The sequence below is a fragment of the Coregonus clupeaformis genome, chromosome 15, assembly GCF_020615455.1.
Source record: "Coregonus clupeaformis isolate EN_2021a chromosome 15, ASM2061545v1, whole genome shotgun sequence".
Taxonomy (NCBI): Eukaryota; Metazoa; Chordata; class Actinopteri; order Salmoniformes; family Salmonidae; genus Coregonus; species Coregonus clupeaformis.
The window spans coordinates 60,783,155-60,893,652 of NC_059206.1; the positions used below are offsets into that span (position 1 = coordinate 60,783,155).

Consider the following 110,498-nt stretch of genomic DNA (forward strand, 5'->3'; position numbering starts at 1 on the left):
GATCCCAGGCTCTGACAAGCTGCCCAGCACCCTGCGCTCGGGCACGTCCACTGTGAGCAGATAACACCTTGGAGTATACCCACCACCACACCCCGAGGCCGGGCTACGCTAAGCCTGGCTAGCCCCTTCATTGGCTCCACTCGCCCTGCCTCCACTCCCCCACCCCACCCTCTAGACCTCAGATGTAAATGGGGGTTCCTCCATGCGTTTTTAGAGAACCATTTTTATTTATATTGTACTCTAAATTATTTTGAGAGATATTTTACACCGACCACCTTAAGAACTGGAAAGCATCCACTTAAAAATTCAAAACAAGAAGAAACCAAGCAGAATGTGTGTAGCGTGACAGGATCCTTGAGCAGTGTTAAGGGGTCTGAATACAGGAACTTCATTTGGAAGTGCTCAAATCCCCACAGCACTCCAGTCGAGGACCTACATGCAAATTGAACCACTCACTGATTGGTTGACTGTGACACTGCAGTTTTTTATACAATGGAGTCTATTTTATGAAAAGGAATGTTGAAGAGGGTTTGCCTGTTTTTGTGTATTTTGAAGAGAGAGAATGAAAACCAACAACTAGAAAAAGAGTATACGCATTAATGGAACTTTGCCTTAAATAAGAGACTGTACGGGACTGAAGAAGCTATCCTGAATAATCTATCAAATGATATAGAAAAAAATATATTATATGATGAGTATTAATATGTGGGACATATGATCATCTCTAATGCATACCTAGTCGGGCCAATGGTAGTTTTGAGGTGCCACGTAAGCTAGACAAGCGAAGGAACACAACACCGTTTTTCAACACTCCCTTATAGCTTCCCAGCCTATGATGTTGCATTTCTGGTCTGCGTGGACCCATTCTACAAGACTGCAGTGGACTCTTAAGTGCTGTTTGTGCTTGAATCACCAATGATCAATGGTTGGGTCACAGGAGATACATTTCCCCCTCACTGTTCTTCACGAAAAAAGCAATTTGCTGAGGTTTGTCTGGTGGACACTGTGGAGAGAGTGAAGGTTCATGGGATATCGGGGCAGAGTGCCTTACGATCAGGGACCGACGGACAAAGAGGTCTGTTATGGACTTAGAGAACCTAGAACACTCTCTAGACTGATGTGGTTCAATCCAGGCTGCTACCGTACAGTCAATACCAATGTCCCAATATTCATATACATCTGTGCAATGACGGACAGTCATGTTTTTATATCTCTGATTGTTTAAATTTGTTCACTGTATTTACAGGCCCCACCGTATTTATTTGGTCAGAAAACATTAGCAAATCTGTCAATTTCCTTACATATTGAAGTTAGTTCCACAACTTTTTGGGGTTCTGATGGTATCTCATCGTCAGATATCAAAACGTCTAGGCAGAACATCTCTAACAGATGGTGTAATCAAGTTGTGTTTGGGTGGTAATATGGCAAGTGTGTGAATGCAGGAAACTACATTAGTATTTCTGGTAGGGATCAGAGAGAGAGAGAAGCATTGCCGTTTGTCACAAGCTCATTCATCACTTAAATGTGTCTAATGGTCTGTGGCTTCACTTAACGCTGTACATTTGCACAAGACATGAAACACTTTTATCTCCCAAAGACGCATACGTATACAGTGAGGGAAAAAAGTATTTGATCCCCTGCTGATTTTGTACGTTTGCCCACTGACAAAGACATGATCAGTCTATAATTTTAACGGTAGGTTTATTTGAACAGTGAGAGACAGAATAACAACCAAAACATCCAGAAAAAACGCATGTCAAAAATGTTATGAATTGATTTGCATTTTAATGAGGGAAATAAGTATTTGACCACTGCAAAACATGACTTAGTACTTGGTGGCAAAACCCTTGTTGGCAATCACAGAGGTCAGACGTTTCTTGTATTTGGCCACCAGGTTTGCACACATCTCAGGACGGATTTTGTTCCACTCCTCTTTGCAGATCTTCTCCAAGTCATTAAGGTTTCGAGGCTGACGTTTGGCAACTCAAACCTTCAGCTCCCTCCACAGATTTTCTATGGGATTAAGGTCTGGAGACTGGCTAGGCCACTCCAGGACCTTAATGTGCTTCTTCTTGAGCCACTCCTTTGTTGCCTTGGCCGTGTGTTTTGGGTCATTGTCATGCTGGAATACCCATCCACGACCCATTTTCAATGCCCTGGCTGAGGGAAGGAGGTTCTCACCCAAGATTTGACGGTACATGGCCCCGTCCATCGTTCCTTTGATGCGGTGAAGTTGTCCTGTACCCTTAGCAGAAAAACACCCCCAAAGCATAATGTTTCCACCTCCATGTTTGACGGTGGGGATGGTGTTCTTGGGGTCATAGGCAGCATTCCTCCTCCTCCAAACACGGCGAGTTGAGTTGATGCCAAAGAGCTCGATTTTGGTCTCATCTGACCACAACACTTTCACCCAGTTCTCCTCTGAATCATTCAGATGTTCATTGGCAAACTTCAGACGGGCCTGTATATGTGCTTTCTTGAGCAGGGGGACCTTGCGGGCGCTGCAGGATTTCAGTCCTTCACGGCATAGTGTGTTACCAATTGTTTTCTTGGTGACTATGGTCCCAGCTGCCTTGAGATCATTGACAAGATCCTCCTGTGTAGTTTTGGGCTGATTCCTCACCGTTCTCATGATCATTGCAACTCCACGAGGTGAGATCTTGCATGGAGCCCCAGGCCGAGGGAGATTGACAGTTATTTTGTGTTTCTTCCATTTGCGAATAATCGCACCAACTATTGTCACCTTCTCACCAAGCTGCTTGGCGATGATCTTGTAGCCCATTCCAGCCTTGTGTATGTCTACAATCTTGTCCCTGACATCCTTGGAGAGCTCTTTGGTCTTGGCCATGGTGGAGAGTTTGGAATCTGATTGATTGATTGCTTCTGTGGACAGGTGTCTTTTATACAGGTAACAAGCTGAGATTAGGACCACTCCCTTTAAGAGTGTGCTCCTAATCTCAGCTCGTTACCTGTATAAAAGACACCTGGGAGCCAGAAATCTTTCTGATTGAGAGGGGGTCAAATACTTATTTCCCTCATTAAAATGCAAATCAATTTATAACATTTTTGACATGCGTTTTTCTGGATTTTTGTTGTTGTTATTCTGTCTCTCACTGTTCAAATAAGCCTATCATTAAAATTATAGACTGATCATTTCTTTGTCAATGGGCAAACGTACAAAATCAGCAGGGGATCAAATACTTTTTTCCCTCACTGTACATTACAACTGACAACTGTCTAGATATTCATTTCAACATTTGTTTAGTCTCTAAGGGATGCCGTCTACATAGCCAGCGATGTTAATATATATACTGTACATCTCTCTCTACCAGATTGCGTCCCAATTCATTTCTGAACTCTAGACAGTGGAGGCTCTGTCATGGGCCCTGTCTGCACTCTCCTATTACCAGCTCTCACACACACAGTTACACACACACACACACACACAGTTACACACACACAGTTACACAGTTACATACACACAGGTACACAGTTACACACACACACACACACAGTTGCACACACACAGTTACACAGTTACATACACACAGGTAGACAGTTAGACACACACACACGTCCCTCTGAGCCGCCTTGTCATCCTATGATTAAGGCAGAGTGTAAAAACCCTCTCTCAAACCCTCTCTCTGGCCCTGGGTCTCACAGAGGCTAATTCATCTGTCGCTCTCTGATAACTATTGTACTGTACATGGAGATGTGAAGAGACTACAATTATCTAGTCATTATGATCATTACCAGACACAATAATCATTCTTGGCGATAAAAGAAAAGTCATTAAGGAGCAATCCGAATGTGTCCCCTTTAGTTTCTACAGACATCTGATTTTTTAGTGGTAATTTGCAGTGTGTGGAGCTAACAATCCAGCAAAGAGAGGATGACATTGGCCAAACAAAGCTGTCCCCCTCGGGTGGAAGAAATGCAGACAGTCTTTCATAATAGGAGTGATATGAGAGAGGTGAGTGATGCTCTGAGCCCATTGGAATCTCTATTTACGAGGAGAAAAATAAAATGATTTTCTGACTTCTTTAAAGCACAAAGTGGTTCAGAGAATTGGCATATAAATTGTGCTGGGGAATTGACATTGGCTCAGCCACTGTCTGGCCCTGTTTGAATACTTTAAGAATGCATCCTTCCTTCCTCTCATCCTTTTCTCCTTCCTAACATCTTGTAAGATCACTGGTTACTTCAAGGAAGTCGGCAGCAGGTAGCCTAGCAGTTCAGAGCGTTGGGCCAGTAACTGATAGGTCGCTGGTTTGAATCCCGAGCCGACTAGCTGAATAATCAGCCCATGTGCCCTTGAGCAAGGCACTTCACCCTAATTGCTCTGGATAAGAGCATCTGTTAAATGACAATAAAAAAATATATAATAATGTAAAGCAGTTACATGTTAATTCATGTAAGTGGCACTGGTTACTTCAAGGAAGGATTCATTTGAACAGTGCCACTGGGTGTTCACTCCACATGCAATCATTCCTATAGTTTCTGGACAGTCCTGACTGTATACTGCACCTTCATCACTAAGCCTATCATGACTTCTGTGTAGACTAGAGACAAGGAAGAAGAATGTCCTTCCTTCGTTTTACCGTTCACCGCTTTTTCTCGTCTGAGCTGTCCCCCATTGAGCCAAATGTCAGTACTTTTCTATGGACATACAGTGCATTCGGAAAGTATTCAGACCCCTTTACTTTTTCCACATTTTGTTACGTTACAGCCTTATTCTAAAATTGATTAAATTGTTTTTTCCCCTCATCAATCTACACAAACAGGGTTTTAGAAATGTTTGCAAAATTATATATATATATATATCTTTTTTTTTTATATCACATTTACATAAGTATTCAGACCCTTTACTCAGTACTTTGTTGAAGCACCTTTGGCAGCGATTACAGCCTTGAGTCTTTTTGGGTATGACGCTACAAGCTTGGCACACCTGTATTTGGGGAGTTTCTCCCATTCTTCTCTGCAGATCCTCTCAAGCTCTGTCAGGTTGGATGGGGAGCGTCGCTGCACAGCTATTTTCAGGTCTCTCTAGAGAAGTTCGATCAGGTTCAAGTCCGGGCTCTGGCTGGGACACTCAAGGACATTGAGACTTGTCCCGAAGCCAGGTTTCCTCCAGACGTGACGCTTGGCATTCAGGCCAAAAAGTTCCATCTTGGTTTCATCAGAGCAGAGAATCTTGTTTCTCATGGTCTGAGAGTCCTTTAGGTGCCTTTTGGCAAACTCCAAGTCGGGCTGTCATGTGCCTTTTTACTGAGGAGTGGCTTCAAGCTGGCAACTTTACCATAAAGGTCTGATTGGTGGAGTGCTGCTGAGATGGTTGTCCTTCTAGAAGGTTCTCCCATCTCCACAGAGGAACTTAGGAGCTGTGTCAGAGTGACCATCGGGTTCTTGGTCACCTCCCTGACCAAGGCCCTTCTCCCCCAATTGCTCAGTTTGGCCGGGCGGCCAGCTCTAGGAAGAGTCTTGGTGGTTCCAAACATCTTCCATTTAAGTATGATGGAGGCCACTGTGTTCTTGGGGACCTTCAATGCTGTTGAAATTTTTTGGTACCCTTCCCCAGATCTGTGCCTTGAAACAATCCTGTCTCTGAGCTCTACGGACAATTCCTTCGACCTCATGGCTTGGTTTTTGCTCTGACATGTACTGTCAAACCTTATATAGACAGGTGTGTGCCTTTCCAAATCATGTCCAATCAATTGAATTTACCAAAGGTGGACTCCAATCAAGTTGTAGAAATATCTCAAGCATGATCAATGGAAACAGGATGCACCTGAGCTCAATTTCAATTCTCATAGCAAAGGGTCTGAATACTTACGTAAATACGGTATTTAAGTTTTTTATTTGTAATAAAAACCTGTTTTCGCTTTGTCATTATGGGGTAATGTGTGTAGATTGATGAGGGGAAAAAATTGTTTAATCAATTTTAGAATAAGGCTGTAACATAACAAACTGTGGGAAAAGGGAAGGGGTCTGAATCGTTTCCGACGGCACTGTAGATCAAAAGAGAACGGTGAGTGTGTTGAAGACTGACGGCACGTACAATACATGAACCCCCTGAGCCTACCTAATGCAGCAGGGTATCACTGTGTAGTGTTATTATTAGCCGTGTTATTGACCTTGTACAGGTGTGTCGCTATTATAAATATGACTCAATGTATTATTATGGATAGTCCCAGACTATAAGTGAACGACCTATTTTTATGAAATGCAACACTATGGATATATTAACTTTTGCAGAAATCTTGTTTACTGTATGATATTCTGAAATGCTGTCAAATAAAATGTTGACACGGTGTAAAGTATTCAATTAAGATCGAGCTGTCACCGGTCTGAGCGTGTTGATGGCCTTATGGCAGGTGAACGGCTTGCCCTGGGGTATATTCATTAGTGTAAACCGTAGTAAAATGTTTTGCAACAAAAACCGAGGTTTTTTATAGGACAAGTTCAGGTTAGTTCCTCCCTGTTTTGACTTGTTTGCTTCTGTTTTGTTCCAAGTGAATACACCCCAACTTGCCCAGAGGTACTTACAGCAGGATCTCCTCCTACCTTATGACCACATGAGGGCAGTACTGTGTAAGGAAATAAGGCATATCACCTGATTTCAAAATGACTAGTGTACAATCTTGTTGTTTCCACTAGAGGGCATTGTAGACTAGTTTTTGGTATTCTGCATCGTTTCGTAACATTTGAATGTATATAAATGCATAGCGTTTTCTTTTATATAAATGCATAGGTTATTTAACCTATTTAACCTGTTCCAAATATTCCTCCTACGATTTTAACAGGCACCCGAATCTGGTCTAGTTTATTTGAGATATGAACAATCAGACTGGTTAGGCTAAGCAGCAAAAAACAGATGTCCACTTGGCCTTAAACTACTTTTGTCTGCCATTATTTTTGGCAAACGGGCATGAAAATAGATATTTTATCAAATCTATCTCTTACTTGACTTTACTTGAGAAAGTCTTGTAAATGTATTTTACTTGAGAAAGTAATAACATTTTTGATGAGGTATTTCTTGACCTTTCTATCAGCGCATTTTGACTAGAATTCTGTAATCTTCACTTTTTAATGAGGTCACAGCTACCAGCACCTGCGAATGCTACATTTATGTCAGAAACCCACCTCACCGGTGAGTCACCACCGATCTAAAGCAGCATTGTCGTTCCTTTCATAAAGCGAGGCTTACTGGCGGAGCTTTTTAAATGCAGAAAGGGTGGCGCGTCAGGCAGGCTGACGGGTCCATAAGATAATAGACACCCTAGAGCAGTGGTCACCAACGTTTTCTGAGTCAAGATCACTTTCTGAGTCAAAATGCAAGCCGAGATCTAGATACAAAAATAATAAACATGACTTAAAAAACATAAGCTTATGTATGCAACATGAACCAATTAAAAACAGTTATGTAGCAATGAGGTTTGTGCAGTTGGCTATAGACCCAATACATTATCCCTGCATATTGGCTACGCTTGAATTGCCCTGCCAATGTTGTTCTTCTCAGACCATTTTGAAACTATATTTAAGTAATTAATTTGCAATAAAATGCAAATTAATTACTTAAAAATCATACAATGTGATTTTCTGGATTTTTGTTTTAGATTCCATCTCTCACAGTTGAAGTGTACCTATGATAAAAAATTACAGACCTCTACATGCTTTGTAAGTAGGAAAACCTGCAAAATCGGCAGTGAATCAAATACTTGTTTTCCCCACTGTATATATATATATATATATGTATATATATATATATATATAAACATGGGGGATTGGAAGTGATGCAGACAATTACATTGATGGAAATTACAATCTATCTGCAATAATAAGCTGATCTACCCCCTAAATTTTTTTTTCTAAAATAACAACTTAAAAAATTATATATATATATATATATATATATATATATATATATATATATATTATTTGTTGTATTACTTGTGAGGCACAGCTGAGTGAGCATAACATTTTTTTTTTTTTTCTGGACTGATGGCCTGCATCTGATGGTCAGTCTGAGGGGAGGGAGGGGGCCGCGGTGAGTCGGGTGAGGGGAGGGAGGGGGCCGCGGTGAGTCGGGTGAGAGGAGGGAGGGGGCCGCGGTGAGTCGGGTGAGAGGAGGGAGGGGGGGCCGCGGTGAGTCGGGTGAGGGGAGGGAGGGGGCCGCGGTGAGTCGGGTGAGAGGAGGGAGGGGGCCGCGGTGAGTCGGGTGAGAGGAGGGAGGGGGCCGCGGTGAGTCGGGTGAGAGGAGGGAGGGGGCCGCGGTGAGTCGGGTGAGAGGAGGGAGGGGGCCGCGGTGAGTCGGGTGAGGGGAGGGAGGGGGCCGCGGTGAGTCGGGTGAGAGGCAGCCTCACCGCTGCTCCCTCCCTCCCCTCAGACTGACCATCAGATGTCCCTCCTCTCTCCCTTCCTCCGCTGAGAAAAGGGGACACAGTCTTCAAGCTGATGGCGAAACTTAAATCGCGCTGCATTACTTCTGCTTCATGCACCAATTCATGTTGTTACACCTATGACCAGAGAAAGTGAAATATTCGTCGATATTAAAATAGACACAAGGCGCAAATAATAACAACGCAATTAAGCTTATCGAAACGCCCATTTAATTGCTTATAAAACTGTTGAACAAAGTATTGACAGTGCTGAATAACAACTTAAACATGAACTAACTTATAAAAACAGCCGCTCTTTGCTGTATTCATTGAGTCTCTCTCTAGTCATGATTTTAAAAGTTTTGAAATCTCACATTATCAACTTTGCTGTGCGTTATAGGCTTATTTTTACAGTCTATGGCGCAAGGAAACTGCCCAGACACGGTTATCTGAGCTATTTGATTGGCCAGCGGTAGGCATATAGGTGTACTTGATTTGCTCTCTGAGTTCTACCTTCAGATACATGAAACGGTTCAATATGGGAACACTTTTCCCTCCCAGCGCTAGGGCTGCTTAATCAAGTGCACCTACCTTCAACAGCGCAAAACGAATACAAAAAATTGTAAGGCAAGGCTTTATCGTTTGTTTTTTTACAAGTCATTTATAATGATCGACTAGGAATGGCTTGGAGATCGACCAGTCGATCGCGATCGACCGTTTGGTGACCACTGCCCTAGAGAGAGAGACACCACATGAGACAGCCAGACAAACCCTCCTGGCCCATAAAAGTGTTCCAACTGTTCCACTGTGAGAACTACTGTGTAAGACAAACTATGCGTTCATATACTATATGTGCAAACTATGTCTCCCATAATGACTCGTGAACCAGTTATTCTACCTGGAGGCAGACTCTTAGCTATGATGGAGGAGCTGGAATTAAGAACATTGATTGAGATAACATGTCAAGACAAGACTTGTATTTCCACTAAGAACAGGTTTTCTTCTGTGATCATAACCCCCATCCATTAACCGTATTGGGTTCTGACATGCTTGAGAGTGTAGCATGGTGAATAGGAAGTGTCAATAAGACTCTTGGTTATTGGGAGGGTGCGGTCACAAGATGTTCTCATGGAGTATATTTTCCTTCATAGAATACATTCTGTTCTTTACACAGAACAGAATTGGTTGATACTCAGTAGTGTCCATAGGCTGGTTCTGCTGGATGAGCAAACAGTGCCAGATTCCATCCCAGTGCTCCACTCCCTAGTCTACTGAATGGTTGAGGAATATATGGGCCTTTCTCTGGTGTGAATTAATGGATGGCTTTACCTCTCTCTCAGGGAATGTTAGAATCACTCCCTCACACTCTACCAAGGATCATCAAACATTTACCGCAAATATTAAATGTGTCTTTAAGATGTTACTCTGAGAAATATTAACCTGTCATTGGATCGTCATTCTTGATACAAGGGATACCTGTCTCCCTCCTTGTTCTCCTGTCCAGAAAGGAACATCTATTCTCTCTCCATAGGCCATAGCTGCCTGTCTGTGTAATGGAATGTGTTATCTGAGGTGAGGCTTGCGTCAGAGCAGTGACACACTCCCATTCTTTCCTTATTCTTTACTCTATCACCTTGTTTGCTCTGCTGGCTCCTGGCTCCTCCAAGGAGCAGAGCTGGTTCACACACACTCACACATACACACACACTGGGGCTGTGTGTCTCATCCTCCTTACAGCCTCAGGGCTGGGGTCAATTAGAATTGAAAGAAGTCAATTCAGGAAGTGATTTTAATTTAAAAAATCCCAAAATGGAAAAACATTTGAAATAAATAAAACTATATATATAAAAGTATGTGGACACCCCTTGAAATTAGTGGATTTGGCTGTTGCTGACAGGTGTATAAAATCGAGCACATAGCCATACAATCTCTGTAGACAAACATTGGCAGTAGAATGACCTTACTGAACAGCTCAGTGATATTCAACGTGGCAACATCATAAGATGCCACCTTTCCAACAAGTCACCAGTCAACTGTAAGTGCTGTTACTGTGAAGTGGAAACATCTAGGAGCAACAACGGCTCAGCCGCAAGTGGTAGGCCACACAAACTCACAGAACGGGACCACCGAGTGCTGAAGCGCATAGTGCGTAAAAATTGTCTGTCTTCGGTTGCAACACTCACTACCGAGTTCCAAACTGCCTCTGGAAGCAACGTCAGCACAAGAACTGTTCGTCGGGAGCTTCATGAAATGGGTTTCCATGGCCGAGCAGCCGCATACAAGCCTAAGATCACCATGCGCAATGCCAAGCGTGGGCTGGAGTGGTGTAAAGCTCGCCACCATTGGACTCTGGAGCAGTGGAAACGCATTTTCTGGAGTGATGAATCACGGTTCACCATCTGGCAGTCCGACGGACAAATCTGGGTTTGGCGGATGCCAGGAGAACGCTACCTGCCCCAATGTGTAGTGCCAACTGTAAAGTTTGGTGGAGGAGGAATAATGGTCTGGGGCTGTTTTTCATGGTTCGAGCTAGGCCCCCTTACAATGACATTCTAGACGATTATGTGCTTCCAACTTTGTGGAAACAGTTTGGGCAAGGCCCTTTCCTGTTTCAGCATGATAATGCCCCCGTGCACAAAGCGAGGTCCATACAGAAATGGTTTGTCGAGATCGGTGTGGAAGAACTTGACTGGCCTACATAGAGCCCTGACCTCAACCCCATCGATCACCTTTGGGATGAATTGGAATGCCGACTGCGAGCCAGGCCTAATCGCCCAACATCAGTGCCCAACCTCACTAATGCTCTTGTGGCTGAATGGAAGCAAGTCCCCGTAGCAATGTTCCAACATCTAGTGAAAAGCCTTCCCAGAAAAGTGGAGGCTGTTATAGCAGCCCATGATTTTGGAATGAGATGTGCCACATACTTTTGGTCATGCAGTGTAGCTTCTACTCCTCAGTTTCATTGAAAATAGATGCCGTTTTTTCAAATGTTTAATTGTAATTTAAGTTTACTTCCTGAATTGACTGCCTTCAAGTATCAGTGTGTGATCATTGTCAAGTCATCTCTGGCTGTGTCACTACAGAGAGAGAGCTTCACTTATCTGTCTTTCTTATCTCTTCTCATCTTTTCACTCCATTGCTATTTTATGGATTAAATCTTGTCATCTGAAAAACAGAGAGAATGGCCTTAGGCAGCCTTTCCCTGTGAATATTTAAAGTGATATAGCCTACTGTACACACGTGATCACCAAACATAGGTACACTACACAGCTCTCAAATCATGTGATCATCACTTTCTTTTCCCTAGAGCAAATCACTTCCCTGCCCTGAATGGTGGTTCAAATCACTGCCCTACAATGAATGAAAGTCCCTCTTGGGATGGGTGGAGTCAGATGGATGGAGGCTTGCTCCTTGGCAACCTTAAAGGTGCTACACATAGGATTTGTTCGAATTTTTGCATTTGTTTAGAATGCAGCCGAGTGCTAGGTGAGTTGCAAGATATTTCACAGCGATTTAGATAGTACATTGATTTCCTACTCTATTCAGTGCTTGTTTTCTCACATAAACTGAAATTGAGTGAACAGTGTAGAATTTTAGCAACCAGGAAATGACAGAGCTATTTCCACTAGATAACACAGCCCCAGAGTCAGAACAGCTTTCCCATTTTGACAACCGATGCGCTTTGGCATGATAAATCAATAGGCGAATATCACAGCAAATCACAACACTGGTGGGTAAGTAATACTGTGAAACACTATCATTCCACTATTACTGCAGATACATTGCTTTCGGAAAGTATTCAGACCCCTTGATTTTTTCACATTTTGTTACGTTACAACCTTATTCTAAAATGGATTTTAAAATATATATATTCTCAGCAATCTACACACAATACCCCAAAATGACAAAGCGAAAATAGGTTTTTTGAAATTTTAGCAAATTTATCAAAAATAAAAAACGGAAATATCTTATTTACATAAGTATTCAGACCCTTTGCTATGAGACTCGAAATTGAGCTCAGGTGTATCCTGTTTCCATTGATCATCCTTGAGATGTTTCTACAACTTGATTGGAGTCCTCTTATGGTAAATTAAATTGATTGGACATGATTTGGAAAGGCACACAACTGTCTATAAAAGGTCCCACAGTTGACAGTGCATGTCACAGCAAAAACCAAGCCATGTGGTCTAAGGAATAGTCCGGAGAGCACCGAGACAGGATTGTGTGAGGCACAGATCTGTGGAAGGGTAACAAAAAATTTCTGCAGCATTGAAGGTCTGCAAGAACACAGTGCCCTCTATCATTCTTAAATGGAAGAAGTTTGGAACCACCAAGACTCTTCCTAGAGCTGGCCGCCAGGCCAAATTGAGCAATTGGGGGAGAAGGGCCTTGGTCAGGGAGGTAACCAAGAACCCGATGGTCACTCTGACAGAGCTCTAGAGTTCCTCTGTGGAGATGGTAGAACCTTCCAGAAGGACAACCATCTCTGCAGCACTCCACCAATCAGACCTTGATGGTAGAGTGGCCAGATGGAAGCCACTCCTCAGTAAAAGGCACATGACAGCCCGCTTGGAATTTGCCAAAAGGCACCTAAAGACTCTCAGACCATGAGAAACAAGATTCTCTGCTCTGATGAAACCAAGATTGAACTCTTTGTCCTGAATGCCAAACGTCACGTCTGGAGGAAACCTGGCACCATCCCTACGGTGAAGCATGGTGGTGGCAGCATCAGGCTGTGGGGATGTTTTTCAGCGGCAGGGACTGGGAGACTAGTCAGGATTGAGGGAAAGATGAACAGAGCAAAGTACAGAGAGATCCTTGATGAAAACCTGCTCCAGAGCGCTCAGGACCTCAGACTGGGGTGAAGGTTCACCTACCAACAGGACAACGACCCTAAGCACACAGCCAAGACAATGCAGGAGTGGCTGCGGGACAAGTCTCTGAATGTCCTTGAGTGGCCCAGCCAGAGCCCGGACTTGAACCAGTTCTAACATCTCTGGAGAGACCTTAAAATAGTTGTGCAGCAACGCTCCCCATCCAACCTGACAGAGCTTGAGAGGATCTGCAGAGAAGAATAGGAGAAACTCTCCAAAAACAGGTGTGCCAAGCTTGTAGCGTCATACCCAAGAAGACTCAAGGCTGTAGTCGCTGCCAAAGGTGTTTCAACAAAGTACTGAGTAAAGGGTCTGAATACTTATGTAAATGTGATCTTTTTCAGTTTTTATTTTATTTTAAATTAGCTAAAATCTCTAAAAACCTGTTTTTTCTTTGTCATTATGGGGTATTGTGTTTAGATTGATGAGGGGAAAAAACAATCGCATCAATTTTAGAATAAGGCTGTAAAGTAACAAAATGTGGAAAAAGTTAAGGGGTCTGAATACTTTCCAAAGGCACCGTACATTATGAAAGATTTATGAAATTACAAAAATATAAATAAATCCTATGTGTAGCACCTTTACATGCTAAATGACAACTTCTAATGTTCTATCATGGAGTCCATTCAGTAATTGGAGAACATGTCTTGACATGATGGAGATGTGTGAGCTTCCTTCTGAATGAACCATAAGGCATTCATGGGACCACTCAACTGGTTTTCAACACAATACAATGGTGAGTGTTTAGATATGGGGTGGTACTTGCAGAAGAATACCTATCACCTGTGGTTGGTTGCTTGTTACCTGTGTCCAATATCCATACAATTCAGTTTATAACCAAATGTGTTTGGTTATACAGTGACCTGTGTGTTGAAGCCTCCCTCTTGTTGCTGACCATCATCCAAAAACCTAAGGATGGCACCAGGAAAGGGGCTGTCTCAGGTGAACCAAAATAACAGAAAACAGCGATTTCTGTAGCTGAGAAAAGGTGCGTCTCTGTCTGTCTGGAACACGCCCTCCCGTCTCTCTCATCCCATATCATCAATAACCACGCTCCTCCTCTGTATTCCGTGGGGAGACTTGAGAGTGGCCGGCTGGCGCGGTCTAGGACAGTGAAAGTATTCCACAACGAGACGGTTCGAAGGAGGGGGCAGCAAGATCTCGATTCTCCATTTGAGAGGCGCATGTTTCTGGGTCGCAAACCTTCAGCCAAAACATACACACAAGGATATCCTATCCAAGGTAAGATTGATTTTACTCGTTTTGGAATTCTTCAAATCCCGTTTTGGTGTAATTGCATAAGAGGGTGCTGGAGTGAAGGGCTGAAGGCTGAAGCATCTCTCCATTCCCCAGTCAGATTTGTCTGGGATGGGAATGTAGAAAGCGTGCCCATTTGACGGCTTCGGTTTGTTTAAAAACATGCATACTTGTTTGCTATGACGAACCTTTCATTTAGCCTAGGCCTACTGTGATCGCTTTCATTCATTGCTTAACATGAGTAAGTGCGCGCGACCTACAGTGGCCTATTCTACCAGCGGCCAGTCAGTCCAGTCCAGTCGCAACAGCATATACCAAGCATGGCTTTCTGGGATGTGAGGGAGATCTCTTCTTGTAAATCCTCAAAATATTTATTTCGTGCGTAAATATTGTTCCTTATAGGCACACATAGGCTAGCCTACATTAGCTCAAAATAACTGAATAAATCAGCTAGATAAATGCTGCTGAATAAAAGGAGCCACTATAAAAGCCGGTAAAATGACTCAGATAGAACTGTCATATTGGTTTATTGTGCCGCGCTTTCTCATGTGGAATCAGCGCTGGCGCTCATTTATTGAGTAATCAGAGTGCTCGCTGTGCGCGCTGAAAGCACGCGTTCTCTATCTTGCGCAACACGGTTCCTAAATGATTGGGGGAGAGAGAGATGTGTTCTGATAGTATTGTTTTCTATGTTGTGTAACTGCCTACGACTTTATTCCGAATTAAAATACCTCCAAAATTAACAGGAGATAATGTTCGATATTGCATTATGACAATGTGTGTGTCCTTTGCTATCATTGCCCATTAGAATTAGCCAGTATCCACCACTGTATTATTACATTTGAGTCATTTAGCAGACGCTCTTATCCAGAGCGACTTACAGTTAGTGAGTGCATACATTTTTCATACTGCCTCCCCGTGGGAAACGAACCCACAACCCTGGCCTTGCAAGCGCCATGCTCTACCAACTGAGCTACAGGCGACATATTATGTGGGATTTCCAGTAGTCAGATTTGAATATGAGTTCATATAGTCCTTTACAACATATCTGAGGTGGCTGAACCCTGAGCTTAAGTCTATATTTTCACCCTGATGGGCTCCTAACTTTTGAATGTGTGAGAATCCCTGTTGACCTTATACAACACTGCAGAGGTGAGGAGAAGGAGAGTAAGTGCCAAATTGACCTCTGCAGGCACCAGATATGCCAGTGTGTTTTGAGCCAGGTGTTGGAAGAGGTATGTGGTGTGTGAAAATAGCTTGTCACATATGTCACTTGTCATCATTTTAAAAAATGAAAGAGAACGTAGGAAAGGTAATGTCTTTCGGTGGTTTCTAAACGTATATATCACAGATAGGTTGAATTATCGTCAGAGAGGCACTAGCCTAGCCTATCTCGCTCCCCCCTCTCTCTCTCTCTCATTCGCTCTCTCTCTCTCTCTCTCTCTTTCTCTCTCTCTCTCTGTCTCGCTCCCCCCCTCTCTCTCTCTCGTTCTCTCTCTCTCTCTGTCTCTCTCTGTCTCGCTCCCTCTCTCTCTCTCTCTCTCTCTCTCTCTCTCTCTCTCTCTCTCTCTCTGTCTCGCTCCCCCCCTCTCTCTCTCTCTCTCTCTCTCTCGTCTCTCTCTCTGTCTCTCTCTCTCTGCTCTCTCTCTCTCTCTCGTCTGCTCCCCCTCTCTCTCTCTCGCTCTCTCTCTCTCTCTCTCTCTCTCTCTCTCTCTCTCTCTCTCTCTCTCTCTCTCTCTCTCTCTCTCTCTCTCTCTCTCTCTCTCTCTCTCTCTCTCTCTCTCTCTCTCTCACTTTCACTCTCTCTCTCTCACTTTCACTCTCTCTTGCTCTCACTTTCTCTCTCTCTCTTTCACTCTCTCTCGCTCTCACTTTCTCTCTCTCTCTCACTTTCTCTCTCTCTCCTCTCTCTCTCTCTCTCTCTCTCTCTCTCTCTCTCTCACTCTCTCTCTCTCTCTCTCTCCTCTCACTCTCTCTCTCTCTCTACTCTCTCTCTCTCTCTCTCTCTCTCTCTCTCTCTCTCTCTCTCTCTCTCTCTCTCTCTCTCTCTCTCTCTCTCTCTCTCTCTCTCTCTCTCTCTCTCTTTCTTTCTTGCTCTCTCACTCCCCCCTCTCCTCTAAACAGCCGCTGTGCTTTCTCTCGGTGCCAAAGTGTGTTATATGCTCCTGGCGCTCTTTGACACCATACTCTTGCCCATTGCCCACAGAGAACAGGGTGGCATGCACAGCACATATGCATCATGTGGGAACTCAGTGGCTGTGGGCATCATCATTCGTTCCTGGTTGAGTCTTTCCTCTCCACTTCGATAAGTCCTGTCCTCCTTTCAACTCATGTTAATTTCCGGAAGTAAAAGTTTAGAGTGGGAGAGTTGTGCAACAGCCTTGAAAGCACTTCTAGAAGCATCTACTTGTAGAACCGCCACTGCTAGGGTATGAATCTGTCCGGAGACCTGCATGGGTTTTTGTCAAAGAGGCTTTGTGTTATGCAAACACATCAGGATGCTTGTGGGTGGATGGATGTTTGGGGGGGAGTTTTGTGTAATGAAGCTCATGTGACAGGGCGCCCTGTCGCTGTGGGGTGTGCTGCAGGTTCTCTGGACCTAAGGGAAAAAAGAAAAATACACCTGTTGAGAATCTCTGTAATCACTGTAATCAGAGATATTCCACTGCATGAACTCCTCAACTATGTAACCGTAAATAACCTCCTCAAACAGATACTTAAAGGAGCAGTCAGCAGTTGCTACATCAATTTTTGGAGTTATAAATGAATGATATGTTTTCCCAACTTGATATGTTTTCCCAGCCGTTTTCACACCTTAAAAAAATAAAAAATAAAAAATAAAAATGGGTCATTTACCTGCCACCGATCCCGGCGGCAGGTAGCTTAGTGGTTAAGAGCGTTGTGCCAGTAACCGAAAGATCGCTGGTTCTAATCCCCGAGCCGACTAGGTGAAAAATCTGTCAATGTGCCCTTGAGCAAGTCACTTAACCCTAATTGCTCCTGTAAGTCGCTCTGGATAAGAGCGTCTGCCTAAGGGAAAACGGCTGCCTAAGTATGATCCCCAATCAGAGACAACGATAGACAGCTGCCTCTGATTGGGAACCATACCCGGCCAACAAAGAAATAGACAAACTAGAATGCCCACCCAAATCACACCCTGACCTAACCAAATAGAGAATAAAAGGGATCTCTAAGGTCAGGGCGTGACACATATTGGTCACCATATGTCTGCTGCAGAGGGACAAGAGAGAGCCATGAGAAAATGAATATATATCGTAAAACATAATATCCCGATATGTAACTGTATTGATTTTTCCTCCATCACTATTTAATTGTCTGCACATGCTTGTGGATGGTTGCATTACTCAAGAGTGTAATATAGTTGTGTTGCATTATTCAATATTGTAATACGTTTTATTAGAAAAGTTGCTCTGATTATTAAATAGTTTTTGCTTAACTTCCTGGCTAGTGGCTACTTTGATATTTACGGTCAATTTGAGCTGTGGACCAAGAACGTAGCGTTGCCAGACACAACTAAAGGTAAGGCAAGGATGTAATGTGAATTGAAAAGTAGAAATCTCTTTCGCCACTCTGCTCCTCAGACTCTCCTTCATCTCTCGTAGTGGGAATAGGGCCATATTTGACAGAGTGTGTGTTTTGTGTTACTCACATCCTGCTGTGCCAACTCTCTCATTGACAGGATTAGCATCTCCACTGGTACAGAGCACACAAATCACACAGAACCAAATCAGTCAGTTAAATAGATTACATGGTCACACTAATTATGGGACTGTATGGAACTTTGGAACAGAATCAAAGTTACAGTAATGGTATCACAGATATGCCTCTAATAAGTTAACTAAATCAGTAATAAACATCCTACAAAGCAAGTAGCCAGCAATTATAACCACCCAAAGTTGAATGTTTCCTTTCCCATTGCTTCAGTCTAATGTGTTTGTATTGACTAGGGGTGAAGTGCATCATCAAGTCCCATTAACATGGCTCCTGTGCCTGACCTCTTCAACCCATCACAGAAAACACATTAGACTACACTTCTCCTTCCCTATGCATAGTCCTACATTATTCATTCCATTCATAGACAATCCAAACAGCATGCAGGTCCTTGCATCCTATGCATTCAGCATATGAGACTGTTAAAGCTTGAGGTCTACTTTTTCTTTATCACGTTTTTAGTGGGGTCAGCAGTTCAAATAATAACAAAGTGTCTCCCCACCACTGTATTGGTTTTGTGTAGTGGCTTTGTAGCCTGCAGTACTTTACGTTCGTGTGTATTTTGTTGTTTGGTCTGTGTTCATTTATTGAATTAAAATGTTCGCCTACCACGCTGCACCTTGGTCCGAGCCGTCAATCCACAAGCGTGACAATATGTTTGAAACATCTAGTCGCAAACAAATCACAGTATTGAATCGTAATACTTATAGAATCGTGAGAATCGAAAGAATTGCAATACATATCGTATCGGCATCTAAGCATCATTATAATATTGTATCCTGAGGTCCCTGGCAATTCCAGCCCTACAATTAAAGGGTTCGTTGTCTTGTCCGCACACATTAAATTAGCTGACAATACACAGCTAACTCCTGCTAGCTAGCTAACTAACAACATGCTTCATGATCAAGTAACGTTAGCATATCAATAATGAACATTTACCCCTCCCATACGAATATAAAAGTACAGTAACGTTATACAGTGTCATTCATATTATAATATGCAAAATAACAATATAGGAGGAAGGTGGAATCATATTACACCGGCTCCGACGCTCGTCGGATGTGGCAGGGCTTGCAGGCGATAATGGATTACAAAGGGAAACCCAGCCATGAGTTGCCCAGTGACGCAGAACTCCCAAATTAGCTAAATGCCTTTTATGCTCGCTTCGAGGAATATAACACTGTGCCTTGCATGAAAGCCTGTTTTTCCAGTTGACTGTGTGATCTCGCTCTCCATGGCCGATGTGAGCAAAACATTTAAACAGGTTAACAATCACAAGGCCGCCGTGCCAGACGGAATGCCAGGGCGCGTTCTCTAACAGACATTTTCAATCTCTCCTTGTCCCGGTCTGTAATCCCAACATGTTTGAAGCTGACCAACATTGTCCCTGTTCCCAAGATGACTACCGCCCTGTAGCACTCACATCTGTAATTATGAAGTGCTTTGAAAGGCTGGTCATGACACACATCAACACCATCATCCCATACACCCTAGACCCACTCCAATTTGCATACCACCCCAACAGATCCACAGATGACGCAATCTCAATTACACTTCACACTGCCCTCTCCCACCTGAACAAAAGGGGAAATAACTATATGAGAATGCTGCTCATAGACTACAGCTCAGTGTTCAACACCATAGTACCCTCCAAGCTCACCACCAAGCTAGGGACCCTGGGACTGAACTCCTCCCTCTGCAACTGGATCCTAGACTTCCTGACAGGCCAGCCGAATGAGACAAGGGTAGGCAACAACACCTCCGCCACGCTGACCCTCAACACGGGGGCTCCTCAGGGGTGTGTGCCTAGTTCCCTCCTGTACTCCCTGTTCACCCACGACTGTGTGGCCACGCACAACTCCAACACCATCAACAAGTTTGCTGACGACACAACGGTGGTAGGCCTGATCAGCCTACAGGGAGGAGGCCAGTGACTTAGCAGTGTGGTGCCAGAACGACAACCTCTCCCTCAACGTCAGTAAGACCATGAAGCTGATCGTGGACTATAGGAGAAAGAGGGGATACACCATTCCATCTGGTTTGGGCTTAGTGGGACTATCATTTGTTTTTCAACAGGACAATGACCCAACACACCTCCAGGCTGTGTAAGGGCTATTTTACCAAGAAGGAGAGTGATGGAGTGCTGCATCAGATGACCTGGCCTCCACAATCCCCTGAGCTCAACCCAATTGAGATGGTTTGGGATGAGTCGGACCACAGAGTGAAGGAAAAGCAGCCAACACGTGCTCAGCAAATGTGGGAACTCCTTCAAGACTGTTGGAAAAGCCTTCCAGGTGAAGCTGGTTGAGAGAATGCCAAGAGTGTGCAAAGCTGTCATCAAGGAGAAGGGTGGCTATTTGAAGGATCTCAAATATAAAATATATTTTGATTTGTTTAACACTTTTTTGGTTACTACATGATTCCATATGTGTTATTTCATAGTTTTGATAACTATAAAGAAAATAAAGAAAAACCCTGGAATGAGTAGGTGTGTCCAAACTTTTGACTGGTACTGTACATACACATTACACACACGCACGTTCATACACTTTTACACTCATAATTTGCTGCTGCTACTCTGTTCTTTAGCAAGCATTTCACAGTAAAGTCTACACCAGTAGTATTCAGCGCATGTGACAAATAACATTTTATTTTATTTGATATAGGCTACACAGCTAGGGAACGTTTGCTAGCTAAACAATATAATTTCTTAATTCTCACATAAACGTGTTGGCTGTAGCTGAATGCTGACGTTTAGCTGAACCATAGCTAGAAAGGAGTTCTTAGGCTTACACTAGCTACCATAGTAGACTTAGAACAAACCAGGCTTCATTTTGCGACTGAAAACGTTGATAATTCGGAGTTGCTTCTTGCCTGGACCTCGTTGGCTCAAGCAAAAAACAACAACAACTGAGATTTAACTACGGCGACAATTTCAGAATGTATTTTAGGTAAAAACTCAATAAAACAAGTCTAAAAAATAAGTAAAATGTCTGTACATTTCAGCTGTTTCAAAAACATTGCTATGCTATTGCTATGCTATTAAAATGTTTACTGTAAGAGTGTTGGCTTAGAGGGGGGCAACTTTCGGACGAGTGTCGAGACGTGACAAGTTCGCAAGTTTACATTGCAGTATATAAGTGTGAGAGTGTGATTTGAAGGAGTCAGGCGCAGGATGGTAAATCACCGAATACAGAGTTTATTCTGTAGTACACAGTTACGCTGGATAGCGTCAACAGCACAGGGCGTAATACAGGCGCACTGGAACACAATACAGGCACCCGGTGAGAAATAACCCCGGCAATACAAAGTATGGGTAGCTCAACCGAGCTACACTCATCTACACATAAAACAATCACCTACAAGGACAAGGGGGGCAGAGGGAACACTTATACACGACTAATGAGGGGATAAGAACCAGGTGTGTGTAATTGACAAGACAAGACAAATGGAATGATGATATATGGAGCGGCAGTGGCTAGTAAGCCGGTGACGACGAACGCCGAAGCCTGCCCGAACAAGGAGGGGAGGCAGCCTTGACGGAAGTCGTGACAATAAGACAAGGGTATTTTTGGCGAAAAGTCTAGTAAGTCTGAAGACCCTCTTATAAGGAAACATTTTGTCATGATTTCGAAAGAATGAAGGACCATTAAATAGCATTAGAGCAAGAGAAATAGACAGAATAGAAGAGAAAAGAAGAAGAGGAAGAAAGGAGGAGAACAAATGAAGCAGAAAGAGGAAGGAAACGGAATGCTGTTCTTGCACCTGGAGCACATCCCTCATGGGAGACCCAGAACCCTCAGTGTCAGCACTAAAGGCCATTGTACCCAGCCCCTGTATTTATGAGCAGGGGAGGCAATTAATTAATTATTATTAATTATTATATTAATTATTATTATTAATTATTAGAGGCAAGGAATCGAGGAGGGGACCTGTCAGACCCCAAGGATGAATGGCCTTTGGATGGGAAGGGGAGACAGGGGCGGGGGGCTGCCCAGCTGCCTGACACACTGTTAACAGTCATTTGATGGACCATTTATGCCTCAAAGCAGGGATATCAATTCAAGGTTGTAAATCAACACTAGCTGCCTCCCTATGATGTCTGTGAGCTTGTTGGCTGCTTCAGACCAGAGCTGTGTTGTGGGAACTGGGAAATAGCAGGGTAGTGTTTGACATTTTCTGAACCGTACAAGGACACGGGCAGTCTGTTTACGGAATATCATAAAGGATCATTGAGAAGAGTTAGGTTTTTCTGGCACTGAATTTACATTTCTAGACTGGGTTGAATGGGTTAAGAGAGGGAATGGAGACCAGGAGCCCAATAATGAGTGTTTGTGCATGCCTGAATTCTGAGACTGTTTAAATTTCAGCAATGATGTCTTACCAATTTATGGCTATAGGCCAGTATGCTATAGGTTACAACTAGCACTGCTCACAGCTTCTTTATACAGTAATATACATGTATTTAACAGAGGACTTTAACAGAGGACCTGACATTGCATGTGAACTGTCTGCTACAGTACGTGCGGTGGTCAACATATTACTGCTAGCTCTAATCCTTATCCTATATTCTACAATGGATACCCAGTATTGACATAAGATAATATTTCTCTCTCAGACTTATGCACCATTCTGAATGACCTTGGGGTGTTTTAATGTTTATTTTATATCAGCCCAGAGGCTCTTCTGTCATACAATTACTAGCTGACACACTCACACACACACACACACACAACTCCCAATTTGTTCTGGTAATAGTGTGCTGTAATCCTTTCCTGGAACCAGAGGGAAGTTTGAGAAGTATTTAGAGTGTTCTGCAGCCAGTGTTTGATAAGGGAGGAAACACAGTACAAGCTCTATTCAGTCTGTTATCTCTGAAGCCTTACAGATTCCACGATAGATTGAGCCGACATATGCAGTGAATGCAGTCTCAGCGAACGCGGGAACATTGCCTTTAAAAGCCGCAATGCCTATAACCTGCGATCGGATTGAATCCCGGCCTGTCTTGAAGGGAGGGAGGAAGGCAGCCTAACTGTAGCTTTCTTGAGCCATTCAGGTGAGAGGAAGACATTCTTTAGAATTTCACAAGGACGTCAAACCCTTGCGTGTGCCGTCACATGGACTGAGTGGAACTTCCCCACTCTCAGCATGGTCCTGTCTGACAAGCACATAGGGAGTGAGACACCTAATAGCCAGGTAGTCTAGATGGTAGCACATTCCTCCACACCTTGATGACTACATTAGGATCGGAGGGGAGTATCCTCCACTGACGGCCCTTAGGCTAAACTGTACACAGGCATGTGTGAGTGGTTTTAGATGTGTGATCATCTGTTAAAACAACACTGTTACAATTCTGTTGGTTTCTGACAAGTCTATTTTCGGGAAGGTAATCAACATCACCCTCTGTCATACCTTGAGGGGAAGAGCGAACTAAATAAGTGATCCCAAGAAACGTTGGCATTTACCAAGTATTGTGGCAGAAGCATATTGGAGAGACCAGCTGTGTTGTTTAATGGAGCAGCCAGTTAGTTATGTCTGTCACCTCTCCGTGTGTTGCAGCCAGAATGGCCTAGCCTGCCAGGTCTATCTATTTATCTATCTATCTATCTATCTATCTATCTATCTATCTATCTATCTATCTATCTATCTATCTATCTATCTATCTATCTATCTATCTATCTATCTATCTACAGTTAGGGAAAAAAGTATTTGATCCCCTGCTGATTTTGTACGTTTGCCCACTGACAAAGACATGATCAGTCTATAATTTTAATGGTAGGTTTATTTGAACAGTGAGAGACAGAATAACAAAAATATTATAAATTGATTTGCATTTTAATGAGGGAAATAAGTATTTGACCCCTCTGCAAAACATGACTTAGTACTTGGTGGCAAAACCCTTGTTGGCAATCACAGAGGTCAGACGTTTCTTGTAGTTGGCCACCAGGTTTGCACACATTTCTGGAGGGATTTTGTCCCACTCCTCTTTGCAGATCTTCTCCAAGTCATTAAGGTTAAGAGGCTGACGTTTGGCAAATCGAACCTTCAGCTCCCTCCACAGATTTTCTATGGGATTAAGGTCTGGAGACTGGCTAGGCCACTCCAGTAACTTAATGTGCTTCTTCTTGAGCCACTCCTTTGTTGCCTTGGCCGTGTGTTTTGGGTCATTGTCATGCTGGAATACCCGTCCACGACCCATTTTCAATGCCCTGGCTGAGGGAAGGAGGTTCTCACCCAAGATTTGATGGTACATGGCCCCGTCCATCGTCCCTTTGATGCGGTGAAGTTGTCCTGTCCCCTCTATCTATATGTGTCTGTGTCTGTGTCTGTGTCTGTGTCTCGGTCGGTATGGATGTGTAGGTAGGTAGGTAGGTAGGTAGGTAGGTAGGTGTATGTATGTATGTATGTATGTATGTATGTATGTATGTATGTATGTATGTATGTACAGTTGAAGTCGGAAGTTTACATACACCTTAGCCAAATACATTTAAACTTTTCACAATTCCTGACATTTAATCCTAGTAAAAATTCCCTGTCTTAGGTCAGTTAGGATCACCACTTTATTTTAAGAATGTGAAATTTCAGAATAATAGTAGAGAGAATGATTTATTTCAGCTTTTATTTCTTTCATCACATTCCCAGTGGGTCAGAAGTTTACATACACTCAATTAGTATTTGGTAGCATTGCCTTTAAATTGTTTAACTTGGGTCAAACGTTTTGGGGAGCCTTCCACAAGCTTCCCACAATAAGTTGGGTGAATTTTGGCCCATTCCTCCTAACAGAGGGAGTCAGGTTTGTAGGCCTCCTTGCTCGCACACGCTTTTTCAGTTCTGCCCACAACTTTTCTATAGAATTGAGGTCAGGGCTTTGTGATGGCCACTCCAATACCTTGACTTTGTTGTCCTTTAACCATTTTGACACAACTTTGGAAGTGTGCTTAGGGTCATTGTCCATTTGGAAGACCCATTTGCGACCAAGCTTTAACTTCCTGACTGATGTCTTGAGATGTTGCTTCAATATATCTACATAATTTTCCTTCCTCATGATGCCATCTATTTTGTGAAGTGCACCAGTCCCTCCTGCAGCAAAGCACCCCCACAGCATGATGCTGCCTCCCCCTGTCACGCCCTGGCTCTGGGGACACTTGTATGTTGAGCCAGGGTGTGCATTTCATTTGGTTATCTAGTATGTGTATTTCTATGTTGGCCTGAGTGGCTCCCAATCAGAGGCAACGAGTGTCAGCTGTCGTTGGTTGTCTCTGATTGGGAGCCATATTTAAACTGTCTGTTTCCCGTTTGTGGGATCTTGTTTCAAGTCTGTTTATGTTAGACCGTGAACTGTCACGTATCGTTTGTTGTTTTGATCGTGTCTCTAATTAAAGAGTATGTTTGCCTGCAACGCTGCGCCTTGGTCCTCTGTTCCCGACGAACGTGACAGAAGATCCCACCTCGACTGGATCAAGCAGCGTGACGAGGAGAGAGGATGGACTTGGGAGGAGATGAGTGCGAGTCTGGCAAGAGGGATGGAGGCCTTGGCCACGGGTAGGAGTGAAGCCCATAAATTTTTAGGGGGGGCTAACGCCGTGGGACGACGGGGCAGCAGGAGGCCGCCAGGTTACGGGAGTCACTGGTCACCAGGGGGAAGGAGGATGTAGAGGCACGGCGAGAGGTACTGGCGTGTGTTGCCAGTCCGGTCCGGCCTGTTCCTGATCCCCACGTAGGGCCAGTGGTGTGTGTTCCCAGTACGGTCCGGCCTGTTCCAGTGGTGCGCTTCGTCAGCCCGGCACGGCCCGTTCCTGCTCCCCGCACCAAGTCAGTGGTGCGCTTCGTCAGCCCGGTCCGGCCCGCTCCTGCTCTGGTGCGTTTCGTCAGCCCGGCGCGGCCCGTTCCTGCTCCCCGCACCAAGTCAGTGGTGCGCGTCGCCAGCCCGGTCCGGCCCATTCCTGCTCCCCGCACCAAGTCAGTGGTGCGCGTCGTCAGCCCGGTCCGGCCCATTCCTGCTCCCCGCACCAAGTCAGTGGTGCGTTTCGGCCAGCCCAGCTCGGCCCGTTCCTGCTCCCCGCACCAAGTCAGTGGTGCGCCCGTCAGCCCGGCACGCGTCCGTTCCTGCTCCCCGCACCAAGTCAGTGGTGCGCCCGTCCAGCCCGGTCCGGCCCGCTCCTGCTCCCCGCACCAAGTCAGTGGTGCGTTTCGTCAGCCCGGCGCGGCCCGCTCCTGCTCCCCACACCAAGCCAGTGGTGTGCGTCGTCAGTCCGGCACGGCCCGTGCCTGTTCCACCGGTGGCTGGTCCGGCACCGGTCAGATGCTTCACGCCGGAGCTAGAGCAATCCGCTCCACCAGTGTGCAGTCCAGCTCCGGCCAGCGGGGCCAGACCGGACCAGGGGTACTTTGGGGGGTTGGAGAGGGAGCGGGGATCAGGCCCGGAGCCGGATCCGCCGCCTAAGCGGAGTGCCCACCCGGTCCCTCCCCTGTGGTGTTTGGTGGGCGCGGTCAGAGTCCGCGCCTTTAGGGGGGGGTACTGTCACGCCCTGGCTCTGGGGACACTTGTATGTTGAGCCAGGGTGTGCATTTCATTTGGTTATCTAGTATGTGTATTTCTATGTTGGCCTGAGTGGCTCCCAATCAGAGGCAACGAGTGTCAGCTGTCGTTGGTTGTCTCTGATTGGGAGCCATATTTAAACTGTCTGTTTCCCGTTTGTGGGATCTTGTTTCAAGTCTGTTTATGTTAGACCGTGAACTGTCACGTATTGTTTGTTGTTTTGATCGTGTCTCTAATTAAAGAGTATGTTTGCCTGCAACGCTGCGCCTTGGTCCTCTGTTCCCGACGAACGTGACACCCCCGTGCTTCATGGTTGGGATGGTGTTCTTCAGCTTGCAAGCAGCCCCCTTTTTCCTCCAAACATAACGATGGTCATTATGGCCAAACAGTTATATTTTTGTTTCATCAGACCAGAGGACATTTCTCCAAAAAGTATGATCTTTGTCCCCATGTGCAGTTGCAAACCGTAGTCTGGCTTTTTTATAGCGGTTTTGGAGCAGGCTTCTTCCTTGCTGAGCGGCCTTTCAGGCTATGTCGATATAGGACTTGTTTTACTGTGGATATAGATACTTTTGTACCTGTTTCCTCTAGCATCTTCACAAGGTCCTTTGCTGTTGTTCTGGGATTGATTTGCACTTTTCCCACCAAAGTACGTTAATCTCTAGGAGACAGAACGCGTCTCCTTCCTGAGTGGTATGACGGCTGTGTGGTCCCATGGTGTTTATACTTGCGTACTATTGTTTGTACAGATGAACGTGGTACCTTCAGGCGTTTGGAAATTGCTCCCAAGGATGAACCAGACTTGTGGAGGTCTACAATTTTTTTACTGAGGTCTTGGCTGATATCTTTTGATTTTCCCATGATGTCAAACAAAGAGGCACTGAGTTTGAAGGTAGGCCTTGAAATACATCCACAGGTACACCTCCAATTAATTCAAATGATGTTAATTAGCCTATCAGAAGCTTCTAAAGCCATGACATCATTTTCTGTAATTTTCCAAGCTGTTTAAAGGCACAGTCAACTTAGTGTATGTAAACTTCTGACCCACTGGAATTGTGATACAGTGAATTATAAGTGAAATAATCTGTAAACAATTGTTGGAAAAATTACTTGTGTCATGCACAAAGTAGATGTCCTAACCGACTTGCCAAAACTATAGTTTGTTAACAAGAAATTTGTAGAGTGGTTGAAATGTCTGTCTGTGGGCCATGTCTGTCATCTCTCTCTAACTCATTCAGACTAGCCTCCTCCATCTGACTGCTCACCTCAGCTTCTCCCTTCAGCCTGCAAGGCAGTCTGTCAGCTACTGGGAGAGCACCGTAAAGCTAACAACTTCATTGTCTGTGTTTGGAGTGTTTTCACAGTTTGAGAGAAGTGGGAAAAGGCTTTAAAGCAGTAAAGTGGTCCCTCTGAGAATAACCTTAGAGACAGCTAAGAGCTCACAGTAAGAGAGCAGCATTTATTTAATTTCTCACTCCGACCAGCCTTATACCCAGCAGAAGGCCAAAGCTGATTGTATCCTCTTTTCCCCTAAAAACTAAATGAACAACAACGACAACTCCCTGGCCCAAAATCTAGTTAGTTAGATTTGTTAGAAAACATTATTGTCCATTAGGTTTGCACAAAATGGAAAATTGTCTTTGGCACTCTACGCATTAAAAGGATAAAAACAGACATAAAAAAGATTCCTTTGTGACTTGTTCCCCTTCGAAAGGGGAATAGACCTACATCTCCCTTGATATCGTTGAGCTTGTATAGGTTGTACCTCTACTTTACAGATGGTTGTGTGTATGCTACGTGTTAGAACATTATGTCTATGTTTGTTGGAGGCCTCCAGGGAGATTTTCTTCTTGTGTGCCGAATTCATGGAAGACAATAAATATATTGCAGTACTGTAATCTGTCTGGGAGTGGTATATAATTCTCCTGTGTATTAATCTTGTCCAGCGATGGGCAAATCCAGTCCTCGGGGGCCTGATTGGTGTCACACCTTTGCCCCAGCTAACACACCTGACTCCAATAATCAACTAATCATGATCTTCAGTTTAGAATGCAATTGGTTTAATCAGCTGTGATTGATAGGGGTGGGGGGAAAGTATGACACCTCTCTGGCCCCCGAGTACTGGAGTTGCCCATCCCTTATCTAGCCTAACCCCCTTCCTGCTTTTTACTAACTGAAGCCTCCCAACTAGAACTAAGAGTTTTCTTCTGGACTAGGATTGTGGTCAGGAAAAACTCAACCCCTCTATTTCCATCCTACCTATTAGGTACCTGGTGACTTGACCAGGAAAAACTCCTGGTCTTACATAGTCACAATGTAAGACCAATAGATGGAATACATCCAGACAGCTTACCAATGACACCCAATCTCCTTTTCGTTCATTATAGACCGTGCGGGCAGCGAACAAGGCCCCTCCATCATTTAGTGTGTAGTAGTACATTACTGTGTTGTTATGCACATGTCCATCTCCCTGCTCCTGTTCACTGTAATCCGACTCTCCACTCAATGCTTGATTAAACTAATCAATCTGCCTGGGTCACGACTCCTGACTTCAGGCTGGTCTCATGATTACTCAGGGCCTGTCACTCAAGTCAAGGCTGGAAATATACTTCACTTTCATGCATCCTTCATGTCAATAGATACTATCATATATGCATCAATTGACAGGGAGAAATGGAATAAGTTAATTATTGAATAGTCACCCCAGATCTAAAAGTACTTGATTTGAAGTTCATGCAGTGATGCAGGCAATATTGAGAAGTCAGTGATTATCGCCGCAACGATATCCCTCTTTCCACATTAGGGGATTGAGCCCTGTGATGAATTGGTTCTAACTAAGCAACCCCCTTTTAGCATGGCCTCCTAGTGTGACATGCTAACTGTTCACCATCTTAGTAATGAGTCTTTGGTGTGAAGAAAGGCGGTGGTGTATGTTTCATGATTAACAACTCATGGTGTGATTGTGATAACATAGAAACTCAAGTCCTTTTGTTCACCCGACCTAGAATACCTCACAATCAAATGCCGACCGTATTACCTCCCAAGTGAATTCTCTTCGGTTATAGTCACAGCCGTGTATATTCCCCCTCAAGCTGATACCACGACGGCTCTCAAGGAACTACACTGGACTTTATGCAAACTGGAAACCACATATCCTGAGGCCGCATTTATTGTGGCTGGGGATTTTAACAAAGCAAATTTGAGGAAAATGTTACCAAAGTTCTATCAACACATTGACTGTAGTACTTGCTTAGGAAAAACACTAGACCACTGTTACTCGACTTTTTGAGATGCCTACAAGGCCCTCCCCAGTCCTCCCTTCGGCAAATCAGATCACGACTCCATTTTGCTCCTCCCTTCCTATAGGCAGAAACTCAAACAGGAAGTACCCGTGCTAAGGTCTATTCAACGCTAGTCTGACCAATCGGAATCCATGCTTCAAGATTGTTTTGATCACGTGGACTGGGATATATTCCGGGTAGCCTCTGAGAATAACATTGACATTTACACGGACACAGTGACTGAGTTCATCAGGAAGTGTATAGTGTGTGTTGTTCCCACGGTGACTATTAAAACCTACCCAACGTACAGTACCAGTCAAAAGTTTGGACACACCTACTCATTCAAGGAGTTTTCTTTCTTTTTACTATTTTCTACATTGTAGAATAATAGTGAAGACATCACAACTATGAAATAACACATATGGAATCATGTAGTAACCAAAAAATTTTTTAACAAATCTAAATATATTTTAGATTTTGATTCTTCAAAGTAGCCACCCTTTGCCTTGATGACAGCTTTGCACACTCTTGGCATTCTCTCAACCAGCTTCATGAGGTAGACACCTGGAATGCATTTCAATTAACAGGTGTGCCTTGTTAAAAGTTACTTTTACAGATGCACAATTGAGAGCATCCTGTCAGGCTATATAACTGCCTGGTACGGCAACTGCACTGCCCACAACCGCAGGGCTCTCCAGAGTGTGGTACGGTCTGCCCAATGCATCACTGGGGGCACACTGCCTGCCCTCCAGGACACCTACAGCACCCGATGTCACAGGAACGCCAAGAAGATCATCTAGGACATCAACCACCCGAGCCATGGAAGGTTCACCCTGCTATCATCCAGAAGGCGAGGTCAGAACAGGTGCATCAAAGCTGGGACCGAGAGACTGTTAAATAGCCATCACTAGCCGGCTACCACCCGGTTACTCAACCCTGCACCTTAGAGGCTGCTGCCCTATATACATAGACATGGAATCATTGGCCACTTTAATAATGGAACACTAGTCACTTTAATAATGTTTACATACTGCTTTACTCATCTCATATGTATATACTGTATTCTAATCTACTCTATTTTAGTCAATGCCACTCCGACATTGCTCGTCCTAATATTTATATATTTCTTAATTCCATTCTTTTACTTTTAGATTTGTGTATTGTTGTGAATTGTTAGATACTACTGCACTGTTGGAGCTAGGAACACAAGCATTTCGCTACACCAACAATAACATCTGCTAAATATGTGTATGTGACCAATAAAATATGATTTGATTTGATTTGATTTTGAATTAGGGCCTGTTCCCATCAGCACCTCGTCTTTGTGTGACAGCCTAGTGACGGGTGGGACTGGGCCACCAACACCTTGGTAATGACTGCTCAAACTAGTTATTACACACAGCAGGATTTTCTACTGCTGACTCCCCTCTTCCTGATGTGATGTGGGAACTAGGCTATTCCTGTGTTTGCTGTAGCTTGGTTTAATTATGTAATGCCTGTAAAATGTGGGGTTTTGGTGTTTTTTTTATGTCACAGACATTTAGCTTGTGTGTGTGTGTGTGTGTGTGTGTGTGTGTGTGTGTGTGTGTGTGTGTGTGTGTGTGTGTGTGTGTGTGTGTGTGTGGACGTGTTTAACTATACTTGTGGGGACTTCTGAATAGTAAACAACCTAAATTTGACCAACTGGGGACATTTTGTTAGTCCCCACAAGGTCAAATGCTATTTCTAGGGGGTTTAGGGTTAAGGTAGAATTAGTGTTAGGGTTAGAATTAGGTTTAGGGTTATGAGTTAGGGTTAGGTTTAGGGTTAGGGTTTACGGAAAATAGGATTTTGAATGGTTATAAATTGTGGCACCACAAGGTTAGTTAAACACGACTGTGTGTGTGTGTGTGTGTGTGTGTGTGTCACAGGTCTGGGTCTGGACCAAAGGGAAATAGACACCATGTACCCAGCCTCTGTCACTCACTGTCTGGGCTGGTGTAATTACAGAATCCTTGGGATCACAGATAACGTAATGATATACACACAATCAATCTACCGGTGCATGAGTTCCATAGAGGAGACCTGAATCTGATAGTAGGCTTGTGGAAAAAGAAAAGTGTGAGTTTATAGGCCAAGCACCATACTGGAAATGTGACGTCATAAAATAACAACCGTCTCCATAGCCCAGGTTTACTGTGTATCTGGAGTTGAGTGAAACTAGAAAGGAAATTACTAAATTAAATTAAATACTAAGTTAAATTAAGCACATATAGGCTTATGAAAGAAAAATAACTTAAAGAGTTTTGCACAACTAATGCAATTAAATCTAATTATTTTGGCAATTAGACGCCTACACATGCAAGGCAATGAAAAACAAAGCAGGGAAAAACTGACAGAATGTTTTTGTGGGGTAAATAATATAATGAGATGTCCAATGAGAGCCCTTGACTGTCACTTATTGGTGAAGGGCTTTTGTGGATTGTGTTGTGTTTTGACCTCAAAGTCAGGTTTGTTTACAGCATTATGACCTAGATAGCAGGAAGTAGAGGCTGCGGTTACATGTGATGTGTCATTGAGAAAGGCCCTACATTTACATTACATTTTAGTCATTTAGCAGACGCTCTTATCCAGAGCAACTTACAGTTAGTGGATTCACCCTAGACATGGATGCTTCAGTAACAGTGGCGGTTTGTGTCTGGGTTGCTGACACTGTTGTGTCTCCTGGGAATGGTGAATAGCCACAGTGGATTGTCAGAGAATGTCAGTCTAACCTGTTAGCGGTCCACTGAATTTCCACCATCTTGAAATTGATGTGGGTCCTGGGCTGAAAACCAACGCATTGTGCTTCTTAGTTTGCTTGTTAGCATTCTCATTTAGCTTTTTTTCCCTCTAGTCATACACAGGCTAAACCACAGGATTATGTTCATCCATCTTTTTTTCTTTAAGGGGTAATTTGTTGAAACGTTAATCACTTCTTTAATCTAATGACCAGTATATTACTCCACCATCCACCCCCTCAGGTCAGAGTTCATGGTATAGAGAAAGGGATAACTCATTTCCTCTTTTGGCAAAACCAATAGGCCTGCAAAACGAAGAAAAGTAGCTTTGCGAATGCAAGCGCTCATTCACAATGCTGTACCCTATTCATCCTTCCCAGTAAAAGTTGTGCCTCATGATGACAGTAATCATCGTTTATCATCAATGTCATTCATCTTAATCTCTAAACAGAGCTCTGTATTTGACCCATTAGCCAACAACAGACCGGCAGACTGGCAGTCTGCGGCCGTGGAATAGTTGGGTTCCTAAGTAGGGCACGGCTCCTGTGTACTGCCTGGGTTCCTGGGAGTGCACAATGCCAGGTTGTTGGATGAGATACGGCTGTTGGCAGCCTGTGCCCGCTGCAGCCTGAAACCCAAGTGGTTGGCGCGGCTGTGTTTACTGTTCTCGTGGTGCTCGCCGGTTGAGCGACCTACAGGGCTCTGGTTCTCATGGGAGGGTGGCTGTTTTTGTGAAAAAGGCTGCTGACTTCTCTTTTGTGATTTTGGGCACTGCCCGTTCTAAGTAGACTAATGTGGCCTTAATTATTGTCAGTCACACTTTTCCTCTTGCTGATTCTTTCTCTGTTCTCTGTTGAGCTGGCTTTGGTCCGTGTTAATTTTTCAGACAACGGGCAGCCATTGAGGCTGTAGTGTGTGTGTCTGGGTTTCTAAGGCTCCACTCTACTGACCGACCAATGGCAGATTGATGTGCTTAAAGGCTGTAAGGCCCTCGGTGGCAGAGTACCGCTGAGCAACGCCGTGGCTCCAACAGCTGTCTTCCAAAAACAGGCATAGACCTCCTGGTGAGAGGAGCTGCGAGGGCAAAGCACAGAAAAGCCCTCGCTCAAAGGAAACGGCTGGAATTAGCTGAAACAGCAAGTAGCTGGATGCCTGACTAGAAAATCTTGCAGTGGAGGAGGATTTGTGCTGTGACATTGGTAGCAGAAAAGTCTCAAAACATCATTATGGAACTGTCCCTAAATGACTTTCTGAGGCTACATGGTACTTTGTCAGGAAGACACCATACTTACCAACAAACAAGTAGTTGACTTATCCTTCAGGGTTACAAAACAGGCAAAGTGATGATGGTGTCATTTAGTGACAGAGCAGTTTGGATAAAGTTAATACAGATTGACATCTCCAGAGCCTTACTTTGGCTGAATCCCCTAAGTCTCTATCATACACATTATCGACCAGATAAATGGTTTGGGGATTTATCCTGAGCCAGGATCAACCTCACCTTCCCTTGCTCCAAGCTGCATGTCGATGATTGACAGCTCCCATCTACCTCCAGCCCCATGTGTTAAGACTGGCACTCTATTGCAGCAGGTCTAAGTGCCCATCCCCTTGGTGAAGGACATACTATAGCTGAGCTGACGTTTAGTGAAGGCAGTGGAGCCAGTCTCTCCCTATAGACCCAAACTACTGTTTGTAAAGTGGTCTACAGATCATAGCTAACCATAGTTCCATACTATGTGAGTGTTAGTGAGGCTATTCCTGTTAGCTCCTTCATTCTCCCATCTACTTATTGATAGGGGAGAAGAGGAGTGAGCGGCTGCAGGCTGTGATCTGGATGGAATGCTCTGGCTGGACCGCTGGTGTGTGTGTGTGTGTGTGTGTGTGTGTGTGCTATCCATTGTAGGTTCCTAGCGTGTGTGTATCCATTGTGAGGCGCTAATCCATAGTGACCTCCAACTCCTCCCCCCTGGTCCTTTAGTCCCCGAAGAATCTCTGCGATGTACTGGAGCATAGAGCCGAAATGACATGACATCAATGGAGGGACCTTGACCGTGACCGCCTTTTTAGAGGGGAGTTTAAAGAGGCATACTGTGGGGGAGAGTGGTTAGGGTCAGAGTTGTGTGTTTGAGGGAGGGAGGAAGGTTTGTCTATATGTTTTCTCTGTTATCCTGGTCATTGCTTTAGGGGATGTAGTCCCAGTCCTTCAGCTAACACTGTTGGGAATCTGTGGACCAGACCAGGAGAGGAGATGGAGAAGGATACAGAGGACCCACACATGGCTTCTCTGGCTTGAACACTTATCATGGTCAGTTGGCTTGCCCCACTAAACACTGACCAATCTTTGTGCCAGTATTTGATGGTCATCGTTTATAAGGCTGATAGGACACCAGTTTTACAGGCTGGTTGACTGAGGCCAGGACAGGAAGACAGGAAGTTGTCATCCGCTTTGAAGAGGCATGTGTTATAAATTGAATAGACTCACATTGAATAGTTGAAAGTAACTCCTCTATCTTTTCTTACACAAGCTGTATGTAAAAGAACATTTGCTGTGAGGTTGGGTTTGTGTAGGCTACAGTGACATTTGATTTGCCCAAATGACACCATCATTTCAACGTGAAGTTAGGTATACTATCATTGGTCCATGGTTGATTGGATCTTTGGAAGTTTAGTACTAACCATTAGCCCTATAAATAGGATGCCAAATTCATGATATTAATAATACACGGAAGGATTCCTTTATCCTATCCCAGGTATTCCTTAAAGAGGTGGGGTTTCAAATGTCTCCGGAAGGTGGTGAGTGACTCCGCTGTCCTGGCGTCGTGAGGGAGCTTGTTCCACCATTGGGGTGCCAGGGCAGCGAACAGTTTTGACTGGGCTGAGCGGGAACTATGCTTCCGCAGAGGAAGGGGAGCCAGCAGGCCAGAGGTGGATGAGCGCAATGCCCTCGTTTGGGTGTAGGGACTGATCAGAGCCTGAAGGTACAGAGGTGCCGTTCCCCTCACTGCTCCATAGGCAAGCACCATGGTCTTGTAGCGGATGCGAGCTTCAACTGGAAGCCAGTGGAGTGTGCGGAGGAGGGGGGTGACGTGAGAGAACTTGGGAAGGTTGAACACCAGACGGGCTGCGGCATTCTGGATGAGTTGTAGGGGTTTAATGGCACAGGCAGGGAGGCCAGCCAACAGCGAGTTGCAGTAGTCCAGACGGGAGATGACAAGTGCCTGGATTAGGACCTGTGCCGCTTCCTGTGTAAGGCAGGGTCGTACTCTCCGAATGTTGTAGAGCATGAACCTGCAGGAGCGGGTCACCGCCTTGATGTTGGCGGAGAACGACAGGGTGTTGTCCAGGGTCACGCCTAGGCTCTTCGCACTCTGGGAGGAGGACACAGCGGAGTTGTCAACCGTGATGGCGAGATCATGGAACGGGCAGTCCTTCCCCGGGAGGAAGAGCAGCTCCGTCTTGCCAGGGTTCAGCTTGAGGTGGTGATCCGTCATCCAATTTCAACCACCCAGTTGAATATATACGTTTCTACGTGGAATTTTCAATGCAATTTCAACATATACATAGTTCTGATGATTATGTTGAAATTAGATTGATGTAACAACCTGATAGTCAGGTTAAATCAATGTATTTAAGTTGAAGTTTTACCCTAATTTCAATGTTTACAACGCTGGTTGAAATTAGATGAAAACAGTACTGGTTGTTTACTTTTTTCAAATCCAATGTATTTTCCACGATTGCACGTCAGAATAACGTTGACAAATTACATTGAAACAACATTGATTCAACCAGTGTGTGCGCAGTGGGAAGTCCCTATGGAAGGAGAGGGCAAGACTGTGCACAATGAATATCTGAAGGCATTGGCTAAAGGATAGGAAGGGAGCGCCAGTCTCTGTCTATTTGTCCTGAATAGATATTGAACCCCTCTCTCTGTAGACTTGGGTTAGGTGTGACAGTCATTGTCCATTACCCATGGTGGACTGAGTATCAATTAGTTTTATCAGGAAATAATGTGGTCAGGGTATGGGTGGTGGTTCGCTAATGCAAGTCTAATCAGCATTCACATACACAGGACTCAGAGTTAGGCTGCCATAACACAGTATTAAAAAACAAAGAAAACAGTAGACAATGGATAATGATGACATAACACATCAAAACAAAGGATAAAAACCAGTACAAAGCGTAAATAATGTGAGGAGTTTTGTGGACAGTAACAGACTGTGCTTCTCTAGCCATAATATATGTGGGTGAGGAAGGGTTGGAAGGGGTGAGAAGGGGTTAAAAGGGGTGAGGAGGGGTGAGGAGCGGCTAGAAGGGGTGAGGAGGGGTGAGAAGGGGTTAAAATAGTTTAGGAGGGGTTAGAAGGGGTGAGGAGGGTTGAGAAGAGGTGAGGAGGGGTGAGAAGTGGTAAGAAGGGTTAAGGAAGGTAAGAAGGGGTGAGAAGGGATGAGGAGGGGTGAAAAGGGGTGAGGAGGGGTGAAAAGGGGTGAGGAGGGATGAGGACGGAAGAGGAGGGGTGAGGAGGGGTGAAAAGGGGTGAGGAGGGATGAGGAGGGGTGAGGAGGGATGAGCAGGGGTGAGGAGGGGTGAGGAGGGGTGACAAGGGGTGAGGAGGGGTGAGGAGGGATGAGGAGGGGTGAGGAAAGGTGAGGAGGGTAAAGAGTGACAGCGTCCCCCTCAGGGGAATGTGGCGCAGCAGTGTGTGTGTGGGGGGGGTGTGCTCTGCTTGGCATAGAATGTGAGATTAGACTCCTCAAACAAACCATAGGGTGCTGCTCTAACAGACCAAACCACCCACGCACACACACACACACACACACACACACACACACACCCCGCCAGCAGTCACAGATGTGTGTATTGTGCTGCGATGTTGTTCATCTCATATCTCATGCTGGTAAAGGTGTTAAAATACAGTAGGAGTGAGGGCATTGTCTTTTTGTCACTAATGGAGACTAACTCCACCATGGCTTGTTGGCCAAAACCAATGGGGAAATGAATGGGGGTTTTGTAGGGTTTTTAGATAAACGCTGAAAATAAGGTCTGTGGTAGACACAGGCTTAAGAGATCTTATACATTTTGTTCTATGAGATCATCTTCATCAGCTAACGTCACTTTTTGTGAATTTTGAAGTGTTTATTTAATCAACACAAGCACACAAAGCACATCAAGGCTTCATAATTCATAAAGGTTATGTTAGGTAACTGATATTATCTCAAAGAACAAAATGTATGAGATCTCATTAACCTGTTTCAACCTCAAACCTCATTTTCGGCATTTATCCCAAAAAAAAGGAATGGCTGAATGAACAAGAGGTTGAACATGCTAACTAATTTCAGTTTTTTAGGACTACAAGCTGGCAAGCTTTATTGCTGACCTTGATATGTAGTTGGCTCTCTGGATGACTGCCCTGAGAAGGGAGGGGTTAATGATGCTCTTTGTACTGGCTTGGAAACGAACTTAAACCAAAGCTGGCTGACACTCTTCTGAATGGGGTAATAATGGTGCATTACCTTTACCACAGCTACAGTGTCTTGCAAAAGGATTCATCCCCCTTGCCGTTTTTCCTATTTTGTTGCATTACAACCTGTAATTTAAATGGATTTTTAATGGACATGTAATGGACATACACAAAATAGTCAAAATTGGTTAAGTGAAATTTAAAAAAGAACATTCAAAACATTCTAAAAAATAAATAACGGAAAAGTGGTGCGTGCATACAGTGGGGAGAACAAGTATTTGATACACTGCCGATTTTGCCGGTTTTCCTACTTACAAAGCATGTAGAGGTCTGTCATTTTTATCATAGGTACACTTCAACTGTGAAAGATGGAATCTAAAACTAAAATCCAGAAAATCACATTGTATGATTTTTAAGTAATTAATTTGCATTTTATTGTATGACATAAGTATTTGATCACCTACCAACCAGTATGAATTCCAGCTCTCACAGACCTGTTAGTTTTTCTTTAAGAAGCCATCCTGTTCTCCACTCATTACCTGTATTAACTGCACCTGTTTGAACTCATAACCTGTATAAAAGACACCTGTCCACACACTCAATCAAACAGACTCCAACCTCTCCACAATGGCCAAGGCCAGAGAGCTGTGTAAGGACATCAGGGATAAAATTGTAGACCTGCACAAGGCTGGGATGGGCTACAGGACAATAGGCAAGCAGCTTGGTGAGAAGGCAACAACTGTTGGCGCAATTATTAGAAAATGGAAGAAGTTCAAGATGACGGTCAATCACCCTCGGTCTGGGGCTCCATGCAAGATCTCACCTCGAGGGGCATCAATGATCATGAGGAAGGTGAGGGATCAGCCCAGAACTACACGGCAGGACCTGGTCAATGACCTGAAGAGAGCTGGAACCACAGTCTCAAAGAAAACCATTAGTAACACACTACGCCGTCATGGATTAAAATCCTGCAGTGCACGCAAGGTCCCCCTGCTCAAGCCAACGCATGTCCAGGCCCGTCTGAAGTTTGCCAATGACCATCTGGATGATCCAGAGGAGGAATGGGAGAAGGTCATGTGGTCTGATGAGACAAAAATAGAGCTTTTTGGTCTAAACTCCACTCGCCGTGTTTGGAGGAAGAAGAAGGATGAGTACAACCCCAAGAACACCATCCCAACCGTGAAGCATGGAGGTGGAAACATCATTCTTTGGGGATGCTTTTCTGCAAAGGGGACAGCACGACTGCACCGTATTGAGGGGAGGATGGATGGGGCCATGTGTCGCGAGATCTTGGCCAACAACCTCCTTCCCTCAGTAAGAGCATTGAAGATGGGTCGTGGCTGGGTCTTCCAGCATGACAACGACCCGAAACACACAGCCAGGGCAACTAAGGAGTGGCTCCGTAAGAAGCATCTCAAGGTCCTGGAGTGGCCTAGCCAGTCTCCAGACCTGAATCCAATAGAAAATCTTTGGAGGGAGCTGAAAGTCCGTATTGCCCAGCGACAGCCCCGAAACCTGAAGGATCTGGAGAAGGTCTGAATGGAGGAGTGGGCCAAAATCCCTGCTGCAGTGTGTGCAAACCTGGTCAAGACCTACAGGAAACGTATGATCTCTGTAATTGCAAACAAAGATTTCTGTACCAAATATTAAGTTCTGCTTTTCTGATGTATCAAATACTTATGTCATGCAATAAAATGCAAATTAATTACTTAAAAATCATACAATGTGATGTTCTGGATTTTTGTTTTTAGATTCCGTCTCTCACAGTTGAAGTGTACCTACAGTGGGGGAAAAAAGTATTTAGTCAGCCACCAATTGTGCAAGTTCTCCCATTTAAAAAAGATGAGAGAGGCCTGTAATTTTCATCATAGGTACACGTCAACTATGACAGACAAATGAGAAAAAAAAATCCAGAAAATCACATTGTAGGATTTTTATGAATTTATTTGCAAATGATGGTGGAAAATAAGTATTTGGTCAATAACAAAAAGTTTCTCAATACTTTGTTATATACCCTTTGTTGGCAATGACACAGGTCAAACGTTTTCTGTAAGTCTTCACAAGGTTTTCACACACTGTTGCTGGTATTTTGGCCCATTCCTCCATGCAGATCTCCTCTACAGCAGTGATGTTTTGGGGGCTGTCGCTGGCAACAGACTTCTCAACCTCCCTCCAAAGATTTTCTAGGGGGTGAGATCTGGAGACTGGCTAGGCCACTCCAGGACCTTGAAATGCTTCTTACGAAGCCACTACTTCGTTGCCCGGGCGGTGTGTTTGGGATCATTGTCATGCTGAAAGACCCAGCCACGTTTCATCTTCAATGCCCTTGCTGATGGAAGGAGGTTTTCACTCAAAATCTCACGATACATGGCCCCATTCATTCTTTCCTTTACACGGATCAGTCGTCCTGGTCCCTTTGCAGAAAAACAGCCCCAAAGCATGATGTTTCCACCCCCATGCTTCACAGTAGGTATGGTGTTCTTTGGATGTAACTCAGCATTCTTTGTCCTCCAAACACGATAGTTGAGTTTTTACCAAAAAGTTATATTTTGGTTTCATCTGACCATATGACATTCTCCCAATCTCTTCTGGATCATCCAAATGCACTCAGCAAACTTCAGACGGGCCTGGATATGTACTGGCTTAAGCAGGGGGACACGCTCTGGCACTGCAGGATTTAAGTCCCCTGGTGGCGTAGTGTGTTACTGATGGTAGGCTTTTACTTTGGTCCCAGCTCTCTGCAGGTCATTCACTAGGTCCCCCGGTGGTTCTGGGATTTTTGCTCACTGTTCTTGTGATCATTTTGACCCCACAGGGTGAGATTCTGCGTGGAGCCCCAGATCGAGGGAGATTATCAGTGGTCTTGTATGTCTTCCATTTCCTAATAATTGCTCCCACAGTTGATTTCTTCAAACCAAGCTGCTTACCCATTGCAGATTCAGTCTTCCCAGCCTGGTGCAGGTCTACAATTTTGTTTCTGGTGTCCTTTGACAGCTCTTTGGTCTTGGCCATAGTGGAGTTTTGAGTGTGACTGTTTGAGGTTGCTGCACAGGTGTCTTTTATACTGATAACAAGTTCAAAACAGGTGCCATTAATACAGGTAACGAGTGGAGGACAGAGGAGCCTCTTAAAGAAGAAGTTACAGGTCTGTGAGAGCCAGAAATCTTGCTTTTTTTGTAGGTGACCAAATACTTATTTTCCACCATAATTTGCAAATAAATTCATAAAAAATCCTACAATGTGATTTTCTGGATTTTCTTTCTCAATTTGTCTGTCATAGTTGACGTGTACCTATGATGAAAAATTACAGGCCTCTCTCATCTTTTAAGTGGGAGAACTTGCACAATTGGTGGCTGACTAAATACTTTTTTTCCCCACTGTATGATAAAAATTACAGACCTCTACATGCTTTGTAAGTAGGAAAACCTGCAAAATCGGCAGTGTATCAAATACTTGTTCTCCCCACTGTATGTATTCACCCCCCTTGCTATAAAGACCCTAAATAAGATCTGGTGCAACAAATTACCTTCAGAAGTCACATAATTAGTTAAATAAAGTATATCTGTGTGCAATCTAAGTGTCACATGATCTGCCACATGATCTCAGTATATTTACACCTGTTCTGAAAGGCCCCAGAGTCTGCAACACCACTAAGCAAGGGGCACCACGAATCAAGCGGCACCATGAAGACCAAGGAGCTCTCCAAACAGGTCAGGGACAAAGTTGTGGAGAAGTACAGATCAGGGTTGGGTTATAAAAAAATATCCGAAACTTTGAACATCCCACGGAGCACCATTAAATCCATTATTAAAAAATGGAAAGAATATGGCACCACAACAAACCTGCCAAGAGAGGGCCGCCCACCAAAACTCACAGACCAGGCAAGGAGGGCATTAATCAGAGAGACAACAAAGAGACGAAAGATAACCCTGAAGGAGCTGCAAAGCACCACAGCGGAGATTGGAGTATCTGTCCATGGGACCACTTTAAGCCATACAATCCACAGAGCTAGGCTTTACGGAAGAGTGGCCAGAAAAAAGCCATACCTTAAAGAAAAAAATAAGCAAACACGTTTGGTGTTCGCCAAAAGGCATGTGGGAGACTCCCCAAACATATGGAAGAAGGAACTCTGGTCAGATGATACTAAAATTGAGCTTTTTGGCCAACAAGGAAAATTCTATGTCTGACGCAAACCCAACACCTATCATCACCCCGAGAACACAATGTTTTTCATCAGCAGGGACTGGGAAATTGGTCAGAATTGAAGGAATGATGGATGGCGCTAAATACAGGGAAATTCTTGAGGGAAACTCATGGGCGGCGCACAATTGGCCCAGCGTCGTCCAGGGTAGGGGAGGGAATAGCCGGCAGGGATGTAGCTCAGTTGATAGAGCATGGCGTTTGCAACGCCAGGGTTGTGGGTTCGTTTCCCACGGGAGGCCAGTATGAAAAAAAAAAAAAAATGTATTCACTAACTGTAAGTCGCTCTGGATAAGAGCGTCTGCTAAATGACTAAAATGTAAATGTGAAACCTGTTTCAGTCTTCAAGAGATTTGAGACTGGGACGGAGGTTCACCTTCCAGCAGGACAATGACCCTAAGCATACTGCTAAAGCAACACTCGAGTGGTTTAAGGTGAAACATTTAAATGTCTTGGAATGGCCTAGTCAAAGCCCAGACCTCAATCCAATTGAGAATTTATGGTTTGACTTAAAGATTGCTGTACACCAGCAGAACCCATCCAACTTGAAGGAGCTGGAACAGTTTTGCCTTGAAGAATGGTTAAGAATCCCAGTGGCTAGATGTGCCAAGCTTATAGAGACATACCCAAAGAGACTTGCAGCTGTAATTGCTGCAAAAGGTGGCTCTACAAAGTATTGACTTTGGGGGGGTGAATAGTTATGCACACTCAATTTTTCTGTTTTTTTGTCTTATTTCTTGTTTGTCTCACAAAAAAAATTATTTTGCATCTTCAAAGTGGTAGGCATGTTGTGTAAATCAAATGATACAAACCCTCCAAAAATCAATTTTAATTCCAGGTTGTAAGGCAACAAAATAGGAAAAATGCCAAGGGGGGTGAATACTTTCGCAAGCCACTGTATATGCTGTGATTGATTGCCTTATGAATATTCATGATCTCATTTGAATGCTTGCGCCAGCACTATGATTAAGGTCAGAGGACATGAACAGTTTATCACTCAGTTCATCAAGTCTAAACAGTGTGTGTGTGTGTGTGTGTGTGTGTGTGTGTGTGTGTGTGTGTGTGTGTGTGTGTGTGTGTGTGTGTGTGTGTGTGTGTGTGTGTGTGTGTGTGTGTGTGTGTGTGTGTGTGTGTGTGTGTGTGTGTGTGTGTGTGTGTGTGTGTGTGTGTGTGTGTGTGTGTGTTGTCTCCTGAGTGGCGCATTGGTCTAAGGCACTGCATCGCAGTGCTAACTGTGCCACTAGAGATCCTGGTTCGAATCCAGGCTCTGTCCCAGCCGGCCGCGACCGGGAGACTCATGGGCGGCGCACAATTGGCCCAGCGTCGTCCAGGGTAGGGGAGGGAATGGCAGGCAGGGATGTAGCTCAGTTGATAGAGCATGGCGTTTGCAACGCCAGGGTTGTGGGTTCGATTCCCACGGGGGGCCAGTATAAAAAAAAAAAATGTAATCACTAACTGTAAGTCGCTCTGGATAAGAGCGTCTGCTAAATGACTAAAATGTAAATGTAAAATGTTTGTGTGTGTGTGTGCGCGTGTCTGTGACCGTCCTCTCCTCCCCACTTACACTGTCATTAACAAAGTGACTCCCAGCACCCAGTGAGTCCCAGCTTTACTTCTTTCTACAGGTCTGTCACCTATACTCAGCATTAATACGTACACAATACATAGGTTATGTCAAGTGTATTGAGTGTTAGAGACTCTGAGTCTGAACTGAGCTTAGTGTGGTTCTGATGTTCTCTCAGCCTCAGCTAATTATCTCCTATCCTTTCTTCTTCCTCTCTCACACACTCCATCTTGTTCTCTCTCTCTCTCTCTCTCTCTCTCTCTCTCTCTCAATTCAATTCAATTTCAATTTAAGGGCTTTATTGGCATGGGAAACGTATGTTAACATTGCCAAAGCAAGTGAAGTAGATAGTAAACAAAAGTGAAATAAACAATAAATATTAACAGTAAACATTACACTCAGAAGTTTCAAAAGAATTGTCACGATCGTCATACATAGAGGAGGACCAAGGCGCAGCGTTGAAGGCGAACATATTTATTTATAGAATGATCACACGATCAAAACAACAAAACGATGACGTGACAGTCAATGGTAATACACAAACCAAATACGAACAAGAAACCACCCCAAATGAATGCCTAACGGCTAGCTAAGTATGACTCCCAATCAGAGACAACGAGCTACAGCCGTCTCTGATTGGGAGCCACCCTGGCCAACATAGAATTACAAAACCAGAAAGTGAAACCTAGAACACACATAGACTATACACACCCTGGCTCAACATATTAGAGTCCCCAGAGCCAGGGCGTGACAAGAATAAAGACATTTCAAATGTCATATTATGTATATATACAGTGTTGTAACAATGTGCAAATAGTTAAAGTACAAATGGGAAAATAAATAAACATAAATATGGGTTGTATTTACAATGGTGTTTATTCTGCCCTTGAATTGCGTTCCCGTGCAAAACTAGACAGATAGCTAACAACTGAGTCTTCAATAAAACTTCCAAGGCGTGACTTTTCTTGAACGAATGTATTGAAAACGTTTATGTTGTGAAACTGCAAATACAGAAAATAATATACTTTAGTATTCAATTCACATTGACATACTGTAGCTGTACATTATACATTTCAAGTTGAAGTTGCATAAATACAAAGCAAGTGCCAAGTTACCATGTATCTGGCATGACGACAAACCAAATAGATAATTACTCTATGAGTAACAACTAGCCAACTCCTTTCATTACTCTAATAATGTACAAACACCTCTGTACAATAACAAAGCATATTACACTAGAAACAGTAACAAACTATAGTATGTTTTACACTTCTTTTACATGACGCATGAGCAAACTAATACAGCTAACGGCATCCATGAAAGTCAATGCAATTTGCGTGAGTAAATGTAACCAATTAACATTGATAAGTAAGCAATTCTGTCAATAACAATATTATCATCACTTGCAATATGCTTGAATTGAACTTACAAACAAATATCTTCCGAGGCTGAAGCGTAACAAGAAATAGTTGCACTGAAAGAACTGTACAGTAACGTTGTTTCTAGCTGCTTGTCGCGTGCATAATAACAACTTTACTTCCGGGTTTTCGTCCATAATTCTAAGTACCAGAAAGCTCCACTAGGGGGCGCTAAACAGCATGGAACACAATGAAAGTCACTCTTAATCACTATAATAAAATAAATCTGTTACCTTCTAACAAGATGGCAGCACACTCCCCGCCTGGTATAATGAGATTGTGCCACTATGAAATAAAATATTTCTCCTCTAGGATGCTTCAGAAAGAAGAACAACAATCTCTGAGATTGGTCTCAGAAACACCTTAGCAATCCCTTGCTTGACAACCTTTAGTTCTACTTTCCTGACCTTTCCGTCAGTACTGGGAAAGGTTTTGACCACAAGTCCGACTGGCCAGTCATTTCTGTGCGTCTGACTGTCTTTCAATAAGACAACATCTCCCACTTTCACATTTGGCTTTTCTGCTGTCCATTTTCGCGTCTCTGCAGTGTTGTCAGGTACTCCTGTCTCCACCTTTTCCAAAAAGTGTCAGCGAGACACTGAACTTGCTTCCACTGTTTTCCATGAAGATCGTTCATGTGGAAATATCCAGAAGGGCTGAGGTAGCGTTGGTCTTTTGTGTCAGTAACATTGAGGGTGTAAGAATGGCAGGCATGTCAGGATCGGTTGACACTGACACTAGGGGTCTCGCATTGATTATTGCCATAACTTCAGACATAAGAGTGCTCAAGACCTCATGTGTGAGACGAGTGGAGCCCGTCTGAAACAGCATAGCATCAAGGATACGTCTGGCAACCCCAATGAGTCTCTCCCAAGAACCACCCATATGAGACGAGTGTGGGGGATTAAATATCCAAGTACATCCCTTGTCTGAGAGGTATTTAGTCAACTCTGAGTCATTTGTGTCGATTCCCAGTTCCCTGCAGGCACCTATAAAGTTTGTACCTCGATCAGAGCATAGCACTTTTGCTGGACCACGGATAGAGAAAAAACGCCTCAGCGCGTTGATGAAGCTGGATGTGGACATGGATTCGATGAGCTCAATATGGACTGCTCTAGTAGACATACATGTAAAGAGTACCGCCCAGCGCTTGGAGTCTGCACTACCACCTCTAGTGCGACGAGTTATGACATTCCATGGTCCAAACACATCAAGTCCAACACTGGTGAATGGTGGCTCTGATGTGAGTCTGTCTGCAGGTAAGTCCGCCATCTTTTGGTCAACTGACTTTCCTCTAACCTTACGGCAGGTGACACACTTGTGGATGATACCAGAGACCAGATGTTTGCTCCCAATAATCCAGAAGCCTGCTGCTCGAATAGCTCCATCTGAAAAATGACGGCCCTGGTGAGCCACTTGCTCGTGATAATGTCTTACCAACAGAGTGGCGACATGATGCGTCCGTGGGATGATGAGAGGATGTTTTTCGTCTTGTGACAGGTCGGCAGAGGATAATCGGCCTCCCACCCTCAGCAACCCATCCTCATCAATCACTGGGTTCAGCTTTTTGAGTGTACTTTGTTTTGGTAACTCTTTTCCTTTCTCAAGGCATTTGAATTCCTCTTTGAAGGCTTCATGTTGCACACAGTGAATGATTGCTGTTTTGGCTTGTGACAACTCACTTGTACTGCATGGTTTTTTACACTGATGCCAGCCTCTGCAGTTGTTGTCGTCCGCACTTTTGTGAAAGGATCTGGCAACATGAATGAGTCGTGCTGTGGCTCGATTGAGAGCTTTCCAGTTCGAGAACCTCTCAAAGCGATGAGAGCCGAATTGAGCTCCAGAAACCTTAGTGACGAAGGCAGTGACGTCTGGCCGAATCTCTGCGTCTGCGTCCAGGCTCTACAAGGTCAAAATGGATGGTCTCAGACTCACTTGAGTTTGCTTGAGCCAGAAAAAGGGGGACCTGAGAACCAATTGGTGTGCTTTAAGAGTGCGGCTCGTATAGGCCTGGTTGCATGGTCTGCTGGATTGCTGTCAGTGTTTACAGTTGTGCTTGGATCTCTCGAGTGCCCTGTAGAGAGAGAAATGTGTTGCTGAGCTACGCTGCTGTAGTTCTCTTTCACCTGGATGATGTCAGGGCAAGGGCTCAGATAGGACGTGCGACCATTTTGAAGTATGTTTGTCCTGAACACGTTAACACTGGCTGGTCGGTGAGCCGTTCCCAGACAAACTTCCCCACGATGACCCACCCGAGGTCGAGTCGCTGTGCATAAGGAGTGTCGTGGGGCCCATTGATTTGTTCTCGTACCTTGTGTACCCTTAAGATGTCTCGTCCTAAGAGCAGGAGAATGGGAGCGTCTGGGTCTACAGCTGGAATTTTGTCTGCCACTGGTTGCAGATGGGGATGATAATGCGCAATGTATGGGGAGGGAATCTCCATTCTATCGTCTGGCATCATGTCACACTCTATCAGAGTAGGGAGAGTGAGCTGCTTGTGTCCGTCTATAGACTCCACCATGAAGTTGACGGCTCTCCTGCCTGAAGTCTCTGTTACCCCAGAACAGGTCTTCATGGTGTATGGAGCAGAGTTGTCATTGATGTTGAAGAGATTGAAAAACTCTGTCTTGGCCAGAGATTTGTTGCTCTGTTCATCAAGCACTGCATACATTTTGACAGCTTTCTCTCTTTTCCCAGCTGGATAAGCTTTGACTAGGCATATTTTTGAACATGATCTTGGATTGGCTGCCTCACCACAGATCTCGGTACACTTTGAGGTGACTGATAGAAGAGCATCTTCACCTTGCTCCCGCCATGCTCTTTCTCTGCTGTAGCGGTGTCTATCGTTGAAGGAGCTGGACCTGGATGCAGAGCAGCAAGATGTCTGTCGCTGTCACACTCGGAGCACTTGATTGACACCTTACAGTCTTTAGCTCTGTGCTGAGTTGACCCACAACATCGGAAACAAATGCCATTCTCTTTGAGATATGATTTGCGCTCATCTAGAGTTTTGTATCTAAACCCGCGACACTTTTTAAGAGGATGAGGCTTGTTATGTATTGGACAGTGATGGTCAGGGCTTTCAACCTTTGTCTTACTGGGTTTGGTTTGGTGGTCTGAGGGCTCAGATGACACATCTGTTTTGTGTACAGTCACAGGTGTCTTGCTGCTGTACCTGACAGGTTTCTCACTTTTCACAGACACCTGGGTAGTTGAGGTGTAGAGGGTGAAGCTGGGGTCGTTTCTAATTTTCGCCTGGTTCCTGATGAATCTCGAGAAAACGAGAATGGTGGGAATGCTACCCGATAGTCCTCCTTGTATTTGGATCCCTGTGCTATCCATTTCTCTTGTAAACTGAATGGAAGTTTCTCTACTATAGGGTTTACCCCACGAGATGTGTCCAGATAAGCGAGGCCTGGAAGGTACCCTTCTTCTTTAGCACACTCCAGTTCGAGAAGAATGTCACCCAGTTCTCTTAGTTTGTGATTGTCTTTGTTAGACAGTTTTGGAAATTCATCAATTTTCTTCAACAGTGCATTCTCGATCACTTCAGGTGTACCATAGCACTCTTCTAGTCGTTTGCCAGACCATGTTAAGCCCTGCTGTTGCATTGAGAATATAGACAGATCTAATTCTCTTTGCTTGCTCAGACGACTCTGCCCCTAGCCACTTGGTAATTAGATCTAACTCTTCCCTGGCTGATAGATTCAAGTCTCTGGTCACATTGAGAAAAGATGCTTTCCATGCCCAATAATTTTCAGGACGATCATCAAACTTCAGGAGTCCGGAACTCACCATCTCACGGCGCAGGAGGTACTTGGTGAGTTCTGGTGCCACTTGTGACTCAGGGAAGCTTTGTTTCGGTGACTGGAAGTGGGTTTGTTTTCCCCTTTCCACCATGCTGCTTTTCATTTCTTTTGTACGGAGATTCTCTGCTCATGCTCCGTTGTTTGCTACTTTCTGGATTGTGGCCTGTAGCTGGGCCAACACTAAGCTCTTGTGTCTCTACTTCAAATGGCATTTCAGCAAAGTAGGGCCTAGCATGTTGTTGCACATACTCACGAGTACGTTGGACTGGACTTAAGGGCTGTGTCCCTGTGTTGAGTTCTCTGTGGAGCTCTCTGCGTTCAGACTCTACCGCTTCTTCAAGGGCTACAGCTTCAGCCAACGCAGCAGCAGCTGTTCTCTCAACTTGGAGAACATATAAACTTGCACCCAGTTCCGCTTTTTGTTTCATCATAGAAGCTTCCTTTTCAGCATAGGAGACTCGAGCACGCGCTGCGTCCGCCTTGGCACGTGTTTTGATGGCTGCATAACTCGCCGTTGAGGATCTGCTTGACTGTTTTGATGACCTTGATCTTGCAGACTGAGACTTGGTCTCAATGTGCTGAAGAGGCTCCTCCATCTCTCTTACTCGCTCCTCTTCCTCTTTCTGTCGAACACTTGCCTCTGGTTGCTGCATCGTAGACTGCTGGTCATCCCTAGGATCAGAGGCTTTGTTGGCTAATGAACGTAGAATCATAACCACCACGTGCAATTATTCATGTGCTTGAGCCCGCCGTGATGATGTTTTTTCACTATTCTGCCCTTGAATTGCGTTCCCGTGCAAAACTAGACAGATAGCTAACAACTGAGTCTTCAATAAAACTTCCAAGGCGTGACTTTTCTTGAACGAATGTATTGAAAACGTTTATGTTGTGAAACTGCAAATACAGAAAATAATATACTTTAGTATTCAATTCACATTGACATACTGTAGCTGTACATTATACATTTCAAGTTGAAGTTGCATAAATACAAAGCAAGTGCCAAGTTACCATGTATCTGGCATGACGACAAACCAAATAGATAATTACTCTATGAGTAACAACTAGCCAACTCCTTTCATTACTCTAATAATGTACAAACACCTCTGTACAATAACAAAGCATATTACACTAGAAACAGTAACAAACTATAGTATGTTTTACACTTCTTTTACATGACGCATGAGCAAACTAATACAGCTAACGGCATCCATGAAAGTCAATGCAATTTGCGTGAGTAAATGTAACCAATTAACATTGATAAGTAAGCAATTCTGTCAATAACAATATTATCATCACTTGCAATATGCTTGAATTGAACTTACAAACAAATATCTTCCGAGGCTGAAGCGTAACAAGAAATAGTTGCACTGAAAGAACTGTACAGTAACGTTGTTTCTAGCTGCTTGTCGCGTGCATAATAACAACTTTACTTCCGGGTTTTCGTCCATAATTCTAAGTACCAGAAAGCTCCACTAGGGGGCGCTAAACAGCATGGAACACAATGAAAGTCACTCTTAATCACTATAATAAAATAAATCTGTTACCTTCTAACAAGATGGCAGCACAGTGTTTGTTCTTCACTGGTTGCCCTTTTCTTGTGGCAACAGGTCACAAATCTTGCAGCTGTGATGGCACACTGTGGTTTTTCACCCAGTAGATAAGGGAGTTTATCAAAATTGGGTTTGTTTTCGAATTCTTTGTGGATCGCTGTAATCTGAGGGAAATATTTGTCTCTAATATGGTCATACATTTGGCAGGAGGTTAGGAAGTGCAGCTCAGTTTCCACCTCATTTTGTGGGCAGTGTGCACATACCTGTCTTCTCTTGAGAGCCAGTTGGGTCTAATTGTGTTGTTGTTGTTGTTGTTGTTGTTGTCCTGGGGCTGTGTGGGGTCTGTTTGTGTTTGTGATCAGAGCCCCAGGACCAGCTTACTTAGGGGACTCTTCTCCAAGTTCATCTCTCTGTAGGTGATGGCTTTGTTATGGAAGGTTTGGGAATCGCTTCCTTTTAAGTGGTTATAGAATTTAACGGCTCTTTTCTGGATTTTGATAATTTGCGGGTATTGGCCTAATTCTGCTCTGCATGCATTATTTGGTGTTTTATGTTGTACACGGAGGATGTTTTTGCAGAATTCTGCATGCAGAGTCTCAATTTGGTGTTTGTCCCATTTTGTGAATTCTTGGTTGGTGAGCGGACCCCAGACCTCACAACCATAAAGGGCAATGGGTTCTATAACTGATTCAAGTATTTTTAGCCAGATCCTAATTGGTATGTCAAATTTTATGTTCCTTTTGATGGCATAGAAGGCCCTTCTTGCCTTGTCTCTCAGATCGTTCACAGCTTTGTGGAAGTTACCTGTGGCGCTGATGTTTAGGCCGAGGTATGTATAGTTTTTTGTGTGCTCTAGGGCAACGGTGTCTAGATGGAATTTGTATTTGTGGTCCAGGCAACTGGACCTTTTTTGGAACACCATTATTTTTGTCTTACTGAGATTTACTGTCAGGGCCCAGGTCTGACAGGATCTGTGCAGAAGATCTAGGTGCTGCTGTAGGCCCTCCTTGGTTGGTGACAGAAGCACCAGATCATCAGCAAACAGAAGACATTTGACTTCAGATTCTAGTAGGGTGAGGCCGGGTGCTGCAGACTGTTCTAGTGCCCTCGCCAATTCGTTGATATATATGTCGAAGAGGGTGGGGCTTAAACTGCATCCCTGTCTCACCCCACGGCCCTGTGGAAAGAAATGTGTGTGTTTTTTTGCCAATTTTAACCGCACACTGGTTGTTTGTGTACATGGATTTTATAATGTCATATGTTTTTCCCCCAACCCCACTTTCCATCAATTTGTATAGCAGACCCTCATGCCAAAATGAAATCAACAAAGCATGAGAAGACTTTGCCTTTGTTTTGGTTTGTTTGTTTGTCAATTAGGGTGTGTAGGGTGAATACGTGGTCTGTCGTACGGTAATTTGGTAAAAAGCCAATTTGACATTTGCTCAGTACATTGTTTTCACTGAGGAAATGAACTAGTCTGCTGTTAATGATAATGCAGAGGATTTTCCCAAGGTTGCTGTTGACACATATCCCACGGTAGTTATTGGGGTCAAATTTGTCTCCACTTTTGTGGATTGGGGTGATCAGTCCTTGGTTCCAAATATTGGGGAAGATGCCAGAGCTAAGGATGATGTTAAAGAGTTTAAGTATAGCTAATTGAAATTTGTAGTGTGTATATTTTATCATTTCATTGAGGATACCGTCAACACCACAGGCCTTTTTGGGTTGGAGGGTTTGTATTTTGTCCTGTAGTTCATTCAATGTAATTGGAGAATCCAGTGGGTTCTGGTAGTCTTTAATAGTTGATTCTAAGATTTGCATTTGATCATGCATATTTTTTTGCTGTTTGTTCTCTGTTATAGGGCCAAAAAGATTGGAGAAGTGGTTTACCCATACATCTCCGTTTTGGATAGATAGCTCTTCGTGTTGTTGTTTGTTTAGTGTTTTCCAATTTTCCCAGAAGTGGTTAGAGTCTATGGATTCTTCAATTACATTGAGCTGATTTCTGACATGCTGTTCCTTCTTTTTCCGTATTGTATTTCTGTATTGTTTTAGTGATTCACCATAGTGAAGGCGTATAGGTGTACCTACCATAGGAGTCCCCTCGAAGCCTACCATTGACTATGTACATACCCAGTGTGCGACAGAGCTGCAGGAGTCGTGACCCGTTTTTGTTGGTTATGTTGTCGTAGTTGTGCGTAGGGGGGCATATGGGGGAGGGAATGCTGTCACCTCCAGGTAGGTGTTTGTCCCCCTGTGTGCTGAGGGTGTCAGGTTCTTGTCCAGTTCTGGCATTTAGGTCGCCACAGACTAGTACATGTCCCTGGGTCTGGAAATTATTGATTTTCCCCCTCCAGGATGGAGAAGCTGTCTTCATTAAAGTATGGGGATTCTAGTGGGGGGATATAGGTAGCACACAGGAGGACATTTTTCTCTGTTGAGATAATTTCCTTTTGAATTTCTAACCAAATGTAAAATGTTCCTGTTTTGATTAATTTAATAGAGTGAGTTAGGTCTGCTCTATACCAAATTAGCATACCCCCTGAGTCCCTTCCCTGTTTCACACCTGGTAGTTTGGTGGATGGGACTACCAGCTCTCTGTAACCTAGAGGGCAACCAGTGGGTCCGTCTCCTCTATACCATGTTTCTTGTAGGATGACAATGTCTGTATTTCCGATTTCTTTGGTGAAGTCCAGATTCCTGCTCTTTAGGCCAAAGGCAGATGACCTCAGGCCTTGGATATTCCAGGATGAAATAGTGAAGGCTTTGTGTTCCATAAAGTGTCTAATGTTGTTGGTTGTGTGGTTTGGCCTCAGGCCAGTAATTGTGAGTAGAGCCTGCTAAGCATCTGGTACATGCCATTGGATTGGGCTAGTGTAAGAGTGGGTGTTGGGCCTGTTTGCCTGCTCACGGCCTGGGCGTATGTGTGGCTTTCATGTTGAGGCCCTCTTTGTGGGAGTGGGGGCTTGGGGTGGGTAGGAGGGGCATAGGTCTGATCTGAAGGGGCCTAAATGGAGTGTGGGCATGGTTGACTTGGGGGGGAGTGTAGATGTGGTTGATGGTGCTGTGGTCTGGATGTAGGTCCTCTCTGCGGGGGTCTTTTATGTGTAGGTCCTGAGGGGGGGTCCCGCAGATTTATAGAGATTAATATTAGACGACTCAGAGTCCTCGTTGTCCAGTATCCTGAGTTTCCACCCATCGCTAACACCCCCCCTCTTAACAGGGGGGGTGTTAGCAGTATAGCACTGTGCCATGCCAGGGGATGGTCTGTGTGGAAGATAAGGTTGCTTATGTTCCCATTTTTATACAAATCAGCAAAAAGTGTCTCCTGCTTCCCCAAAATAAGTTTCAATTTATACTCTTTTCGTGTCTTGTCGTTTTTTACATTCAGAGGGTACTGTATTTTAATGACCTCTGAACAGTGGGGGGGGGCCTCTCCATTTGGTTGGGGTAGACTGTACGACTCTCCTGCCATTGTTGGGCTCAAGGGTTCTTACACCTCTCACTTCACACGTCAGTGCTAATTGAAATGGTATCTATTTGTACTAGCAAGCTTAAGCTTGGTAGCCTTAGCATTCAGTCCTTATAAAATAAAATATATCATTGTAATGTATTTTTCTTCTTGGTTTTTGAAAGTGAAAAATAGCTTCATACTAAACATTACTCACTCAGTTCCAGGTTGGATGGTGTTTTCAGGTTTCTGTTTGTTTGCCAGAGCATTTGCTGTATAGTTTGAGAATAGTAATCCTTGGTAGTAGAAAGCCTTCCAGGTAATTCCGTCCAAAATCAGGTTGTAGGTTTGGAGTTTTGGTTTGGAATGAAGGTTATGTTGTGGAGGGTAGCATCCAAAAAATCCTACTTTATCTAATGTCTTTGAGCTCTCTCTCTCTTCCTCTCTCTCTCTCTCTCTCTCTCTCTCTCTCTCGTTCTCTCTCTCGTTCTCTCTCTCGTTCTCTCTCTTTCGTTCTCTCTCGTTCTCGTTCTCTCTCTCGTTCTCTCTCGTTTCTCTCTCTCTCTCTCTCTCTCTCTCTCTCTCTCTCTCTCTCTCTCTCTCTCTCTCTCTCTCTCTCTCTCTCCTCTCGTTCTCTCTCTCGTTCTCTCTCTTTCTCTCTCTCTCTCGTTCTCTCTCTCTCTTGTTCTCTCGTTCTCTCTCTTGTTCTGTCTCTCTCTCTCTCGTTCTCTCGTTCTCTCTCTCTCTCTTTCTTTCTCTCTCTCTCTCGCTCTCTCTCTCTCTCTCTCTCTCTCTCCTCTCACTCTCCTCTCGTTCTCTCTCTCTCTCTCTCTCTCTCGGTCTCTCTCATTCTCTCTCCCTTCATCCCTCTATCTTTCTCTCTAAGAGCTGCCTTGTGAAGGCTGGGACTGGGACGAGCTACACAGATGGGAAAGACAGAAGGAGAGACAGGGGCAGACGGCAGCATGGCGTCTATCGCTGACTACTACGCAGGCAAGGACGTGCTGATCACTGGCGCCACGGGCTTCATGGGCAAGGTGCTGGTGGAGAAACTGCTGCGGTCCTGTCCAGAGGTCCGAACCCTCTACCTCCTGGTCAGGCCCAAGGCTGGACAGTCCATGCAGGAACGGGTCAGCGTCATGATGAAGTGCAAGGTGAGGGGCACTACTCAATGGTTTAGTACACTACTAGGCTGTAGTACACTAGGTTGTAGTACACTAGGTTGTAGTACACTAGGCTGTAGTACACTAGGTTGTAGTACACTAGGCTGTAGTACACTAGGCTGTAGTACACTAGGTTGTAGTACACTAGGCTGTAGTACACTAGGCTGTAGTACACTAGGCTGTAGTACACTAGGCTGTAGTACACTAGGTTGTAGTACACTAGGTTGTAGTACACTAGGCTGTAGTACACTAGGCTGTAGTACACTAGGCTGTAGTACACTAGGTTGTAGTACACTAGGCTGTAGTACACTAGGCTGTAGTACACTAGGTTGTAGTACACTAGGTTGTAGTACACTAGGCTGTAGTACACTAGGCTGTAGTACACTAGGCTGTAGTACACTAGGTTGTAGTACACTAGGCTGTAGTACACTAGGCTGTAGTACACTAGGCTGTAGTACACTAGGTTGTAGTACACTAGGCTGTAGTACACTAGGCTGTAGTACACTAGGCTGTGGTACACTAGGCTGTAGTACACTATACCAGGGGGGAACCTCTGTAGTCTAAAGAAGTCCCTTCTCATTATCTCCTCCTACTGATCTGAAGTGAAGGCAAACTGGATCATTCATCTGTTTCCTGTTGGCTTCGTGCCACATGCAGGTTTATTGGCTTAGCTTTGTATTCTTGCAGCTTTGTGTTTATTGAAAATCATTGTTTGATGTTGTGTTATAGAATGTGAGATGCAGAAAGAAATGGAGACTGGGAGAGTATTGACGTGTTCACAAATGCATGCTGAAGCATCGTGGCTCTGTTTTACTCTCTGCTGCTACTGATGTTGTTATTGCCCTCTAACTGAGAACACTCACACAGGCAGGCACACACAGATAATTAACAATGGAGGCACCAGTTACAGTTTTTCTCGATTGCTAAGACACATTTCTTGAAAGCTGCTCTCCTTTTCTCTTAACTGTGAACACAAAACCCAATTTTCAAGCTACATTCACAAAACCTCAGACTCTTCTTGCAAAACCAAACTTTCACCTCAAAACAGTTCAATCTGTGCTCAAAACTGAACTATGTTGTCAAATCGTGCCCCGAGTCAATCAAAATAAAAAACACTACTGAACAGTCACTAAACACTACGTAGAAAAATAGAAAACACAATGCTCAGGACATGAAGCTGGAGAAATAAATGTTTATTGTTCACTGTAGCCTAAATGCATGTTGCAAAACAAAAAAAAACTGTGCATTTAGCATTTGTACAAAAAGACAAAACAGAAATCTTGTGCATTTACATGTAGCACTTGTAAAAACAAACAGAAATCTTATGCGTTTGCCACTTGTGTACAGTAAGCCCATGTAAAAATAAAGTACAAAAATATACAAATAAGTGCATTACTCAGCCACAGCATCATGTCTCCGTACTGGGTCAGGCCATAGGACTTCATCCACATCACAGGCCACATTTTGTCTGGCCAGGCAACGGGGGAAAAAAACCCTGGCATGCCGTATCCAGGCTTGGCATGCCTCCACACCTATGTCACCACAGGCAAGTCCCATGGCTTGCAGGAGATTTACCCTGGTGTAAGGTTGGCGTTCATATACCTTCCACCGCCATGAGGAGAAGAATTCCTCAATGGGGTTTAGGAAAGGGGAGTACGGTGGAAGGCAAAGATTGATAAAACCTTGGTTCATATTGTACCACTCTCTAACCTGGAGGGCTCTGTGAAAACTCACATTGTCCCAAACAACAACATAGATGGGATGCTCATCCTGCTGCCCTAACAAAGCATCTCGCATGTGATTGAGGAAAATGAGGAGCTGGTGAGTGTTGTAGGGCCCCAGGTTGGCATGATGGTGGACAACCCCATGATTGCTGATGGCAGCACATAATGTGACATTGCCACCACGCTGCCCAGGAACACCAACAATGGCCCGATGGCCAATCACATTACGGCCTCTCCTTCTCCTTTTGGTGAGATTAAACCCAGCTTCATCCATGTAGATGTATTGATGGGGTCTTTCCATTGCATCCAGTTGAAAAACCCTCTGTAGAAATAGATATAGTTTTGTAAGTGATACGGAAAAAGTGATTTAGGCCACTACAGTAAATCACTACTTAGAGTAATCAACATTGAATGTGTCTGGATATATGCCAACCTGTACATACTGGAATCTTTGCTCTTTGACTCTGTCTGAGTTGCGATCAAAGGGCACTCTGTATAGCTGTTTCATGCGCAGTCTGTTGCGCTTGAGGACACGATCAACAGTAGAGAGGCTGACACTGTTGATACCCTCAAAATTTAAATGGTCCTCAATGATCTTCTGCTGAATTTCGCTCAGTTTAATGGCATTGTTCTCACGGACCATATCAACAATTAGGGTCTCTTGGTGTGGGGAGAACATACCTGTCCTCCCACCCCCATGTGGCAGTCTTTCAATTCTACAAAAAGAGAACATGGAGTTACAAAAAATATACATGGAATACTAGGCCTACAAACAGTTAGACCAACCCTCCATTACAATACTACAGTACATTGGTACAGTGATGTACTGAAACATATATTTACTTACAGTATACTGTGGTACAGTATATAGTATGTCATACAGTAATTGCTGTCAACATTTACATACTGTACTATAATGTCAAAAAAAAGGTAATTACCTGTTCTCTTCTCTAAATCTTCGGATTATGGTGGACACAGTGAATCTACTGATGTTTGGTTGTACCCTTTGTCCAGCCTCCCTCATGCTCATACCATGGACAAGAACATGGTCAATCACAGTAGCTCTGATTTCATCAGATATTACTGTTCTTTGTCTTCGCTGACCACCTCGACCTCCTCTCACACGAACTCTTCCTCTCAGATTTCTATCCATTGTAGGGCCTCACAAACCAGTGCTCTCTGAACTGGCTTACTGTATATGTTCCCTCACATCATTAGCCACAAGTGTGATCAATTTTGAGTTGTTGTGTTCAAGTGGTGACACCTGTGCTCTAATTGTGTTTGACTTTTTGTCACCTGTGCTCACCATTATGCAGCACGGGTGCATCACAATGAAAATGTGTTGACAAGTTATGTCTAAACAGGTGAAAAGTGCTTATGGTTTTGCCAAAAGAGTGATTGATTCAATCAGTGGGTTCAGGCAACTGAGCATTTGGTTCAGACAATAGGGTTTAGTGTTTTAGCAATTGAGAAAAACTGTAATGGTACGGCAATGAGAGAGAGAGAGAGAGAGAGAGAGAGAGAGAGAGAGAGAGAGAGAGAGAGAGAGAGAGAGAGAGAGAGAGAGAGAGAGAGTTAGAGAGAGAGAGAGTTAGAGAGAGAGAGAGAGAGAGAGTTAGAGAGAGAGAGAGACAGAGAGAGAGAGAGAGAGAGAGAGAAAGAGAGTTAGAGAGAGAGAGAGAGACAGAGAGAGAGAGAGAGAGTTAGAGAGAGAGAGAGAGTGAGAGAGAGAGAGAGAGAGAGAGAGAGTTAGGAGAGAGAGAGAGAGACAGAGAGAGAGAGAGAGAGAGAGAGAGAGTTAGAGAGAGAGAGAGAGAGAGAGAGGGAGAGAGAGAGAGAGAGAGTTAGAGAGAGAGAGAGAGAGAGACAGAGAGAGAGGGAGAGAGAGAGATGGAGGAGAGAGAGAGAGAGAGAGAGAGAGAGAGAGAGAGAGAGAGAGAGAGAGAGAGAGAGAGAGAGAGAGAGAGAGAGAGAGTTGAGAGAGAGAGAGAGAGAGAGAGAGAGAGAGAGAGAGAGAGAGAGAGAGAGAGAGAGAGAGAGAGAGAGAGAGAGAGAGAAAGAGAGTTAGAGTAATTCATGAGTGTGTGCCAGGGGCTGGAGCTGGATGTGATTCTACCTGATGTGATTTTTGAATTCAAACATCCAGAATGTGTCTTCACACACCAGAGAAAGGATATCAACTTGGTGTTCATCAAACACAATAGTCTGTTTGTGCAGTCGACAACACTATACGAGACAACACTAGCCAGCCAAACAAGACAGTGAGGAAGGAGAGGGCAGAGAAACAGACTGGCTGCCATATCCAGCCTAATCGAACCAGACCATTCAAAGGAATGTGTTTAGCTACGGCTGTATAAAGCATTTCCCTCCAATTATTATTCATGGCACTGTTGCGGTCTGCATAGTCTCTCGTGACGGTCTTAACAACAGCGCTCGGTTGAGATTCTGGGTGCTGAGATTACAGTCTCTGTATTATCCATCTTAGACAGAGGTTTTTCTTTACAAAGGAGGATCCTATAGGAGGAATGCTCTCGGCCCGTTCCAGCCGCTTTTCATGCCGTATACCCTTATGGAACTTGAATGTCACTCAGAACACCTGTTGCTAGGTAACAGCCAACCGAGCGTCTCTGTGGGCTCTGTTAAAAGCATGTTATCAGGCAAAGGTGCTGTGACCTGGAAAAGGACATCCAGATAGACATCTGATTGAATTAACATGAATTGACTCTCTCGTGATATAAAAATGCCTTGACCACTAAAGAGTAGGCCTATAAATCTGTTGTCTGGTTAGTTGAGTTCTGTGAATTGCAGGGCATTGGATGTAATGTAAAGTGTGATAGATATGCGTAAGGGGTAAGGGTGCCTTAGTTTAGGCTTTTTTGCCTGCCTTCTCCCACTAATAGGCTGCTATTCTCTTATATTCTAGACATAGAAGAACCCTATTTAGAGCTGAAAAATATTTTTTGCCCAGAGTGTTCTAGGGTCAGGGTGCAGATCTGTGTGGGAGAGGTGGGGGATGCTGGAATGCTAGAGGGGCAAGAAGGGGAATCTGCTGGAATTCTGCTGACTGGGCTTGGGTCTGAGTGGGTGATGATCTGGCCAATATGTTGTGAACGATAATATTGATAATTGGTCAGTGGAAGAGGAGTGGTCTTTAGTTTGGTTGGATTTGGTTGGTGGAACCTAGATGGCTCCATGTAAACTGTGGAGGGATGCTGAGTGGTACACCTGTGTGTGTATGTGTGTGTGTGTGTGTGTGTGCACCTTATTAGTTGCTGACTCCAGCAGTCATCTGGATCTCACCAAGGGAGGGCCAGAACAGAACAGCTGCCCTGGTGTACTGCATCCCAGAACTGTCCCCCACTGCCCACCTTCTGTTCTGCTGTTTAACACCATACCTCAGCTATTACCACACCTCTCTTATCAAACAGTCTACTGGATGTGTAATCCCAAACTGTGTGGAAATGGAACTGATTGTTGGCTCTCCATATTTGTTCAAACTTGTACTCAGTTAACAGAGGGGAGGAGGGCAGGGAGGGTGTTGAACCAGGCCTCTACAGAACAACTGTTGTGTTGTTCTTGTTTTGGTAAAGAACAGTCATCTCTCTCTTGGTCCTCCTCTTGTCTTGCTCTGAATGAAGGGTACATTGTGTGACTCACAGAGCAGCAGGGAAGCAAGGGTGTGGTGATATTCTGGGTGTTCTGCCCTTGAGCAAGGCATTTAAGTCCCACATCAACTGTTCCCCAGGCGCTGATGACGTGGATAAAGGCAGCCCCCTGCACCTCTCTGATTCAGAGGGGTTGGGTTAAATGAGGAAGACACATTTCGGTTGAATGCATTCACTTGTACAACTGACTAGATATCCCCTTCCCTCTTCCACTGTGTGTGTGAGAGAGAGAGAGAGAGAGAGAGAGAGAGAGAGTAATTACATTTGGCCTTTCATTTTGTCTCCCTGACCGACCCTGATCACTGTGGTGAGATCACGTTTAGGGCAGAGTGGATATCACACTCCACCTATTGCTGTATAGCATATCTCGCTCAATGTCTCTGTCTCTCTCTTGCTCTCTCTCTCTTGCTCTCTCTCTCTCTCTCTGTGTCTCTCTCTCTCTCTGTCTTTCTCTCTCTCTCTCTCTCTCTCTGTCTTTCTCTCTCTCTCTCTCTCTCTCTCTCTCTCTCTCTCTCTCTCTCTCTCTCTCTCTCTCTCTCTCTCTCCCTTTCTTTCTCACCACACCTGACCACAGCCAGATGGATTCATATTTCTTAGAAAAAGCCTGTGGTTGTAGTGTAGGCTACAGTTGAAGTCGGAAGTTTACATACACTCCACACATTTCTTGTTAACAAACTATAGTTTTGGCAAGTCGGTTAGGACATCTACTTTGTGCATGACACAAGTAATTTTTCCAACAATTGTTTACAGACAAATTATTTCACTTATAATTCACTGTATCACAATTCCAGTGGGTCAGAAGTGTACATACACTAAGTTGACTGTGCCTTTAAACAACTTGGAAAATTACAGAAAATTATGTCATGGCTTTAGAAGCTTCTGATAGGCTAATTTAATCATTTGAGTCAATTGGAGGTGTACCTGTGGATGTATTTCAAGGCCTACCTTCAAACGCAGTGCCTCTTTGCTTGACATCATGGAAAAATCAAAAGAAATCAGTCAAAATTGTAGACCTCCACAAGTCTGGTTCATCCTTGGGAGCAATTTCCAAATGCCTGAAGGTTGCACGTTCATCTCTACAAACAATAGTACGCAAGTATAAACACCATGGGACCACGCAGCCGTCATACTGCTCAGGAAGGAGACACGTTCTGTCTCCTAGAGATGAACGTACTTTGGTGCGAAAAGTGCAAATCAATCCCAGAACAACAGCATAGGACCTTGTGAAGATGCTGGAGGAAACAGGTACAAAAGTATCTATATCCACAATAAAACAAGTCCTATATCGACATAACCTGAAAGGCCGCTCAGCAAGGAAGAAGCCACTGCTCCAAAACCGCCATAAAAAAGCCAGACTACGGTTTGCAACTGCACATGGGGACAAAGATCGTACTTTTTGGAGAAATGTCCTCTGGTCTGATGAAACAAAAATAGAACTGTTTGGCCATAAGACCATCATTATATTTGGACCCCAACCATGCTTCCAAAGTTGTGGCAAAATGTCTTAAGGACAACAAAGTCAAGGTATTGGAGTGGCCATCACAAAGCCCTGACCTCAACCCTTTAGAAAATTTGTGGGCAGAACTGAAAAAGCGTGTGCGAGCAAGGAGGCCTACAAACCTGACTCAGTTACATCAGCTCTATCAGGAGGAATGGGCCAAAATTCACCCAACTTATTGTGGGAAGCTTGTGGAAGGCTACCCGAAACGTTTGACCCAAGTTAAACTATTTAAAGGCAATGCTACCAAATACTAATTGAGTGTATGTAAACTTCTGACCCACTGGGAATGTGATGAAATAAATAAAAGCTGAAATAAATCATTCTCTCTACTATTATTCTGACATTTCACATTCTTAAAATAAAGTGATGACCTAACTGACCTAAGACAGGGAATTCTTACTAGGATTAAATGTCAAGAATTGTGAATAACTGAGTTTAAATGTATTTGGCTAAGGTGTATGTAAACTTCCGACTTCAACTGTATGTGCTTTTCCTATTTTAATCTAATCCCACAGTGCCAGCCAGGTCTGCCCGTTGGGACATACCTGGAGCAATGTTCCTTCTAATTGTTTTCGGGGGCTGAGCAAATTTCAGGTCTGCTGAGAGCAAACTTGAACGTTGTGAAAATTCTGTGCAACTTCCAGCGCGCGTTTACTGTGAACACTGAGGCTGTACCCACTTTAAGTTGCAGTTTTAACAGTGGCCAAGTAGGTTACTGTGGCTATTTGATCATAATGTAGGCCTACCAGAGTGGCCTACCATCAAAAACAATGGAGAAAATGCATTCCATAACATTTTAACATGGAAATAGCTGTTCTATCATTCAGCCTACAGTAGCAGCCAATATGTGGTGTTCAATGTAGGCCTACATTCCATGAAACTTTTGAAAAAAACATGCAGGGCTTGACATTAAACGGTTTATCCACTTGTCCTTCAGACAAGGAGGTGACTGAAAATGTTGGTGTGAAGAAACCACTTTACAAAATAAAATGCATTATTATTCCCATACCATTATTACAGAGAATCAGATAAATTATGCTACCCTCTGCCTATTGGCTACTCAAAATACAACACTGCCCCTTTAAGACAAAAAAGCTCTTTACCTGACTTGCTTTTTAAAGATGTCTAGAAATGTACACGTTTTGTGCTCTTGTAGGAAGCAATCACTCCCTTATTGCTGACTACAAATAATCTATAACTGGGCTAATAACTCACTAACTAGCAAAGGATATGAACAAAATGTGCACACGTGGCTACATGCAGCTCTCGCTTTGATCTCAAAACAAGCGCATCTACTCACGACCGCTCATGCTGTAAACACAGTCCAGTTTAAAGTAAATAGCACAGATCCATATATGGCAATGGTCTATTTGCATATAGGCCTACTGCAGCTCTGATTGTTTATGTCGCACCAGTCTGTGTAGAGTACGGGCTGAGTCCTGCATGTCAATGCAATAGAATCCTACTCCAATGCGTTCTGCCTACAACAAAATCTCTCGCATAGTTCGTTTTGTTTTGGTATGTTGCATTGAAAGTGGCTAATAATGCGTTGATACGATCACAATTGCCACAGTAAAGGGAAACGTTGATAGTGTTAACAGGGAAAACTCTAGAACAGTGGTCACCAACCTGTTCTGAGTCAAGATCACGCTCTGAGTCAAAATGCAAGCCGAGATCTACCGCTCAGATTTTTTTTTACATTACTTAAAAAACGTAAGCCTATGCAACATTAACCAATTAAAAACAGTGCTGTAGCAATGAGGTTTGTGCAGTAAGTTATAAGTCCAATACATTATCACCACATATTGGCTTTGCTTGAATTGCCCTGCTTGTTGTTCGGGCCATTTAAAAAAAAAATTTGAGGTAGGCTATATGATCACAGCAGTAATAGATCCGTTGTTGTATTACTTGAGAGACAGCAGACTGCGGGTCCGCCTCTCAACATCCCTCCGCTCTCCCTTTCCTCCACTGACGCTGACACTGCATTATTTCTGCCTCATGCACAAATTAATGTTGTTACTCCTATGAACAGAGAATGTTAAATATTCCTCGGTATTAAAAAGCCTATAGATACACTTTCCTACTCATTCATTACTGCTGCAGTGCTTGTTGTAGCATTGAGTGGAAATAGGAAGAACGCACATTTTATGGCTTATAAAAGTGTTGACAGTGCTGAGTAAGAACTTAAACGTGAACTCACTAAAAAAAACAGCAGCTCTTTGCTTTATTCATTGACAGTCTCTCTCTAGTCATGGTTTTATGCCTGCTACATTACTGCAGACACGGTAATCTCAGCCATTCGATTGGCCAGCGGTAGTCCTATAGTGCACTTGATTTGCTCTCCAGGCCCGCCGGGAAGGCAGAGTTTGTATCTTCAGACACATGAAATGGTTCCAAATGGCAACAGTTGCCTACCCAGCGTACAGGGCTGCTGAATCAGGTGCACCTACCACCAACATCACGAGACGAGACACAAGGTTTGCTTTATCGTTGTTGTTTTTTACAGAAATGTTTGGCGATCGACTACGAATGCCTTGGAGATCGACCAGTCGATTGCGATCGACCGGTTGGTGACCACTGCTCTAGAAAGTTGAGTGAATTTCAATCTCGTGCTTCTCTCTGTGGGCTGATATTTATTCTGGGAGGATGTCCCGGGAGCTGGGTGGCCGCACACTCACTGTCCTGGAGTTTAGTCTCTACTGGGGAGGGAGGGCAGGGCCAGATCAGAATGGCAGCCAGGACAGACTAACAGACTACCGAGCCAGTCATCCAAAGGTTACCGTACTACCACATCCATACCCCATAAGGACCAGAAGTTTTCCTGGTCAGGTTCTGTGGTCAGGAAAAACTAGACGTAGAGGAAAGCTGGCCAATGATGACTTAATAATCCCTTGGCTCCTTTAAGGTGCATCGGCCATTTACATATTTTAATAATTTATATGATATGATGAAAGACTGAATTGTAAAATTGTAGGCAAGGCAATGTAAAATCCACAAAGCTTACAAGCTTGGCATCCAGCCAATATTAACATTTCAATATCAGGCAACTACTCCACCTAGATATTTAACACAATTTTACAGAAACCTATGATGAAAATTAGTATTTTAGGGCACTCTATAACTGAAATAGCCTGAAGCTTTCCTGCCTCACTTCAATTCAATGTCAGTAATTTCATCCCCAGCTGGCTCTCTATATGCGGTAGCAATTGAGCCTGGGGACGAAGTTACACGTTGTCCAGTGGAAACAAAACCTCTGTTTAGATTAAGGCTGCAACTACATCCATAATGTATTAAGAAATGTCTACCTTTGTGGATTCCTTTGTTTCAGTGGTCTGTGGGAAACCAGTGGTGACAGTGACTGGTACTATAATGCGCTCTGGTATTGTATCCTTGAATTATTGGAGCCCCTGGGATGGATGGGGCAGCTGGTGTGGACTAAGTACCTCTGGGGAACATCCATGGTAACACTTATAGACTGGCTGTGTTTACAAGGCTAGTCTACACACTGCAGTGGTATCTGTTCTAGTATGAGTGCTTCAAGAGTCGCCCCCAGAGAGGGAGGGAAGGCCCTCTCAACTCCCCAGCTCAGTAAGGGTATTGCGGAGAAATGTGTTTGTGTTTGTGTGTGCGTGTGCTCGGGGATATGCATGGGTCCCCCACGAATACATTGCATTATCGATTTACTCTTGTTTGCGACTAATGTTCAGGCCTGATTGTTTCTTCCCTAACAGGGAGCTTTGTGTTACCGCTTGTTCCTGCCCTACTTATAGCCTTGTAACTTTCTCCCTGCATTGATAAATGCTAGCTCTCACTGTGGGTCATCACCTTTAACACATGCACAGCATAACTGTTGGCGGGTTATGGCTGTAAAACGGGTCAATGGCTAGCATTGCTGCTCACATCTGGCCTGGTGTTTTTGAATCAGGTCCAATGACTGCACCCTATGGTATGGTGTATTGTTGCCTACGTGGAATTACATTTCAATACATACAATTATATTACAAGGTGTGTAAAGCTCTGTTTAAATGGTGGATGTAACAGATCAGAGAGCGCTCACCCACACAGGGCTATACCATTACACACAGGTCCCGCCCAGAGACAGAGAGAGGGTAGGCTGCCAGCTCTCCCTTCAGAGAGAGAGAGAGAGAGAGAGAGAGAGAGAGAGAGAGAGAGAGAGAGAGAGAGAGAGAGAGAGAGAGAGAGAGAGAGAGAGAGAGAGAGAGAGAGAGAGAGAATGTTTTGCATATAATTAGGCCACAAATTAACTTTGGTTTGTGAAACAAATTAACACATTGAACAGAGAGCCATCAGGGTACGGCAGACATGCATTTTGCACATGCTCAGTGGTGGCCCTTATCCTAATGGGGTAAACAGCAACCCAGCCTGGTGTCCCTATAGGGATAAAGTGTATGCCAAGCGCCTTCCCCTTTCCACATCTAGATAGTTGTTTGTGTATTAGACAAGGCATTTAGCTGATCCAATGTGATGTTTTTTCTGCATGATTGATGACCTTCTCTTTTTGTGTGACCACATTTTGAGGTCAGAAAGTAGCGATGCTAGAACGCAAATCACAATGTCTCAAACTCTAACAGATGCCCTACATGAATGAACTTGAGGAGGCAGTATACAGAGCTCTCATTACATCTCTTCAGACCTGCACAGACATTGTTCACCTACGGCTCTCCAGTCTTGGACTTTTGGTTGATGGATGGAGCTTAAACGGCTAAAGGAAAAGAGAGAGACTGTCGCTGTGAAATATGAAAGTATGGAATGCTTGGGGGTCAGAGTTGACTTGTTCATGTGTAATGACTTAGCCCTTGGTGTGTGTGTGTGTGTGTGTGTGTGCGCGTGCCTACACTACCGGTCAAAAGTTTGGACACACCTACTCATTCAAGGGTTTTTCTTTATTTGTACTCTTTTCTACATTGTAGAATAATAGTGAAAACATCAAAACTATGAAATAACACATATGGAATCATGTACAGTGGGGAGAACAAGTATTTGATACACTGCCGATTTTGCAGGTTTTCCTACTTACAAAGCATGTAGAGGTCTGTAATATTTATCATAGGTACACTTCAACCGTGAGAGACGGAATCTAAAATCCAGAAAATCACATTGTATGATTTTTAAGTAATTAATTTGCATTTTATTGCATGACATAACTATTTGATACATCAGAAAAGCAGAACTTAATATTTGGTACAGAAACCTTTGTTTTGCAATTACAGAGATCATACGTTTCCTGTAGGTCTTGACCAGGTTTGCACACACTGCAGCAGGGATTTTGGCCCACTCCTCCATACAGACCTTCTCCAGATCCTTCAGGTTTCGGGCTGTCGCTGGGCAATACGGACTTTCTGCTCCCTCCAAAGATTTTCTATTGGGTTCAGGTCTGGAGACTGGCTAGGCCACTCCAGGACCTTGAGATGCTTCTTACGGAGCCACTCCATAGTTGCCCTGGCTGTGTGTTTCGGGTCATTGTCATGCTGGAAGACCCAGCCACGACCCATCTTCAATGCTCTTACTGAGGGAAGGAGGTTGTTGGCCAAGATCTCGCGACACATGGCCCCATCCATCCTCCCCTCAATACGGTGCAGTCGTCCTGTCCCCTTTGCAGAAAAACATCCCCAAAGAATGATGTTTCCACCTCCATGCTTCACGGTTGGGATGGTGTTCTTGGGGTTGTACTCATCCTTCTTCTTCCTCCAAACACGGCGAGTGGAGTTTAGACCAAAAAGCTCTATTTTTGTCTCATCAGACCACATGACCTTCTCCCATTCCTCCTCTAGATCATCCAGATGGTCATTGGCAAACTTCAGACGGGCCTGGACATGCGCTAGCTTGAGCAGGGGGACCTTGCGTGCGCTGCAGGATTTTAATCCATGACGGCGTAGTGTGTTACTAATCCATGACGGCCCAGCTCTCTTCAGGTCATTGACCAGGTCCTGCCGTGTAGTTCTGGGCTGATCCCTCACCTTCCTCATGATCATTGATGCCCCACGAGGTGAGATCTTGCATGGAGCCCCAGACCGAGGGTGATTGACCGTCATCTTGAACTTCTTCCATTTTCTAATAATTGCGCCAACAGTTGTTGCCTTCTCACCAAGCTGCTTGCTTATTGTCCTGTAGCCCATCCCAGCCTTGTGCAGGTCTACAATTGTATCCCTGATGTCCTTACACAGCTCTCTGGTCTTGGCCATTGTGGAGAGGTTGGCGTCTGTTTGATTGAATGTGTGGACAGGTGTCTTTTATACAGGTAACGAGTTCAAACAGGTGCAGTTAATACAGGTAATGAGTGGAGAACAGGAGGGCTTCTTAAAGAAAAACTAACAGGTCTGTGAGAGCCGGAATTCTTACTGGTTGGTAGGTGATCAAATACTTATGTCATACAATAAAATGCAAATTAATTACTAAAAAATCATACAATGTGATTTTCTGGATTTTTGTTTTAGATTCCGTCTCTCACTGTTGAAGTGTACCTATGATAAATATTACAGACCTCTACATGCTTTGTAAGTAGGAAAACCTGCAAAATCGGCAGTGTATCAAATACTTGTTCTCCCCACTGTAGTAACCAAAAAAGTGTTAAACAAATCAAATAATATTTTATATTTGAGACTCTTGAAATAGCCACCCTTTGCCTTGATGACAGCTTTGCACACTCTTTGTCAGGTAGTGTAAATGCATGCTATTGATCTGCCTGGGATGAGAAAGGTCCAGTTTCATTTCCTGTAAAGGAGACAGAGAAACTCCAGGTTTTGATGGCAGCATAGATAAGAGCCTGTTCTCTATATCACAGAGGATATCGTGTTCATCAAGATTACCCAGCCTCACCGTGTTCCTCCCTTTGATAAACTGTGAATCCAAACTGATTGAAACAGACATCGTCACCACACTGCATCAAACCACCCTAAGGTGTTTCCTTTCAGGAATAAGTCATTCAAGTGAAGGAGGATGGTTTGGATGCCAGTAGAAGGCTGATTCTCTTACATGGAAACATTCAATTTGTGTGGAAGCACCTCTGGTATTCTTTGTCGAAGTGTGTGTGTTTTCCTTGCCATGATGCAGTGTGTGTCTCTGTGCTCGTTGGAGCGTTGGGGTGCTTTCAGCTTGGTTTCCTCTGTAATCGATGGATTGACGACTCTAGCGCTCCGACCCGAGTTCCGGGATTCCGCTCGGCCGCACACCCCACTGGACCAGGGCCGGCCGCCGGGGGCCACAAGCAACACTCCGCAGAGGGGCCACAACCCTCTCCACATCCCACTGTCACCTTCCCTAACCCCCAGGGGTCACAACGGTACAACCACTAAGTTTGCTTGATCAGTAAAGCCTAGCGTTAGGTCTGTCCCTGTCGGTGGTTTCCAGTGACCATATGGGTTCGTAAATCTCATTAAAGTGGTCCTTAGTTCAATTTGGTTTGTTCTAGAAGGATAATGGAATTTTCCATGGCTCGCTATGAGGTTACTGTCTCAGAAGTGGAATGCCATGCCATCAGTATGCCGACTGCCGAGCACAAATTCTAATATTGCTGCCTGTCACCGTAAAGTAAACAGTCTTGTCCTGTTGGTATTGATCCTCTTGGATTAAGTTGAGCACAGAGTTAGATAGCCTCCAGCTTGCCACTGGATGCTCAGCAATGCTCTCTCCTCTGCCTCTGTATCTGCTTGCTTTTATGACCTATGACCTGGTCTGCACCGCTGAACAATCCTCTGGGTCTTTGAGGAGCCGTGGTATGCAGGGGATCTGGATGACGTCCAAGAGAGCTGGCACTCTCTCCAAGGGGAATTGTTACTGGAAGTCCATTCCAATGTTTCCCCCCAAGAGCCAACCACAGAGAATATAAATAATAAACAGAGATAATATACTGAGACAGACACATGGAAATGGCCTAAAGCCATGATACATCTTTAAACAACTCCTTTCCCTATATAGTGCACTACCTTTGTACTATAGACTTATAGGGACTTCTAGCTACTGTGCATTTCCGGCTTTGTGATCATTAGAGAGAGGGCCAACCGCAGAGCAGACCCAGTTACCCAGCATCCATCCACCAAGCCTGGCTGAAACAGTAACAGCTGTTTGACCAGGAGCAGGGGAAGAGTGTGTGTGTGTGCATGCCTACACTACCGGTCAAAATGTTTAGAACACCTACTCATTCAAGGGTTTTTCTTTATTTGTACTATTTTCTACATTGAAGAATAATAGTGAAGACATCAAAACTATGAAATAACACATATGGAATCATGTAGTAAAACACTACTTCCTTTCTGTCGTTCACACTAACTTTTATTCCCTTCCCTCTCTTTTTATCTCTCTCTCTCTTTCCCTGCCATATCTTTGCTCCAGGGGACAGCTCTCTCTCTCTCTCTCTCTCTCTCTCTCTCTCTCTCTCTCTCTCTCTCTCTCTCTCTCTCTTTCCCTGCCATATCTTTGTTCCAGGGGACAGCTCTCTCTCTCGCTCTCTCTCGCTCTCTCTCGCTCTCTCTCTTTCCCTGCCATATCTTTGTTCCAGGGGACAGCTCTCTCTCTCTCTCTCTCTCTCTCTCTCTCTCTCTCTCTCTCTCTCTCTCTCTCTCTCTCTCTCTCTCTCTCTCTCTCTCTCTCTCTCTCTCTCTCTCTCTCTCTCTCTCTCTCTCTCTCTCTTTCCCTGCCATATCTTTGTTCCAGGGGACAGCTCTCTCTCTCTCTCTCTCTCTCTCTCTCTCTCTCTCTCTCTCTCTCTCTCTCTCTCTCTCTCTCTCTCTCTCTCTCTCTCTCTCTCTCTCTCTCTCTCTTTCCCTGCCATATCTTTGCTCCAGGGGACAGCTCTCTCTCTCTCTCTGTTTGTCTTTGCCTGCCATGTCTAAAGGAGCTGTGAATGAGTGGCTATATTTACAGGACGGTCAGTGAAGGTGTTTCAAAACGGCAGCTCGGGTTGCTAGCTGAAAGGAAGGGGCCATTAGTGTTGGGTTTCTGTGAAAGTCCACAAAGCAGCACCGTTGAAGCGGGAGGAGAGTGGAGATTTATGATCCCTAGGCTAAGCGGGAGGAGAGTCTGGAGATTTACCACCCCTAGGCTAAGCGGGAGGAGAGTCTGGAGATTTACGACCCCTAGGCCAAGCGGGAGGAGAGTCTGGAGATTTACAACCTCTAGGCTAAGCGGGAGGAGAGTCTGGAGATTTACGACCCCTAGGCTAAGCGGGAGGAGAGTCTGGAGATTTACAACCTCTAGGCTAAGCGGGAGGAGAGTCTGGAGATTTACGACCCCTAGGCTAAGCGGGAGGAGAGTCTGGAGATTTACGACCCCTAGGCCAAGCGGGAGGAGAGTCTGGAGATTTACGACCCCTAGGCCAAGCGGGAGGAGAGTCTGGAGATTTACGACCCCTAGGCTAAGCGGGAGGAGAGTCTGGAGATTTACGACCCCTAGGCCAAGCGGGAGGAGAGTCTGGAGATTTACGACCCCTAGGCCAAGCGGGAGGAGAGTCTGGAGATTTACGACCCCTAGGCTAAGCGGGAGGAGAGTCTGGAGATTTACGACCCCTAGGCCAAGCGGGAGGAGAGTCTGGAGATTTACGACCCCTAGGCCAAGCGGGAGGAGAGTCTGGAGATTTACGACCCCTAGGCCAAGCGGGAGGAGAGTCTGGAGATTTATGACCCCTAGGCCTTTCTTCACATATAGACTCATCTGGGGCTGGTTGGCATGATCAGAGAGACACAGGGCTATACCATTACACACAGGTCCCGCCCAGAGACAGGGAGTTTGACAGAGAGAGGGTAGGCTGCCAGCTTGGCATGGTGCCAGTCATTTTATGCCGCTCCTCATATGGGTCTGGTTGGCATGTGGCACGAGGGGCAGAGAGGCAGCGAGGCTGGTGGCAGACACTCCACACACCCACGACTTCCCCCTCAGAGAGAAAGAGAGAGGGAGATGGGGAGAAAGAGAGATGGGGAGATAAAGAAGTAGAGAGAGAGACAGAGGGAGGACAACTGGCATCCCTACAGAGGGGCCACACACCACAACTGAGGAGAGGGAGAAGTTAGTCAGCATAACAGATATCTAATAGATAACTCTGAATGTGTCCCCTGCTGAATGGATGCTGTGTTCTAGCCCAGCAGTCCCAGTAGGAGCACATCCCCCTTAGCTCTGAGGCTGAACAAAGGGCATGCACAGGCCAACAATCTCTGACCTCACTCACCCCTCTGAACTTCATGCTCTCTCTCTCTCCCTATCTCTCTCTCTCTCTCTCTCCCTCCCTCTCTCTCCCTATCCCTCTCTCTTGTCTTGAATGATGCTTGTTTACTACAAGGCTGACAGGTTACATTGATTCTGTAGAGGGGGAAACTTTATGAGATGGTGTTTGATTGTCCACTACAGTCTGTTGTGGTGCTATAAGTGATTTATATTGGTACTATAAATGATGTACAGTGTAGTAGTAGTGTTTTGTAGGATCAGCAGAAGTGGTTTTCTGTATAGCTGGGACCACTGATAAGAGTGAAGGGAACATCCGGCTACAGACAGGAGTGAAACTGATCCCTACTCTGCCCTCTCTCTCTCTCTCTCTCTCTCTCTCTCTCTCTCTCTCTCTCTCTCTCTCTCTCTCTCTCTCACTAAGTGTGCCACTGACCTTAAAGTGAGCCTCCTCCAAGCCACCCTGAGTGGAGCTGTGCCACCCTATGCCACCCTATGCCACCTAGGTTACATGCTTTATAGACCCAGTACCTCGTCCCAGGCAGCTGTGTTATAGAACTGTAAAAGGCTGGTCTCTGATTGATTTCTGTTGTTTTGCTGACTGGGTAAAAACGTATTCTGAGGACTGTGTTACCCGCTCACACTGAGGTTTTGGGGTTACGGGGCTCCTGCCAAGACTAGTAAGGGCATGTTGTTTTTTTGTTGCTTGGTTACGCAACCTTAAAGAGGAAGCTTAGGTCATCCAACGTAATCAAGTGTTCCGTTATTCAGTTATGAAATGAAGTAAAATACATAGCTTTAGTACTTTTTGTGCAAACAAACACCTTCTTCACCTTTTGATTTATTTATGAACTGAATTTGGTGAGGTGTGCTGGCAATATGAGGTGTGCTGGCAGGTTCACAGTGTCTCTCTCTACAGCCAGTCATCACTGTGTCAGAGCTGGCTCAGTGCACACACAAACAAACACACACATACATACACACAATATTGGGGTTGGTTGCTGGGTGTTTGTGCCAGTTTTGGTGCCCACCTTCTTCAAGGGAGCTACACACCAACAGATGGCCTAGAAGTTCACGGCCAGCTCTGACACAACTTCAGGGCTGCATTAAAAAATACTGGGGCCACACCGAGCTCCTCTGAAATCAGTAGAGGCTGGGTTGACCTGGAGCAGAAAGCAGAACAGGGGGCACAACCCATTTTGACCTCTGGGACTTTTGGCTTTTTCCACCAGGGTGATTGGGGTCAACAGAGTTCATCAGAGTTTGTCACAATGTGAGGAAAGTCCAAACAACCTGGACTCATTAGAGAACCAGAAAAGAGACAGATATAGAAAGAGAGATAGATGTAGGGAGGGATGGAGATGGAGAGAGAGAACATGGATATGAACAGCTGTTGGAGGCATTACTCAACATCTGTCCTGCTCTTCACTTAGAGTGGTCTGCTTACCAGGGCAGCCGGAACTGTCACACACACACAGCCAATTTCATAACTCACACGCTAATCCTAATCACTAGCAATCTGAAATGTCCAGTACAATTCTCTGTGTTTTGCATCTTCCTTAATCTCGACACCCAGAGCTAAATCTGAGGTGTGCACTGGCCAGCTACTTGATTTATGTCTCGTTTGTCATAAGAGAATTCATCTTCCCTTCTGTTTGTTGTGTTCTTATATTCAGCCCTAAAACACAGCTCCCTTCATTCAAGACTAAAACCTACAATTTGTTTATAATGGTTTTTGCTTGGAGGATAAGGAGTGATTTTATCTCCCTCCTTGGTGGTGAGGTGGTGTTTCATTTCCTGTGTCCTGTCCTGTAGGGTGCACGCCCTGCCTCATCTGAGTCACAGCAACAGGGAACATGTTACACACACACACACAGAGTGCACTGGTACTGCAGCGTGTGGTCTCCCATGGGCGACACCGCTGCTACTAGGGCATTGTGGGAAAGTACTGACACCTGCTGGATGTGTGTTTGAATACTAGAGTGATTAATCAATTACTTCAGGCAACATGATCTGTATTGTTAACACTGAGGCTTGCAAATACTACTATGGTGCTATTGTTATGTAAAAGCTGCCATGGCTTTACACAGTAGAAGTTGAGTAGAGGAATAGCCTACAGCCAAACATCCATGTGGACAGAATCGTTACAGACATCAATGCATATAGTGTCCTTTACACATGGACCTGGCTAAATCAATGGCTTGACATACGTTGATATGATCTGATGCATCTATGTGTGCCTTTCCTGCAGCTGTTTGACCGTGTGAGGGAGGACAACCCAGACTTCCACCAGAAGATAGTTCCTATCAGCAGTGAGTTGACACAGCCTGGCCTGGCCATCAGTCCTGAGGACGTAGAGAGACTGACCTCCTGCATCAACATCGTCTTCCACTGTGCTGCCACCATCCGCTTCGACGAACCCCTCAAGTGAGGACCACAGCCCCTACACACACACATTAACTATCCCTCTATCCCTAGCTATCATGCTAACTCACTACTTTATCAACTCAACAAATCCAATCAGTTTGATTCTATATAAATGCATGGGCGTAGCTTGTGTCTGACACAGAGAGAGGTACAAAGACATAGAGATCCTTTTAGTAATTAATTAAGTATTCTAAATCCCAATTCTATGTACAAAGGCACAGTAGACCGTCTCTAGTTCAGAGGAATTCAGCCGGTATTGGGGCCATGGTAGTCTTTGGATGTTTCACTCGGGTCTGGTTTATGGGGTCGGCGGGTTTTGCTTTGTCATTGTCCCAAGTACCAGGAAGTGTCCATTGCCCAGGGACTCCCTACAGGAAGTGATGTTTGGTTGATAGTATGGACTGTTTGTGTTCTGGTGTTGACCAATGGGAAAGCTGATACTGTACATCTAGAGTATGATGACGGTTGAGAAACACAACGGAGATTCCACGATAATACACTTTATTTGTGTAGTGTCTGTCAAGCAACATTGTTTACTTAAAATGGTTGACAGACGTTAAACATATTAAATAAAATCCATTACAATGATGTTGAGAGGAGAAAGACATAGAGTACTGTAACATTTAATTTATAATAAGGATTTAGAAACTGTTTAAGTTTTCAATATTCCACATGGTTTCATCATCTCACGTAGTAGACAGTGCATCAACGTTCCATGTGGTGAGAGAGAGACAGACAGAGAGAGAGCTGTATCCAGGGAGTCTGCAGGTAGCTAGCCGTATGGGGGAGAGGGATGTCTTTAGATGTCTCCCTTACTCAGTGAGGAAGCAGGAATGAGGTGTTCAGAGGGATTATTAAAACATAAAAGAGCTCTGTGTCTGTCTGTCTGTCTCAGTGTATTCTCACGAGCCTTCATCATACAGTTAAATATATCTGTCTGGGTGTCTGTGTGACTGCTGGGAACAGATCCCTTTGAGTAGGACAGACAGGACAGCCTTAAGGGATGATATGCCGTCAGAGAGGTGAAAGGGGGTGTGGGGAGGCAGGACATTAGCCATGACTGACAGCTCAATTAGGGAAAAGCTGTGAGATTGTTCTCTGAACAGCATCATAACTCTCTTCTCTTCCCTCTTTCACTTTGTCTTTCTCTTTTCACCCCTGCCTCTACATCCCTTCCTCTGTATTTCTCCCTCTCTCCCCTGTTCTCTCTCACTTTCTCTCTCCCTCTCTCGTTTTGACACACAAGGTTGTTACCCTGTCTCCCGGGAAACAAAGTTGCCAGGGAGTGTTGGAGCATAATCAGACAACAGTTTAATCACAGGGACCTAGACCACAGCTCTTCAGATAGTGCCCTAGACACGACATCTATGCTGTGAAAATGTACAGGGCTAGTCAAGCCTAGCACTGAAGCAGTGATAAACACAATAGCCACTATAGCCGCTAGGCTACAATATATCTAGCACCCTAATGAAGAATTCATTAATGACAGCGGCTTGGAACAGTGAGGAACACATAGTTAGGAGCAGTCCCACAGTCACAGTGGTGTTCTAGGCTCTATAATAGTTCTCAAACGGTGGTACGGCCTACTACTACTACACCTCTCATCCCCATGTGACACGCCACTGCCGCTGACTGTCACAACTGCCTTCCCGGCACTGCCATTAATGGCCAACCGCTGCCAAACCACATCTGACATCTGCACTCACATAAACACACACATACACCGTCCACACTGCCTGACTGTGGCTGAGAAGCACTATCTCTCTGTAGACTGGCTGAGAGGTGAGCTAGAGTCCTGCCTGTTTAGGAAGCAGTGTCAATAAGGGTTGCCAGAGTTTGATATGGCTTTTTGAAAGGGTAGATGGATAGATACAGGTGTGGTTTGTATGGAGTAAAGAGAAAATTGATGCAAATGTTTATTCCGGGAATGGAAGCACATTGCTGGAATGATGTGTAAGGATAAAAGGGTGTGAGTATGTTTGGTCTCTCTCTCCCTCCCTCCTTCTCTCTCTGTTTCTCTCTGCCTCTCTCTCTCTGTCGGCCTCTCTCTCTTTGTCTCTCTGTCTGTCTCTCTCGGTCTCTCTGCGTCTCTCTGTCGGTCTCTCTGTCTCACACTTCTCTCCTTGTGATGATATTATGAGAATGCATAGTGTGCTTATGCTGCTTAGTATACTTATGCACAGTGATCACTAACCTAGTCCTGCTGTGTGTGTATTTCCTCTCTTCCCAGACACGCCCTGCAGCTGAATGTTATGGCCACGCAGCAGCTCCTGAGTCTGGCCCAGCAGATGCACCACCTCCAGGCCTTCATCCACATCTCCACAGCCTACGCTAACTGCAACCGCAGGCACATCGACGAGATCATCTACCCACCGCCTGTAGAGCCCAAGAAGCTCATCGACTCCCTGGAGTGAGTAGTGTGAAGTCTACTTTCTGCATCAGAGTTTGGGGTGGGGCTGCTGCTATTACGAATCCATCTATTCAGGAAGTGATTTCAATTGCAAATTTCATGCATTGAAAATATGCTCAGTGAAGATAAATGGCACTTAGGCCTAGATTCAATCAGATCAAGCGTTAACCGGCGATAGCCAACACCTGCATAGCTGATGTTTTGGTGGTGTTGGAGGTGGAACTACGTTGGAGCTGTCAAATCGGTGAGCAGCTGCTCTTGTGATCATTGTCACGAAGCCACACCGGTCCCACTCGCGTTAGAAGTTCAACATTTGAAAATGTCCACATTAGGTATAACGCCTGGTGCCGCTTGTGGATTTGACAGCTCTAACACAGTTCCACCTCCAACACCACCAAAACAACCGCTATGTGGGTGTCTGTCACCATTCTCTAAAGCAGAACCCAGAAGCAGACCAGGACAAGGTGAGTTGAATGAAGGTGAGTATTTATTTAAAGACTTAAATGTGGAAGCAGGAGAATCCAGGTGACGGAGCTGGCAGTGGAGGTGAGTTGGTGGGAGTGAATGGGCAGATCCAATGATGTCTCTGAAGCCACAGACAACCAGGCAGCGGTGGAGTGAATGTTCCGGGAGAGTAACTGTAGACAGAGTAAACGAAGGTGAGTTCACAGCAAGCAAAAAGTACAGAACAGCAAAACTAACTCTTAGTAATCTGAGGCTGATACGCAGGCACAACATACTGTTCATGGCTAACGATCTGGCAGGGAATGGATGTCAGGTCAGAGCTTATGAAGTGGAGAGGTGATGATCAGAACCAGGTGTGCAGATAGCTGATGAGATGCAGGTGCGGGTAATGGAGAGATCTCCCACCTTGGTTCGTTGCCCGGCAACCAGACAGGGTGCGGTCAGGAAACTCCAGGACAAAAACAGGCAACAGATAGAAACCGACTCAGGAAGCGGGATTCATGACAGTGTCGGCTACCACAGATCTGATATAATTTAGCCCTTAGTTAGATAAATGACAGTATATTTATTGAATTTCAATTAATCTCCTGAATTAACTGATTGAAATGGAATTGAACTGAACCAAGGGTGCTGTCAAGTCCACACCGCCTCGTGCCATTTCCAACTAATGATTGATTACAAATACCCTCACAGACAGCTATCAGAATGAATGATGTTTCATCTATCAACACAAAATGCCAACTTTACTTCAATCCTGGCATGTGTCCTGTACCATTGTGATGTGAGTCTAATTGTGAGTGTTCTCTTGTGTCTGTGACTGCAGGTGGATGGAGGACAGCATCGTCCGTGACATCACGCCTCGCCTCATTGGGGACCGCCCCAACACCTACACCTACACCAAAGCCCTGGCAGAGTGCGTGGTCCAGAAGGAGAGCGGCAAGCTCAGCATCGGCATCATCAGACCCTCCATAGTGGGAGCCAGCTGGCAGGAGCCTTTCCCTGTGAGTACCATTACCATAGAGATACAGTATGATATACATGTCATTCTATGGGACTTCATTACTCTACTGGACCTTGGCACTGGATAGCTGGCAGCAATAGAGTCAATAGATGATCAATAGATACAGTGGGGGAAAAAAAGTATTTAGTCAGCCACCAATTGTGCAAGTTCTCCCACTTAAAAAGATGAGAGAGGCCTGTAATTTTCATCATAGGTACACGTCAACTATGACAGACAAAATGAGAAAAACAAATCCAGAAAATCACATTGTAGGATTTGTAATGAATTTATTTGCAAATTATGGTGGAAAATAAGTATTTGGTCAATAACAAAAGTTTCTCAATACTTTGTTATATACCCTGGGTTGGCAATGACACAGGTCAAACGTTTTCTGTAAGTCTTCACAAGGTTTTCACACACTGTTGCTGGTATTTTGGCCCATTCCTCCATGCAGATCTCCTCTAGAGCAGTGATGTTTTGGGGCTGTCGCTGGGCAACACGGACTTTCAACTCCCTCCAAAGATTTTCTATGGGGTTGAGATCTGGAGACTGGCTAGGCCACTCCAGGACCTTGAAATGCTTCTTACGAAGCCACTCCTTCGTTGCCCGGGCAGTGTGTTTGGGATCATTGTCATGCTGAAAGACCCAGCCACGTTTCATCTTCAATGCCCTTGCTGATGGAAGGAGGTTTTCACTCAAAATCTCACGATACATGGCCCCATTCATTCTTTCCTTTACACGGATCAGTCGTCCTGGTCCCTTTGCAGAAAAACAGCCCCAAAGCATGATGTTTCCACCCCCATGCTTCACAGTAGGTATGGTGTTCTTTGGATGCAACTCAGCATTCTTTGTCCTCCAAACACGACGAGTTGAGTTTTTACCAAAAAGTTCTATTTTGGTTTCATCTGACCATATGACATTCTCCCAATCCTCTTCTGGATCATACAAATGCACTCTAGCAAACTTCAGACGGGCCTGGACATGTACTGGCTTAAGCAGGGGGGACACGTCTGGCACTGCAGGATTTGAGTCCCTGGCGGCGTAGTGTGTTACTGATGGTAGGCTTTGTTACTTTGGTCCCAGCTCTCTGCAGGTCATTCACTAGGTCCCCCCGTGTGGTTCTGGGATTTTTGCTCACCGTTCTTGTGATCATTTTGACCCCACGGGGTGAGATCTTGCGTGGAGCCCCAGATCGAGGGAGATTATCAGTGGTCTTGTATGTCTTCCATTTCCTAATAATTGCTCCCACAGTTGATTTCTTCAAACCAAGCTGCTTACCTATTGCAGATTCAGTCTTCCCAGCCTGGTGCAGGTCTACAATTTTGTTTCTGGTGTCCTTTGACAGCTCTTTGGTCTTGGCCATAGTGGAGTTTGGAGTGTGACTGTTTGAGGTTGTGGACAGGTGTCTTTTATACTGATAACAAGTTCAAACAGGTGCCATTAATACAGGTAACGAGTGGAGGACAGAGGAGCCTCTTAAAGAAGAAGTTACAGGTCTGTGAGAACCAGAAATCTTGCTTGTTTGTAGGTGACCAAATACTTATTTTCCACCATAATTTGCAAATAAATTCATTAAAAATCCTACAATGTGATTTTCTGGAGAAAAAAAATCTCAATTTGTCTGTCATAGTTGACGTGTACCTATGATGAAAATTACAGGCCTCTCTCATCTTGTTAAGTGGGAGAACTTGCACAATTGGTGGCTGACTAAATACTTTTTTTCCCCACTGTACATGGATCACATTCTGTATGTAGTCTGTGGACGTTAAACAGTGTATTGACTGGTCAGCAAGATAAGTGTATCAGAAGAAGTGTGATTGGCTCAGCCACTTGCCTGGTGGGAAATATATCACAATTTATAAAAATCTATGTAGCACTTTCACTGTGATGATGGTAAAAGGGCTCAGTCAGAATCCTGCAAATTCTCACACCATCATGTCCTGCTGTGGTGGCAAATGGATGGGAATTAGTGGTTGATCACTGTAATAGTACACTGGTCAAAATATCTCCCCTGTATACAGTCAGACTTAACCTTCCCATTGTCCTAGGGTCAAAATGACCCGCCACTGTGTTGAACCAACTTTATTCAATTTTTATAGTTTTGGGATCATTTGTGAGAAGGAGGCAGTGAGACTTTAAAGAAAGTATCACTGCCTCCTTCTCACAAATGATCCAAAAAACACAGTGGCGGGTCATTTAGACCCTAGGACAACGGGAGGGTTAAAGGGGGATTGGGTGTGTAGTGCTGAGTAAGGGTTGTATTAGGGTTGGACCAGGACAGGTGTGTTCCTATGGTTCGGAAGGTCCGGTTGGGCTGGATTCCGGGGCTACGAAGAGGAGCATCCCTGACCCCAACAGCTGGATAGGCAATGTGAGGGGGGCAAGGAAGGGGCAAAGGGGCAAGGGAGGGGTACTGGAGGGAGGGGGACTGCCAGTGCTGAAACCGGAGAGCCCCTGAGTGTCTGCTACTAGATAGAAGGTCACTGAAAGCACCTGTAGGTTCATGGAAAGGCTGCTCCGAAAGTTCAGTAGGTGCAGTAATCAATCAATCAATCAAATGTATTTTATAAAGCCCTTTTGACATCAACAGTTGCCCCTAGAAAGGAACCAGGTTTCCGATGGGTGGCCAGTCCTCTTCTGGATGTGCAGGGTGATGGTACTTTCATGAGTAAGCTGCTTTTTATTTTATAATCTGTCCAGCTGCTGTAGTGTAAGCTAACATCTTAGCATAAGGATTCCACAGGGTTAAGTATTTTAATCTCACTTAGCATAGCGGCAGATGAATATATTAAAGCGTTGAATAAATAGAGACTTTATTGCTGCTTAAAATTTTGGAGGAGCAATGGGAGGATGTTGTTCAACATTTAATCATTTTGGTGATATAATATTCTTCATAGTTCTTTCCCCCAAATTCAAGTGACATGCTTGCTTTATTTTCCTACAGGAATATTATTTGAATGTCTAAGGCTCCATGAATTCACACAGGAAGACACCAAAACAATTGAGTTTTCAATAGAGTATAATACACTTTTATAATGCACTAAAAAGTATATTCACAGAGAACTACTATTTAGCCCAGGGCTGTATTTAGTTTTCTGGGGCTGAAACGTTTGAACAGTGCAGGATCCAGAGCCAGTAGATGTGTAAGTGGGGTCGGGCCTGGCCTGGCGGCGAAACAGCCAAAAGATCACGCTTTACCAGTTTATTGCCCTGGCAGCTCGAGCCAGTGGGAGCGACGAGACAAGGGAGGAGGGTGTATGTGTGTGTGTGAGATTTACTTCAATCTCCATGTCCTCAGAACTACGTTAAGTGTTAAAAATGTCACAGGCAATCCCCCAATGGGGGTCAAAGATTTATCCCTGCAAAAATTGGCTCTGAGACGATGTGATAAGGACTCTTGTCTGTCTGACTGACTGACTGACTGTCTGCATGTCTGTCTGCACCAGACCATGTAGCCTTACCCTGTAGGGACAAGCCACAGACAGACCCACACAAATAAGCCCAGTCTATTACCAATGTATTACCGGGGGGCTAATTGATGTGGACACTGTGTTACTCTCCCTGCCTCAGTCTCACTCTCCATAGGTAACTAGCTAGCCTAGCACACCACTGGAATGCTAACTCAGCAGATACACAACAATCTAATTGATGTTGCTGTTAGGAGGCTATCTTTAACTTGATGACGATGCAGCAATGTTATAGCGGTGCTTGAAGCTAGAATCCTTAATTGAAACTGTAACAAAGCGGACACCCCGGCTGTGTTTCGGTAAAAAACTGAGGGATGGGCCTGGAGAAATGTAACCACTCTCAAATTCATAGACAGAGCTATGGAAGCAAGGAATGACCATCCATGATATCAAAATTATAGCTTTAACCACGTTTTGAGGCTATACAGTGTTTGTTTACATTTACATTGTTTACGAACATTGGAGTAAAACAAGCTTGTATTTTGGGTTCTAATGGGGTACGACAGTTGAACTAAGCTCATGAGGCATGTATAAGTTATATTCTTCAAGAATCAATGGGTATATATCATTAATTTATAAGTCCAAAAATGGATGTAGCAACTAAGGATTCCAGTTTTAAGGGGGTACTTAGGGTTCTCTTTCATCTACGGCTCTATTCAATCTGCATCGCTGAAGCGTTACAGATTGCGCAATATACATTTGAAAGTAATTTCCGATTGAGCCGAGATATGCAGCGTTTACCTCGAATGCAGTGTCCGCTAACACGGGAACATTGCCTTTTAATTTCAATAACGCTGTAACGCTGAAGTACCTCAATACGGATTGAATAGAGCCCCTAATCTCTCATTACACTAATGCATTCCCTCCCTCTTCATTCGTCTCAGGGCTGGATCGACAACTTCAATGGACCAAGCGGAGTCTTCATCGCTGTAAGTACCAGCATCTGCTTATTAGTTGTATTTTTCATATACTAAGTTTGCTCATTTTGATGCCACTAGTGTAAAATGAGATGTTGTGGTAACCCTGTGTCCTGTCTGGTCAGGCGGGGAAGGGCATCCTGCGCACCATGAGAGCCAACAATGATGCGGTGGCTGACCTCATCCCCGTCGACGTGGTCATCAACCTGACCCTGGCCGCTGGCTGGTACACGGCAGTGCACAGGTTAACTTTCCCCCCAGGTGGAATATGGTTTGACCAATGACTGTATGGTTTAACCCACACAAACAGACACCCCCCATATTGACCTGCAGGAAGACCTCCTGTAAACATACCTTAGCCCAGTTTGTTCGAACACACATTCAGCTCTACACCATTTACTGATGAGGAAGCCCAGTGTTTTCAATTGATGTGATTTGTGTTTGTGGGCTCATTTTATAGATGTGTCCTAATGAACCCTCCCCTTTGATCCCTTAAACCTTTGACCCCATCTCACTACTCCCTTGCAGACCCAAAACAGCTCTGGTCTACAACTGCACAACGGGTGGCATCAACCCTTTCCACTGGGGAGAGATCGGTAGGTATCTGTCTGTCTGTCTTTATGCATGTTACGGTGACATCCTCAATGCTTGCTCATCTGCCACTGTGGCTTCCCTCATCATAAATCAATGTACTTCAGTAGTTGAAATCTTGATGGTTATGGTGTTGTGACTGTGAAACTATGCATCATACATTCCCACGGGGAATATGAAACTGTAGGTTGTCTGTCAGTCCTGGTTCTCCTAAATCAGTTGTAATGGTGTGTCAGTGAGAAGCAGGTGGATAAATGATCTGTTTCATAATTGGATGCCCAGGGATTTTACAGTGACGAGGGTCTACTGCCACCTTCTGGCAGCTAGTAGAACATTATATCTGAACCCCACACTGTTTACATCTGTTTGACCTCCACTGTGGATCTGCCCAAATGACAACTCCAATCAGCAGTAAAGCACAGATGCCCATACAATAACAATTAGAGGCAAAGTGTCATCATGAAATTGTCACCCTCGCAACTGCTTCCCTCCAGCCTTTTGATTGTGGTGACGGCTCCCCTCCCGGCCCGTCATCTACAGTACATCCCAGCGGACCACTGAGATGAAAAGGAAGCATGCGGGCCGGGTACCAGGTACCAGGCGACAGCCAGGGTCCCTCTGCTCTCAGATTAGTGAATCTGCTCCTTTCACCCTGGGAAATTGCCACCAGATGGCTGGCAGTGGGATTAGGGCTCATCACTCCGCCTCGCTGTTATAGAACTGGGATAGCGGGCACTAATCTACCGGCCCACGTAAGAGCTAAGAATCAAGCTAATCAAACTGGGTCTGGGGTGCCGCTGCTTAGGGAAGTTGGAGGTTTGCTGACTTGATATGTTATCAACATTCTGGTATCTTAATTGGTTTTCCTCGCCTCCTCTCCTCACCTCGTTTTGAAAAAGGTCAAGATAATTGAGGAGCGGCGGTAAGGATAGGGATCGTGGAGGGAATTGCGCTTGCAAGAAATGAGACGGTCCTTCACTCGCTCGTCATCAGGCAAATTAAGTTTACAGAGGAGGAATCCCAAAATACATGTGTAAAGTGATAAAAACTAATATAGCTAGTTGTGCAATAGATGCTATAGATAAAAGGATAAGTAGAGTATCGTTTTAAATGTGTGCATGGTTTTCTCCTTCGAGAAAACAACAGCTGATTCAAAGGGGGTGTGGCGGATTTTAAAACACTTCCGTGGTAGCAGCCGGGAGGAAGCACATGAGTATGCTCGGCGAGAGGAGGCTATCGAGGAGTGGATGATACTCCTCTATTAGCTTACTAACTAATTGCCACTGTGTGACCACATGACCACTTATCGGTTTCCGAGTCACTGAGGAGAGGAGGACGGAGGAGTCGAGGAGAGGACAGACTTTTGTCCAATTGAGAATCTCCCAAGGAATCGAGGAAGGAGCCTGGAATTGAGAAAGAGCCTTGGAATAGTGCTCAGGAGTTTTCCTCATTCAGGCTGGGATTCAATCCAAGGCTTGTTATAGAGCACTAGACAGCCGACAATGTACCCTTTAAAGGCACCATGAATTGATCCCCGGCCTCAATCTTGTTCTGAGGGAAGCTCCACTTTCTAGGGCAGAACTAATGTGATTGGTTGGATGACAAGTCAGTGGGTGGAGTTTACAGACGAGAGTCAAATAAAATAAACACTTTTAGGGAGGTAGGTTGGATATGGATGGAGGGCGTTCAACATGGATTTTGACCCAAAAAGTTTGAATCCTGGTTGTGACTTTTGTTTTCCTTACCCAACGTTTTTAACTAATTACATTTCTAATCTATTAACTTTGTTTGTTTACTTTGACTGAACAGCATTAAATATGTGAAAAAACAAGCACGCTGCCATCCCCCCTACTAGCGCAGTGGACTAGGCACTGGGATAGGGAACAGGAGGTCACATGTTCTAATCTTGTTGATGCCCTTTTCCAAAGATACATACACTACCGTTCAAAAGTTTGGGGTCACTTAGAAATGTCCTTGTTTTCCATGAAAAAATACATGAAATTAGTTTGAATAGGAAATATAGCAAAATGCATAGCAAATGTAGTCATTGACAAGGTTAGAAATAATGATTTTTAATTTAAATAAATAATTGTGTCCTTCAAACTTTGCTTTCGTCAAAGAATCCTCCATTTGGAGAAATTACAGCCTTGCAGACCTTTGGCATTCTAGTTGTCAATTTGTTGAGGTAATCTGAAGAGATTTCACCCCATGCTTCCTGAAGCACCTCCCACAAGTTGGATTGGCTTGATGGGCACTTCTTACGTACCATACGGTCAAGCTGCTCCCACAACAGCTCAGTAGGGTTGAGATCCGGTGCCTGTGCTGGCCACTCCATTATAGACAGAATACCAGCTGACTGCTTCTTCCCTAAATAGTTATTGCATAGTTTGTAGCTGTGCTTTGGGTCATTGTCCTGTTGTAGGAGGAAATTGGCTCCAATCAAGCGCTGTCCAAAGGGTATGGCATGGCGTTGCAAAATGGAGTGATAGCCTTCCTTCTTCAAGATCCCTTTTACCCTGTACAGATCTACCACTTTACCACCACCAAAGCACCCCCAGACCATCACATTGCCTCCACCATGCTTGACAGATCAAGCACTCCTCCAGCATCTTTTCATTTGGTCTGCGTCTCACAAATGTTATTCTTTGTGATCCGAACACCTCAAACTTCGTTTTGTCTGTCCATAACACTTTTTTCCAATCTTCCTCTGTCCAGTGTCTGTGTTCTTTTACCCATCTTAATCTTTTATTTTTATTGGCCAGTCTGAGATATGGCTTTTTCTTTGCAACTATGCCTAGAAGGTCAGCATCCCGGAGTCGCCTCTTCACTGTTGACGTTAAGACTGGTGTTTTGCGGGTACTATTTAATGAAGCTGCCAGTTGAGGACCTGTGAGGCGTCTGTTTCTCAAACTAGACACTCTAATGTATTTGTCCTCTTGCTCAGATGTGCACCGGGCCTTTCTTGGCAATTTCTCGCATGGAATAGCCTTCATTTCTCAGCACAAGAATAGACTGACATGTTTCAGAAGAAAGTTATTTGTTTCTGGACATTTTGAGCCTGTAATCGAACCTACAATTGCTGATGCTCCAGATAATCAACTAGTCTCAAGAAGGCCAGTTTTATTGCTTCTTTAAATCAGCACAACAGTTTTCAGCTGTACTAACATAATTGCAAAAGGGTTTTCTAATGATCAATTAGCCTTTTAAAATTATAAACTTGGATTAGCAAACACAACGTGCCATTGGAACACAGGACTGATGGTTGCTGATAATGGGCCTCTGTACGCCTATGTAGATATTCCATTAAAAATCAGCCGTTTCCAGCTACAATAGCCATTTACAACATTAACAATGTCTACACTGTATTTCTGATAAATGTGATGTTATTTTAATGGACAAAAAAATTGCTTTTCTTTCGAAAACAAGGACATTTCTAAGTGACCCCAAACTTTTGAACAGTAGTGTATATATTTGTGTTAATTTTCCCTAGCAAGGAATGCTCACCCTCAACACCAAAACTATCTTAACTCAACTCAACTCGTTAGTGGGGCTGGAGAATATTCACTGTGGCCGGGATTCAATAACATCACCCTTTGTAAGTGATGTACCTTGTAAAGGCAGTGTTCCCACGTTGATGGTAAACACTGCATGTCGGCTCATTCGGAAATTCCCTTTAAAAAGGTGCATAGCCAACAAATCGCGATCAGATTGAATCCTGGCCAAACATCTTTGACCCCTTCCCAAAATATTGTTCTTCTTAGAGTTAATATCTTATAAATAACTAATAAAAAATATACAACTAATGACGAAGGAGAGTTGATGATCCAAAGAAATGTGCTGGAGCATGGTGCTTGCAACATCAGGGATGTGGCTTTGATTCCTCTAAGGCTCATACAGTGGGGAGAACAAGTATTTGATACACTGCCGGTCTGTAATTGATACACTAGAGGTCTGTAATTTTTATCATAGGTACACTTCAACTGTGAGAGACGGAATCTAAAATCCAGAAAATCACATTGTATGATTTTTAAGTAATTAATTTGCATTTTATTGCATGACATAAGTATTTGATCACCTACCAACCAGTAAGAATTCCGGCTCTCACAGACCTGTTTGTTTTTCTTTAAGAAGCCCTCCTGTTCTCCACTCATTACCTGTATTAACTGCACCTGTTTGAACTCGTTACCTGTATAAAAGACACTTGTCCACACACTCAATCAAACAGACTCCAACCTCTCCACAATGGCCAAGACCAGAGCGCTGTGTAAGGACATCAGGGATGAAATTGTAGACCTGCACAAGGCTGGGATGGGCTCCAGGACAATAGGCAAGCAGCTTGGTGAGAAGGCAACAACTGTTGGCGCAATTATTAGAAAATGGAAGAAGTTCAAGATGACGTCAATCACCCTCGGTCTGGGGCTCCATGCAAGATCTCACCTCGTGGGGCATCAATGATCATGAGGAAGGTGAGGGATCAGCCCAGAACTACACGGCAGGACCTGGTCAATGACCTGAAGAGAGCTGGGACCACAGTCTCAAAGAAAACCATTAGTAACACACTACGCCGTCATGGATTAAAATCCTGCAGTGCACGCAAGGTCCCCCTGCTCAAGCCAGCGCATGTCCAGGCCCGTCTGAAGTTTGCCAATGACCATCTGGATGATCCAGAGGAGGAATGGAAGAAGGTCATGTGGTCTGATGAGACAAAAATAGAGCTTTTTGGTCTAAACTCCACTCGCCGTGTTTGGAGGAAGAAGAAGGATGAGTACTACCCCAAGAACACCATCCCAACCGTCAAGCATGGAGGTGGAAACATCATTCTTTGGGGATGCTTTTCTGCAAAGGGGACAGGACGACTGCACCGTATTGAGGGGAGGATGGATGGGGCCATGTATTGCGAGATCTTGGCCAACAACCTCCTTCCCTCAGTAAGAGCATTGAAGATGGGTCGTGGCTGGGTCTTCCAGCATGACAACGACCTGAAACACACAGCCAGGGCAACTAAGGAGTGGCTCCGTAAGAAGCATCTCAAGGTCCTGGAGTGGCCTAGCCAGTCTCCAGACCTGAACCCAATAGAACATCTTTGGAGGGAGCAGAAAGTCCGTATTGCCCAGCGACAGCCCCGAAACCTGAAGGATCTGGAGAAGGTCTGTATGGAGGAATGGGCCAAAATCCCTGCTGTAGTGTGTGCAAACCTGGTCAAGACCTACAGGAAACATATGATCTCTGTAATTGCAAACAAAGGTTTCTGTACCAAATATTAAGTTCTGCTTTTCTGATGTATCAAATACTTATGTCATGCAATAAAATGAAAAAAATTAATTATTTAAAAATCATACAATGTGATTTTCTGGATTTTTGTTTTAGATTCCGTCTCTCACAGTTGAAGTGTACCTATGATAAAAATTACAGACCTCTACATGCTTTGTAAGTAGGAAAACCTGCAAAAGCGGCAGCGTATCAAATACTTGTTCTCCCCACTGTATGAACTGTGTGGCACGTGGTCTCAGAGCATTTTGTATTATTCTGTATGTAAATCCGAGACACTCCATTTAGTATGATATGTATTACTTTGTGGATGTCTCATCCATTTCATACATGTTACAAATTGAAATTTGTGCAATATGTTAAGAATTTTCTAAACATACGAAAAAAGATTGCAGTCGGGGTACAGTATAACTGCAGTATGCTGCATCCAAAATACCACTGTCGACTGCAGTTACTGTAAGGGATATGTTACAAATTCCAATTGGTTGAGGCTTACATTAGCTAGATGGCTAACGCTAACTAACCTTAGCTAGGCTAGGGGTTAAGGTTAGGTAACATGCTAAGTATTGTAGTTGCAAAGTAGCAAATAAATAGCAAGTAGTTGCTAATTAGCTAAAATGCTGACGTTGTCCGTGATGAGATTCAAACACACAACCTTTGGGTTGCTAGACGTTAGTGTTATTTTTACCTTAAGTAACTTATCTTATGTAAAAGTAATATATCATACTAATTTGGTGTCCCGGATTTACGTTTGCTATGTTACGTATAGTCTAGGAGACCAGTTTGGGCACAATGGAAGGTGAAGGAGCTGTAGTGCAACATAAGTCAGACAGGGGTTTAAGCAATAAAAGTGGTACTTTATTTTTTTTGTAGTTAGTAAACCAAAGAGGTATAATAAATAAATAATAATACATCTTTACAACAAATCAGCTGTGCTGGGCTGCTGGTAAAAGTCCAGAGTTCAATGACAGGAGATTCATTCTCAAGTTTTCCTCGGCACTCTCCAGTAGCCGTGGATAGCCAGCCACCATTAGTAGAGTAGAGGCCTGGGTAGTTTTACTTTAATAAGAACTTAAACAATTACAGGGAATAAATGAAATGGGAAAACTACAACTCAACAGAAGAGAGCTACCCTCGCGCTTACACCAGATAGTCTTCTCCTACACAGGAGGAACTAACCTCGTAAGGCTGTTCACTTCTTTATAGAGGCTGGTGGGTCACGAGTCTTCGAAAGAAAGCACACAGCAACAAATTCACACCAGTAGCACCCACTGGTTCTTTCACTAGCAGTTCCCCCAGCAGTTTTACCTTTGCCTGAACATCCTTGATTGCAGCTAGGTGGGGAAGGTGTGCAGCTGCTGTGAATGAGATTGTTAGTTCAACAGAAAACCACACCCCTGGATACAACCCAATTCTCTAATATAGTGGCTAAGGAAGATGTGAGGGGCACTTCCCTAACCGTACACCACTTAAAATGCCACAACAGAATGGAGCTGTAAGACAGGGATGACAGCTCCAAGCCACAGATTCCTTCACATTTTTTATCGACTCCTCTGTATTCTCTCTCAGAGCACCATGTGATGTCCAGCTTCAAGAGGAACCCTCTGGAGCAGGCTTTCAGAAGGCCCAATGCCAACATCACCTCCAACTACCTGATGAACCAGTACTGGATCCTGGTCAGCCACAAGTTCCCTGCCCTCATCTACGACCTCTACCTGAGACTGTCTGGACAGAAGCCCCAGTAAGATTACTAGCATGTCCTGACAGTCAGAATTGTCACTAGATCATCGTTCAGTCTATCAAAATGTAACTACATACTTGTTTTCAACCCAATCAACACAGTGTGTTGTAAACCTACATAAAATGATCTGTAAACATAAAGAAATAAGAAATCACTGTTTGCTGCATACAAGTGATTATTAATTAAGTCTTTAGTGAAACGAACATTACAATTGTGTTATACATACAGTACATTTGGACTGAGATCCTCCATACCTTTCTCTCTGTGTAGAATGATGCGTATCTTCAACCGGCTGCACAAGGCCATCGGCCTGCTGGAGTACTTCAGCAGTCAGGACTGGGAGTGGAACTCCGAGAACATGAACATGCTGATGAGCCACCTCAGCCCTGAGGACAGGAAGGTGCAGTAGACTCACCATTATCTATACACATACATATGCCTCTGCATGTTGGTGTATATTGTCAATGGTATGTTTTTCATCTAGTAATGCCACCAATCCATAATTTTAGCTCAAACAAACATCTCTATTGATTTCAACACTACAGGTCACGAATACTTACATCATTCAATTTCAGAAGGTTAAATTATAGATATCCCAAAGAGGTTTTCATAATTGCCTGAATGTGACCATAATAGCCATGTTGTCTTACTGCACATCAGCATCCTAACTCTCTCTCCCAGACATTCAACTTTGACGTGCGTCAGCTGAACTGGCCAGAGTACATAGAGAACTACTGCATCGGCACCAAGAAGTACGTTCTGAATGAAGACATGTCAGACATCCCTGCAGCCAGGCAACACCTCAGGAAGTGAGTCGACTACTTACAGGGCTGATTGTGTTTTCACCTGCGCACAGTTAGCCCGAGTTATTTTGAAGAAGGATGTAAATGACAACTCCCTCCCTCTCTTAATCTCCCAGGCTGAGGAACATCCGCTACACATTCAACACTCTACTGCTGGTGTTCATCTGGAGGGTGTTCATCGCCCGCTCCCAGATGGCCAGGAACATCTGGTACTTTGTGGTCAGCCTCTGCTTCAAGTTCCTCTCCTACTTCAGGGCCTCCAGCACACTCACCAACTGATAACCAACTGACCGTTGACCAGCTGACCGCCTCCTCAACCAGACAACACCCCTCAGACCTCCAGCAGTACACAACCCCACTCCTCAACCAGACGACACCCCTCAGACCTCCAGCAGTACACCACCCCACTCCTCAACCAGACGACACCCCTCAGACCTCCAGCAGCACACAACCCCACTCCTCAACCAGACAACATCCCTCAGACCTCCAGCAGCACACAACCCCACTCCTCAACCAGACGACACCCCTCAGACCTCCAGCAGTACACAACCCCACTCCTCAACCAGACATTGTTCCTTCTGATCCTGTTGTACGTCATACAGTGAAACGACTATGTAAGTGTTATTTATTTTCTAACTACTGCTTTTCTTAAAGCGACAGATTACATATGCAACAATAAACGCATTGTATACTCTCCCCACGTTTTTGCTCATAGTTTACGTCCTCCCCAACCCAGATACATTGTCTTGGAATAGAGGATTTTTTTTGCATACTTGAAATACTGTGTCAGGCTTCCACTGAAGGCTAATTTCTGTACATGACTCTTAATGTGTGAATCCTGAGATATTCATGGCCTCTCTTTTTACAGGTTTTTACCTTGTATTGTTTTGTACTGACAAAATATTTGGGAGCCTGTACTCTGTAGCGAGGCCAGCTAAGGATAACCAAGAGTAACTTCAGTGTTGATCACACTAAGGGCTCTATTCAATCTGTAAATTTGAAGCGTTACAGATTCCGTGATATAAATTGAAAGGTAATTTCCAATTGAGCCAACACATGCAGCGTTTACCGTGAATGCAGTCTCTGCAAAAGCAGGCACATTCCCTTTAAATTTCAACCATGCTGTAAAGCTGAACTTCTGTGATGTGGATTGAATAGAGCCCTAAATCTTGACCACTGGAGACTGCTACTGTAGTACTACAGTACTGGTTGACATGACCAGTTCTTACTTTTCATGGTATATTGATACAAGCTACTATCACTACTGAATATTGATATATCAGTACAGTGAGGGAAAAAAGTATTTGATCCCCTGCTGATTTTGTACGTTTGCCCACTGACAAAGAAATGATCAGTCTATAATTTTAATGGTAGGTTTATTTGAACAGTGAGAGACAGAATAATAACAAAAAAATCCAGATAAACACATGTCAAAAATGTTAGAAATTGATTTGCATTTTAATGAGGGAAATAAGTATTTGACCCCCTCTCAATCAGAAAGATGTCTGGCTCCCAGGTGTCTTTTATACAGGTAACGAGCTGAGATTAGGAGCACACTCTTAAATGCTCCTAATCTCAGCTCGTTACCTGTATAAAAGACACCTGTCCACAGAAGCAATCAATCAATCAGATTCCAAACTCTCCACCATGACCAAGACCAAAGAGCTCTCCAAGGATGTCAGGGACAAGATTGTAGACCTACACAAGGCTGGAATGGGCTACAAGACCATCGCCAAGCAGCTTGGTGAGAAGGTGACAACAGTTGGTGCGATTATTTGCAAATGGAAGAAACACAAAATAACTGTCACTCTCCCTCAGCCTGGTGCTCCATGCAAGATCTCACCTCTTGGAGTTGCAATGATCATGAGAACGGTGAGGAATCAGCCCAGAACTACACGGGAGGATCTTGTCAATGATCTCAAGGCAGCTGGGACCATAGTCACCAAGAAAACAATTGGTAACACACTACGCCGTGAAGAACTGAAATCCTGCAGCGCCCGCAAAGTCCCCCTGCTCAAGAAAGCACATATACAGGGCCGTCTGAAGTTTGCCAATGAACATCTGAATGATTCAGAGGATAACTGGGTGAAAGTGTTGTGGTCAGATGAGACCTAAATCGAGCTCTTTGGCATCAACTCAACTCGCCGTGTTTGGAGGAGGAGGAATGCTGCCTATGACCCCAAGAACACCATCCCCACTGTCAAACATGGAGGTGGAAACATTATGCTTTGGGGGTGTTTTTCTGCTAAGGGGACAGGACAACTTCACCGCATCAAAGGGACGATGGACGGGGCCATGTACCGTCAAATCTTGGGTGAGAACCTCCTTCCCCTCCAGCCAGGGCATTGAAAATGGGTCGTGGATGGGTATTCCAGCATGACAATGACCCAAAACACACGGCCAAGGCAACAAAGGAGTGGCTCAAGAAGAAGCACATTAAGGTCCTGGAATGGCCTAGCCAGTCTCCAGACCTTAACCCCATAGAAAATCTGTGGAGGGAGCTGAAGGTTTGAGTTGCCAAACGTCAGCCTCGAAACCTTAATGACTTGGAGAAGGTCTGCAAAGAGGAGTGGGACAAAATCCCTCCTGAGATGTGTGCAAAGCTGGTGGCCAACTACAAGAAACGTCTGACCTCTGTGATTACCAACAAGGGTTTTGCCACCAAGTTCTAAGTCATGTTTTTCAGAGGGATCAAATACTTATTTCCCTCATTAAAATGCAAATCAATATATAACATTTTTGACATGCGTTTTCTGGATTTTTTTGTTGTTATTCTGTCTCTCGCTGTTCAAATAAACCTACCATTAAAATTATAGACTGATCATGTCTTTGTCAGTGGGCAAACATACAAAATCAGCAGGGGATCAAATACTTTTTTCCCTCACCGTATGTTTAACATAACGCATAAGACTCCTTGTTTGTTTCACGGTTAGTCCACTTTTTGCCTGTTTTGTACAGCAGTTTATATTGAAACTAAGTTGACTTTTTTCATCTTTATAAATAATTGCGTCAAACTAAGGCTTGTCTTATGTAAGTGGTAGATGACGGTGGCAGTATAATATATAAACATGTTTGGAAGAGGTGTAAATAATTGAAGTCTATATTCTATAGACTACCAAAGACAGTGATATTCCTGAAGGTTGATTCTGCAGCAGTCTGACTCTACCACAGAGCTTCCCAGAGTATATCTAAATTGTTCCTGGTGGCAGACAGCAGCAGTCCACATTTTATGAGATGATACATCTATATACAGTATCTATGGATACAGTATCTATGGTAGAAGTCTTGACTCTCAACAGAAAAAGGACAAAATGTACCCCAATTCCACCCTCTGAAAAACATGTTTCTATGTGAGCCAGTAATGGTGTGCAACAATGGTGACCGTCCTTTCCTAAATTCAGTAAGGGACTATGAACCAAATGCATGCCCAACACAGAAAATGGCTTTTCCTGTACAATGAAGTTGTAAAAAATTTCCTGCTGTCATGTTGACAACAAAGCAGTGTCTTTGTTATATGATACATAGTGGCAGCAGAGCTAACTGGGCAGTGTTCTATAAACTGCAACACTTACGACTGTTTATTTTGTTTAATTTTCCTTTTTCAAATGTAATTTGCAAATGTTAAGTGACCCTCTATTCCTGCTCTGAAAACACTTTTAGTTTGTTTGGCAAAACATGAATAAACCAAAAGACAAATGTCAGTGCGCTAATCATTCTGCTTCACTGCTGCCTCATGTAGAAAAGAGATTTAGCCTACTTCCATGGCTGCATTTACACAGGCAGCCCAATTCTGATCTTTTCACTAATTGGTCTTTTAACCAATCAGATCAGCTCTGAACAAGATCAGATGTGAAAAGATCTGATGTGATTGGTCAAAAGACCAATTAGTGGTAAAAAAAAAAGCTCAGAATTGGACTGCCTGTGAAAGCGCAGGCTAAGAGCATGCCCCATCAACAGAGGATAGTGGGGATAGGAACCGAGAGATATTTAAATGAATGTAAAGTGTACAACATGAAGGGATGAAGTGCACTAAAACACATTTAATAGGACATCTCCCATTGACAGATTACATGTGAAACAGATACTGAACAACAGTTCAAATAGATAGTAATAGAGCAAACATGATATGCAAGTTAATCATTTTCCAATGTCTGCATGATCCATACCAATGCAGGTTCACTAGTATAGTAATATCATGGAGGAGCAAACACTGTCTAGTGTCCAGCAACCATGTGTGATGGACATATGAATTACATCATAGAAGGATCAGATTTCATTCAGCCTAGTCAGCTGAATTTACACCCCCAACACCCTTACACACTAAAAGCCTGATCAAACTGGGGAGTTAACTGCTTTCCATTTTTCAGTGTAAAATACATATTTACAGGATATAAATATATTATAATGGTAGTCATATGAGGATACTGTCCACAACAATTTTACAACACCCCCAAAACAATAAATAGAACAATTCTGATTGTCGGATCCTAAGCAGTTTACTCTTATTTGGTTCAAAACAAACTCCCAGCAATCCACAGACTTGGCTTCCTGTATTCCCCCACAGGTGAAGGGACAGTAGGGGCACGATCAGCAGCAGGCTCCGGGTCCCATATCCACAAAGCGTCTCAGAGTTGGAGTGCTGATCTAGGATCTGTCCATATAATCGTATTGATTATGATCCAAAAGGGCAAAACTGATCCAAGCTCAGCACTCTTACTCTGAGAGTAGATGGATATGGGCCCGGGTCAGAGGGCTACTCCTGTATGTGGTTGTCCGTCAGGAGCGGAGCAGCATGGTTGTTCACATGGGCATCTGGGAGAACCACCTGGATATAGAGAAAATGTAGAGGTACAGTAAATACACTTCTACCAATGAGACACAGAGGAACTAGTACATTTAAGGATTTACCATCATTTTGCTACATAGTTTCAGTAGCAATAAAGAAGACTGGGCTCACCACTCTAGGTTTATATGGGCCTAGTTTGAAGCGACAGCAGACTATGTCCAAACAGAAGCCAACAAACCCATGGATCATGCCTGTGGGAGAGAGAGAAGATAAATGAAGATGTTCATGGTTCATTTCTCTAACGTGGCACAGTATCAGGCTGCAAATGATTTGTGAGACATGAACAGTAGGAGGTCTGACCATGACACTAGGTGGTAAGAGTGAGTGTTGTCTGGACCTGTGGTGGAGAAGATACCCCCGATGATGCCACAGAGTCGTACCAGGAACTGCCAGAGGGGCATGTGCTGCTCACTGACCGTCACCATCAGAGAGCTGGTGTCGTACTTCATAAAGATCCCAGACACACCGTGGCTGCCCGCCGCATGGTTGATCACCCGTTCCTAGACCAGACAGAGGGTAGGTAGAGTGGGGTGGTCAATCTCTCCTTTACACACACACACCGGCCTTTCTAGCATCTAGCCTTTGTGTATGTGAATATGTGTGTTTGTAAGAGAGAAATCTATGACTGTCTCAGGTTGTGTGGTGGTGTTATGCAGCAGATCTAGAACTAACTTTTGGCAGCCAGCAGAGGGAGCTGAATGGACTGGATGGATGGATGAGGAGACTGATCCATCATCTGAACCAACTGCAGCATCCTCCATCATGGTCAACACGGAATAGGATTCCTTTCCCCCTGATGGTTAATATGAGGATTTGGGGAAGGTAAGCTGATCCTAGATCTGTGCCTAAATCAGACAGCGCAGGACTTACCCTCTCCGTCACAGAGAACTGGTGTGTGTCTGCCGACACCTTGGACGTGTGCAGTTTGGTAGGTACCACCGTAATGAAATACTGGAACATCTGATTATCTGAAACAATAAGACAAAGAACAAAGCCTTTTAACACATCCATCTTGTGACGGACTACACAGAATACTTCTTCTAGAAAAGGTGAAATAGGGGGCTTCAGTTCTTTCCCCAGGAGAAACTAGACTGCTTTGAACAGCAAGTGAATGAAAGCAAGCCTGCAGTAAATCCACTTCAAATGGATACAAATAGCTACATTTCCTCTGTGCAAACTCATGACACCATGCTGAGCAGAATAGGCTGGAAGTGAGGTTTGATTTAAATGTATGTAGTTCTGTCCTTGAGCTGTTCTTGTCTATTAATGTTCTGTATTATGTCATGTTTCATGTTATGTGTGGACCCCAGGAAGAGTAGCTGCTGCTTTTGCAACAGCTAATGGGGATCCTAATAAAATACCAAATACCAAAATGTGGATCAGAGCTCATGTACATAATCAGCCTACAAACAGTAAGGGTTTTGACAGTGTGGCTTATTCACAACACAATACTGTTGCTACAAAGCACCTCAATGTACAGTGGCTTACTGCTCTACCATTCTGTAGTCATAGCTGCAGATTGAGTAACAGCTGAATGAGGTTTGATAAGAACATATTAATGTGTTTACTTCCTGGTCTCAGTGAGGAGGAGCAGTAACTTACGGTTTGTGGTGATTTTCTCTGTTCCGTCCAGAGGATTGATGATGCCGGGGATCTCTTCTCCAAAAGACAGATGGTCTATCCGATGGGAGAAGTTGTACGCTGCAACGCAATGATGAAACCCAGCTCACATTCAGTCAGGTGGAATGGGACAGTGAAAACCTCTATTTGGGAGTGTATCATTCTGAGAAAATAGTTATTTGGCACTGCAATAGAATAGATACTCCTCTTATCTATCACTTGAAACATGGAAATGCAAATGCAATGTAAGCAACCAGAGAACAGTACTAATGTTGTCCTTGTCTAAAACTAATAAATTATGCAAATGAATGTCACCCTTTCCTGGTCAGGCTAAAAGAGAACTTACTGTCATGGCTTACAAAAGCTGCTATATGAGCATGGCCACGAGGGTGATGAATAGGCCTGAGAAAGACAGAGGGTTAGAAGCATGAGGAGCATTTTCATCAAAAAGAAATATACTGTGCTGTATAGGTTGAGTGCCCTTTTTCCAATCATACATATAGACTCATAAATCATTCGCAGCATTCATTTGTGGAGCCTGGAAGCTTCTAACGTATGAGACAAACTCCATGAACCTCTGAGTCTTTGGCATTATTACATAGCTTTCCCCCATTACATCCATAAAGAATGATTTACATACAAAATGCACTATTAAATATAAACCGGTTGTTCGGGCCCTGAATGCTGATTGTTTGAAAGACGTGGTATATCAGACAGTATACCACGGGTATGACAAAACATGACTATTTACTGGTCTAATTACATTGGTAACCAGTTTATAATCGCAATAAGGCACTTCAGGGGTTTGTTGTATATGGCCAATATACCACGGCTAAGGGCTGTACCCAGGCACTCCGTGTTGCGTCGTGGATAAGAACAGCCCTTAGCCATGGTATATTGGCCATATACCACACCCCCTCGGGCCTTATTGCTTAAATATATCACGCTTATAGAAAAGTGTACAGGTATCTTACTTTCCCACTGTGATGTGGAAGTTCCCAGCCACTTTGTTGACGTAGACGTGCCCATGTATCCTACAGGCACTTAGGGGCTCTGAGGCGGTGCCCTCTCTGAAGACACACACACATACTATTAGCTATGTAGGAAAACATATCTGTACTCAATGCATTTTCACAACACTTCAGAGCCCTACTAACCTAGGGGGCAAGGCAGCCCTACTAACCTAGGGGGCAAGGCAGCCCTACTAACCTAGGGGGCAAGGCAGCCCTACTAACCTAGGGGGCAAGGCAGCCCTACTAACCTAGGGGGCAAGGCAGCCCTACTAACCTAGGGGGCAAGGCAGCCCTACTAACCTAGGGGGCAAGGCAGCCCTACTAACCTAGGGGGCAAGGCAGCCCTACTAACCTAGGGGGCAAGGCCGTAGGGGCTCCCTTTAGAACACTCTTGTACAAGACCTCCTGTAGAGAATGCTCCTCCCTCAGCCTGTTCTGAATCAGCAACAGAGTCCTAAGGAGAGTTGGGAGAGAGAGAACCTGGTTAACTACTAATTTCATACAGGAAGGACGACAAAATGTATATATTTTTATTTTGGAATGTGGTTGAGTGAGATTTTCTGACTATTAACAAAGTGCTTAAAGGGGCAATCTGCAATTGCTACATCAATTTTCGGACTTTTAAATTCATTATATATAGCCATTGATTTTTGAAGAATAAAACATTATAAATGCCTCATGAGCTTAGTTTAACTGTCTAACCCAATCAGAACTCAAAATATAAGCTTGTTTTACTCCTTTGTTTGTACACAACTTACTTGTAAACAAACACTGTATAGCCTCAAAATAAAATTACAACTATCATTTTGATATCATGGATGGTCAGTCCTTACATCCATAGCTCTGTCTATGAATTTGAGAGTGGTTACATATCTCCAGCCCACTATGGGGTGATAGTATGTGTGCATGTCACCGTTTAAATAACTCAGTAAACTGCTTACCTGTGCCACAGTCTTTGCTGCGGGGTCAGCTCAAAAATCACCTGAACATTTATACACAGGGAAGAAAATAGATCAGGGTTTGGGATCACCAGTCTATTTGTATGTAATAGAATGCTCAGTGATCTACTCACAGGCTCATACTGAATGCCATTTGATGTTATCATGGTCTCTGCCAGGTCCAGAATGTCTGCACCCACATCTGAAACAGCCCACCATCAACTCAGTCTTTGGCTCAAAGGTCAACATTTCATGAATAATTGTAATAAATAATGTTTGATAAGGTTGAATACTTACGTTGGCATTTCATGGCAACTGTAATATCTATGTTTATTCTCAATTTACTGTAAATGAAGAAAAAGCCTTGTCAGATTCCAAGATAATGTACCTGCAGTAAAATACAGTTCAGTCTCAAATTAGAGCTGATGAAACAAAATCAACATTTGTTTGTACCTTGAAAAATCTTTATCCACTTCGTATTCATACTTCATCCAGGTATCCCGATACACAAAGAACTCAAAGAAGGCCAGCAGTGCCATGGCAGTGAATGCTATCAAGGACACTACGAATGGGTGAGAGAATAACATTAGTGATGTCATTCAAAGTAATGGCTATTGAATTAGCATTGAGAGTGAAATCCTACCTGTCCCCCCTGTGGCTGTGGTCTCAACATAGCTCTCTGGGACCTTGGGGAAGGCATCCAGCTCCTTCACCAGACTCAGGGCTTTCTTCCTGTACAGACGCCTCATCTTCAGGACCACTCTCCACGTCCTCCCTTCATACACCTAACCTGGGAAAGAGAAATCTTGGTTCTCGTTGGCGCGGGGTGGCCCCGGTTACAAAAAATCATACAAAATAGTCCTTGTTTTTTTTCTAATCTGTGTAATATGGGAATTTAAAAAATGTGCAGGTTACTACCATCATCGCTGCCCACATCTGTCATACCTGTCTTGGCAATGTCATGTTTCCAATCAACTAACTAGCTACACTGCTCAAAAAAATAAAGGGAACACTTAAACAACACAATGTAACTCCAAGTCAATCACACTTCTGTGAAATCAAACGGTCCACTTAGGAAGCAACACTGATTGACAATAAATGTCACATGCTGTTGTGCAAATGGAATAGACAACAGGTGGAAATTATAGGCAATTAGCAAGACACCCCCAATAAAGGAGTGGTTCTGCAGGTGGTGACCACAGACCACTTCTCAGTTCCTATGCTTCCTGGCTGATGTTTTGGTCACTTTTGAATGCTGGCGGTGCTTTCACTCTAGTGGTAGCATGAGACGGAGTCTACAACCCACACAAGTGGCTCAGGTAGTGCAGCTCATCCAGGATGGACATCAATGCGAGCTGTGGCAAGAAGGTTTGGGGGGTCTTCCGCCGAAGATGACCAGAGGGGGGGCACGGCCCGTTGGAGTGGAAGGAACAAGAGCAGCACCCCTCCACTTCGTTTGGAAGACCCAACTCGGCCGGTGGGGGGGGTCATGCAATTCACACTGAGCACATGTGACAGACGTGACAGAGTCTGGAGACGCCGTGGAGAACGTTCTGCTGCCTGCAACATCCTCCAGCATGACCGGTTTGGCGGTGGGTCAGTCATGGTGTGGGGTGGCATTTCTTTGGGGGGCCGCACAGCCCTCCATGTGCTCGCCAGAGGTAGCCTGACTGCCATTAGGTACCGAGATGAGATCCTCAGACCCCTTGTGAGACCATATGCTGGCGCGGTTGGCCCTGGGTTCCTCCTAATGCAAGACTATGCTAGACCTCATGTGCCTGGAGTGTGTCAGCAGTTCCTGCAAGAGGAAGGCATTGATGCTGTGGACTGGCCCGCCCCGTTCCCCAGACCTGAATCCAATTGAGCACATCTGGGCATCATGTCTCGCTCCATCCACCAACGCCACGTTGCACCACAGACTGTCCAGGAGTTGGCGGATGCTTTAGTCCAGGTCTGGGAGGAGATCTCCCTCAGGAGACCATCCGCCACCTCATCAGGAGCATGCCGAGGAGGTCATACAGGCACGTGGAGGCCAGCTGCACACACTACTGAGCCTCATTTTGACTTGTTTTAAGGACATTACATCAAAGTTGGATCAGCCTGTAGTGTGGTTTTCCACTTTAATTTTGAGGGTGACTCCAAATCCAGACCTCCATGGGTTGATAAATTTGATTTCCATTGATAATTTTTTTGTGTGATTTTGTTGTCAGCACATTCAACTATGTAAAGAAAAAGTATTTAATAAGATTATTTAATTCATTCAGATCTAGGATGTTTTATTTTAGTGTTCCCTTTATTTTTTTGAGCAGTGTAGTTTTTCAAATGAGTTACTATGGCATGTAGTGCTGAGTGATTAACCGAAATGTCCGTTATTTTTCAGTTTTTAAAACAACTAATTAACCAACGTCGGTTCAATTATTTGAATTCCATTTCATTCTTTTTTTTCCTGTATGCTCAATTTGCACTTTGACAGTTTCTCTACACAGAAATCTCAGATCCGGCCTGAACTCTGCAATGTAGTAGGGAGTTGTATTTTCCAACAGGCCATTATTCTACATAGTTTAGCTCACGTGGTAATTAACTACAATGACCATAACTCATTTTGCAAATACTTGTCAGGTCTTTCTTTTTTTTACGCCTGCTAAGGAAGAGACAAGAGTGCATGATCATGAGGGGATATAGAGTACGGTCCTCTGTGGTCCTCTGTAGCTCAGCTGGTAGAGCACGGCGCGTAACGCCAAGGTAGTGGGTTCGATCCCCGGGACCACCCATACACAAAAAAATGTATGCACGCATGACTGTAAGTCGCTTTGGATAAAAGCGTCTGCTAAATGGCATATTATATTATTATTATTATTATTATATTAGAGTACCACAGTATGAGTCACAATACCTAGCGGTCAAACAGGGAAATGGTTCCAACCGTTTTTCCAGCATTCATTTTTCCCTAATCAGCTGCTTATGTTGCTTATCATAAAGAACTACAAATACAAATTATGATCTGGAAGAATCTCTGGATTAAAAAATGTTAGCTAAATGTAGTAATGAATAAATTGGCAAAATGTATTTAAATTGAGAATTCTGTTTACTGTCTTGTGCAAGTTTTAAATTGACACAATACCTGTTAGCAAAGGTGTCAGTTAGCGATGACATGCAGGACCTTGCAGGGATTTGTAGTCTTGCATGATGTTTATGTTGATGCTAATTAGCATTTTCGAATCTGAGAGTAAATAGAGACGAATATATTGATAAAGTCACCTTGTCTGAGAGAGATTTGCATGGTATTCAAAACGTCATGTCAGTGTAAGCTTCCACGAAACACAGACCTTATTTTAAGTGTTTCTAACATCCCTTATGGGAAAAATGAATGGTGGACAAACGATTGGAAGCATTTCGCTGTATGAAGGCTAGGTTTTATGGGTATTATGACACCTCCACTGTGGGGCTCTATTAAGATCAGCTGTTGCTTGGCCAGGTATCTCTAGCTGAAAATAAATGATCAAAGTGATAGATAGGTTTTCAGCAGTCATAAAAGTATGCCTTATTTACTTTGAAGAACTACAAAATAGTGATTGTGTCAGACAGCATAGGCAGCAGCTCTACAGAGATTAGATTATGATTTGGAATTAAATAATAAAGTCATCAAATAAAACAAACGTAATATAAACTACTGAAATAAAGTAATGTGAATATAATGGTTAATATGTGATAGCAGTAATGGGCAGTCACTTCCACCATCATGGGACATTTATTAATTGTTTTATTCTGTGTTGTTACCGCATTCAAAGCAAATAATCGAAAACCGTGATTCTTTTTTTAAAATAATGAACCGAAATCCCAGGATACATTCGTGGCCGTACTGGGCAATAACGTTATCTATGCGAAACAAATGAAATAGCCCACCAACGTCAATGGGCTATATAGTGTTTTCTTCTATGGCTAGTGATAGTAAACATTGAATACCATTTCCTCTTACAACTAACTAGCCACATAACAACACCAGCTAGCCAGCATCACCAACGTTATCTACAAGTTAGCAAAGATACTCATGATGGCTGTCTGTGAGAACCATTCATTCATCATTGTCTCTTCTTACCTCGGTTTCATGCGTCTATATTCCAGTAAATTGATTGCAAAGCAGGTATCAATTCATTACATTGTAACTAGTGAAAAAATACGTGTGTTAATTTCTAGCGTTCTTCACCGGGTGCCAACTCCAGTCCTGTCTTTAGCAACACGACCACCCCGCTAGCCGATATGAACTGTCACTGGTCTTTTTCCATTACCGCCACCTGTCGACGAGCTCGAGAATGGCTCTAAATATGTTGCCATTTTACGCATTGTACACCAGATGGCGCTCGAGCCCGTTAAAATATTATCACGCCGCATTCTTTGTCTTCTTTCAAAGCTTGTTCCCTAAAATGTAGGACATTATTCCACATTTTTCATCAGCTTATCAAGTTCTAAACGATTTTATGTTTACAGGATGATAACTATTTGGGTTAGCTTCACTATTTTAGACCTAGGCATATCATGCCTAGTATTTTGCTATTGCACAATAAATTAGTGTAATAATAATGTTGTTACAACATACCTTTTACTTAAATCATACACATTAACTATATATTGCAATTCTGTTTTCCATTTTAACATATTTTCATCCCTTATAATTGGCCTGCCCTGACTGCATGTTGGCACACACACTGATTCTTCAACTGAAGTAACCCCAGCTATTTAGACTTTATAATGAATTTAGAGGCATTTTTGGGCTCGTGCACAGATCACGTTAGTAGGTTAGGAGAATTAGGGCTAGGGCTAGCTAAAATGCTTAAATTGTCCCCGACGCGAATAGAAAATATCTAACTACAACCAGCCCTGCCCTGAGAACAGTCTTGGTTTCCACTAATGGGATTCTGCTCAAATAGACCAATGCAGGTGAAGTCTCCTGCCTGGCTGATGCTTATTCAGACACGCCGACTATGGTGACAACAGCTCATTAAAGCAGCGTGGCTCCCCACAGGGAGCTGTCATGAAACCTCAGGGAATGCCCCAGGCCATATACACACGATCATGACCGATGGGCTTTGACCTAAACACCCTGAAACACCCTCAAATCAAGTTGTTGCTAGGCTATTTAAACATCCAACCTCAGGTACAGTTACACATGTTAAAATCCTACAATTATTGGCATGTTTATGAAATATCAGTTGATAAATAGCATAATTGTCTCTCCTTAGGAGGGGTTCATGAATTGTTCTCTTGTATAAATACAGTATCAGGCACATGCCAAAGTCAGCAAATAACTGCATGTTTCCATATGTGCAGTCACAGTCCCGCATGCCCTGCATGCATTAAGCCTACTTGACTATGCAGAACTGCACAGATGGGCTTATGGGGGGATGGGCGCTGTCAGCGCACACAGATCAAACGGGTCGGCAGTCCTATTGCTATTCCCTACACACAAGCACGTAGAGCACGTCAGACACGCGCTATGAGAAATACCAGGCAGGGAGAGCATTTTGTTGTGTTGATCACTCTTCCTGTATTCTGAACCAGGCCATATGAGTCCTTTGTCCTTGACCTAAAAATGAGCAGCAGTTCAAACACATCTCAAGAAACAATTACAAATACAAGTTCACAATGGCAGTGCTTTTCCTGCTGAGAATGCAGCCTTGGGCACTTTGACCACGTTGTGTCAGTTTGCATCATATCACTGTTGTTTATAGGTCAATGATCACTGTCGAGTAAAACCAAGTAAAACAAAAAACAACTCTTTACATCATTCACAATGTTATAAGTATAGGTGTTTGCTATTACAATGAGTAACCAGATGGAAATAAATAATTTGGAAATTGACGTCAGAGATAGGCTTGCCCCCGTGGCTTTCCCCATGCTTTCTTTCGCATAAGATCGGGTTTCCCCTCGACTCTTTCCGCGTACGGAACGAAATCCCCGCCCCACTTTATTTCTGCGTTGTTTGGGGACAGTAGGAAGATGGCGGCGGCCCCGCTGTACTGTGTCTGCCGGCAGTCCTATGATGTGAGCCGGTTTATGATTGAATGCGACCTCTGTAACGACTGGTTTCATGGCAGGTATGGAGATTACACCTTCCTTGAAACATGCAATCGATTTAACCAGCTAAACTAACAGCAGGTGCTTGGGAATAAGCGATGATTGTCTTGTGGTTGTGATTGCTATTTGTGGGTCTTCACGGGTCTCTCACTCTGTTGACACCTAGAGCTAGTTAAACTTTACAAAATAGTAAATAACTGAGCTAGTGTGTTTTTATTTCCATTATACTTATTGGGAGTTAGTATTTGACTGTACTTATTGGGCTATTAATCGTGTGTCTTGGAGGTTTGAATGTCCTTGCCGACAGCAGTTTGTCAAAAGAAATTAGCTTAACGTTACTAGTTTGCTACCGTTAGCCAGCTAGCTAAGCTTGTGTGTGACTAATTGTGAATCTCAGTGATCAAAGCCAGTCCTTTACACATTTGTTCTGTTGAAATAAGCCTATAGGCTTAGCCTATCCAATTGATTTGAGAACAAACTTGCCTGGTTATCGATTAAAGGCATGGGTTCTGATTTTAATCCAGTTTGTCATCCTTTACTATTGAGTTGGGTTAATGCTAGTCTGATTAATCAGTCTCAAATATACAATAATAGTGTATTACAGCCTGATTAATCAGACTAGGTTCGTGCATGTGACAGCCTGACCTGACCCTAATGGACTTTCCTATTGGAGAATTTAGGCCACGTGCTTTTGTGAATTCGATTGATGTTCCATTTCAATCTCTTGCACATTCTTGGTGGCATCACTTCACTAGCCAAGTGACCTCTTGCATGGATCAACATTTTTAGGAGGAAACTACATAAATCCTACTATTTGAGTGAGTGTCCTCATTTGGCCTCGTTTGTTTTTATCCCTAACTATTTAGTGGCAAAAAACCTAAGATGAGAAAATATGATCATTGTTATTGTTGAGCTTTTGATTGACAGCTCGAGGTTGGGTATTTAAATCCCCCATTTCACCGAAAATAAGCACATGTGGTATACCCCTAGTGGAAGAAGGCAGTATTGAGTAGAAAATAAAACTAAAATGAATACAATAGCAGTTTGGCTTGTGTGGAAATGACAAAGCTGTTGTGTAACTACACTCTGTAGACTGCCAAGAACTCAACGCCCAAAATGATGGGATGCCTGAGCCAGGGTAGACTGGGTCTGTGTCATGTGCCAAAAGAGGAACAAACATTGGAGCGTCCCCATTGACCAATAACACACGCGTGCACACTGCTCTGCTCCAAAACCAGGGGTTCTCTACCACTCTTTCCCATGAGGCTCGCCAGAAGGAAGTGGCAAGCCTCTGGCTGTGGATGGTATGCAAACGTAGTGGAAAGCGGAGAAGCTGCCATGCCTGCTCCGGAATCCTGGTGCCCGCTTGTCAGCACACCACCATACTGCCCCACGTGTGAGCCGGGGTCGTGTCTAGCTGCCTGCCTGGCCGGGAGGGCATCTGTTTTCTCTCACCAGTGACTGAACCCTGGATGCACATATACACCCGTATGGCTCCAAGACGGAACTAGCCAGAGTAGCCAACCAGAGTGCTTTGTGTTGTTTATAAGGTGTAGACTATGGACCAGGTAGGGTGCGGGAGACAGAAATAGTGCCCTGCTAGTTTGTACACACTGTACACTACAGGCATGTACGTAGGGCCTGTGCAGGAAAAGAGCCTCACTTCCACTCAGCAGGCCTATGCTGCGGATGCTTTTGCTAAAACTGTTGTGATATCACTATACTGAAACTGAAACATTGCATTACGAACGACAACAAACCCCGTATGGCGTCAGTGGCTCACGTTGGAGCCCACAGACCTGCGTCTCTCTCCAGGCTGCGTGGGTGTGACTCCCAGCTCCTGTCTGGTTCTGGTAGTGGTGAGAGAGCAGAGACTGGATGGGACACAGGGGAATGATTGATGGTAGCTGCACAGAGCCAAGTTCAATGTACCATCCATCATTATGTCCTACACTCTCAGCCAGGGGAAAAGACTGAAGAGAGATGGATGCTCTCCCCTGTCCTCCTCTTAATGTTGTGACAGAATTTGAATTTGTGGGAGAGCTTGTGCTTTTAGTTTAGTGTGTGTGTGACTCTGTAGCTCAATTGGTAGAGCATGGCGCTTGTAACGCCAGGGTAGTGGGTTCAATCCCTGGGACCACCCATACAGTGGGGGAAAAAAGTATTTAGTCAGCCACCAATTGTGCAAGTTCTCCCACTTAAAAAGATGAGAGAGGCCTGTAATTTTCATCATAGGTACATGTCAACTATGACAGACAAATTGAGAAAAGAAAATCCAGAAAATCACATTGTAGGATTTTTTTATGAATTTATTTGCAAATTATGGTGGAAAATAAGTATTTGGTCACCTACAAACAAGCAAGATTTCTGGCTCTCACAGACCTGTAACTTCTTCTTTAAGAGGCTCCTCTGTCCTCCACTCGTTACCTGTATTAATGGCACCTGTTTGAACTTGTTATCAGTATAAAAGACACCTGTCCACAACCTCAAACAGTCACACTCCAAACTCCACTATGGCCAAGACCAAAGAGCTGTCAAAGGACACCAGAAACAAAATTGTGAGACCTGCACCAGGCTGGGAAGACTGAATCTGCAATAGGTAAGCAGCTTGGTTTGAAGAAATCAACTGCGGGAGCAATTATTAGGAAATGGAAGACATACAAGACCACTGATAATCTCCTCGATCTGGGGCTCCACGCAAGATCTCACCCCGTGGGGTCAAAATGATCACAAGAACGGTGAGCAAAAATCCCAGAACCACACGGGGGGACCTAGTGAATGACCTGCAGAGAGAGCTGGGACCAAAGTAACAAAGCCTACCATCAGTAACACACTACGCCGCCAGGGGACTCAAATCCTGCAGTGCCAGACATGTCCCCCTGCTTAAGCCAGTACATGTCCAGGCCCGTCTGAAGTTTGCTAGAGTGCATTTGGATGATCCAGAAGAGGATTGGGAGAATGTCAGATGAAACCAAAATAGAACTTTTTGGTAAAAACTCAACTCGTCGTGTTTGGAGGACAAAGAATGCTGAGTTGCATCCAAAGAACACCATACCTAATGTGAAGCATGGGGGTGGAAACATCATGCTTTGGGGCTGTTTTCTGCAAAGGGACCAGGACGACTGATCCGGTAAAGGAAAGAATGAATGGGGCCATGTATCGTGAGATTTTGAGTGAAAACCTCCTTCCATCAGCAAGGGCATTGAAGATGAAACGTGGCTGGGTCTTTCAGCATGACAATGATCCCAAACACACTGCCCGGGCAATCGAAGGAGTGACTTCGCAAGAAGCATTTCAAGGTCCTGGAGTGGCCTAGCCAGTTCTCAGATCTCAACCCCATAGGAAAATCTTTGGAGGGAGTTGAAAGTCCGTGTTGCCCAGCGACAGCCCCAAAACATCACTGCTCTAGAGGAGATCTGCATGGAGGAATGGGCCAAAATACTAGCAACAGTGTGTGAAACCTTGTGAAGACTTACAGAAAACGTTTGACCTGTGTCATTGCCAACAAAGGGTATATAACAAAGTATTGAGAAACTTTTGTTATTGACCAAATACTTATTTTCCACCATAATTTGCAAATACATTTATTACAAATCCTACAATGTGATTTTCTGGATTTTTTTTTCTCATTTTGTCTGTCATAGTTGACGTGTACCTATGATGGAAATTACAGGCCTCTCATCTTTTTAAGTGGGAGAACTTGCACAATTGGTGGCTGACTAAATACTTTTTTCCCCCACTGTACGTAAAAATGTATGCGCACATGACTCTAAGTCGCTTTGGATAAAAGTGTCTGCTAAATGGCTTATTATTATTATTATTACCTCAGTTGATGGTTAGTATCATGTTTACATTCATTAGTGGGGTCTTTGTGTCTCTGGAGTAGGCCAATGACATTACTCTCAGATTGATCAATGCTGATTTAGGAGGTCAACAGCGTCGTATTGATTTCCAGTCGTTTAGAGTCACGGTATATTAGTTGGTCCGCTAATGATGATGACACAAGGGCGAACTTGGATTCAGACTGGTTCTGCAGCTGAGGGGTAATGGGGAGAATGGACCAATGTTTTGCGCTCTTGGAAATGCAATGAGGAGTTGAAAGTAGGATTTTACTAAGGATAGCCACACTTAGCTGAGTGCATTCCTTTTTATCAATCTGACAGAAACCCTCTGAAAAGTAGCATGGCAAGTTGCAACACAGCCTGATTGACATCTACTTTGCCTACATATCATGCTTGAATATTAGAAGGGAATGCTCTGCTGCACTAAAGGCCAATCCAGTTTCTCTGCCAGTGGAATCATGTGTTGACAGATCTAGTGGCAGAGACTGAGTTAGTGTGTACTGTGAAGGCCTAGGTGGATGAGGCTCACTAAAAGAGGTAGGCCTATGTTGAGAGCATGTGTGAGAAGACACAAGCCCAGTCCCC

General features: G+C 44.2%; 3 protein-coding genes and 1 pseudogene across 9 annotated transcripts in view; 2 read left to right on the forward strand and 2 right to left on the reverse strand.

The window, feature by feature from the left end:
• LOC121543600 (membrane-associated guanylate kinase, WW and PDZ domain-containing protein 2-like) overlaps nt 1-1,640 on the forward strand; it is a 242,625-nt gene extending 240,985 nt beyond the window's left edge. For all 4 annotated transcript variants that reach the window (XM_045225248.1, XM_045225249.1, XM_045225250.1 and 1 more), the window contains one exon: nt 1-1,640. This exon is cut by the window's left edge and continues 757 nt beyond it. In XM_045225248.1, the coding sequence (XP_045081183.1) occupies nt 1-64 (64 nt within the window). In that variant the 3' untranslated portion in view covers nt 65-1,640.
• Nucleotides 1,641-14,335: 12,695 nt separating this feature from the next.
• Nucleotides 14,336-92,278, forward strand: LOC121543599 (fatty acyl-CoA reductase 1-like). The gene is made up of 12 exons (XM_045225254.1): nt 14,336-14,494; nt 55,157-55,424; nt 74,745-74,920; nt 77,151-77,330; nt 78,619-78,796; nt 83,147-83,191; nt 83,305-83,423; nt 83,708-83,775; nt 90,608-90,779; nt 91,050-91,179; nt 91,461-91,588; nt 91,699-92,278. The coding sequence occupies exons 2-12, from the start codon at nt 55,197-55,199 to the stop codon at nt 91,859-91,861; spliced, it is 1,587 nt and encodes a 528-aa protein (XP_045081189.1). The 5' UTR covers nt 14,336-14,494; nt 55,157-55,196; the 3' UTR covers nt 91,862-92,278.
• Nucleotides 45,767-48,131, reverse strand: LOC123492684 (annotated as a pseudogene).
• A 3,239-nt stretch (nt 92,279-95,517) lies between the features above and the next one.
• LOC121543598 (endoplasmic reticulum-Golgi intermediate compartment protein 2) lies at nt 95,518-104,248 on the reverse strand. Of its 4 annotated transcripts, XM_041853608.2 has the most exons (15): nt 104,096-104,248; nt 103,121-103,219; nt 100,643-100,789; nt 100,453-100,561; nt 100,297-100,343; nt 100,134-100,201; nt 100,003-100,043; nt 99,414-99,515; nt 99,023-99,118; nt 98,395-98,450; nt 98,031-98,129; nt 97,299-97,396; nt 96,766-96,928; nt 96,540-96,619; nt 95,518-96,407 (listed from the first exon to the last, which is right to left on the reverse strand). In XM_041853608.2, exons 3-15 carry the CDS (start codon nt 100,746-100,748, stop codon nt 96,336-96,338), a joined length of 1,137 nt encoding a protein of 378 aa, XP_041709542.1. In that variant the 5' UTR covers nt 100,749-100,789; nt 103,121-103,219; nt 104,096-104,248; the 3' UTR covers nt 95,518-96,335. The 4 variants fall into 4 exon arrangements, 2 of the variants coding, with proteins under 2 accessions (XP_041709542.1, XP_041709541.1); XM_041853607.2 differs by lacking the exon at nt 103,121-103,219; XR_005996030.2 differs by lacking the exons at nt 96,540-96,619; nt 96,766-96,928; nt 103,121-103,219 and having other exon boundaries at nt 97,101-97,396.
• Nucleotides 104,249-110,498: the final 6,250 nt, after the last annotated feature.

Coding starts and splice junctions, on each gene's coding strand:
- LOC121543598 (XM_041853607.2), bottom strand. CDS start 100,748: ATGAGGCGTCTGTACAGGAAGAAAGCCCTGAGTCTGGTGAAGGAGCTG. Junction 100,562..100,642: donor CACAGCCACAGGGGGGACAG/GTAGGATTTCAC, acceptor ACCCATTCGTAG/TGTCCTTGATAGCATTCACT. Junction 99,516..100,002: donor CAGCAAAGACTGTGGCACAG/GTAAGCAGTTTA, acceptor AACTCTCCTTAG/GACTCTGTTGCTGATTCAGA.
- LOC121543599 (XM_045225254.1), top strand. CDS start 55,197: ATGGGAAAGACAGAAGGAGAGACAGGGGCAGACGGCAGCATGGCGTCT. Junction 55,425..74,744: donor GCGTCATGATGAAGTGCAAG/GTGAGGGGCACT, acceptor CCTTTCCTGCAG/CTGTTTGACCGTGTGAGGGA. Junction 78,797..83,146: donor GCTGGCAGGAGCCTTTCCCT/GTGAGTACCATT, acceptor CATTCGTCTCAG/GGCTGGATCGACAACTTCAA.